Genomic DNA, 121,896 nt, shown 5'->3' on the forward strand with positions numbered 1-121,896 from the left:
TTTATTTTTATTTTTTTTTCCCATTTTGTGCTTACCTTTACCTTGTTTGGTTTCTTTATTCCTCTGTGGACGACTTTATCTTTTACTAATAACTAACTTGCATATAAAACTTTAAATATTTCTCAACTAGGTCTGAAATCCTTTTAAATGTCAGATTGGAATAAAAAAAATCTTTTTTCATGTTCTGTTGACAAGTTACCTTCAGATTTATTACAGATTTATTTGCTTCTGATTATGCCTAAAGGGCAGTTTGCTGCTTTTTAGCGGCCTTGACTGCATTAAACAGGGTCCTGGTCAAAAACTACAAATTTTAAGACAATCTGATCTCATCTCTGATCATATCTAAAATATTCTACAAAACATTTAGATCCATTAACTTGCAATTTCTGAAGTGAAACTTTTAATCTTCTTATATCACTGAGCCCCATTTACACGCTCACCTCAAAGGCTCATTTATGCTCGACGCAGAAGACGGACACACAGACGGACAGATACACAAGCAGACGGATGTACACACAGACGGACACACAGACGGACAGATACACAAGCAGATGGATGTACACACAGATGGACACACAGACGGACACACAGACGGACAGATACACAAGCAGACGGATGGACACACAGACGGACAGATACACAAAGAGACGGACGGACACACAGACGGACAGAGAGACGGACACGCAGACGGACAGATACACAAGCAGACGGACACATACACAAGCAGACGGACGGACACACAGACAGACACGCAGACGGACACACAGACGGACAGATACACAAGCAGACGGACAGACACGCAGACGGACAGGCAGAAGGACAGATACACAAGCAGATGGACGGACACACAGACGGACACACAGACGGACAGATACAAAAGCAGACGGACGGACACACAGACGGACACACAGACGGACAGATACAAAAGCAGACGGACGGACACACAGACGGACACACAGACGGACAGATACAAAAGCAGACGGACGGACACACAGACGGACACACAGACGGACACACAGACGGACAGATACACAAGCAGATGGACGGACACACAGACGGACAGATACACAAACAGACAGACGGACGGACACACAGATGGACAGATACGCAAACAGACGGACGGACACGACGATAACGAGGGCAACAACCTAAGAGGAGGCGAGAGCTTTTGAAGAAAGCTGTGTGAGTGTGTTGGGCGTGTAGGGGGGTTCTAAACAACCTTGTAGTGGAGCAGTACCGCCACCAGATGTGTCTGAAACTGATGTCAGAACTCAGGAGTGAACTCTGAATGTCCACTAGTGGATGAATTGTCAGCCCTGAAAGCCGCAGTCCTGCAAGTTTTCATTGTTTCCCTGCTTCAACACATCTGACTCATGTTAAATGGACCCAACAGCCTATGAAGTTCTTTATTATGACCCATTAATTTGAGACATAGAAAATCTGCAGGATTGTGGCCCTCGAGGCCCCTGGGCTGGACAACCCTGATGTAAACATTATAATCTGATTATAAGAAATCAGATTAACATACCCACATTGCTCCTTAATAATCTGATGTCTTTGTTCATGTATATCTAATTTGTTTATTTTCTTGTGCAAAAATCTGCATTGCTTCTGTCTTTTCAATGTCCTTCATTAAAAAGAAAGAAGTCACAACATGAGCCGAACATAAAAGAAAAACAGGAAGGTGTGCCGCAGCAGAAAATATAAACCAAGTAAAACAGTTACATGTAGTTTATGTTGGAGCTTATTAGCTCCCACGTTAGCGGCTAATGCTACGACTGTGACTATAACAAGAAGTTACGTCACTACGTACTTTGAAAGAAATAAGATAATGGACTGGAAAATGTAGACCAGGATTTCCGGAATATCACATAGCAGAAGTTCCCGTCAACATGTCAGATCAGAATGTTAGAATTATTAATTACTCCTAGTTGTTCCGATTCGATGGTCAAGTAAATGGATCACTAGAAATAAGGGTTATTTTATGGGATTATTTAGCACACAGGCCACTTTAGACAGAAAATCCCCACAAAATGAACCTTATTCGTCACAACTGGATTAAGAGAGCATTCACACCAGGACAGTTCCGGGAACGCAGTTCAGTTGGGCAGCCATTTCCCAAAAATTTTGCACCATCTTTTGGTTTGGGCTCTTAAACTGCACTTAAACTGCAGCGGACCAAACCACCTGGACAACGTCACTAGGGAGCGATACTCCCCAAAACAACCACTGATCAATAATAAAAAAGCAGGAAGAAAAAGAAAAGCAGGTTCCTTGATTGGTCAGGACCAAAAAAGGAACTCTTTCCACTTCTGCCGGCTCCGTCGCTGCATAGAAACGTACACAAATCACATGATGCAGTCCTGGGCTGAGTTCTGCAACAGTTCAGGTACCAACGGATAACCTGCAGAAACGCTGTTTTGTGGGTAAAAATTGCATGGATTAAATTTCACAGATACGGGTGGATATTTAAGGATTAGTTTTTCTCCTTTCTTATTTTGGTGTTTTACTTATCACGCACCAGGGTCAGCTTTACTGCAAAGCCTTGCAGAGTATTTCCAAACCTTGTATTTATTGCGAGGAATGTTGTCGCCATCCCGGCATCTAGTGCAGCCAATTATAGATTTTTTTGCTGCTGGTTATGTGATTCAGAAATGGAGAACACAGCTGAAACCAGAGATGGTGGATGATGTCTTGTTTATGCAGCGATCAGCCAATAAAATGAATAAACCACCCAAGTGGCAAAACAACAGAGACTATGGAGGCAGCCTGGTGGTTCACTGCAATATTATGCAAGTTTAAAAAAATGTTATGAGCAAGTTCTGCTTAAAATAAGCCTTTAAATATATTTACTGTGTTGCCTTTTCCTTTTATTTTAAAACAAACAAAACAATGACTAAACAACAGGATCACATGAATGGGTGGCGGTTGGTAAAATTGGACCCTTGCAGGACTCTGGTCTTGGGGTTCCTGTGCAAAACATTTACTTTTTTTTTATTTTTTTTATTTTTTTACATTCCATGGACTTTGTTTTTCCTCCTACCGAAGCAATACTCTTCATCACTTCCTTCTTCTTCTTCTTTATATTGCTGTGTTATTGTGGTTGGCATACGTCACTTTCTTTTTGGTCCACTGGATTGAGACCCCCCACTCCTTTGGTTCGCATTATAGTACGGCTGGTGTTCACACTGCACCGAACGAGTCGTACTATCTGTGGAGGTGGACCACGGTCTGTTCAAAGCAAACCAAACACTGGCAGTGTGAACGGAGACTAATTCAGTCCAGATTTGAACATACTAACTTTTGTAGTTTTTGAACAGGACCTGGTCTAAGGTGGTAAAGTTCCCTGGAAAAGTAGTGTATTCGCTCTACATGAATCAGAAGCTACCTTCAGTGTCATGTCTCAGGTTTGGAATCAAGATGAGTCTCCCAGACTCAGGCATGGTGGTAACTTTAGTTTAGAGAAACATGTTGCATGGACTAAGGTAATACGGTGAACTCTGTATGTGGTTTGGAGCACAGTTTGGTTTGTTTTTGGTCCGTATTCTCCGGTTGTGTTGAGCAGTGAGTGGTCAGCTTTGTTCAGCCCCTGGCTTAATGAGGAGAGAATGACTGGAATTTATTACAATAAGAAGAGAGAAGGGAGTTGGTGCCAGAAAGTAGGATGATGTGTTAGACTACTGGCTTCAGGTAATCCGTGATAATGAAGTTATACATTAATCTGCTGATGCTGGGGTTAACCAGTAGCAGGTTTCCCATGTTTACTGGGAGCATCAGGTGATTCCTGCAGCTCTCCTGCTCTTTTTTACTGAGGTTGGTTCATGAAATGCTGCAGAGGGTTTTAACATGTAAACGTGTGTGTGTGTTTACAGGGTCAGTTTGGAGAAGAAACTAAACTGAGATGAGCTTAGTAAATGTTAGCAGAGCAGGGTGTAGCTGGACATGTTGGCGGCGGGCAGCCTTGTAGCGTTAAGGTGGGTCCATGAGCTGGATTATCCTCATATAGAAGTGGAGTGCCTACCCGTCTGTCCGGCACAGCCCCAGCTTGGCCTCACTGTTTCAAACTGGAAATTTTTCATCTTCATCTCTGAATAGAAACAGACTTTTATGTGCGTCTTATTTCTTTATGTCAGTGTGAAACCGCTCTGAGCAAACTGGGCTTGGTTAACACTGTTAAAGTAGTCTTAACATTTATAAACTGTTAGAAAATGACTTGTTTTCACAGTGTAAATGTATCAGTATTGATACATGATTTAATATGTGAATATGAATAGAATATATATAATTGTATCTAATATTTTTATATACACTACCAGTCAAAAGTTTGGACACATTAGATCCAATGGGAAAGGGTGCCCAAACTTTTGACTGTACTGTGCATACATTTTATATATTTCTATATTAATTGTATAAGTAAAAATGTATAGTTAATATATTTATATCTGCTCATATATTCATATAAATAGTTTATCTTCTTTAAGTGTAACGAACTTTAGGAAAGGGGTAGGATCTAAAAAGTTTTACTTCTCCTTTTACAACATGTAGTTTGCTTTTCTGTTCATTTGTGGTTATTTTATTTCTTTTTCATTGATGGATGTGATGCACAGTTTTAGCAACTTGTTTGAAATAAAGTTGTCATTCGTCTTTCTGTTTTATCTCCTTTCCAGTGACTATTTATTCAAGCTCCTGCTGATTGGTGACTCTGGTGTTGGAAAGTCTTGCCTTCTTCTACGATTTGCAGTAAGTTTCCTCCCAGAAGAGTTAATGAAATATGTCTGTTAGCAGGTTCAGTCTCTAGAAATCTTACTGCAGCGGTTTCATGCTGACAGTAAATCTTAGTTATCAGTTTCTTTTTTAACATAATTAAAAACCATCATAGTTAACTAAGTCTTCATAACACAAAGTAAAGCTGGTTGGTGTGTAAAGCTTCGGGGTACTGTGTTAGCATTGTGCTGTGTGAGCGGCATCTAACCGACTATGTTCTCCTCTGCAGGACGACACATATACAGAAAGTTACATTAGTACTATTGGTGTGGACTTCAAAATACGAACCATAGAGCTAGATGGAAAAACCATCAAACTTCAGATTGTAAGTAACCTGCAGCTTTTCCGTCAGGTTTTATGTCTGTTTTCCTTCTCTGGACGTCGTTAACTGGATGAGTTTGACATCATGAAGCTTTTTATTTTTAACTCCTACATAAAATCTCAAACCAGCACCACGTCACATGGATGTTAAACTTGTCCTGCTGGGTTGATATGAAAATGTTAATGTCGTGGTCAGTGTGCACTGGGCTCGCTACCAGTGACCATGTAGCTGATCTTCTTTTGTAGTGAATAGGCTGTATTTTTTTATAACGTTATATCAATGCGGACACACAGATGGAGCCGTTAAAATATGAATGTTGTTACACAAAAGCTGCTAATTATAAAACCTGGATGCTTTACTCTGGTTTACAAGCTGTCAGCATTCAAGCTCGGCACAGTCTAATCATTCACCTGATGAGTCCGATATTTTAGACCTCAGGTCAGATTTTCAGCCAGTTTTTACACATTTATTTGAAACAAAGCAAAGTGGGTGAATGGGAGCAGCTTTAATGGTTTGTGTTAACACACACTTGCTGTTTCTGCAGAACAGGAAAAGTTTAAAGTACACGCAACCAAAATTTCTTTGAGGGCTACATGTTTAAATCCAGTCCAGGTTTGGGTCTTATCATGTAGACCTGATCTCTTAGTGACGCTCACATAAACTTCACTTAGATTTCCAGCAGGTCTGACTGCTTCGATCAAACTTTAGCCAGTAGTTAATCATTCCTCACATTAAACTGTTTAAGCACACACACGTAGCCAGGCGTGTCTGAACCACATGACACATCTCCACTAAACAGGATTTTTCTTCATGTTTAGGCCCAGAGTGGGTTTGTAAGATGTAAAACTCCACCATCATGTCGGTCTGAATGTGGAACCGGGCCCATGTTAAATCTGAACTCACTTATTATGTGAAGATAAACTATTTCTGTATGAACTGACATGGAGATCTGTTTAAGCCTGTATTGTGTCTGTGAGCATGAAATATAATGGTTGTATGTACATGGAAACTCCAGTGAAGGTCAAGGTGAAGTACTTCTCACTATTTTAAGTAGAATGTTGTATATTGTTGCAGCAGTTTGGTGGGATTATGAAAATGGGAGATGTGATGGAACTGACAGAATCAGCAGTCAGTGAGCAACGGTCACGTCTAACTGGCGTCTTGCTTTCCTGTGACAGTGGGACACAGCGGGACAGGAGAGGTTTCGTACGATCACATCCAGCTACTACAGAGGTGCCCATGGTATCATTGTGGTGTACGATGTCACAGACCAGGTCAGTACTACTGATCACCATCTAACCGGGTATTACCTCAGGTCTTTCTGAAGTCTAGAATTTCTACCATCTGATAGGGTGATTGACAGCAATGAGAAAGAATCTGATTGGCTGGTTGATTTTAAATTCAGTTTAAAAGAGGAAACTAATACATTCCACCCATCCATGACCTCTACCGCTGAGTCCAGTTCAGGGCTGCGGGGGAGCTGGAGCCTACCCCAGCAGTTAGCAGGTGAGAGGCAGGTACACCTGGCCAGGTTGCCAGACCATCACAGAAAAAATGAATATAGACTCATTACATGCAAAATGAGATTTGTTAAGCATTTGTTATAATTATGATGATTATGGCTTAAAGCTGCTGAAAACCCAACAATCAACATCTCAGAAAACTAGAATATTACATGAAATCAATAAAAAAATAGATTTTGAACACAGAACTGTAACCATGTGAAAAGTCTAGTCCTGCACATGAACCCGGGTCTCTGTCTAGTCCTGCACATGAACCCGGGTCTCTGTCTAGTCCTGCACATGAACCCGGGTCTCGGTCTAGTCCTGCACATGAACCCGGGTCTCGGTCTAGTCCTGCACATGAACCCGGGTCTCGGTCTAGTCCTGCACATGAACCCGGGTCTCGGTCTAGTCCTGCACATGAACCCGGGTCTCGGTCTAGTCCTGCACATGAACCCGGGTCTCGGTCTAGTCCTGCACATGAACCCGGGTCTCTGTCTAGTCCTGCACATGAACCCGGGTCTCCGTCTAGTCCTGCACATGAACCCGGGTCTCCGTCTAGTCCTGCACATGAACCCGGGTCTCCGTCTAGTCCTGCACATGAACCCGGGTCTCCGTCTAGTCCTGCACATGAACCCGGGTCTCCGTCTAGTCCTGCACATGAACCCGGGTCTCCGTCTAGTCCTGCACATGAACCCGGGTCTCCGTCTAGTCCTGCACATGAACCCGGGTCTCCGTCTAGTCCTGCACATGAACCCGGGTCTCTGTCTAGTCCTGCACATGAACCCGGGTCTCGGTCTAGTCCTGCACATGAACCCGGGTCTCTGTCTAGTCCTGCACATGAACCCGGGTCTCGGTCTAGTCCTGCACATGAACCCGGGTCTCGATCTAGTCCTGCACATGAACCCGGGTCTCCGTCTAGTCCTGCACATGAACCCGGGTCTCGGTCTAGTCCTGCATATGAACCCAGGTCTTGTGGCGTGGATGTTAACAGCCTGTGGTCCTGCTGGCTGGAATGAAGACCAGGATGCTTCAGTCCTTCGTCTCTTCTGCATCGCTCCCTCTCATGTGTCCCATCTTCCTCTTTGCAACGCTCCATAGATTTTCTACGGGGTTCAGGTCTGGAGAGTCTGCTGGCCAGTCCAGCCCAGTAATCATTGGTCCTTGAACCAGGTTCTGGTTCTTGTGGCAGTGTGGGCAGGTGCTAAGTCCTGCTGGAAAATAAAGTCCACATTTCCACCAAGGAAGCATGAAGAGCTCTAAGACCTCCTGGTAGACGCTGTGTGGACTCTGGACTTAATAAAGCCTGGTGGACCAGCACCAGAGGACATGGCTCCCACATCACCACCCACTGTGGAAACTTCATGCTGCTCTTTAAGGGTCTTGGATTGTTGCCTCTCCAGTCTTCCTCAAGACTCTGGGACCTGGATTTCCACGAAATGCAAGATTTGCTCATCAGAAAAGACCCTTTGGACCACTGCTCAGCAGACCAGGTCCTGGTTTCTTTAGTCCAGGTGAGACGCTGCTGACGTTGTGTTCAGGAGCGGCTGGACTAGAGGACGACGACATGAAGTCCAGGTCCAGGATCCGTCTGTGTGGTGGCTCTGGAAGCTCTAACTCCAGCCTCAGTCCAGTCCTGGTGAAGCTTTTCCTGACCGTCCTCTCCAGCTGCTGCTTGTTCCAGCTTCTCCTTCCTCTCAGCTTCTTCTTGATGAGCTTTGATGCAGCACTTCGATCATCCAGCTTCTTCTGCAGCCGCCTGCTGAGGCTTTTCCTCCTGGTGGAGGGAGGTGATGGTTTCTGTCCAGCTGTCATCCCCATGATGCTGGACTCTACTGGAACAGACTGAGACCATCTAGATGCTCCGGAGTTCTTTGTTTTTAGATTAATTAGCTGATTAGAGGGCAGCACTTAGAGACTACAACATTGAATCTTTTCACACTTTTCTAGTTTTCTGAAATGTTGATTTTTGGGTTTTCACATCAGCCATAATCATCAAAATGATAACAAATACATGCTTTAAATATCTCACTTTACATGTAATGAGTCTATATATTATATTAGTTTACCTTTTTAAACTATTACTGAAAAAAAAATCATTTTGCACGATATTCTAATCTTTTTAGTTTTAGTGTTTCTGGAAACTCAGTAAAGTAAAAGATTCCCTCTAAAACTGGGGTTTCTAAAATCTAGAGACAGGAGGTTAACTGAATTAATTCTGTTTTCATGTCTGGGTAAAAACTGTTTTCTGCTTTAAAACAAACCGAAGTCCTATAACAGCAGAGCTGAGGTTTATTTTTTATTTCTGTCAGGAGTCCTTCAACAATGTCAAACAGTGGCTACAGGAAATAGACCGCTACGCCAGTGAAAACGTCAACAAGTTATTGGTTGGAAACAAGTGTGACCTGACGACAAAGAAGGTGGTGGATTACACAACAGCAAAGGTACCACACTTGGATTTATCTTCTTTTTCCAGGATACGTACAGCATAATGCTGATAGTTGGTAGAACTGTGTGAAACTGAGAGTTAACAGATGATTTCTGTCTGAGGAGGCTGAACGTTTCCTCTGTGTTCACCCTCACCTGCCTGGACCAGGTTTTCTTTCTAGTAATTCACACCAACTGATCAGCATCTAATCAGTGTGTGTTCACACTCACACTAAGGCTACGTTCACACTGCCAGGAAAAGAGGTCCACAACCAGGTCTGCACATGTGGATCCCTCTGGGGCCGTAGACTGTTCACACTTCAAATTTCAGTAAGAATGTGAGCAAGTAAAAAGTAAAGACCTGCAGAGTGAACGTGTCCTGAATGCTCATCCGTCTTATGCTCCACGCAGAAGACGGATACGTGGGTGGACACTTTTGTCCGTCTCCTGTGTCGTTTACACATGTAATTGGTGTATTTTCAAGCCTTTCGGATCTGTCACTTGACGCAGCGAACAAAGCAATGCCAGCAGAAACCGTGGGGTCAGAGCAGTATAGCTGACACGCCACCAGCGAAAGGACCAAACCACAGCAGGGTAACATGTTCTGGTTGGAGTAAATGTTTATTCACCCTCTGTTTGCAGAAATCAGAGATTAAATCAGAATCTCGTGTCAGTTTTTTTCATGGTCAATTCCAAAGACAGGGAAGTCAAATCCAGTCATGGTGAACTGAGATCAAAACCGTGACAACGGTGGAGGGAAGTGTCATGGTTGCCTCTCTCCAGGTGTCGCGTCAGTCGGACAGGTGTGGTGTTCATGGACAGATTTAGCTGCATCATCTTACCACTCAATTAGTACTGAACTGGCTCAATAACAGGTTTTGGTCTGCTTTTCTCCCTAAAAATGTTCCAGGCGAAGGACCAGCATCAGCAACCCCTGCAGTTAGGACCAGAAAACCAGTGTTTGTTTTTTTTTTTTCCACAGTCCTGCAGGAGACTTTAGATGAGCACAGAGATTGTTGTTGTTTTTCTCTTTATAAGACCACTTTGTTGACCTGAAAGTTTTGATCTTTTCTCTTCCTGTCCAGGAGTTTGCTGACTCTCTTGGAATCCCCTTTTTGGAAACCAGCGCCAAAAATGCCACCAACGTAGAGCAGGCCTTCATGACCATGGCTGCCGAGATCAAGAAGAGGATGGGCCCTGGGGCCACGGCCGGGGGCGGGGAGAAACCCAATGTCAAGCTCACGCCAGGCACTTCTGTCAAGACTTCATCAGGAGGATGCTGCTGAGAGAAGAACCACTTATCTCCCATTGCCCGCCCCCCCCAAACCCCCCCACCTCCCTACCACCACCTTCCTCTGCAGGCCTGTCCCCCCCCCCCCCCCCCCTCTTTTTTTTCCCCTCGATAGGCCCGTTAGCCTGAACCCCCCACAGACAGGACGGATCAGAGGGACTGGATCTGATGTGAGAAGCAGATAAAGTTGTATTTGTACTGTACATAATGTAGCCGCACTACCAGACCAGTTAGGTCCGTCAGTCTGTCGGTCCTGTCTCTGAGGGGTGATGATCCGCCCTGCCCCATCTCAGACCTGTCAGAGGCTGTTTTCTTTGTCCTCTGGTGGCAGGTTGGTGAGAAGTGTGTATGTGTTGGTGTGAATGTGTGTTTCTCTGCATTCCTGCAGCAGGGTTGGTAAATGGATCGGTTTCACTGAGGTGTCTGGTCAAACGGACCTCCTCCTCCTCCTCTTCTTTCTTTTCATTCTGTGAGTGTTTTGCTGCCTTTCAGCATGTGTCTGTAAGTTTGTTTCCATTTGAAGGTGTTTTTAATTTTTCTTACCAGCCTCTGCACAACACTGTCTCAGCAGTCCTAAAGTCTAGTGCTACGATATATGTACATAAACATTATGTATATATATGTAAAATTGGGTTTGCCAGTTCTGTTGTGTTGAATACATTGAATTGGTCTCGACTCTTTATCTGCATTAAATTTGTGGCTGATGACAACTGTAAGTTTGTTTCTCAACATGTAACACTTAAACTGAAAATAAATATTGTACTACCACACTATCGTTTGATGAGAGGATTCCTGGAGAAAACCAGGGTTGTTCAGATATGGGTTGAAAGCAGCAGATCTCAGAACGGAGATTCTTAATATAGGGATGTGGATGCAGGTTAAAGGAGCTCCAACAGTGGTGTTTACTGCATGGATCAGAACATTAGAACAACACATTTCCATATGGAGGTCAGCTCAATTCAGCTTATTTGTAAAGTACCAATTCATTCACAGTATATTAGAAAGATTGTATTTTTACCATTTAATTATGTCAAAATAATTGTACTGCAAATGGTATCCACCAGAGAACAGAAGAACATCAGGTTACGGCATTACGTCTACCAGCAGAACTGAATCTGCTGAAACAATCAGCTGGCTCTGCAGTTTGTGTCAACCCTGATTTAAATTTTTATAAAATATCACTAAAGAGCAGCTGAAGGCTCTCACAGGTCCATCAAAATGATCCAAAAAGTTATTTTTAACTTGTTTAAAGAGGGTTTTCTTTCCTTGTTGAAGTTGTTTATCTAATACTTTAGTTGAGACAGAGCAATGGCTAATATTGAATTCAGTCTGCCAGAATATGGTATGTTAGTAATAGAAAATAAACTTTTCCACACCAGAAAATATGCATTTAGGTTCCACATTTCAAACAAAAAGACTTTTTTAACTTGTCCTGTCCAGCATTGTTGCAAACAGAATGATGATCTGGTTGCTGTGCTGTGCCGAACCAATCTGCTTTGCCAAGGGGAGACTTATGGGTAAAAGGCTTCTCTTGATAATCTGATTCATTTATTTATTTATTTACTTTGAATCATGGAATCTATGTAATCTTGCTGGACCTGACCGGAGGGGACAGAAAAAGATGGAAGACAGCAGAAAAGAAAGAGGAGTCAAAAACACCACAAACGGAAGGAAACGACCCTTCAAACTAACACCAGACAACCAGCTGCTGCACTTTTACAGAAACACACCAGAGAATTTCCTCCAGCTTTTACAAAACACAGCTGACAGTAATCAAAAGTTCTTAAATAATAACCAAATCAAGAAACATATCACAAATGTATCACAACAGCCAAAATACCAGATACACACTCACAGAGAAACAAAATGACCTCTTAGTGTTTAAACCCACTGGACACCTCAGCATGCAGAGGAGTGAGGAAGAGGAGGGATCAGAGATGAGGAATGGTGAGTGAGATCGTGCAAATACAACTACACCTCTATGGAGGCTGGAGGCAGACCAGGGCAGCCCCGGAGCACAAACCCATCACCAAGACGACACTGGACCTACCCAAAGGGAGGCATAGGAGAGCCCCATCCAGAGCCCCCCACGGTCATCTGCGTTTTTCCTGTTTTTCAGCTCTTTTCAAACTTTTTAACCTCTTTACCTCTATTTTTTTTCTTACTCTTCTGTGAAGAGATTGTGTGGGGCGTGTCCAGATCACATGGGCTGACAACAGGGGTGCCTCAGGGCTCGGTGCTTGGCCCTCTTCTCTTTTCACTATACACCTCCTCACTCGGTGCATCATTAGCTCTCATGGTTTCTCCTACCACTGCTATGCAGATGACACTCAGCTTTTCCTTTCTTTCCCACCTGACGACACAACGTCTCAATGCGAATATCAGCATGTTGCTGACATCTCCGCATGGATGAAGGATCGCCACCTTCAGCTAAATCTGTCCAAGACCGAGCTTATTGTCTTTCCAGCCAATCCTTCTTTACCGCCACAGATAAGCGTGCAGCTTGACTCCATCACGCTTGTGTCTACGTCTTCTACCAGGAATCTTGGTGTCATGGTAGACAACCAGCTGACCTTTAAGGACCATGTTTCCTCGGTTTCCCGGTCTTGCCGATTTGCTCTCTACAACATCAGGAAGATCAGACCCTACCTGACTGAACACACGGCCCAGCTCCTGGTCCAGGCTCTGGTCATTTCACGCATTGACTACTGCAACTCCTTACTGGCTGGCCTGCCTGCATGCTCAGTTAAACCTCTGCAGATGATCCAGAATGCAGCAGCACGTCTGGTCTTCAACCAGCCCAAAAGAGCTCATGTCACTCCGCTGCTAATCGCTCTCCACTGGCTTCCAGTTGCAGCACCCATCAAATTCGAAGCTCTGCTTCTGGCTTACAAAACAATAACCCAAACGGCTCCGGTCTACCTCCACTCCTTAATCCAGAGCTACACTCCCTCTCCACAGTTACACTCTGCCAGTGAAAGATGCCTAGTGCTCCCACCACAAGGTGGCGCCACATCAGTAGCTAGACTCTTCTCCTCTGTTGTTCCCCTGTGGTGGAACCATCTACCAAACTCCGTCCCATCCGCAGAGTCCTTATCCACCTTTAAAAGCAAGCTAAAGACTCAGTTGTTTAAGGAGCATTTCCACACTTAGCTTAACTCTTCTACTCAGAATGAGGTAGAAAGATTTGTCCAGCTCTTTGGCTCAACCAAGTACTGAAGAAGCTGACATTGTTGATGAAATCATGATCTTGTATTTAAACAAAATGACTTACAAAAAACTACAAAAAAACCTAACAAAAATAAATAAATATTTAAAAATTATAAACACTGCCTCTAGCACTACATGACAGCACCTGGTCCAGCTGGACTCAAAGCGGTCTGACTATCACTTAATTATGACGTCCCATCTTATTTGAATTCTTTCTTGTGTTGTTCTTACTCTCAAATGTAAGTCGCTTTGGATAAAAGCGTCTGCTAAATGACTGTAGAATAGAATAGAATAGAATAGAATAGAATAGAATCGACCACTCCCCCATCCTTCTACACAATAAAAACTGCTGGGATGAGGCCATATTAGCAGCTCCGCTTGCCATGCACTACATGGCACGCCCCCCATAAGTTGGTTGTGTGTTGTGTTTTTGTGTTTTAATGTCGAAGTGTAATTAAAACTAAGAGGTGAGTCGCCACAGGGAGCAACCAAGGAGGCCACTTAGATGGCCCCCTCTACTCCACCCCGTATGACGTGCACGCCTCCCAAAATCCCTATGTGTGTGTGTGTGTGTGTGTGTCAGAGAGTGGGGAAGAAGAGGGGTCCAGGTATGTAAGTCCAGAGGGAAGCAAACTTCCCTCTGGATGGTGAGCTGTTGGCGGCACTAGGCACCCCCCGTTCCCCGGGAGGCCCCCCCAGGACAAAACTGGCCAGGACCAGCCGTCCCCCACGATCTGGCCACACAGCCAATGAGCCACCACAAACCCCAGAAGGACAGGAGAGGGAGGAGGACAGTGGGAGAGCACAGACCCATGGCACACCATCCCCAGACCCACCCAGGTCTCCCCCACAAGTCCATGTGATCCCTCCCCACCCCACATACCCACCTATATCCTTGCACACTCCCACTCTTCCTAGCACACACACACATACACACACACAGCATAAATGCACACACTAAACCTTCCAGTCTCATCCCCTAAACACACCACAGCCCCTGACAGGGCCAGACACAGAGCCACCCCCACCGCGGAGCAGACCACCACGGGAAACCACCAAGAACCCACAACCACTAGTCAACCCCCGCTAACATCCAACCCCCAAAGCAACGAGGTCACAGTCCTCCACCTACACTAAGTGATGGAACTAAGCACAGGGGACCAGAGGGAATGAGATTCAGCCGAACAGTTCTTTGAGGAGGCAGACATTGTCTCACTACTGATGTGGTCAACTAAGAGATTCCTAAACTGCTGAATACACAGATTATTTTTGTTTTTCCAGTTCACAAGGATAGTTTTCTTTGTGATGCATAATGCTGTGTGTATCATGTGTATAGAGTTAATTGCCATATTAATGTCACCCAAGTCACCTAGTAGACATAGTGCGGGGATTGTAGGAATATTACATTTAAACCATGTTGACATGTCCACACATACCTGAAGCCAGAACCTGCGGACAGGTGTGCAGGACCACAAGGCATGGAGATAGTTGTCAGGTGTGTTTTCATTGCAGTGTGTGCAGATGTTTGATTGTGACAGACCCATCCTGAACATCCTTTGTCCTGTATAATGAGTTCTATGCAGAATTTTGAATTGTATTAGTTGCATATTTGAATTTTTTGTCATTTTAAAGGTGTTTAAACATATTTGTGACCATTTATCTTTATTAAAGTTACTGGATAAGTCACCCTCCCACTTTGAAGTTGGAAGACAGATTGAGTCTTCTAGTTTAGATAATAGTCTATATGTTTTTGATAATAGCTTTGGGGCATTGAGATTCATGAATTCTGCCACCCTAATAGGTAGCTGTAAGTTTAATTGATTAATGGTATATTTTTTACATATAACAGATTTAAGCTGGTGATATTCTAAAAATGTTTTGCTATTGATTCCATATTGTGAAGTGAGAATATTAAATGACAAGAAGTTTCCATTTTCTATTATATGTTCTAACTGTTTTATTCCTTTATTTTTCCATTGAGTGAAATTGTTAAGCTTTTTGTTTTGCAGGATGTCAGGGTTGTTCCAGAGGGGTGTAAACTTACATGGAAAAAGTGAGGATTTGGTTATTTTTAGAAAATCCCACCAAGCCACTAAGGAGGAACTGATATTGACGCTTTTAAAACACTGATGTGTTTTGATGGTTGAGCTGATGAATGGCAGGTCAGAGATAAACACATCCTCACACAATGCTTGCTCTACATCTAACCATGATTCATCCAGACTGCTAGGTTTAAGCCATTTGGAGATATACTGCAGCTTGTTAGCTAAGAAAACACGATTAAAGTTGGGTAGCTCCAATCCGCCTCTATCTTTAGTCTGTTGTAAAGTTTTTAGACTGATACGTGATGGCTTGTTTTTTCATAAAAATTTAGATATATGTGAGTCCAGTGACTTAAACCAACCGGAGGATGGTTTAGTGGGTATCATTGAAAACAGCTAGTTTTAATCCATAATTTCAGCCACTTTAACTTAAGGGTTCCATTCATACAATCAAAATCAATAACTTTCAGGCCACCTTCTGATATTTCTTTTACCAAATTGCTTTTCTTCATGTAATGGGGCCTATTTCTCCAAATAAAATTAGTTTGGTTGATGGACTTTATCAGCTTATTAGATTTAGATTTAGATTTAGATTAGACTTTATTATCTCACAGTGGAGAAATTCACTTGTTACAGCAGCTCTTGTTATAGAATAAAGTACAGAGAGGCAAAATAAGGTGAACATGCATCACAGCAAGAAAGTGCAATAGAAATTATTTACAAGTCTAAGAAAAGCAAAAATATGTACCGTTATAATATAAAGATATATATATATATATATATATATATACACATATATATATATACATATATATATACATACATACATACATACACACATACATACATACATACATACACACACACACACTACATCCATACATAAAATAAAATAAAATAAAATAAAATATAACAACAACCTCACAGACTATATACATATTTACATGGTGATGGTGGGATATGAAGAATATGATGACATTGATAATGGGGGGTATTGCACAGTAAAATATAAATAAATATTACACAGTATTATGATTATACAGATAAGTTGTACAGTCTGACAGCAGTGGGAATGAAGGACCTGCGGTAGCTCCTTCCTACACTGAGGGTGTCTCAGTCTGCTGCTGAAGGAGCTGCTCAGCCCCTCCACAGTGTGGTGCAGCGGGTGAGAGGTGTTGTCCATGATGGATGTGAGCTTGGCCAACATCCTCCTCTCACCCACCTCTTCCACAGAGTCCAGCCCGCAGCCCAGGACAGAGCTGGCCCTCCTGACCAGCTTGTTCAGTCTCTTCCTGTCCCGGTCGGTGCTGCTCGCTCCCCAGCAGACAACGGCGTAGAGGACAGCAGAGGCTACCACAGAGTCATAAAATGTCCTTAGCAGAGGCCTGCATACTCCAAAGGACCTCAGTCTCCTCAGGAGGTGGAGGCGACTCTGGCCCTTCTTGTACAGGGCGTCTGTGTGGTGTGACCAGTCCAGTTTATTGTTGAGGTGAACACCCAGGTACTTGAAACTGTCCACCCGGTCAATCTCCTTCCCCTGGATGTTCACCGGTGTGTGGGGTAGTGTCCTTCTCCGGAAGTCAATCACCATCTCCATGGTCTTACTGGTGTTTAAGCACAGGTGGTTGCGCTCACACCAGTCCACAAAGTCCCTGATGACTGACCGGTACTCCAGCTCGTTCCCCTCAGACACACAGCCCACAATGGCTGAGTCGTCAGAGAACTTCTGGAGATGACAGCTGCTGGTGTTATAGGTGAAGTCCGAGGTGTAGAGGGTGAAGAGGAACGGTGAGAGCACTGTTCCCTGAGGGGCCCCCGTGCTGCAGACTACCACCTCCGACACACAGTTCTGCAGACGCACGTACTGTGGCCGGTTGGTGAGGTAGTCGATGGTCCACGCGGCTAGCTTTCCATCCACACCAGCTCCTTCCAGCTTCCCCCGCAGCAGCACCGGCTGGATGGTGTTAAACGCACTGGAGAAGTCAAAAAACATGACTCTCACGACACTCCCAGCGGTCTCCAGGTGAGCCAGCGCCCTGTGCAGTAGGTAGATGACAGCATCATCCACCCCGATGTTTGGCCTGTAGGCAAACTGCAGCGGGTCCATCGCGGTGCACACCACGGAGCGGAGGTGACCGAGGATGAGCCTCTCCATGGTCTTCATCAGGTGGGAGGTCAAGGCGACGGGTCTGTAATGGTTCGGTTCCTTCGCGTGTGATATCTTAGGAACCGGAACCACACAGGAGGTCTTCCACAGGACAGGGACCTTCTCCAGGCTGAGGCTCAGGTTAAAGATGTACCTGAGCACCTCACAGAGCTGGTCTGCACAGGTCCTGAGCAGCCTGGGGCTGATGCCGTCGGGTCCTGCAGCTTTTCTGTTCTTCAGCCGCATCAGTTCTCTCCTCACCTGGGCCGATGTAAGGGAGAGGGGGGAGGTGGAGGGCAGTGGGGGGCTGGTGGTGGAGTCCATTGGTGTGGAGTGGAGATGGGGGGTAGGTGAAAGTGGAGGTGAAGATGAAGGTGGTCGGGGGAAGGGGATGGTAGACGCTGGACTGGGGATGTGTGAAGAGGGGGGAGGGGGGGGTAGGGAGAGTGGGGTTTGAATCAAATCTGTTAAAAAACAGATTTAAATCATTGGCCCAGCGCTGGTCTCCATCAGCTGTCCCTCTGGCACCACTCTGTCCAAATCCAGAGATCTCCTTCAGCCCTCTCCACACGTCCCGTGTGTTCTTCTGCTCCAGCTGCTCCTCCAGCTTCTTCCTGTAGCTGTCCTTGGCTCGCCTGATCTTGTACTGGAGTTCATGCTGAACTCTCCTCTGCTCCTCTCTGTCCCCTGAAATGAAAGCCCTCTTTTTCTGGTTCAGCAGGACTTTAAGCTCAGGGGTCACCCAGGGTTTGTTGTTGGAGAAACACCGCACCCTCCGGGTTGGCACAGTGTTCTCCACACAGAAGCTGATGTAGTCCGTGATGCAGTGGGTCAGGCCATCAATGTCCTCTCCATGAGAGCTGCAGAGTGTCTCCCAGTCTGTGGATTGGAAACAGTCTCTCAGTCTCTCATTGGCCTCATCGGTCCACACTTTCACAGACTTCTTCTGTGCCAGCTGTCTTCTCACCCTGGGTGTGTATTCAGGGAGCAGATGTACGAGGTTGTGATCAGAGCGTCCAAGCGGGGGGAGGGGGGCGGAGGTGTATGCGTCCTTCACATTAGCATACAGTAGGTCCAGCGTCTTGTTCTCCCTGGTGTGGCACTTCACGTACTGGACGAAAGTAGGGAGAGTGGCAGAGAGCGAGGTGTGATTGAAATCCCCGCTGATCAGCAGGAGGGACTGCGGGTGGCGAGTCTGCATCCGAGTCACTGCGCTGTGGAGCAGCTCACAAGCAGCTGCTGCATCGGCCGAGGGAGGGATGTACACATTAAACAGTATAACGTGTGAAAACTCCCTCGGGAGGTAATACGGCCGCATGCCCACAGCGAGTAACTCAAAGTCCCTGGTGCAGAGCTGTTCCTTTACACAGGAATAGGAATAGCAATAGTGTATGCTGGGTAAATACATCTTGATAGACTCTCCATTTTCGTCAGATAAATTTGGCCTAATATAGAGAGGTCTCTTTGGAGCCATAGATTTAATTTTGATTTACATTCATTCATTTTTTTATCCACATTCATTGGTTGACTAAGGTGTTGATCTTTAGTAAGGTAAATACCTAGGTATTTAATCTCTTTTTTGATTGGGATGTGGCAAATTTCTTTTAGAGATGTATCTTGGATGGCCATGAGTTCATATTTTTAAGGTTTAAATATAGACCTGATGCTTTTGAAAATTTTCAAAAAAAATTTTATGGATAAAGGAACTTGGGTTTAATCTTTTAGGAATAGAGTTGTGTCATCCGCCAGTTGGCTAATGATAATTTCTGATTCCAATACATTCAGTTTTTTTAGGGTTGTGTGATGGTTCACCTTTTTATTTTAATAAACTGTTTTAGAAACCTTTTAATTTTTTTTAATTTTTTTTTATTGTGGTTTAACTCTGCTTCCCCTGATCCTAAAAGAACCCACGGGTGGCGGCCCTTATGGGGTCACACTGCCACCCGTGACACATGCATTTGGGTTGGTATATATAATATTTTTATCCAGTCTATAAAAGATTACCTGAACCCAAATTTGTTTAATATTGTGAATAAAAAACAGCCTGCAGGGTAGAGTTTCAAGACAAAAACCACTGCTGAGCAAAAGAACATTGAGGCTCGTCTCAGTTTTGCCAGAAAACATCTTGACGATCTCAAAGACTTTTGGGAAAATGCTCTGTACTGATGAGACAAAAGCTGAACTTTTTGGAAGGTGTTCCATTACATCTGGCATAAAAGTAACACCGCATTTCAGAAAAAGAACATCATGCCAGCAGTAAAATATGGTGGTGGTAGTGTGATGGTCTGGGGCTGTTCAGGACCTGGAAGACTTACTGTGATAAATGGAATTCTGCTGTCTACCAAAAAAATCCTGAAGGAGAACATCCGGCCATCTGTTTGTGACCTCAAGTTGAAATGAACGTGGGTTCTGCAGCAGGACAACCATCTAAAACACACAAGCAGGTCCACCTCTGAATGGCTGTAGAAAAACTAAATGAAGTGGCCTTAATAATAAAAACCTTCATTTAAAAACCGCATTTTGTGTTTACTTGTGTAGTTTAACAAATATTTGTTTGATCTGAAACATTCAAGTGCAAAATACATGCAAAAATAAGATCAGGAAGGGGTCAAACCACTGAATTTGTGAAAACAGAAAATAAAGATAAAAAGAACACTTGTTTCTTTGTAATATTAGAAAATATAGTTGTTTTTTTTACACTTTCTAAATTGGATGTGGGACATTTTTGTAAACAAATTTTGTAAATCCAGGTCCTGAGGACCCCCTGTCCTGCACGTTTTAGAGGTAACCCTACTTTACCACACCTGAATGAAATGAATGGCTCATTAACATGCAGTAAAGAACTTGACGAGGATGGTCATTAATCTGAATCAGGTGTGTTGGAGTAGGAACGCATCTAAAACATGCAGGGCAGTGGGCCCTAAGCACATGGATTGAGAAACACTCATTTAAGAGCAGAACACTTAAGAAGGTTAACAAAATGTATTCTTTATTTATTAGAAAGAGGGACATTGTAATATTGGGGGCGGGTTGAATGTCATTGATTTTAAGGTGAGTTAATTGAGTATTTAAGATTAATGATATTTTTCCATGTGTTCACTTTAGAGAAAAAGGTTAAGGTTGGATGGTAACGAATTTACATTTTGTCAAAAAGACAAATTTTCTGTGGTTATTTATTATCATTATTATTTGTAGTAGTATCTACATTACACTGTTTTTATTTGATGATACTGTTTTATGGACTATTTGTCCAAATTAATATGTAGGGTTGTGTATAATATTTTCATTATTGGAACATTTTACATGCACAATTGTAAATTTTCCAAGGTTTTTCAGATTTTGTTGTATTTAAGAATGATTAAAGTAATTTCTAAGCTCTTGTTTCTCAGTCCAGGTCCTCAAAACCCACTGCCTTGCACAAGTATTTCTACTCCAACACCACTGTTTCAAATTAATGAACTTCCCCATCAAGGTCTTTGCAAACCTGTTAAGGAGCCATTCCTTTTATCCAGGTGTGTTAAAGTAGGGTTACCTCTAAAACATGCAGGGTCACCTAAAGCGAAACACTTTTAGAAACAATACATTAAATGTGAACTGTGATTTATTTGTTTATTTCTGTTGTTTTCTTTTTTGTGTTGTATTTTCGTAAGCTACCTAGAAAATATGACATATTTTCTATGAATATCTGTGCCTAATTGTTTAAAAAAAAAAAGTTGGATGTGATCCATTTCCTGCTTGCGTCCACACTTTCGCGGGAATCGAGATGATTAATGTGCCGCATTTGTTTTATCAGAGGGGTGGTTCTTCCTTTAAAATGCTTGGTATTAACATAGAAGTTATCATATGTAAACATTTTTTATTTAAAATAATATTTTAATAGCAATTTATATGAATTTCTGTGTAATTTCTTTCATTTCTAATTCTAATTCTACTTCAATCTTTTGTTACACCCCTCTGTTTTAGAAATAATGGTTTCGTCTGAACTGGCGCGAAAAGAAGTAGCCCCGCCCACTAACAGGACTCATGGCTGCATCAAGTGAGACGAATCTAAATACGGACGAGCGGAAATGACGACGTTTTAAGCTTCACAATAAATAGATTTCAATGTAATGATTGTGTTGGTGCCTGTCTTCTGAAAGGTTAAAGACGGAAGTACATTTGAAGTACATTTGTAGTTTTAAACTGGCAGACAAACACGGTGTCCGCGGCACGTGCGTGGAAACCGGTGGATTTTTAACAGCGATATACACTGGTTTAGTTTAAGATAAAACTTTGGAAGCAAACTGCGGTGACTGAAACGTTTTTAGAAGAACCGGACCGAAAACTAGAAGCTTTACAGAGTTTTGCTTTATGGCGGATTAAATAAGCTGCAGTACTGATTGTGTAACTGCAGCTTTTTTTTTTTTACTTTTTTGTTGGAAAACAAAAAAGGTTTGTTAAAGTTTTCAGAAGCATTGAAGCAGTCAGGTCATCCCCGTTAACAACTATGAGCTGGTGAGTTGTTAAAATAATTATTTGGCATCATATAAAGTAAGGAGTGTTAGACGGAGAAAATGAAGATTAGTGGATTATTTAAACCGTGTTCAGGTCCCTTTCTGCGCATTTATTGTTGGAAGATTGAAGCAGGTGAATTAAGTGTATCCTTCCTCTAGAATAAATAGACCCTGTTGATTCTAATTTGATCTTCACTGACAGTCTGAAAGAGGAACGTCGAAGTGCATCCCCTCAGTGTCCCAAACCTGACGAGTCTGAGCAGCCGCTGGGAACCGCCATGGAGACTGAAGCTGCCGATGGTCAGTGAAGTGGATCCGACCTGAGCTTTAGTTTTTAGGCTGAGGCAGTAGGCAGGTTTAGGAATTTCACCAGGAAGGATAAATGTTCAGTTTCTGAGGGTGTGAACTTCTGATGTAATTTTCTGTAGATACGAGTGTGAAATCTGAAAACATGTCTCAAGTGGTCATCACGAAGGAGATGGAGGAGGAAGAGAAGCTACTGATGGAGGAAGGAGAGCGGAAGGAAAAGGAGATGATGGAGAAAGTACGTTATTGAGGTTCATGTATCCAGTTTTATTCTGGTTCAGGTGTAAAATGGCTCCTGCATTAAAATGGGATTATTTCCACGTCCAGGCCCGGCAGTCGTGGGAGAAGGACTCACAGGACATGAGGTTCAAGAGACTTCAGCATCTTCTCCAGAAGAGCAACATCTACTCCAAATTCTTACTGACCAAGATGGAGCAGCAGCAGAATGAGGTGCGCTGGTCGGTGGGTGGATGGTTGAGATGTGGGTGAGGGTGGATGTTGGAGAGGTGGGCGGTTGGATGTTGGAGAGGTGGGCGGTGTAGGCGGGTGGATGTTGGAGACATGTGCGGTGTGTGAGGGTCTATGTTGGAGACATGGGCGGTGTAGGCGGGTGGATGTTGGAGACGTGGGCGGTGTAGGCGGGTGGATGTTGGAGACGTGGGCGGTGTGTGAGGGTCTATGTTGGAGACATGGGCGGTGTAGGCGGGTGGATGTTGGAGACGTGGGCGGTGTGTGAGGGTCTATGTTGGAGACATGGGCGGTGTAGGCGGGTGGATGTTGGAGACGTGGGCGGTGTGTGAGGGTCTATGTTGGAGACGTGGGCGGTGTGGGCGGGTGGATGTTGGAGGTGCTGCCCCTGATTGGAGATGCTTCTGTTTCCTGCTTCAGGAAAAACTCCGGAAGGACAGACTGGAGAAGAAAGCCAAGAAGGTGAGAGATGCTGCAGAGAAGCTGGAGTGGAAACGGGTTTTGGACCAACGTTTCATTAGATTAAATCATCGAGTGTTTCTGTCTTTTAGGTTCAAACCTGTAGCGGAGACCCTGAGAAAGGTGAGCTGTTCTTTCATTTAATCTCCTAGAAACTAAAGATCCAGTGTCAGGGCTCTAGAGTACAAGCGGAGTTACGAGGAGTACGACGGTTGGTTCTTTTCCTTGTTAGAGAGCTTTTCTCTACCCGGTAGATCTCTACTGGGACCAGAACGACAGCAGGATAAACACCAGTTAGAGAAGAGAGGTCCTCTCTGCTGATTGGCTCTGTTGTGTTACTCATCCAGAACGATGAAGAACACGGATCACAGATTTGACAAAGCTGGAATAAATTGTGGAGTACGGTGGAATTTGCTCCTGTGTGGGTGTGATCTGGTATCTCCAGTAGTTTCAGAGTTCTTCATGGTTCCTGAACCACACGAAGAAGAAAATCTGGATGAGAGATGAATGCATTTTGACGTTTGTGTCAGGTCACATGAACTGATGGAGATCAAGTCTCCTCCAGAAGCTCAGCGGAGGAGAAGAAACTGACAGAAACACAGATGATGTCCTGAAAACGAGGAAGTCCAACAAAACACGAAGACGCTGCCTGAGTCGGTGGTGATGCTTCAGGATGAGAAAATACTGCTGATAAACCAGGTGGAGGAACCAGAGCAGCCTCCATCAGTCTCACCTGAGTGATGGAGCTGCACCTGGTGAAGGTCCTGGAGGAGATATTAATCATTGCTGATGAAATTACTGATAGGGGAGGAGACACTGGTGTGTATTTAAAAACAAACCAAAAAACTGGATGTTTTATGAGCAGTTATAAACATGTTAAAGTCACCAGATTCAGTTCAAGCAGATCATCATGAAACGGATGAAAAATAAATCCAGAGGAGAGGAATGTTCCAGAAGCAGAAGATCTTTAAGGTTGTTTTCAAAGATTTTTCCTACTTAACCTTCAAATAAAGAATCAACACTTCCTAGAACCTCTTTCTGGTTCGCTGTTATTTAAGTCATCAGTATATCTGGGCATCGATCCGAAGGAACGTCTTAGAACGGATTAAAATGTGGACTTGACAGCGACACTGGGAACACCGGGGGGTGCAGAAAGTTAGCGTGGAGCCCAGTAATCAGGTTTGAGCCTGATGGAGAATAAGCTCGTATCCAGATACTGACTCGTTTCTGTCTGACCAGATAAAAAGAAGAGGAAGAGAACCGACGAGTACAAAATAGCCGATGTGATGTCAGCGGAGGTAACGTCTGCATTTCTCTCCTTCGCGAGTTTCTTCAACTCGTCTCTTCACTGAGTTTCTGTTTGTTTGTTTTCCAGGAAATTATGTCTCAAGCCAAGAAATCAAAGGTGGAGGAAGCGGTAACGACCATTTTTCTTTCCAGACTCACTGGCCTTTACAGCGTCATCATCTCCTCTTTCATCCAAATGCTCCAAGTTTTTCTCTTCACTCAGTTTCACCTGCTGGGGAATAAAAGCCCTCCTCCTAACGTGTGCCGTGTCCCGTGTTCAGAACGAGGCGCCGACCCAGAGGAAACTGGAAGCCGAGGACATCGAGAAGATGAGTGACTCCAACCAGGACATCAAGAACCGCCTATCGGAGACGGTTCGAGACAATGCCAAGCACCTCCTGCATCCTCAAAGGAAGGTGAACGGGCAGCCGGTTTCTGTCCAGCAGCCAGAGCTCTTCACTGGGGGAGTCATGAGGTCCTACCAGATCGAAGGCATCGAGTGGCTCAGGGTAAGGGGGGGGGGGGCTGTCTCTGTGTTCGATGAGGTAGAAAACAGGAACAAAAACCAGCGTATGCCAAGCAGAGCCAACTTCTGCCATTAATAAAAACCAAACCACGGCAACTCTGACCAGACGTACGCACAAGATCGGGAGAAAACGCCGACGGTCCAGAATAAAACCAAAGAAAGGATGTGAAACGTGAGACATTAGTTCAAAATCAGACCTTTTACCCCACAGTAGTTATTAAAGCTGTTTACTAAAACTAATAAAGACACATTTGATATTAATCCTCCTGGAAAAGGAAACAAGAGAAACGGGGATGTATGTTATTAATAACCTCAGCCACTAAAATATCTTCTGTCATTGTGAAACAAAACTTTCACCATATAAAAGCCATTCAGGCCAAATAAGGCGACAGTCTGCTGCCACAATGTGCCAAAGTAAGTTTGAAATGAATAATAATTTAAATTCAAATCAATTAATATCAATAATGGGATGAAAAATACTTCCTCTCCAAATAGAAATTGTAAAACGTGTCTGAGATGTTATTTGTGTAATGTGTGTGTTCCATAAACATTTTTTTTTACATGGTTCTATTTTTAACACTGTGAGCTCTGATTATCTTTTCTTGTTCAGCAGGTAGATGAGAAAGTGGGTCAGGTAGACGTCGGGATCGAACCTGGGTTGGCTGCTTTATATAGGCTAGCGCCTGCTATGCTATGTTAGCTAAACACTGAGCTAACAGGAGAGTTCAGCAACCAAACCAGTTATTTTCCTCGTCTTTCCATCTGGTCTTTTTGTTCCTGAAGCAACATTTGTGCTGCTCTGGTCTGTTGCCTCCACTATTGGGAAAACTCCCGACCTCCACATCATTGTCGGGAGGCGGAGGAGAGGTGGTTACTCCTGGATGAAGGTGTGGCTAGCTTCAGGGTTAGCTCCCTTCATTTTACCCAGCAGCGCTGAAGACTCTGCTGGAAGTAGCAGAGCTGTGCAGTGTTTATCACTAAAGCTGGTAGCAAAACATTCACCACTGAACAGGAAGTTTGTTACAGCGACTTCCTCTGCGCCGACATCTCCCCCCTCCTTTCCTTTCTCTCCTCTCAGCTCTTGAAGGAGCCACGCTGTTATTTTAACGCTGTAAACGCCACCATGTCGCTGCACAGACGCGCAACTCCTTCACATAAAACATCCAACCGTCCTCCAGAAATGGTGTCAACTTTGTGCACGTTTCCACTAATTGATTAGTGGACTAGTTCACATCCTTAGTAAAGACACGTAGTGGCTTTTTGGCTCAGCTGGACTACGGTGAGACTCCAGAGTGAGCAGGTTTTCAGAGACCAGCAGAGACCGGTTCCGGCTGCCGCGGGCTCTGCTCTCTGACCTCTGTGATGCTGATTTTTCTAACAGATCAAAAGAAAGCTGTGAAATGAATCATTTTCTGAAAGAAAAAAAGTCCACTTCCAAAAAGCTGCTGTCTAAAGTTACAGGTTAACACATTAATAACAGATTTTTCTGGGAAATGAAACCTGACATCAGAGGCTGTGTAGCTGTATTATGTAAAAACGTGGTTTTAATGACTGACTGACTTGAGAAAATTTAAGGTTCATTGATGCTGGTGCTGTTTGGTCCGATTTTAAAGAAACCCTGGTCCACTTCCACGGATAGTACGGTTCACTCGGAGCCGTGTGAACTGGCTGAAACACCAGTTTGGTAGAAAGAAATTGGTGCTGATAGACATGTTTCTGTTAGCCAACAGAGCAGAGTCATGACAGGAAGTGAGAAACATGCTGTTCCTCTGCGTCCTCACCTGCAGCATGGAGCTCTTATCTACCTGGATGCCCCACACCTGCTCTGGTTGGATCTGACCTGTGTTGTTCTGTCTGACAGATGTTGTGGGAGAACGGGATCAACGGGATCCTGGCTGATGAGATGGGACTGGGGAAGACCATCCAGTGCATTGCTCACATCGCCATGATGATAGAGAAGAAGGTGATGGGCCCTTTCCTTGTGGTGGCCCCTCTCTCCACTCTGCCCAACTGGATCAGTGAATTCAGACGCTTCACTCCGGAGGTAGAGGATGATGATGATATCTGATGATGGGGGCATCTGGTGGTCTCTGCTAGGACTCAGCCATCATGTCTGTTCCAGGTGTCGGTGCTGCTCTATCACGGTCCCCAGACAGAGAGGGCCAAGCTGCTGAAGCAGATCCGCCGGCCTCAGGGGCCCCTCAGCATGTTTCCGGTAGTCGTCACGTCCTTTGAGATCTCCATGATTGACAGGAAGTTCCTCCAGGTAGGGTCGCTGTTTATCCTTCAGTAAACATCACATCACTAGTTGTAAACAACATCTTTACTAACTGGAAACAACATTTTATTAAGGCTATCAAACAATTAAAATATTTAATTAGAGTAATCGCAGCATAAAATCATGATTGACCCCCTTCAAACTATACCTGAAGGAGCCGAATCTTACAGCATGTAATGTTCTTCCTTATGTTCATCATCTCTGCCATGTTCTAGACCATAATTCATACAGCGTCATCTCACCAACCGTTTCCATGGTGATATCTCTCATAAAACCACCAGATGTGACGACTGAAGTTAAACAGTTAATGTTGATGAAGAACATCTGATAGAACTGGTGATTTTTCCTTTTATGTTAGTGTTTGTGCAGCAGTTTTAAAAATCCTACAGCAGCATCACACAAAGTAACACCTGCTGATAAAATACATCATTGGCTGCTTGTTTCACTGGTTTTTTCTTCCTTTTTTTTTTACATCAGATGATCACTTTAGTTGTAATAAACAGTTCAATATTTCATAAAATCTAGACCTAAAAAAAGGTCTCATCTGTGCCCCCCTTTTCCTGGTCAGTGCTCCTGGCCCCCCATCAGAACTTTTCTAGACCCACCCCTGCATAGCTGAAGTATAAATAATTTCTACCACTTGTCAAGTACTTTGTTAGAAAAGGTCCTGCTGAAAACAATACTTTTTTCACTGGGTAAATATGTGCGAACACAGGACGGCCACACTTCTGCAAAACTGCGGGAAAAGTTTTTGAAGTGTGGGTAAAGTGCAGGATGCCAAAACACCCTCATCTTCCACGGTGCGAGGCCCATGAGCTCCACCAGAGTTCAAATCCATCCATAGAGCCGGCCGGCTCATCTTGTTCCATCTCATTGTAAACATGTCATCACTGACTGTAAACGTCAGACCTGTATAAAGAAACATGACTACCACACCCCGGATATCTTGTCACCAGCGTTGACTTACCCAGACATTCTGGATCCCGTTAAGAGGTTCCATGAAGCTGGTTATCAGCTCGGTAATTCAAGCCAGGGTGGAGTTTGCAGCGTCTGACCAATCAGACATGGAGAAACCCTGCAGAGCAGCAGACTTCACCATGGAGGAGCAGACGATTCTTGAGGAAATATGAAGAATGTAAACACATCATCCAGGCCAAAAGCAGCACTGATCGCTCATTTTCACTTTATTACGGCACAGATGTTCCAGGCAGAGCGTTTCCTCCCTTTCCTTCATTATTCATTTATACCTTCGCCAAGATGGAGGTCATCCTGTTTCACAAAGTTCTGGACAGATTTAATTTTTTTTAGGAACTGTCAGAAATAGAATAAGGAACGAGTGATTACATTTTAGGGGTGATCCAGATCACCGCTGGCATCCAAGATTTTTTTAAGCGATTCTTTACTATGGGGGGAGATGGGGATCATTTTGCCACTAGAGCTTCTAACCAAAAAATTTTTCCCACAATCATTGGCAAAATAATTAAAAAATAAATGTCTTGGTGGAGGTCTGCACTTCTGGTTTCCAGTGAGTTTATTAGAGGCTTAGCCCCTCTGTGAGCACGTTTTGTGTTGGAATAATATTTCATCACCGTGACGGCACGAGTAGTTTTCCATAAATTCCTGGTTCTGCAGTTCTGCCATGTTTGACCTAATTGTTATTAACCTCGTTCTTTCAGATGCAGTAGTAGAGCTAGACAGACTTGGGAACAAGTCAAGAAAAAGGATAAAAACATACTTTAACAGTCAGTGACAAGGCCAGGGGTGATGGAATTCTGGCACCGTGCCGGAATGACGGCATGTGGCCGTCTGTGATGGGAGAAGGAAAAAACATGCCGAACCTCTTGCTCTGTTTGCACACAACGCTGCAAGGACTTAACTGTAACGTAGGCTCCCAGTAGAGGTCACAAGTGAGACTGGTGCGGGGCTAAGCATTGTGGGAATTGTAGGAATTAATGGTTTGTTGCGTTATTGCTCATTTAGTTCTTCTTTGATTGCCTCAACTTCCCATAATGCTTTGTGCGTCAACCACAACAGCGAGTTCTGTAGTTCGATTAGTAAAAAGTTGGGCCAATTAGAAGAAGAACTGGAGCAGGCATTGTGGGAATTAACAAATTGGGTTCAGATCCAAGTGAAAGATAGCTGGAAGCTAAGTTTGTGAAGCCCGGAGAAACCATCCTTATTGATAAGGGACTGAAAAATGGGCGTGGGCAGAGGAAATCAGTGTGGATTGCAAGCCGTATGGGCGCTAGTAGCTTATTAGCTAATAGAGCTTATTGAGTGTGCGGTTAGAAAAACAGTCTTGTTTAATGTTGCATTTTTCAGCGTATTTTTTAAAGAAAAAGATAATATTTTGTCCTGACATCCCTGTGCCTTATAACCAGGAGAACCCTTCGCCGCTAACGGTGAACCTTTGATCGCTAACGGTGAACCCTTCGTCGCTAACGGTGAACCTTTCGTCGCTGACGGTGAACCTTTGGTCGCTAACGGTGAACCCTTCGTCGCTAACGGTGAACCCTTCGTCGCTAACGGTGAACCTTTCGTCGCTAACGGTGAACCTTTGGTCGCTAACGGTGAACCTTTGGTCGCTAACGGTGAACCTTTGGTCGCTAACGGTGAACCTTTGGTCGCTAACGGTGAACCTTTGGTCGCTAACGGTGAACCCTTCGTCGCTAACGGTGAACCCTTCGTCGCTAACGGTGAACCTTTGGTCGCTAACGGTGAACCTTTGGTCGCTAACGGTGAACCTTTGGTCGCTAACGGTGAACCTTTGGTCGCTAACGGTGAACCTTTGGTCGCTAACGGTGAACCTTTGGTCGCTAACGGTGAACCTTTGGTCGCTAACAGTGAACCTTTGGTCGCTAACGGTGAACCTTTGGTCGCTAACGGTGAACCTTTGGTCGCTAACGGTGAACCTTTGGTCGCTAACGGTGAACCTTTGGTCGCTAACGGTGAACCTTTTGTCGCTAACGGTGAACCTTTGATCGCTAACCGTGAACCTTTGATCGCTAACCGTGAACCTTTGATCGCTAACTGTAAACATTTTAAGACCCAGAAACTGAATTCTTTAAATACTTCTGATTTTCCCTTTTCATGAAGGAAATGTTTACTACAACCTCAACATGCTCAGGTTCTTCAGTATAACCTCTGATCAGTATTCTCTCACTTCAAGCTGCTTTATTAACATATCTGACACAAAAATCCACAAACATTTATTTACAACTAAAGAAATGCCTGTCCATCCTAGTCTTACACTGGGATAAATGTTTTTGTCTTATCAAATTCAAGCATCATATCTCTGGTTTTCCATCGACATTAAACATAAACTGGGAGAGAGTTTCCGATCTGAACTTCCCCGTGAAGCTGACAGCAGCTCCAGGTCACCAGGTTTATGTGATGTCAGTGCTCTTACACGTGCACAGTAAAAATATCTGGTTAAAAAAAAATCCTGTTGAGTAGCTTGTTGGTGAAGAAGCCAGTGATTCTGATGAGGGTGCTGTGATGCCTGATTAATGAATGTTTAAATTTAATGTTTAAATGAATGATTTTGTTCTCCATTCATCCTTCTATTTAGGTTTTATTAGCACAGGTAAAGGAAGGAATCTCAGTAAAGGCAGAGGCATCATCCATGGATCTGATCAGGATGACATAATTGGATCACGTGACGGCATAAAACCAGCTGACTGGAGCTGCCGTCAGTTTCACTGGGGCGTTCAGACAGTTTTTGTTTGACGTTGATGCAAAACCTTATGATGGTTTGAACTTGAGAATATCTGCAGTTTACAAAAACTCTGAACATAATTTAAGTGGTTGATATCAGAGAGTCCACCGGTGGTACCCGTACCACTGTGTGAGAACTGCATACCTGGCTGCTTCCTCCTGGTGACCTGCTGGCTTCAGTATGTGTTGAATGAATCTTTTCCTCCTGTCTCCTGCTCCATCCAGCGCTTCCAGTGGAAGTATCTGATCGTGGACGAAGGTCACAGGATCAAGAACATGAACTGCCGTCTGGTCCGGGAGCTGAAGATGTTCCCCACCGATAACAAGCTGCTGCTGACGGGAACGCCGCTGCAGAACAACCTGGCTGAGCTCTGGTCCCTCCTCAACTTCCTCCTTCCAGAGGTCTTTGATGACCTGAAGAGGTGATTCTGATATTACTAAAAGTTTCCTGTGGCAGATGATTTTTCATCCTCCTGATTTTTCTTTGGTTATAACTGAGACACCAGCAGCTCATGATGTGTAGATCAGAAATGTGGACAACCTGTACTGGTCTCCCAGTAGCTGCAGATCCTGTTTGAGTCCTGAACCTGGTCCATCTTCTGCGCTTTAACCTTTTGTCTGTCTGCAGCTTTGAGTCATGGTTCGACATCAACACGCTGGGAGAATCTGAGAACGTGGTGGTAGCCGAGCGGGAGCAGAACATCCTGAGCATGTTGCACCAGGTCGGTCCTCCAGAGTTTCTCCAGACTTCACTGCTGGAAATATTTTAATTTTCTTAATGCAAATTCCAAGTTAATCCCTTTTTTTCTACTTGATCTTTAAAACATGAAGTCAGTTTAATGTCTTGTTTTATGAAGCCAGAATGTTCTGCTGTAAATTGAGATGGTTTGATATCAGAGATCCAGTAAAGTTTATTCTCACACTCAGATGTTATCAGAACACGTTGAACAGACTTGATTTATTTCCTGTTTCAGATTCTGACTCCGTTCCTGCTCCGAAGGCTCAAGTCCGATGTGACGCTGGAGGTTCCTCCAAAGAAAGAGATCGTAGTTTACGCTCCTCTGACGCCCAAGCAGGAGGTTTATTACTCCGCTGTGGTTAACAAGACCATCGCTAAGATGCTGGGCCAAGAAAAGGTACCGGGCCGGAGAGATTCTGATCAGTTCTTATGATCAGACCTGTTCTGTTTACAGGATCCTAAACGTTAGTCTGATCAGCACGTGTGATCAGAATCATTCTGACATGAACAGAACTGTCAGATATGCCAGAAACAGCAGAAACAGATTATTTATCACCATCTCACTGATTTCAGTTTCTCCTCCGTAATTAAATTACGTTCTTCTGCACCACAGCTTCTGTTTGCTCCTCACATTTTCTTCCACTAGATGTAACCTCGAATAAAACAAACGATCCAATCTCAGCTGCAACACAAACGAGCCAATCACAACCTTTTCATTTTTATTCTGATCAGGACTGTAATCCAAAGACGGGTATCCATGGAAATGTGGCTGCTGAATAACGTCCATCTGGTTGTTTCTTTGCTGACTGGTTGATCTTTTTAAATGATTACTTCACCAAACTCCACGGTCATCCATGTGATGATGTTCCATCAAGCTCCTCTTTCTCCTGGTAACTAAAGACTAACCAGTAAAACTCTGCGTCCTCCTCATCAGACAGAAGCTCCCGTCCTCCTGACGCCAAACGGCAGACCCAAGCGGCGAAGTCGGAAGGCGGTGAACTACAGAGAGACAGAGGCGGACACACCATTTGCCCTGGAAAAATACCTGGAGCAGGTCCGGAAGGAGGCGGAGCAGAGGTTGGTACTGCCTCTATGGACCGAGATCACTGAGGGGGGTGGTAGTGGTTCTGTCCTCTGCAGCCCCCCTACTGAGTCTAACAGTAACCTGCTCACTGCCTGTCTCTTCCAGTCCCTCTCCAGTCCTGGATGTCCAGAGCCCACTGGATGCTCAGATCAACCTGAAGCTGCAGAACATGTTAATGTTGCTGAAGAGATGCTGTAACCACCCCTACCTGGTGGAGTACCCCCTGGACCCCGCCACCCAGGAGTTCAAGGTAACCCGGCCCCACCTCTGTGACGGTGATGGACCTGCAGCTGCTGATCTGGAGGCAGAAATGTGATGATCAGAGATCTGAAGGAGCTGATGGCATGTTCTTCTTCACGTCTGATCCTGGCTGCAGGTTGATGAACAGCTGGTGCAGAGCTCTGGAAAGTTCCTGATCCTGGATCGACTGCTGCCTGCCCTGAAGAAGAGAGGACACAAGGTGAAACCGCTGCTTTGAGACCTGCTTTCATTTAATCTGATGTGTAGATTAATAGAGTAAATTCACTGAAAGTAGGAAGAAATCATTTGAAGCTCGATGTTCACCTCTTCTCCAAGAGGCCTACTCACTCTGCCTCTGTCTAAAATGACATGACCCAAAACAAATGAAGTCTATCTTCTCAACTACAAGAGCTGAATAGACACACAGCAATCTCCAAAGTACCCTCTAAAAGTAACTGAAGGGCCTTTATCTCAGTGTCCTGCACGTTTCAGGCCTCGGGCCTTCGTCAGGGAGACTTTTCGGATCTGATGTGAGAATCAGGCGGACCTGCTGAATGAAGCCTGATCGGTTCTGACGTGAGCTGGTTGTTGTTTAGGTTCTGATCTTCAGTCAGATGACGTCCATCTTGGATATCTTGATGGATTACTGCTACCTACGAGGCTTCCAGTTCAGCCGACTGGACGGCAGCATGTCCTACGCCGACAGAGATGAAAATGTGAGTTTGAGCTGGGATTTCCTGATTCATACTGGATCCTCAGAGTTTCTGAGTTTTACTTGGATCTTCTTCTCCTTCAGATGACCAGGTTTTCCAAAGATCCAGAGGTGTTCCTGTTCCTGCTGAGCACCCGAGCAGGTGGTCTGGGGATCAACCTGACAGCTGCTGATACCGTCATCATCTTCGACAGTGACTGGGTGGGTGCAGAGTTCTGTCTCAGTTCTGCTGGTTTTTACTGGACCAGATGATTCCATCTCTTCTTAGGAGTCTCCCAGATGTTAACTCATCAGTTTCACAAGCGTTTCATCCTGATATAACTGTGTTCAATACCCCCCACCAGAACCCCCAGGCAGACCTGCAGGCTCAGGACCGCTGCCACCGCATCGGGCAGACCAAACCAGTGGTCGTCTACCGGCTGGTCACAGCCAACACCATCGACCAGAAGATCCTGGAGAGAGCCTCGGCCAAGAGGAAGCTGGAGCAGCTGGTCATCCACAAGAGTGAGTAAAGTTTGTGTCCACCGTTCTGCTCCCCATCAGCAGGCAACGCTTTTCTGTCATCGTTTAGATGGTTGGAGGTCAGTAGAACTTCTTATAAAAGAAATGTTGCTTTCATGAGCACAAAAACATGGTCTGGAACATCAGACCAGACCCCAAATCACTATTTTAAAACCTGGATTTTCTCCACAAAGTCTATCAATCAGTTGTATTCGCCAAGTATGAACACATACCAGCAGATGTTTTTACTCTAGTGAAAGTATTAGAATAAGTAAAAAGTAATAAAATAATAAAATTCACAACTACAGATATCAAATCAATATACACTGTATACAGTAGATGCAGTAGAGGAGCAGTAGAACATGAAGCATGAGAGATGAGGGGCAACCGGTAAGTAAGTAAATGTTTATTTATATAGCACCTTTAAAGATAAAAATCACAAAGGGCTTAACAAGAAGATAAAACACTAAATAACAGTAATACTGGAGTTAATAAAAACAAATAAAACTAAGTAAAAGCAAGTTTAAAAAGATGTGTTTTTAGCTGCTTTTTCAAAGAGATCATGGAGTCCACAGATCTCAGGCTTAGAGGAAGGGAGTTCCAGAGGACAGGAGCCTCTGCTGCAAAGGCTCTGTCCCCCTTAGTTTTCAGCCATGTTGGTTTAACAACCAGCAGTCTTGATGACTCGATCTCAGGGACCTGCTGGGCACGTAGAGCTGTAGGAGATCCCTGATGTATTCAGGTGCCTGGTCATGTAGGGCTTGATATGTAAACACCAGAATTTTAAAATGCACCCTGTAATAAACAGTTAGCAGTTTATCTGTTCGATAAAGTAACTGCAGTGGGGAAGAAGCTGTTCTGGTTCCTGTTAGTCCTGGTCTGCAGGGTTCTGAGGTGCCTGTTGGTCCTGGTCTGCAGGGTTCTGAGGTGCCTGTTGGTCCTGGTCTGCAGGGTTCTGAGGTGCCTGTTGGTCCTGGTCTGCAGGGTTCTGAGGTGCCTGTTGGTCCTGGTCAGTTCAAAAAGTCTGTTTGCAGACGAGTCCTCTGACGTTTCCTGACCTGCTCTGAATACTGGAGGACTACAGGTCCTGAATAGAGGGCAGGTTCCAATGATGCTCTGCCGTCCTCACGGTGCGCTGTAGTCTGGTCTGGTCCTGCTTGGCTGTAGCTCCAGGCCACACAGTGATGGAGGAACACAGGACAGACTCCATGACTGCTGGATAGACCTGCAGCAGCAGCTTGCAGAGCAGTTCGTGGTTCCTCAGGAGCAGGAAGTCCATTCATTGCTGAAAAATACAGGAAACATTTAAACAACACAATTTAACTCGTCACTAAGTCAATCACGTGTGAAATCAAACTGTCCACTTAGGAAGCAACACTGATTGACCATCAGCTCCACATGCTGTTGTGTAAATAGAAAAGACAGCAGGTGGAAATTATCGGCAATTAGCAAAACACCCCAATAAAGGAGGTTCTGCAGGTGGTGACCACAGACCACTTCTCAGTCCTGCTCTCTGGCTGATGTTTTGGTGACTTTTAAATGCTGGCGGTGCTTTCACTCTAGTGGTAGCATGAGACGGAGTCTACACCCACACAAGTGGCTCAGGTAGTGCAGCTCATCCAGGATGGCTCATCAATGCGAGCTGTGGCCAGAAGGTTTGCTGTGTCTGTCAGCGTTGTGTCCAGAGCATGGAGGCGCCACCAGGAGACAGGTCAGTACATCAGGAGACGTGGAGGAGGCCGTAGGAGGCAACAACCCAGCAGCAGGACGCTACCTCCACCTTTGTACAAGGAGGAACAGGAGGAGCACTGCCAGAGCCCTGCAACATGACCTCCAGCAGGCCACAGATGTGCATGTGTCTGCTCAAAAGGTCAGAAACAGACTCCATGAGGGCCGAAGTCCACAGGTGGGGGTTGTGTTTACAGCCCAACACCGTGCAGGACGTTTGGCATTTACCAGAGAAAACACCAAGATTGGTAACTTGGCCACTGGCGCCCTGTGTTCTTCACAGATGGAAGCAGGTTCACACTGAGCACATGTGGCAGACGTGACAGAGTCTGGAGACGGCGTGGAGAACGTTCTGCTGCCTGAACGTCCTCCAGCATGACCGGTTTGGCAGTGGGTCAGTAATGGTGGGGGGTGGCATTTCTTTGGGGGGCCGCACAGACCTCCATGTGCTCGCCAGAGGTAGCCTGACTGCCATTAGGTACCGAGATGAGATCCTCAGACCCCTTGGGAGACCACATGCTGGTGTGGTTGATCCTGGGTTCCTCCTAGGTTCCTCCTGATGCAAGACAATGCTAGACCTCATGTGGCTGGAGTGTGTCAGCAGTTCCTGCCAGACGAAGCATCGATGCTATGGACTGGCCGCCCGTTCCCCAGACCTGAATCCAGCTGAGCACATCTGGGACATCATGTCTCCATCCACCAACGCCTCATTGACCACAGACTGTCCAGGAGTTGGCGGATGCTTTAGTCCAGGTCTGGGAGGAGACCCCTCAGGAGACCATCCGCCACCTCATCAGGAGCATGGCCAGGCGTTGTAGGGAGGTCCTACAGGCACGTGGAGGCAACACACACACTACTGAGCCTCATTCTGACTTGTTTTAAGGACATTACATCAAAGCTGGATCAGCCTGTAGTTTGTTTTTCCACTTTAATGTGGAGTGTGACTCCAAATTCATGTGCCAGCACATTCAGCTATGTAAAGAACAAAGTGTTTAATAAGATTTCATTCATTCAGATCTAGGATTATTTTAGTGTTCCCTTTATTTATTGAGCTGTGTACATTCGCTGTTGGGCCTTCTGGAGGATGGAGCTGATGTTTTCCTCCCACTTCACATCCTGAGAGATGATCGTGTCCAGGAATCTGAAGCTCTCTACTAGGGCTGCAAATAATGATAGGGAAGAAGATGATGTTTAACTCTGTAGGTTTTTCTTTTTTATTTTCTTTTGTTGACAACAGTTGACGATTAAATTCGTTGACTATTGTCGACAACGTGAACTAATCGTTGGGGGGGGTGTCTCCTGACGTCTACAATCAAATGGTTTTTGAAGCATGATGAAAATTCACCCACAAGGAAGTTTGGAGTCTCTAGTGAATGCACACAACTGTAAGAAATAACTGAGGGAGCTTCCAGGGCAGGTAAAGGTTCATCATCTGGCATGCAGATTTGTTCTGATGGGGACAGACCTACCCACCTCCTTCTGTTTTTCCTGTCACCTTGACTCTCCAGTTATGTCTGAAGGGGCTCCCAAAACCATCCATGACGAGATAGGAGTCATGGTCCTGCTCAGTAAGCCACGTTTCATTAGGCCATAACACAGCAGTCTTTAAAATCCTTTTGGAGGCAAATGTTTCGCTGGAGCTGGTCCATTTTGTTCCTGACAGATTCAAACCTGCTTCTAAACCATGGCTGGATGATTCCATCCCTCAGACGTTTGTTCAGGTGCACAGAGACGAGGGAAAAGAGATCGACTTCAGGTCTCGTTGAGGTCGTTGAGGGATTGCCTCTTCCACTATCAGAAATCTGCTAAAACACATTCTATTTTGAACCTGGTGTCAAGTACCAGCCACAACACGCAGATCCTTTTCTGCACTTTTAATCCTCCACAGGTGCTCGTCATAAAATGAAAATATCATGAAAAGGTTGATTTATTTCAGTAATTCCATTTAAAAAGTGAACCTGGTATAATGTCAACATTCATTCCTCACAGACTGACATATTTCAAATGTTTATTTTAGTATTGATTATAATTAAAATTAGTGCTGGGCAACGATTAAAATTTTTAATCGCAATTAATCGCATCATTACGCGCAAAATGTCTCTTTCCTTTAAAAAAAAAAAAAGGCCTACAGCTATAAAAAGAAAATGCAGTAAGTTTTGGTTTACAAACACGACATCAGGGGTCTCCAACCGGCAACTCTGGAGCTGCAAGTGTCTCTCTGGACCTTCCACAATGTCTCTAAATACGTGGCTAAAATATTTTTTTTTTAATCTATCTTTCTTGTCATTAGGTTGGAAACCATGGACTTTTTTTTCCTTTCTTTTACATCATTTTCCACAAATATCTACATTCCTTAGCAAAAAGTCTGTCTATCCTCTTTTTTTTTTTATAAAGGTGTTATGTTTTTCTTTATTTTAAAACCTTAAAAATTTAAATTAAAAATATGGTTCTTCAAAAATTACAAACATCCTATGGTGGCTCTTCATTAAAAGATATATTAAGCTGACTTTTTGATAAGTCTGGTAACATTTGCGTCTCTAAAGGAGTTTTATTTAGCTGGCTGAGGGAAAAATGGCTCTTTGGATTGGAAAGGCTGCAGACCCCTGCACTAAACACATAAACAGGTTTAGCAGCAGTTTTCTCTTTAAACACCAACAGTTAAAATATTTCTTCATATATAAAATCACATATTTATGAGAAAGAAGGATGAAATGTTCAGGATTTACTAACTAAAAGGTAAAAAGTCAGCAGGATGAATTTAAAGCTGTGAAGCTGCTTCCTTCTAAACACAGAAGGAACAATATGTGATGAATATCAGCATCAGGTGAACAGACAGAAAGCAGGATGAGAATCTCACAGCTTCTAGATGGTGAGGAGAGAGAAATATTCACAATATGCACAATAACTTCCATCCATGCACCTTCACTGCTTCATTATCCAGGTTTCTGGATATAAATTCTCTAAACTTTCATTCTTAGCTTGACTGTTTAGCTTCACCTCTGCACCTGCAGCCTCCGCTACCGGGAGTTAAGGGTTAACATCTGGTTTCCGGGTGTAGCGTCAGGTCTGTAGATGTAACTATAAACATGTGTGGTATCCACAGAAAGTCCAGAATCTCAGCTACCAGCTCAGTAAACCCATTTCTATCACCAACACACACAGTTAAGACAACAAACAGCTCAAAGAGCAGCTACACAAAGTCCAAAGAATATTTAAACACAAATGATGTCTCCCCGTGTCCACCTCACGACATGAACACGAACAAACGGCTCCTCTACTGAAAGCTCACATCTCACAGATTCCACAGCTGGAAGTTTCATCTCGATACAACCAAGATTCACCGAACCAGAGACAGAAGAAGACCCGATTTATGCTGCACGTTTGTAAAAGTCAGAAAGCATGTTTTACCTTTGCTGTCTTGCATAAATTAAAACCGCATTTATTAAAAAAAATAATAATAAAAAAGTTTCCCGTCCAAAAATTACGATGTTCTGTCTATCTGCATGTATTTTGACAAAGAGAAACGTCGGCTCTTTTTTTCTTCTTCCTGTTCCAGACAGAAAATGTGTCTTCATTTTAATAAACCCGCTCTCTCCTGATTACATTATCACCGCTGCAGCAGGGAAGAGAGACATGGACGCCATGTTTCTGTCATCAAAGCCAGCGGCCAGAAAAAAAAAAAACATTAACGCGCGATTAGAAGAATTAACAGCATTAATTAAGCGTTGCGTTAATTCAGCGTTGCGTTAATTAAGCGTGATTAACGCGTTAGCGTGTCCAGCACTAATTAAAATACATGTGAGGTTTGTAAAGCGGACCTTGTGTACCACGAAGTACGTCTGCAACGCTCGAACATTTCAAGAGGAGGAACGTCGGATTTACAGAACAACCTCATGCAAGATTTAAAAGCTGAAAGTGAAATAAGATCATTTAATAATTATGATACAGAAGCCGATTGGTCGACTAGTCGTTTTAATAGTCGGTGACTAATCGACCATCAGAGTGTTTAGTTGCAGCCCTGCTGACGTCCTCATGTGCAGCACCTTCATTCTCACTAAGAGAAAATCTTTGTCTCTGGCCAGATTGCTGTCAGTAGGTCTTGGTGTCTTCCTTCTGGTTGGACGCTGTCCCACCGCAGCGCTCAGCTGTCAGATCAATGTTTTAACGTTGCATGTATGTTATTGATCATTGATCATCCAGAGTGTGAGTTGGAAGAGCTGCATCAGTGACGGTGTGTTTGCTGTTCTCCTGCACAGATAAGTTTAAAGGAGGGAAGGCAGAGCTGAAACAGAGCAGAAGCTGCATCGATCTGGATGAGCTGCAGGAGCTGCTCAAAGCTAAAGGGCCTGAGAAGTAAGACATGAACAACCTCTGAACTTCAGATAATCTGGGTTTAACCCATCAGTTAACGGAGTAACATCCAGCTGTTTGTCCTCAGAGAGGTGAAGGCTTCCAGAGGGAAGGTGATCAGCGACAAGGACCTGGAGGCTTTACTGGATCGCAGCGACTTACTGGGTGAGACTCCATCTCTACTTCTCTCAGGAGGGGTTTCTGTTTTTATCTCCAGTAACACGTTGTTGTTTTCAGACAAAGACAAGGGGAGCATGAAGGAGAAGGTGGGAGTGTTCAGAGTGATTGATGCCAGCCAGTCGTCGGAGATCACTCTGACCTGAAGCTTCACCAGATGTTTTCCAGCCGAGGCATCCTGCACCTCCTGACTGTACAAGAAGACCTCCTTTCTGTTTCTGACCTGTGGAGCATTTCTGTTTTTATTGTTTTCTTATCAGACGTGATCTACTGTTTAACCACTGTGTCCAGTTTGAAGATGACTTTCCCAGATTGTGTCAGAGACAGATGAGGACTTTCCCGTCCTGGGTTCATGTGCAGAGCATCTTAGATGGATCTTAGACACCAAACAGCTGCTGCCGCATGACGGACTCGGCTCAGTATTAAAGCACTTTGATGCAGCTGACACACACAAACATGTTTTCTTTGGTCTTTCTACAAATAAACAGATTAAACGTGTCTGTTTCTCTCCTGACTGATAAAAGATTTATTCAGACAGTTTAGGTTGTAGAAGCTGCTCTGCAGCAGAGTGGAGGCGTGTGAGTTTTATTAGATTTATTAGATTAGATTTTTTCCCAGGTCTGGGCTGACTAGATGGGTTTTAACTGACCAGGACCTCCATCAGGCCAGATGCTGATGGTCTGTGGAGGGAAAAAGTGCCATAATACATTAATACAGCACCTAATACTTCATGTAACTGAATAATTAAATGTAGTTATTTAGCAAAATTGGAAATGCGTATATGATTAAATATATTGTAATATTTCATATGTGAACATTTTAGGCATTAATGAATAATTTCATGGTCCCCATGCTGCAGATCATCATGATCTAATTTTATCCATCACAGCTGGTGGGCGGGCTAACGCTGAGCTCATTAACCAAGAATTTGATTACATACGTCTTTTTATTTATCACAGAGCTAGGTCTAAACATGCTTCATCATATATGTATTTACTTCAGTATATTAATGATACATTTAAGTGGTTATTGATAACAAATTTATTCAGTACTGTATTTATATCATTGTGACACTTTTTTTCCTCCATAATCATTAAAACTCTTTCAGAACATCTAAAAAAATAAAAGAATTGTAACTGCACACGTGAGAGGAAGATATCATTTGTTTCCTCTATTGTCTTTTTAACTTGTCCAGTCCAGCATGGTGGCGGCAGAATGATGGTCTGGTTGCTCCAAGGGGAGCGGTGGTCTTTCAGTGTGGAGTTTGCATGTTCTCCCCGTGTATGCGTGGGTTCTCTCCCACCATTTGTGCAAGTTCTCCCACATGAGAGGACTGTAGTTTTCATCATAGGTAAACCTCAACTATGAGAGACAAAATGTGAGGAAAAAACATCCAGAAAATCACATTGTCTGATTTATAATGAATGGGTGATTTGTGATTCCATTAATGTGTTTCTCAAAGTCAGCCTACAATCAGCTTAAGAACATATCAAGGGTAAAAGATGTGATGCCTCAGCAGGACCTGGAAAAACTAGTCCAGCTTCCATCTTTAGTCGGCTTGATTATTGTAACAGAGTTTTTACAGGTTCTACCTAAAACATCAGTCAGACACCTGCAGCTGATCCAGAACTCTGCTGCTCCAGTCCTCACTAAGACCAAGAAAGTGGACCACATCAGTCCAGCTCTGAGGTCTTTACACTGGCTGCCGGTCCGTCAGAGGATAGACTTTAAAGTTCTGCTGCTGGTCTAGAAAGCTCTGAATGATTTAGGACCAACATACATCAGAGACCTCTTGACCCAGTATGAACCTACCAGAACCCTCAGGTCATCTGGATCCAGTTTCTTATCAGTTCCCAGAGTCAAAACCAGACATGGAGAAGCTGCATTCAGCTTCTATGCTCCACATGTCTGGAACAAACTCCCAGAAAGCCTCAGATCAGCTGAAACACTCAGTTTATTTAGATCCAGGTTAAAGACCCACCTGTTCTCTGCTGCATGGACTAGTTTTTATTTAGAGTCCAGATCTGGATCTGGTTATTTTATGCTGAAATCTTAACTTTATTTCTTTGAGCCTTTTCTTTCTGTTTTTATGTAATCAATTTAATCTTTTTTAATCTTTGATTTTCTAATATACTTGATTTTTTTTCTGCACCTTGCTGTAATGTTTTTATGTTTTATGTAAAGCACTGAATTGTCTTGTACATGAAATGTGCTACACAAATAAATTATCCTTGCCTTACTATGAAGCATGGGGGTGGAAACATCATACTTTGGGGCTGTTTTGCTGCAAAGAGACCAGGACGACATCTTCCATCAGCAAGGGCGTTGAAGTTGAAATGTGGCTGGGTCTTTCAGCATGACAATGATCCCAAACACACCGCCCGGTGTGGAAGAAATTTTACTTATTATGCTCTATATATATATAATATTATAATTACACCTATAATTACTTCCTTTACTATATTCATTTATAAACTGTATTCACACTGATTGTTACTATATTACACTTTTTACATTGTACATTTTTACTCTTCATGCTTTTATTCACTTTTAAGGTTTATTCTCTTCATAGACATTGTAGGAGCCTAAATACAAGTTTTAGTTAAGTTATGGTTAAAGTTATGTTAAAAATTTCATGCATGTTTTCATATTATTTAATATATAGGTGTTTCGTAATTCAAGCTAAAAACAAGAAAAATGCTTTATTTAATTACGTGCATGGATAACTTTGTAACTTCGAAGAGGATATTGTGGCTCTAAGATGATTTGCATATTTGATTGGTTGGGCAGGTTAACAAGGGTGGGGCTGGGACCTGATCAAACAAGACAGTCAGGCAAGCCTGGAGTAGAGCCACACAGTTTTTTGACCTCTCTTTCTCTCATTTCATGGCATTATGTTTTATTTACTTTTATTTTCCTTACTATAGAGAACTAATGGACAATTTTTTTTGTGAAGTTTTAAAGTAAAATGTACGACTGAATACGAAAAATTTTGTGGAGTTTTGTTTTTTCCAAGTGACACGTGGATGAAAGCAAGGGTCAGAGAGTCAAACTAAGGCTTTACAAAAAGGAAGATACATACATGCTCTGTTAAAAGTTCACTACGAAGGTAAGATGACCTTCATCTGGTCCTTCCTCAGACCCTTAGACTGGTTCTGGTGGAGACATGGTGGATGATGGATGGATGGATGGATGATGGACGGATGATGGATGGATGGATGATGGATGGATGATGGATGTTCTTTGCATACTAAACATTAAAACTAGTTTTTAGGAAAATTCAAGTGGCTAACTTTAGGAAAAGTCAGGGACCAGGAAGGCTTCATGAGTTTATTTAACAATGTTTTTGAAAATGCTGTGGAAGAAATTTTATTTATTATGCTCTATGTATAATATTATAATCACACCTATAATTACTTCCTTTACTATATTCATGTATAAATTGTATTTACACTGATTGCTACTATATTACACTTTTTACATTTTTACTCTTCATGCTTTTATTCTCTTTTAAGGTTTCTTCTCTTCATATACATGCTCTGTTAAAAGTTCACTACGAGGGTAAGATGACCTTTATCTGGTCCTTCCTCAGACCCTTAGACTGGTTCTGGTGGAGACACAACTATGTGAGGTTGTTTTGACGCCAGCTCTTGGAGTTGTGTGTCCACCCAAGGTCTTCAGGAAGGAGGATTCTTTCTACAGAAATGTAGAACTGTTGTTTTTCCTTTTGTCTCCCCAGAGTCTCTCTCGACTTCACGTGAGTCGGGACGACCACTCTCATTACTTGCAAGTAATTCTGTATTCAATACTTCTCCTGTAATAAAACTTATATACTTTTACTCGTTACAGACTCTTGGTCATTTTTCACACCGGGCAATGAAGGAGCGGCTTCGTAAGAAACATTTCAAGGTCCTGGAGTGGCCGAGCCGGTCTCCAGATCTCAACGCCATAGAAAATCTTTGGAGGGAGTTGAAAGTCCGTGTTGCACAGCGACAGCCCCAAACATCACTGCTCTGGAGGACATCTGCATGGAGGAACGGGCCAAAACACCAGCGACAGTGTTTGAAAACCTGGTCAAGAACTCCACCGTGAGAGATCATCCTCTATTGCTTTAAGTAGCTGGACATAATTTAGCTTTGTTAGTTCTGATAACCTGGGGGAAATTTTTATGCCTAGATATCTAATGTTTCCAGACTGTATTGTAGTATTGGGTATGTTTTGTAGGTCACAGTTGATGGGCATAATAATAGTCTTAGACCAGTTAATAGAGTAGTCAGATATTGATGAGAATGTGTTAATAAGTGTGATTGTCTGGGGGAGAGATGTCGGTGAGTTCTGGAGGAAAAGTAATACATCATCAGCATAAAGACTTATCTTATGTTCTATATTTTTGGCATGGATTCCTTTAATCTCTTTATTTTGTCTTATGGCAGCAGCTAGGGGTTCAATAAAAATAGCAAAGAGTGATGGAGAAAGCGGGCAGCCCTGTCTGGTTCTTCTCTGCAAACAGAAGCTTGGAGAAGTTTGATCATTGGTCTTCACACATGCATTTGGGTTGTTATATAATATTTTCATCCAATCTATGAAAGATGACCCAAACCCAAATTTGTTTAACGTTGCAAATAAAAATTTCCAGTTTACTCGGTCAAACGCTTTTTCTGCGTCTAAAGAAATTATTGTGGATTCCAGATTATGTAGAGTAGAATAATCTATGATGTTAATTAATCTACGCATGTTAGTAGAGGAATGTCTACCTTTAATAAAGCCTCTTTGGTCAGGATGTATTATTAGAGGGGTTATTTTTTCTGTCCTTCTAACCAGAGCTTTGCTGATTATTTTAAGATCTACATTTATTGATGAAACTGGAAGGTAACTGGATGGAAGTGTCGGGTCTTTTCCTGGTTTTAATAGTAGAGTAATATTAGCTAGGTTCATATTTGAATGTATATTTTATTTTTCCTTTTTTTCTAATATCATTGTGTAGAAAGTGGGTGCCAGCTGATTGGTAAACTGTTGTTTACAGAAATAAAGTGTGACCGACAGATTGGCCAAGTGCTGTGTACTGCCCCTAGTGGTGACCTCCAGTACTGAGCATATAGGCTGCATCAGCTGCAGCAAGTATGTACACAGATGTTGCAGAACGCTGACGAGCACATTTGCATACACAGTAAGATCCCAGGCCCTAGGGGTGGAGGGGTGCGCCTCTGTTAGCGTGGGCTCTCTCTTTGTGTGTGTGATGATTGACTTGTTCTGTTTTCCTCCTCGGTGATTGGCTGGAGGGACTCCCATGGGGGTATAAAGCCAAGAGGAGTGAGTGTGCTGGCTACCACCACCAACACCAGCACTGTTGTAACTCTGGTTTCTTTGCTTATGAGGTGAGTTGGGAGTCACTGGTAGTCCGGTTTTCGGTTTTGGGTTCTTATAGGTTAGTTTTGGACGTTAGGCTAGGGGGGAGCAGCCCAGCTCAAACGGCCCCTTGCATGGCTTGTTTGTGGTCTGCTTCCATCTTTTATTTTTGGCCAGGGCTCTCTTCTCTCTCATTAGTTTTGGTTACATAAAAATCCAGTTTAAAGATTGCTGCTCAGCGGTGCTCTCATATATGTTATGGTTCCTTTATTTTGAGCCTTGTTTCATTTAGGGACCAGAACAGTTATTTATACAGAACTTGTTTTACAACCTGTTTTATGTCCAATAATAACCATGAGGCTCTGTCATGTCTCCTTTCTCTTCAGACTGTATCACTTTAACAGTGAAGGGTGTGTCCACACAACTATGTCACCTGCTCAGGGGTGTTCCACTGGAACAGTCAGGAGGTTTACAGAGACAAGAGTTACCTCATACTGTCCGGTGAGTTAACTATTCTCATATTCCTGCAGCAATAAAAATATTTCCTAACTAGAAATTACTACTTGAACATTTTCTGTTTCCTTTTAAGAAAACAACCTCGGCAGTAACTGGAGTTTTGAGACGTTTTATCTTCCATCTTGACTTCAACGTAGTCTGACTAAGTTATGGAGCGTCTGAAGTTGGTCCTGCAGTACTTCCAGTCCAACTCTGAGTCCATCTCCAACGGGATCTGTATCATCCTGGCTCTGGTCAGCGTCAAGCTCTACACCAGCTTTGACTTTAACTGCCCATGCCTTCCTCAGTACAACAAGCTCTACTCCCTGGGAGTGATGATTGTACCACCCATTATATTGTTCTTCTTGGGGGTCCTCGTCAACCGACATACAGGTGTCATGATGGACGAGTGGATGAGACCCATCGGGAACAGATCCAAAAATCCTGCAGTTGTAAAGTGAGTAACTAATACTACTATAACAGTCAGATGGGCATTTTACTGCACAGTGAAATCACTGTTGATGCTGAATAAACCAGTTTCATACCACCAGGATGTGTCTATTATAAAGTCAGAGCATTTACATTGAAGTTTTATTCTCACAATGACGTCATCAAACACCAAAACCCGTTTTCAGGCTTCATCTGTCAACACGAAAACAAAAAAAGCTGCATGCTGTACAAACATGAAACTCCACCTTAATACAGAACCTGGCTGGAGGAAAAACTTGTTAATAAGTGAGCTACAGATTCAGGTTTAGATTTCACTGAGAAATTTCCATCTGCTATAATTCTTTGTGCTTTATTCTGTTTTGGGTTTTGCTTTGTTTGTTTTTTCATTTCTTTGTTTTTGCACATCTGCCTGGTCCAGCTGCACTCATACTTCATGGATACTTTTATAACTTGTTTTATTATAACTTTATTGCTCTTTATATGTTATACATTTTTATATGTTGTATATTGATTTGTTTCTATCTATCTATCTATCTATCTATCTATCTATCTATCTATCTATCTATCTATCTATCTATCTAAATTCAAGTCTATTTATAAAGCACTTTTCACAGATAAAAATTACAGTGCTGTACACAAAATGGGTGCAATACAACAACATAATAATTTAATAAAATAAATAAAAACCATCAATAAAAAGCATTCCTGAATAAAAAGTTTACAGTCTGGGGGCTACAGCCTGAAAAGCCGGTCTTCCCTGCTGTACGGCGTTATCCTGGTTTTCTGCAGCAGGAGACTATAACCGGCTAAAAGAGAAACTGCCTAAAGTTCTCAAGCTTCAACTTTGTCTGTGATCACCCTACAGATATCTATTTTCAGCCATGCTGCAGAGGGCCCTCCTGGCCCCAATGGTGTGGATCCTGGTCACATTGTTGGATGGAAAAATCTTCATCTGTGCTTTTAGTGTGAGCGTAGACCCTGGACTGTTCTCAGGTACGTATAACAGATAAAAACATGCTCTGGATACTGTTATTTCCGTGAGATGTTCAAAGTGATGTGTTTCCTCAGGTCTTCCCAACAACACGGGTCTGGATGTGGTTAAAATAATGGCCAAAGTACCGTGTAAGGAGGACATTATTTTCAGGAACAGTTCCTTCCGTAAAGCAGTGTCCCGTTATGTTCGCTGCTACTCACAGGTAAACCTTTCAGCTATGGACATGAAACTTAGGTAATCAGGGACGAGCTCTGTCAGAACTCAAAGCTTTATTATCAAATGTTATACATTAAAAATATAACACCAATGCTTTAAATTACTGATGCAGTGGTTCCTGTAAATGATAAATTCAACAACCAATCAAGTAAATTAAGGCTAAATGAATCCAAACTGTTTTTAATCATGGAGGGAAGTCTTAAAGTAAGAAAAGTATGAGGCCAGATCAGTCTCAATAAGAATGAACTCACGCCAGGTGTTTCACAAATGCACACGCTCTGGTTTGCATTCGTATTTCAGAATCGGAAATGCACACAATCTGTTTCACAAATGCACACGCTGTGGTTCACAAATATAATTTTGAGGCACACTTGTAAGATTATACGAATTGCTGAACGTGCATTTACGAACTGCTTCTCATTTGTGAACATCTCTGCATTCGTGAGAGAATTCTCTGCGGTGGATTTTGAGACTCCCCTGACGCCGCAGTGTAACGAATCTCACCATTGGTTGACTAATCTGTCAATCAAATTTCCGAGTGTGATTGACAGATTCATCAGTCAATCAGTTAATTCGATAACATTACATGATCTACAACGAGGGAATGTAAGATAAATGTGTTACTTACAGGTTGTGATTGTTGCGTCTCCTCCATGTCTGCCCGCTAGTTGGACTTTAACTACCATGCTCAAATAGCAGTATTAGCTCTGCGACAGGTCTAAAAGTGTGGAGAAAATGTAAGGAGCAGTATGATTGGCTGAATGCAAACACACCTGATTGACTGATGAATCTGTCAATCACACTCGGAAATTTGATTGACAGATTAGTCAACCAATGGTGAGATTCGTTACACTGCGGCGTCAGGGGAGTCTCAAAATCCACCGCAGAGAATTCTCTCACGAATGCAGAGATGTTCACAAATGAGAAGCAGTTCGTAAATGCACGTTCAGCAATTCGTATAATCTTACAAGTGTGCCTCAAAATTATATTTGTGAACCACAGCGTGTGCATTTGTGAAACAGATTGTGTGCATTTCCGATTCTGAAATACGAATGCAAACCAGAGCGTGTGCATTTCCGATTCTGAAATACGAATGCAAACCAGAGCGTGTGCATTTGTGAAACACCTGGCGTGAGTTCATTCTTATTGAGACTGATCTGGCCTCATAGAAAAGCCATACATGAGGTTGGACTGTGACGTTGAGGCCCTTCCTTAGATAACTGTTGTCATGCTGATGATCGGGCCTTTGTTAGATGCACACACCCTCCACATACTTACAAACAATCACAGCTGCTGACTGATGGCTCTCCCATCCTGTCTAGGCGGTTGGCTGGTCCATCCTTCTGTTTCTGATTGTTCTGGGAGCTCTGGGACGCCTCATCAAGCCTTGCTTTGACGATCACGCCACCTTCCTGCAGACACGATACTGGAGCAACTACCTGGATGTGGAGCAGAAGCTTTTTGACGAAACATGTGTCCTACATGCTCGCGACTTTGCCCGAAAATGTGTGGTGCAGTTCTTTGAGGACATAAGGGAGGACACCGTACTTCGTCTTCCACATCCATCCTCCATTGCCAACATCAGAGAGGAGGAAGAGCATGGAGAGGAGAAACTTCATGGAATAACAAAGCAGGACCAGGTGGACCAGCTGCTCAACAAGTGGTACTACAGTAAACCTGAGCTGGATGTGACCAGGATCGCACATAGACCCAGAGCCTGTGTCACCTGGGAGGACCGAGAAGGGAAGACGTTATACTCAGAAGTTTAGGATGGACATTGAGCATCATCTTAAACTGATGAAGAGCTTTCAGCTGCATGGAGTTAGATCAGATATGTGACATGACATCACTCCGTCCTGGTAAGATGTAGTTGTGGGTGGCTGAAAGGTGTAACCAACCAGGTTGTCTCCCTTTACTCACCAACTGTTTAATGGCCTTTTGATCCTAAGCTGGGATCACTGAGACTGATTTAGCTTCTCCTTATTACCTTTAACACTTTATCTACATTGTCTGTTTAAAATAAATAGAACTCACCACCTGGATTTAACTAAATAAATAGGTAGGAGCCTCCTATTGGATAATTCCTGCATGGATGATGATGATTTTTCAGCTGCAACAAGTTATTAAACCCAAACTGAGGCAGCGAGCAGCTTCTCATTTCTTAAACATTTATGTGGAAAGACATGTCCGTGGCCATGGAAAGATGTTAGTCTGTTTCAAAAGGGTCAGATCATTGTCATCAAGCAGAGAAAACATCTACGGAGAAGCAGAAACTACTAGAACTGGGTTCAGAACTGTCCAACCATCATTAAAAACTGGAAGGATGGTGGGAACCATCGTCTTCCAGGAAGAAATGTGGTCAGAAAAACATCCTGAATGATGGTGATCACTTCAACGTTTGGTGGAACCAGATGGAAGAAAAACAGCAGTAGATCTCAGGACCATGTTTAATAGTGAAAGTTAGAACATTTCCACATGAACAATGTGAAGGAGCTCAAGGGACTGAACAGCTGTGGAGCCAGAAGAAAACCACTAACCAGTGAAGCTAACTGGAGAAAAAGGCTTCAGGTTGCTAGGGAGCATAAAGACTGGACTCTGGAGCCATGGAAGAAGGTTGTGTGGTCTGATGAGTCCAGATCTACCCTGGTCCAGAGTAAGAAGAGAGGAGGATGAAGGGATGCAGCTATCATGCCTAGTGCTGCTGTACAAGCCTGTGGGGGCAGTCTATGATCTATGTGCTAGAGAAGACTGTGCAGCGGTCCGGCTCTCCATCATTAATACAAGATCTTGGAGAAAAATGAAATCAACTCTGGACAGAAATAAATGTGATGTTGTAGAAACTTGTTGAAACGAATCCACAGAGAATGCTGCTGGAATCAGAGATAAGGAGGTCCAACCAACAGAATGTAAATTTTATTTGGACGGGCTGTGTAATAAATTCCTAATTATTATAAGACTTTCTTGTTCTAAAAACAGATTAAGAACATATTCAGATATACAGAACATAACTTTTTCTCTCAGTATGACGAGCAGCGATCGTTCATGTTCTGTGTCGTATCACAGCAGCCTGTATAACCATTCTGCTGATCTGGACTTTATCACTGTCCTTAACCCAGTCAGTGTTTCTTCATCACGATGACGAGGGTCATTGTCAATGGAAATATCCCCACATCATGATGCTGCCACCACCATGCTTCACTCTGGTGATGAGAGATGTCATTCATACAGTTTCTAACCACTGTGCAATATGAAATATATTTTATTACCTAAGAATGAACATTTAATATCTCTTTGTGTTTTCAGTTTCCAGTGTAAAACACTGTCACCGTGGCAACACCTGGTCATTTTTACCTTGTTGTTTAAAGAAACTACAGAGGCAGAAACTGAGTCATCGGATCTCTGTAGACTCCGAGTTTTGTCTGGAGGAACTAATCAAGGGTCAAAGGTCAATGTCAGAGAGAATCATGAGAAATCCTTTTTGGAAAAAGCCGCTGTTCAGATGTCTGAACTTCTGAGACATGAAGCTGGAGTAGAGAAGCAAACTGGGTTTTCTTTTCACATCAAACAAACCACAAAGTCCATTTGAATGTTTGGGTGTGGACCAGTTTGTTTTGCATGCAGGATTTTTACTCACACACAAAACCTGATGAACACATGCAAATATGTCGAGGTCCAAACTTACTTTACAGATCTGCACAAAGCCTGAATTTTCTTTCAGTTTTATTCAGTTTGTCTTGAAGCTGCTGTAGATTGCTTTGGGGGGGGTTTGTGTGTTTTGTAGTTTTTTTTCCGTAGTTCCGGCTTTCCTGGGAGTGGAAAGCTGCAGTGATCCTGACTCCTCATTGTTCTTATCTGTGGCTGATTTCCTGTGGGCAACTTTAAAACTCCAGTACTCCTCTCTTATCACTCCCAGTTTGTTTCTTTGTCCATGTGGTACAGACTCGCCCAAGTCAACGTTTGTTTCAGGTCATTTAAATCTGAAAACTCACCTTTTCTGCATCAGTTGTTCACTTTACCACATCTGCAAAACAGTCTGTTCTATCCTGTGCTACTCATCCATCACTCTCACATGGATAATGTCTTCTGGAAGAACTGCTGTCGTATTAACCCTTATTAACCTGTATTGTCTATGAGGAGGATTAAACTCATCTGCCCTTGAGGTTTTCTTTGGTCATGTTATAGTTCACCTGTTAAAATCAGCACATTGTAAATGAAGTGTTCAGCTTTTCCAGTCACCCTGGATTCATCCTGTGTACTAACCCCACAGCACCATGAGGAAGCTGCTGTTCTAGAGACCAGAACCAGAAGAGAGACAGAGATACTGTTGGACTTTATCAGTGGGACACATATAACAAACAAGAAATACTCCATGACCGCTGTACGCATGTACATTTAAAATAACTTCTAGATGTTTTTAAGTTACTCTGGTCATGATATGTTTTTCTGTTCGAGATACCTGGAATTAAATGTTTAGTGATTTTCAAGAAAACTGGAATCCATTCATACCTTTTTAAATTCACCGCAAACATAGCTCTCAAACCACATCTATTACAGTAAACAATAACCACACACACACACACACACACAGTCTCACCCTCACACACACACACTGGCCATAACTAATGTCACACATGCAATTCATAATAAGTATACAGACATCCTCGGTATTTCTAACTACAATTTCCTGCGGTCAAGCGGTCTTGTCCATCTCGGTCTTTGTTCTGTTTCTTAATCGTCCTGAAATCAGAGGAAATGTTTGAAGCTTTTATAGATCCATGTATTATCTGGAAGCTGCAATGCACGTGGAAATGAGTAAATACGTAGAATAAATTAAATATGTAAATGACTAAAATAATTAAACATGAATAAAAAGATATAAAATGTATAATAAAGATGAAATATTTTCATATCTGAAGTTGAATTGTTTTTTGAAACTTAATAAAAAAATATTGCACTAAGGAAAAAATTGTATTTAATGTTATATTTATTTATACATAAAATTTACATTTTATATGTAAAATATATACAATATAAATATATTTAAAAAATTAAATATGAAATAATATGTGAATGTGTAACTGAGGCAACATATTGCTGAAACTTCACTATTTTTTACTATAAATTGCAGGTTGTTGATAATGTTTCATTTAATGTAAACATCTTAAGAGCGAACTTTTACTAAGCAAAGGGGAAAATGTGGAGTTTTCATCATTTAAAGGTTTTATGATGTTATTTGACTGACCTGCTGGAGATCTGATCCTTCTGCAAATGAAACCTGAGATCACTCTGCTTTGGCAGCAGAACCAGATCCAGAGAAATTTAACTAACTGGTCCAGAAGTCTGGTTCTGTTCTTGGGCCTGATCTGGATCCTGGAGCTGATTGTCCAGAGAAAAATGCTGCACAAGCTGCTGGACGTGATGGACAATTCTTCACATCCTCTAACAACACAGTGAGGAAACAGCACAGTGGGTTCAGGCAGAGGCTTCTTCGGGTCTGTCGGAACACAAAAAGGTTCAGGAAGTTGCTCCTGCTGTAAACATCAACCTCTGGAACAATTATTTGTAATATGAATGAAACAAATACTACTATAACATTACAATTTCCCTCAGGGACAAAAAAGTACTTTCCATATTTCATCACAATGACCTCACTTCCTGCAACACGTAACAGATGATCCCGTAGAGTCATCAGGACTCGTTCTGCATTTACTGAATCTCCATCGGGATCGTCTCTCCTCAGCTCAGAGCGGCTCTGTACAGTATGTACGTCCTTCAGGGTTTCGTGGCTGCATCTCCTCATTCCTCTCTGGTCTGCGACACATGTTTTTTATTTCTGTGTGTGTGTACTTTTTTTCCACTGCAGAGGAAACTGGAAGGCTCGCCCTGGCTATGAGTCAGACCTGGTCCAAGCTGCACCAGAACAGGATCAAATCTTTTCATTCCTTGAAATGCAGTTTCTGATGTTTTAGGATTCGGTACGTTGAAGCAGTTTTTTCAGCTCTTGGATTATAAAAGCTGAGTTCCATGTCCGTCCCGAGACAGCTGTTTGAGGGTGAGTTTGCAACCGCATCTGAAAGTGGCTCTTTGTTCTGCAGCAGGCTCAGTTTCAAACCAAACGTACCCGCTGTGTAGGAACTTATTAGAGGGGCTGTGAATATTTTTTTGGGAATAAACTGAACCCATTCATTAGATAACTGTTGTTGATAGACACTTGTCTTCATGTCTCACTGATTTTTTTCTGTATCTCTGTTCAGTCTGCTGCTGTGAACCGAACTCTTTGCTCTTCATCTTCATCTCAACATGGCTGCTGCTGCTCTTGTCACAGAGAACTTTAAGTTTGTGTCTCTGTTCTTTAAAAGCAAAGATGTGATGATCTTCAATGGTCTGATTGCTCTGGGCACCGTGGCCGGCCAGACTGCCTATAATGTTCTTGCCTTTCACTGCCCGTGTTCCTCAGGGAGGAACTACCTTTACGGCCTGGTTGCCATCGGCGTTCCAGCTCTGGTTTTATTCCTGGTAGGAATAATAATGAACAGGAGGAGCTGGGACCTGGTGTCCGAGTGTCGGCTTAGAAAGTGCCGGAAGCTGTCTGGAGATGCTGCCTTCACCCTGCTGGGATCCATCATCGGTCGAGCTGTGGTGGCTCCGCTAACGTGGGTCATCATATCTTTGCTGCAGGGCCAGGCATACACATGTGCCCTCAGTGAGGTATTTGATGCAGGAACGCTGGAGGGCTTCCCTTCAGGCCAGGGGTCAGAGGTCATGGCAAAATTCCCATGTGAAGGAAGCGTTTCAACAGAGCTGCAGGGATTTCAGGCAGAGATTGAGCGGCGACTGAAATATGAATCTCAGGTGAATTAATTTTACTCAGGGTTTGTTTTCTGTGATTTTTCTGATGTTTGATTTGTTTGAATGTCTGGTTTAAAAGGACATCTGTCAACATCTCAGTTTTTTGTCTTTTTTTTTGTCTAAAATCTGATTGCAGGAAGTCTGGAGTATTTTAGAGATGATTTCTGGACTATATATATATATATATATATATATATATATATATATATATATATATATATATATATGTATATATATATATATATATATATATATATATATATGAGTGTGTGTGTGAGTGGAGATACACATCATCTGTTTCACATCGTATAATCTGTTTTTGTCTTTTTTTCCAGCTGATTGGCTGGCTGCTGGTGGCGGGATTGTCTATCATGGTGTTCCTGACACTGTGTGTGAAACGCTGCTATTCTCCCCTCGGCTACCAGCAGGAGAACTACTGGTCCCAGTACCGCTCTAATGAGAACACCTTGTTTGAGCGAACGGCACACGTGCACGCCCGCCTCCTGGCTGCAGAGAACGTAAAGAGCTTTTTTGGCTTTGTGGTGTTGGATAAGGAGGAAAAGGAGGAGCTGATGGAGCACAAGAGTGGGAGTCCGATCTGCAGCAGCAGCTGGAACAGAGTAACGGGGGTCTACCTGTACAGAGAGAAGAATGGGCTTCCTCTGTACAGCCGGCTCAACAAATGGGCAACATACAGTCTGGAGAATGACACTGAGGCTCTGGAGAAAGAGATGGATATACTCAGCTGACAATGTTCTTCTGTATTCAAGACTGTGTCCATAAATGTGTTAGTACTTTGGAAAACTTAAATAGCTATCTGACACACATCTGTGGACAGCAGTTATTGCAACATGACTGCTGTAATGATGATAACAATGACTGAGTTCTATTTCTGACCCAGGAAGCATTGACAAACAGCTAAACTTTCCTACAACACCATCACTAATGCACCTGTACCATTGTAATAATGGAGTCCATATTTGTACACACTGGAAGCAGCAATCATAACATGTATCATATCAAAATGATGGGGGGAAATTCAGCTGAAAGACTCTACCAAGAATTGGTATCCAAAACAAACAGTTCAAACCCCAAGCAGTCACATGGAATGTAAGAAAACATAAGAACAGACCTGTCCACGTTAGAGCTTCTGCTAATTTCTCCACTTCAAGCAAAGCAGACAGACTCTGCTGATTACAAATACGTCTGTTTCATCACCGTGGAACAGAAACTCTGGAGCTAGCAGCCATATTCTGAAATCATGCCTTATTTTGTTGTTTTGTGGTGAAATGTTTGATTCCAGCTCTAAAAACTCTGCTAATGTGTTCTCCTATGACTCTGCCTTCGTTTGAAATGAACCATGAATATCCTGCTGGTTTCCATGGAGATGAAGGAGGTTTATGGTGGAGACTCTTGGGCTTCACTTCTTCCTGGATCCTCATGGTGTTTCTAGCTGTGCTGGTGTCATCCAGAACAGCTTTTTCTCACCAGACATGACTCATTCCTTAGGACTACTCTACTCATTCCTAGGACTACTTTACTCATTCCTAGGACTACTTTACTCATTCCTAGGATTACTTTACTCATTCCTAGGATGACTTTACTCATTCATAGGATGACTTTACTCATTCCTAGGATGACTTTACTCATTCCTAGGATGACTTTACTCATTCCTAGGACTACTTTACTCATTCCTAGGATTACTTTACTCATTCCTAGGATGACTTTACTCATTCATAGGATGACTTTACTCATTCCTAGGATGACTTTACTCATTCCTAGGATGACTTTACTCATTCCTAGGATGACTTTACTCATTCCTAGGATTACTTTACTCATTCCTTAGGATTACTTTACTCATGCTTACTCATTCCTAGGATTACTTTACTCATTCTTAGGATTACTTTACTCATTCCTAGGATTACTTTACTCATTCCTAGGATTACTTTACTCATTCCTAGGACTACTTTACTCATTCCTTAGGACTACTTTACTCATTCCTAGGATTACTTTACTCATTCCTTAGGACTACTTTACTCATTCCTAGGATTACTTTACTCATTCTTAGGATTACTTTACTCATTCCTAGGACTACTTTACTCATTCTTAGGATTACTTTACTCATTCCTTAGGACTACTTTACTCATTCCTAGGATTACTTTACTCATACGTAGGATTACTTTGTTCATTCATAGGATTACTTTACTCATTCTTAGGATTACTTTACTCATTCTTAGGATTACTTTACTCATTCCTAGGATTACTTTACTCATTCTTAGGATTACTTTACTCATTCCTAGGATTACTTTACTCATTCGTAGGATTACTTTGCTCATTCATAGGATTACTTAAAAGAAACAGACTCAGTTCTGGTTGGGGACTCTATACCAGCATGAGAGGATGGCAAAGATGGAAAATCTAACATCTCCTGATGCATCAGCCAGGGAAATGATAGACATCTTTAGACCATTCTGTCTTCACATCCAGATTGTATGAAGATTATTGTCCACATGTCCACAGACAAGAAAATTAGTCTGTGTCTAAAACCCAAAAATATTTCTGATGTTAAGTTGCAATTTAAAATGGTTGATTTAAAAGTCCTACAAGAAATTGTTTGGCATTTGAAATCATCAACATGCACTCTGGACATGATACTATCCAACTTTTTAAAACCAGTTTTTACCTCAGTAGAAAGTGGTCTCCTACTGATAGTTAACAGCTCACTGGCATCAGGCATTTTTCCCAAGTCACTAAAGATAGCTGCTATTAAGCCTCCTAAAGAAAAGGACTGTAGACGCCTCTATAATGAACAACTATAGACCGTCTCTAACCTCTTTTATTTCCAAGATTATTGAGAAAGTTGTATTTCACCAGCTTAATGACTTTTTAAATGAAAGTGGAAATCTTGATAAATTTCAGTCCGGCTTCCGACCTCATCACAGCCCTGAAACAGCTCTGGTCAAAGTGTTAAATGATATTAGGTTGAATACTGATTCTGGTCAAGTATCAGTCCTGATTCTGGTCAAGTATCAGTCCTGGTTCTGTTGGATCTCAGTGCTGCGTTTGATACTGTAGATCACAGAATCCTGTTACACAGGCTGGAAAACTGGATTGGACTTTCTGGAGCGGTTCTTAACTGGTTCAGGTCCTGTTTAGAAGGCCGGAGTTATTTTGTTACGATCGGCAGCTATGAATCCGAGCGAGTGGCCATGACTTGTGGAGTCCCCCAGGGGTCAGTCCTTGGACCTCTTCTGTTCAACTTGTATCTGCTCCCTTTGGGTCAAATATTACAGAACTATAGCATTAGTTATCAAAGTTATGCAGATGATACACAACTTTATGTGTCTCTGTCACCAGATGACTGCAGACCAATAGACTTAATGTGTCAGTGTCTGGAGCAAATAAACACCTGGATGAGGGAGAATTTTCTCCAATTAAATGAAGACAAAACTGAGATTATTCTGTTTGGTAGAAAGAAAAGAGGGTCAGCATTGGTAAACATCTGGAGACCCAGGCTCTTAAAATCACCAACCAAGTTCCTAACCTGGGAGAACTGAATTTCAGCAGCCACATCAAAGCTTCACTAAGAAGCTTTTTACCAGCTCAGAAACATCAACAGAATTAAAGGTTTAGTCTCCCAGAAAGATCAAGAGAAACTCATCCATGCATTCACCTCCAGTAGGCTGGATTACTCTACTGGTCTTTAACAGGACTTCCTAAAAAGAGCATTAAACATCTGCAGCTCATCCAAAACGCTGCTGATAGAGCTTTAACCAGGACTAAGAAATCTGAACACCAGTTTTGAAATCTTTATACTGGTTTCCATTCAGTCACAGAATAGATTTTAAAACCCCTCTGATCTTTTACAAATTCCAGAGGGGTTTAGGCCCAGAATACATCTGTGATATGTTCAGAGAATATAAACCTAGCAGAGCTCTTAGACCTTAGCTCTTAGATTAGGCTGCATGGTGTGTGTGTATACATGTGTGTGTGTGCAACTGTGTGAAAGATTTTAATGAATGTTTTTATTATTATGTAATTCTACTTTGATGTATGTAAAGGCTTGTTTTATTTTTAATGTACATAAATCCTTTAATAATGTAAAGCACTTTGTGTTGCCTGTGGCATGAAAAGTGCTTTATAAGTAAAGTTTGATTTGATTTGATACAGACGCTATATTGTGCGTGTGTATAGTCATTACACCTATCTGTTTATTTTCATAACAAAGTTCATGGTTAAAGCTCCGCTCTAGAGTCTTTGGCTATATTCATTATCATTACTATATTATATTATTATATTATTCATAAGTATGCACTGACATAGCTATATCTCTGGCGTTTATAACAAACCCTTTAAAATCGCTATAAAATTGAGCAAGTTACGGTTAAAGTGGATGCACCATTAAAACAATGTTATGAGTTAGCGAGCTGACTGTGGCAAGATGGCCGACAGTGCGGACATTCGATCATATTGGCCAGCAGCGTGTGTGAGTCATTTATATATAGTTTATATATATATATATATATATATATATATATATATATATATATATATATATATATATATATATATATATATATATATATTAACCCTGAACTGCGCCACCATTTTTTGTACACGGGGGTCAATGAGAACGTCCCGACTCTGAGTATATCGAGGGCTCTGGGCTTTAGTCTATTTAGTTTATATCTATAGCCTGCAGTAACAGGACCAGAAGATGGCGGTAATGAACCTGAAAGAATTACCCGGAAACAGGAAGCTGACTGCTGTACGCTCTCTGCGCATGCTCAAAGTTGAAGTTTCAGGCGGGCTAGTTTGAAATAAACAAGATGGATTTGATATCTGCGCTGCAGTTCCTAAAGTTACACGAAATCCCAAAAGGTAAAACCTAATCATTTTTAGCATGTTTATTTTAACACTATTATATTGGATATAGTACCAGGAACTCAATAATGTGGGATATTTTCTTCGCGTTAGGGTGTTGTGACGTTTGTTTACTTGTGTGTTATTCGCACATTTTCCAAATTTATCTAACGTTTAAAAATAGGAATTTGACCCAAAGTTATGGGAAGTATGGATCACAGACATCTGAAATTGATGTATCACAGAGAATAAAATTAATTAGTAGTTTGAAAAACGTTTCTGAAACAATATTTAGGTTGACGTTCATATTCAGGTTTCACATGAGGGGTATTGCACGAAACCAAGATAAGGGATTAAGCCGGGATATGTTGGTTATCCTGGCTGAATTTAGCCCTAAGTCGGTTGCATGAAAGCAGCTCAAACTAAACCCGGCCAAGTTACTGTGGTGATTTATCCGCTGCAGCTAGCCTGCTCCAGACCAGGCTAACTGCTCAGGCTAAGATTAATCCTAGCGACTACCTGCATGTCCAACGTCAATTCTATGAGGAATTAATGTGTTTTACAGCATGTCCATGGTCTTCCTAAGTATGGCGCGTCATTTTAATCATCCAGTATTAAAATATTACATATACAGTCACTGTACATTTAATCCAAATCTGTTCGTAATCGCAACAGCCTTTTTATATGGATTCGAGTTGTAGTATTATTATTCTATTCTATTCTACAGTCATTTAGCAGACGCTTTTATCCAAAGCGACTTACATTTGAGAGTAAGAACAACACAAGCATGAATTCAAACAAGATGGGACGTCATAATTAAGTGTTAGTCAGACCGCTTTTGAGTCCAGTTGGACCCAGGTGCTGTCGTGTAGTGCTAGTGCAGTGCATATAATTTTTTTTTAGTCATTTTATTTAAATACAGGATCACGATTTCATCACACAATATCAACTTGGTCATAAGTGCATGATTTTATCAGGCCAAGTGTTATATTGCTATGCTAATACGAGGCTGAAGTTAGCTTCCGATTCGCAGCTTCCGATTCGCCAAAGGCGTAAAGGGCAATTCCACTTAATTTTTTAGACTTAACCCGTTTTAAACATGGTCCTATTAAAAAACTACAATACTTAACCTATCCAAATCTGGACTCAAATCTTCTAATCAGGATGTAGATTGATAAAAACACAGTTTGTGATTTGTGAAACCTTTATTCTATTTGTGAAAATGCAAAATAGCCTCATTTTATCTCATTTTTTGCATCTGGACCACATTAGACCTGGTCCTGTCGGAAAACTACAGCACTTAGACTCTTCAAACCTGGACTCAAATGTTCTACACAGCCCATTGATTCATAAAAACTCGGTCTCTGATTTGTGAAACCTTTATTCTATTTGTGAAAATGCAAATTACCCCCCATTTTATCACATTTTTTTCCATCTGGACCACATTAGACCTGGTCCTGTTGGAAAACTACAGTACTTAGACTCTTCAAACCTGGACTCAAATGTCCTTCAGAGTCCATAGATTCATAAAAACCAAGTCTCTGATTTGTGAAACCTTTATTCTATTTGTGAAAATGCAAATGAGCCTCGTTTTGTCACATTTTTGGCACCTGGACCACATTAGACCAGGTCCTGTTGGAAAACTACAGCACTTAGACTCTTCAAACCTGGACTCAAATGTTCTTCACAGCCCATAGATTCATAAAAAAGAAGTCTCTGATTTGTGAAACCTTTATTCTATTTGTGAAAATGCAAATGAGCCTCGTTTTGTTACATTTTTGGCATCTGGACCACATTAGACCAGGTCCTGTTGGAAAACTACAGCACTTAGACTCTTCAAACCTGGACTCAAATGTTCTTCACAGCCCATAGATTCATAAAAACCAAGTCTCTGATTTGTGAAACCTTTATTCTATTTGTGAAAATGCAAATTAGCCTCGTTTTGTCACATTTTTGGCATCTGGACCACATTAGACCAGGTCCTGTTGGAAAACTACAGCACTTAGACTCTTCAAACCTGGACTCAAATGTTCTTCACAGCCCATAGATTCATAAAAAAGAAGTCTCTGATTTGTGAAACCTCTATTCTATTTGTGAAAATGCAAATTACCCCCATTTTATCACATTTTTTTCCATCTGGACCACATTAGACCTGGTCCTGTTGGAAAACTACAGCACTTAGACTCTTCAAACCTGGACTCAAATGTCCTTCAGAGTCCATAGATTCATAAAAACCAAGTCTCTGATTTGTGAAACCTTTATTCTATTTGTGAAAATGCAAATTAGCCTCGTTTTGTCACATTTTTGGCATCTGGACCACATTAGACCAGGTCCTGTTGGAAAACTACAGCACTTAGACTCTTCAAACCTGGACTCAAATGTTCTTCACAGCCCATAGATTCATAAAAAAGAAGTCTCTGATTTGTGAAACCTTTATTCTATTTGTGAAAATGCAAATGAGCCTAGTTTATTCACATTTTTGGCACCTGGACCACATTAGACCTGGTCCTGTTGGAAAACTACAGTACTTAGACTCTTCAAACCTGGACTCAAATGTTCTACACAGCCCATTGATTCATTAAAAACCAAGTCTCTGATTTGTGAAACCTTTATTCTATTTGTGAAAATGCAAATTAGCCTCGTTTTGTCACATTTTTGGCATCTGGACCACATTAGACCAGGTCCTGTTGGAAAACTACAGCACTTAGACTCTTCAAACCTGGACTCAAATGTTCTACACAGCCCATTGATTCATAAAAACTCGGTCTCTGATTTGTGAAACCTTTATTCTATTTGTGAAAATGCAAATTACCCCCATTTTATCACATTTTTTCCATCTGGACCACATTAGACCTGGTCCTGTTGGAAAACTACAGTACTTAGACTCTTCAAACCTGGACTCAAATGTCCTTCAGAGTCCATAGATTCATAAAAACCAAGTCTCTGATTTGTGAAACCTTTATTCTATTTGTGAAAATGCAAATGAGCCTCGTTTTGTCACATTTTTGGCACCTGGACCACATTAGACCAGGTCCTGTTGGAAAACTACAGCACTTAGACTCTTCAAACCTGGACTCAAATGTTCTTCACAGCCCATAGATTCATAAAAAAGAAGTCTCTGATTTGTGAAACCTTTATTCTATTTGTGAAAATGCAAATGAGCCTCGTTTTGTTACATTTTTGGCATCTGGACCACATTAGACCAGGTCCTGTTGGAAAACTACAGCACTTAGACTCTTCAAACCTGGACTCAAATGTTCTTCACAGCCCATAGATTCATAAAAAAGAAGTCTCTGATTTGTGAAACCTCTATTCTATTTGTGAAAATGCAAATGAGCCTAGTTTATTCACATTTTTGGCACCTGGACCACATTAGACCTGGTCCTGTTGGAAAACTACAGTACTTAGACTCTTCAAACCTGGACTCAAATGTTCTACACAGCCCATTGATTCATTAAAAACCAAGTCTCTGATTTGTGAAACCTTTATTCTATTTGTGAAAATGCAAATTAGCCTCGTTTTGTCACATTTTTGGCATCTGGACCACATTAGACCAGGTCCTGTTGGAAAACTACAGCACTTAGACTCTTCAAACCTGGACTCAAATGTTCTACACAGCCCATTGATTCATAAAAACTCGGTCTCTGATTTGTGAAACCTTTATTCTATTTGTGAAAATGCAAATTACCCCCATTTTATCACATTTTTTCCATCTGGACCACATTAGACCTGGTCCTGTTGGAAAACTACAGTACTTAGACTCTTCAAACCTGGACTCAAATGTCCTTCAGAGTCCATAGATTCATAAAAACCAAGTCTCTGATTTGTGAAACCTTTATTCTATTTGTGAAAATGCAAATGAGCCTCGTTTTGTCACATTTTTGGCACCTGGACCACATTAGACCAGGTCCTGTTGGAAAACTACAGCACTTAGACTCTTCAAACCTGGACTCAAATGTACTTCACAGCCCATAGATTCATAAAAAAGAAGTCTCTGATTTGTGAAACCTTTATTCTATTTGTGAAAATGCAAATGAGCCTCGTTTTGTTACATTTTTGGCATCTGGACCACATTAGACCAGGTCCTGTTGGAAAACTACAGCACTTAGACTCTTCAAACCTGGACTCAAATGTTCTTCACAGCCCATAGATTCATAAAAAAGAAGTCTCTGATTTGTGAAACCTCTATTCTATTTGTGAAAATGCAAATGAGCCTAGTTTATTCACATTTTTGGCACCTGGACCACATTAGACCTGGTCCTGTTGGAAAACTACAGCACTTAGACTCTTCAAACCTGGACTCAAATGTCCTTCAGAGTCCTTAGATTCATAAAAACCAAGTCTCTGATTTGTGAAACCTTTATTCTAAGTTTGGCATCAAAACCTCAGTGCAGTGCTATATGAAAGTGGTAAAAAAAACAAACTTTTTTGTCGGTAAACTTCGCATGTTAATGTACCTTTTGACAAACACACACACGCACACACACACGCAGACACACATACACGCACACACCTATACACACACACACACACATATATACTGTACATATCGTTAAAATCTATTCTTCATTGTTGCTATAGTTAACTACACTAAAGACTAAGCCCATAAATAATTTGGCTAAAAAGATTATAAGCCTATTTAGAGTCTACGGAGCCCGTCTAGTGTCACTGGTGAAAAAAATAAAGACCGGTAGGATTCCGTGCACGCGGATTATGAAACCGTGCTCACAGTTTAACAACCCGTTAGCACAGATTATGAAACCGTGCTCTCTGTTTTGCAAACGGTGCGCGCGAATTGTGCGCATGGACATCTGCGGAGAGCTTGGACTTCAGTTGAATGATGAGCTCGGACGCATGACCCGCTGCTGTCAGGTAAGTCAAGTGGATTCTTCCAAGTAATTTCTTTATAAACTTGAAGCAGTGTCATATTTCAATCAGCGCACTACAAAATGACTATTTAGGCTATGTTACACTGAGATAAGACTCAGTGCGCTTGTAGTGCGCTGATTGAAATATGACACTGCTTCAAGTTTATAAAGAAATTACTTGGAAGAATCCACTTGACTTACCTGACAGCAGCGGGTCATGCGTCCGAGCTCATCATTCAACTGAAGTCCAAGCTCTCCGCAGATGTCCATGCGCACAATTCGCGCGCACCGTTTGCAAAACAGAGAGCACGGTTTCATAATCTGTGCTAACGGGTTGTTAAACTGTGAGCACGGTTTCATAATCCGCGTGCACGGAATCCTACCGGTCTTTATTTTTTTCACCAGTGACACTAGACGGGCTCCGTAGACTCTAAATAGGCTTATAATCTTTTTAGCCAAATTATTTATGGGCTTAGTCTTTAGTGTAGTTAACTATAGCAACAATGAAGAATAGATTTTAACGATATGTACAGTATATATGTGTGTGTGTGTGTGTATAGGTGTGTGCGTGTATGTGTGTCTGCGTGTGTGTGTGCGTGTGTGTGTTTGTCAAAAGGTACATTAACATGCGAAGTTTACCGACAAAAAAGTTTGTTTTTTTTTACCACTTTCATATAGCACTGCACTGAGGTTTTGATGCCAAACTTAGAATAAAGGTTTCACAAATCAGAGACTTGGTTTTTATGAATCTAAGGACTCTGAAGGACATTTGAGTCCAGGTTTGAAGAGTCTAAGTGCTGTAGTTTTCCAACAGGACCAGGTCTAATGTGGTCCAGATGGAAAAAATGTGATAAAATGGGGGTAATTTGCATTTTCACAAATAGAATAGAGGTTTCACAAATCAGAGACTTCTTTTTTATGAATCTATGGGCTGTGAAGAACATTTGAGTCCAGGTTTGAAGAGTCTAAGTGCTGTAGTTTTCCAACAGGACCTGGTCTAATGTGGTCCAGATGCCAAAAATGTGACAAAACGAGGCTAATTTGCATTTTCACAAATAGAATAAAGGTTTCACAAATCAGAGACTTGGTTTTTATGAATCTATGGACTCTGAAGGACATTTGAGTCCAGGTTTGAAGAGTCTAAGTGCTGTAGTTTTCCAACAGGACCAGGTCTAATGTGGTCCAGATGGAAAAAATGTGATAAAATGGGGGTAATTTGCATTTTAACAAATAGAATAGAGGTTTCACAAATCAGAGACTTCTTTTTTATGAATCTATGGGCTGTGAAGAACATTTGAGTCCAGGTTTGAAGAGTCTAAGTGCTGTAGTTTTCCAACAGGACCTGGTCTAATGTGGTCCAGATGCCAAAAATGTGACAAAACGAGGCTAATTTGCATTTTCACAAATAGAATAAAGGTTTCACAAATCAGAGACTTGGTTTTTATGAATCTATGGGCTGTGAAGAACATTTGAGTCCAGGTTTGAAGAGTCTAAGTGCTGTAGTTTTCCAACAGGACCTGGTCTAATGTGGTCCAGATGCCAAAAATGTGACAAAACGAGGCTAATTTGCATTTTCACAAATAGAATAAAGGTTTCACAAATCAGAGACTTGGTTTTTATGAATCTATGGGCTGTGAAGAACATTTGAGTCCAGGTTTGAAGAGTCTAAGTGCTGTAGTTTTCCAACAGGACCTGGTCTAATGTGGTCCAGATGCCAAAAATGTGACAAAACGAGGCTAATTTGCATTTTCACAAATAGAATAAAGGTTTCACAAATCAGAGACTTGGTTTTTATGAATCTATGGGCTGTGAAGAACATTTGAGTCCAGGTTTGAAGAGTCTAAGTGCTGTAGTTTTCCAACAGGACCTGGTCTAATGTGGTCCAGGTGCCAAAAATGTGACAAAACGAGGCTCATTTGCATTTTCACAAATAGAATAAAGGTTTCACAAATCAGAGACTTGGTTTTTATGAATCTATGGACTCTGAAGGACATTTGAGTCCAGGTTTGAAGAGTCTAAGTACTGTAGTTTTCCAACAGGACCAGGTCTAATGTGGTCCAGATGGAAAAAAATGTGATAAAATGGGGGTAATTTGCATTTTCACAAATAGAATAAAGGTTTCACAAATCAGAGACCGAGTTTTTATGAATCAATGGGCTGTGTAGAACATTTGAGTCCAGGTTTGAAGAGTCTAAGTGCTGTAGTTTTCCGACAGGACCAGGTCTAATGTGGTCCAGATGCCAAAAATGAGATAAAATGAGGCTATTTTGCATTTTCACAAATAGAATAAAGGTTTCACAAATCACAAACTGTGTTTTTATCAATCTACATCCTGATTAGAAGATTTGAGTCCAGATTTGGATAGGTTAAGTATTGTAGTTTTTTAATAGGACCATGTTTAAAACGGGTTAAATCTAAAAAATTAAGTGGAATTGCCCTTTACGCCTTTGGCGAATCGGAAGCTGCGAATCGGAAGCTAACTTCAGCCTCGTTATGCTAATGAAGACTGCTCGTCAAATTGCTGTCAGAGGTTTTATAAATATGTGTTTTATTGAATTAATTGAGATTACAAAACACAGTGGATGAGGTTACAAAGGTGTATTCAAAGAAATCCGTGACGAGGGCAATGTAGAATATTCAGGTCCAACTCCCCTTCACTTGTTCCCTCTTCATAATGGCTTGCCCTTTTTCAGAGGATGTGCTGGACGAGGAAGCCCGCATCCTCAGAAGAGCATTCAGACATGAACGAGTCTTCAGGGACAGCTCACATCCCCTGGCCTTTGGAGATGACTATGTCATTGAGAGATACAGATTTTCAGTTACTGGATTTCCAGGTCCAGTTTTCTGAGTGTCCGGCGTTTAATCTCAAGATCCAGCTCCATTCCTTGGAGCTTGCTCTTTTTGAGTCAGCTTTTAACATCTGCCAGCTCCATCTCTCTCTCCAGGTGCCCTGAATAAAGCGTTCTGACAGTTTGTGAAGTCTGTAAAGGAAATGTCAGTTAGCACAGCAGGATTTGTGCATAACGTAGATTTACTTTAGCCAATACTCACAATGTTACCAGGCCGCTTAGGAGACTGTGCAGCATCCGGGTCCTGCTACACATTTTCTATTAGCACCACATCACTGACTTCATATCCTTCATGGAATAAATAAGCAGGCCAATCCCATAAAACTGACATGCCTCAAGCCTTCTGGACTCCATGACACAGTCTCCTCATCTGCAGACGTGCATTCTGCAGCTGCAGATGTGCCTTCCCCCTGCCGTATACATGCAGCGAGAGGACTCGGATTAAGATTTCACAGAACATACCAAGCCTGTGATTTGGAGACACTGTACTAACCGGATCATCTTCTGGTGGCTCCAAAAGTGTAATTGTGTTCCCAGACACTGCAAGGTTATCCAAAGTCAGACACTATATTATATTTGATTGTGTTCCATGTGCAGTAGAATTGCAGTACTTTGTGTACCTTGTATGAAGCGGACAGTTTCTGTGGCTGGGACAGAGTCAGTTATTGTCCCTCCCTGGATCCCCTCCATCACTGGCCTCCCTTTATTTAAATGGAGGCCAGTTCCTCTGCTGGAGTCACATCCTGGCTTGGTGGGCCGCCCCCTGTGCCAGTTTATAGGCCTTTTTTTAACTGCTACAATCATACAGACATTGAACATGTCAGCAGACACCTCATCTATTCACCTCATTTGTTCACGGTTATCTACTTTGGAGTCACTTACCAGCCTGCAAAATGTTCTTATATTTAATTTTTTCTTGCTGCCAGGTCCTTTTATGGCCAGACAGGTTTGTCCTTTATGAAGGACAGAAAGATAAAATAGATAAAAACGTTACATGAGGAAAATAGATTAAATGACACATTGTGGATAATTGTTTGCACCTAATCATACTCTACATTTCCTGAGTAACATGCACCTGCTTGTCACTCTTAAAGTATACAACAGTTAGTGGATTTGAAAAGTAATCCTTTAATTGTAGCCTAATTATGACAGTTCCAGTGGAGCACTGTTTATTAATTGTACAGTTTTTGACTACTTACGCATTGAGCCGGTCGGCTATTGTCTGCCAGGCTCTCTTGCGTTCTTTACTTATGGCATTGGTTTTGCCTTTTTTCCTTATAATATCCTTAACTTCGTCAGAGAACTCCGTCAGGAGCTGTTGTTCAGCGGCTTTTATCCATTTCCCCATCGGTGATTCTGTGAGCGATCGCGAGGTCTGCTTCAGTATGCCGTGCACACGCACTTATCCCAACTATCTTCACCTGGCTTAACCTAGCAGCACCTTCTCATCCTGGCTCAGCAAACGTGCAACCAATTAAGCCAGGATAGGCCGCGCAAGCTAGGTCAAGCTGGGCTTGCTTAATTATCCTGGATTTCTTTATTCTGGTTTCGTGCAATACCCTTCTGAATTCTTCAGATGCTTAAGCATCAAACCGCCCACTGACGTTTTCAAGCTGTAAAGTTAGGGCTGGGCGATATGGCCTAAAAATAAAATCTCCGATTTTTTATAACCAAATCCGATTTCCGATTTTAATCGATTTTTTTTTCCTTTTCTTTTACAAAACATAAATAAACTTATTAAAAACGTTCATTTGTTTATATAGATGAATGCTAGCAAAAATAAAGCATATAATGTCAGAGTTCTTCCACCATATAAACGACTTCATATCTTACATTGAAATATGTGACACAATGCATCCGTGATCTCTTTCCATCTGGATCCTTATCATACAGGATCCACTGCAGAAATAATTCCCCAGATGAAGGTTGTCTCTTAACTAGGGTTTGTGGGTTAAGTTGATTTCTGCATCTCATAGAGAGCAGCATTTCTCACCGCAGTTATACGCACAGCTAAATCCCAGGCATGAGTGAAGGGTTACTTTAATGAAAATCTGTCAGACAAACACCGTTCTGGTGTGGAGGGAGGGCTAAGTCTGCTGCTAACTAACTATGGAAAAAAATCCCGATTTTCAAAAAATTAATCTCCAGAAATGGAAAATTCGATTTATCGATTTTATCGATTAATCGCCCAGCCCTATGTAAAGTAAAAACATTTAGTTATCAAACCAGTTAAAATTAAGCATATATGAGGGGTAATGAGTAGGGTCTTTGTCAGATTGCTTCAATTTAGTTGTATGACTTGAGGTTTTACAACTACAACTAAACAAAAGTTCCGATGCTGTTCAAAATTTAAATAAACACAGTCTCATCAGCCCATATTTTGTTTCTTGGATAATATAGCTCATTTTGAATCTGAATCCACCATATTCAGAATGCCCTGAATGCCCATGAAATGCGAAAATGTTTCAGTTTCAACATCTAATATGTTATTTACTTTCCACTGGGAATATAATATGGGTTGATGAGCATTGGAAATTATTGTATTGTGTTATTATTTACAGTTTAAACAGAGACCGGACGTTAAAAACTATCCTGTGAGACAACTATTTATTATTTATACATATATATATTGTAAGCTGCTACATATATATATATATATATATATATATATATATATATATATATACACACACACACACACACATGCATACTGCCCAATAAATAAAGGGAACACTAAAATAATCCTAGATCTGAATGAATGAAATCTTAAAACACTTTGTTCTTTACATAGCTGAATGTGCTGGCACATGAATTTGGAGTCACACTCCACATTAAAGTGGAAAAACAAACTACAGGCTGATCCAGCTTTGATGTAATGTCCTTAAAACAAGTCAGAATGAGGCTCAGTAGTGTGTGTGTTGCCTCCACGTGCCTGTAGGACCTCCCTACAACGCCTGGCCATGCTCCTGATGAGGTGGCGGATGGTCTCCTGAGGGGTCTCCTCCCAGACCTGGACTAAAGCATCCGCCAACTCCTGGACAGTCTGTGGTCAATGAGGCGTTGGTGGATGGAGACATGATGTCCCAGATGTTTCAGCTGGATTCAGGTCTGGGGAACGGGCGGCCAGTCCATAGCATCAATGCTTCGTCTTGCAGGAACTGCTGACACACTCCAGCCACATGAGGTCTAGCATTGTCTTGCATCAGAAGGAACCTAGGGCCAACTACACCAGCATGTGGTCTCACAAGGGGTCTGAGGATCTCATCTCGGTACCTAATGGCAGTCAGGCTACCTCTGGCGAGCACATGGAGGTCTGTGCGGCCCCCCAAAGAAATGCCACCCCCCACCATTACTGACCCACTGCCAAACCGGTCATGCTGGAGGACGTTCAGGCAGCAGAACGTTCTCCACGCCGTCTCCAGACTCTGTCACGTCTGCCACATGTGCTCAGTGTGAACCTGCTTCCATCTGTGAAGAACACAGGGCGCCAGTGGCCAAGTTACCAATCTTGGTGTTTTCTCTGGTAAATGCCAAATGTCCTGCACGGTGTTGGGCTGTAAACACAACCCCCACCTGTGGACTTTGGCCCTCATGGAGTCTGTTTCTGACCGTTTGAGTTACACATGCACATCTGTGGCCTGCTGGAGGTCATGCTGCAGGGCTCTGGCAGTGCTCCTCCTGTTCCTCCTTGTACAAAGGTGGAGGTAGCGTCCTGCTGCTGGGTTGTTGCCTCCTACGGCCTCCTCCACGTCTCCTGATGTACTGACCTGTCTCCTGGTGGCGCCTCCATGCTCTGGACACAACGCTGACAGACACAGCAAACCTTCTGGCCACAGCTCGCATTGATGAGCCATCCTGGATGAGCTGCACTACCTGAGCCACTTGTGTGGGTGTAGACTCCGTCTCATGCTACCACTAGAGTGAAAGCACCGCCAGCATTTAAAAGTCACCAAAACATCAGCCAGAGAGCAGGACTGAGAAGTGGTCTGTGGTCACCACCTGCAGAACCTCCTTTATTGGGGTGTTTTGCTAATTGCCGATAATTTCCACCTGTTGTCTTTTCCATTTACACAACAGCATGTGGAGCTGATGGTCAGTCAGTGTTGCTTCCTAAGTGGACAGTTTGATTTCACACACATGTGACTGACTTGGAGTTACACTGTGTTGTTTAAATGTTTCCTGTATTTTTTTGAGCAGTGTATATATGTGAGTTTATCTTGACTGAACTAGTCCATCTTTAGAAAAAAAACAAAAAATTTGGTCTCTATTTCTTGTTTCTTTAATATTATACTCTTGCGTTACTAACACACCTCCAGATTTAATTAGTGCATACGACAAAGACAACCAGTCATTACTGTCATAGGTAACTAAAGATTTGCTGGCAAGTTCTGTGATCTATGTCAGGAAAGCTATTATTATTTTCTTATTTGGACAACAATAAGCAGTATATGTTGTATATCTTGTACTCTTTGTGATTTCCAGCCTGGGTGGATGCAGTGTGGGACTTGGAGTTCACAGAGAGGAAACCACTAGATGAACCTTTAGAGGAAGATCTCGCTGCCAGTGGACACAAGGCCTTCAGAAACCTCTATCAGTGTTTACTGGCTCATGCTGCTGAGCAACAACACTCTGTAGGGAATGATGGAGCTTCATTGGTAAAATAAACTGGATTCATTTATTTATTGTGGTTTGGACTAAACTAGGTTTTTGTCACTTGAAGGAGAAAAAAAAAGTTCTTAACACTTAAAACACCTCTAGATTGCCAGTGCCCCGAGCACAATCTCAACAACAGACACCAGGAAGAGTAGTGTGTAAATGTGTGGGCTAAATTGTGATGGGTAGCTTACCCTTTAGGTCAGGGGTGTCCAAGCTTATTTTTGTCTCTCATGTTGCAGAGTATCTGGGTGATTCTTAATGAAAACGGCATGTCGGTTAAGACTCTGGTGGCGGTGCTGTCCCTCTTCGTTCTGAGGGTGAAGACCAAAGTGCCCAGCGTCAAGCAGAGGGTGAGCGGACTGTACGCTGCCTCGCTCTACTTGCTGCTGCTGGGAATCCCAGGTCAGGAAGTTTTACACCGTTTCAGTGCTGCCATGATGTCATGTCAGATTTTTCTTTGTAAAAATAAACTAATATAAGGAAAAAACAAACCCGTTTTACTTGAGAAGATTTAGTAAGAACATTACACTTGGTAAGATTTCCTGAAACAAGAAGAAGTATCCAGACTTTAGATAAGTGAGAAATATCTTAAAACAACTTGCAAAACATTCTTTGCAATCCTTTAATTAAATTAAAAAAAAACCTCCAAACTGTCCTGTAAAGGCTTCTGTCAGTGTTTCTTTCTTACTTTGAAAGAAAATATCTTAAAACAAGACAAACTAAACAAGGCGATTCTGATATGCTTTGTTGAAGCTTTATACTAAAATACGTCAGTAATGGATTAGATTTATACAATGCGTGTAGCTCACCCACCTGGGGCAGACAGATGGAGATGTGGCAGCACCATGCCACTCGTCACCACCTCCGACCACCACTCACACAGGCCAAGGGTCCTGACCAGGATTTGTCCAAAGTCTAGAATTACTTTTTTATTTCAGGAAATCTTACTAAGTGTAACTATCTTCTTGAGCTGGCAGATTTGTAACTGGGTTATAGTCTGAATCTCCTCAAGTGAAATGTTTTTGCTTATGTTGAGAGTTCATTTTTGCAGTGTGTGTGAGTTGGTGCTGGGAGGACCTGAGACAAGTTTTACATCTAAAACTACAGTGTTACAGTGTTAAAGATACAATATGATCTCAAAGAGTGTCTCAGTGAGATGATTTAACTTAAAATACATGTAAAATACCCAGGACATAGTATCTACGTAAGAAATAAAAGACAAATACTTAACATGATTATTAATCTCACACATTATGCTCTTGTTGAGTTTCATTCTCTAAACAAGATCAAAAATACTTTTTTGGCTGATACAATATTGTAACTTGATTGATTGGCTTGGTTAGATAGTTCTTGCAGCTGGGATGACTTCCTGTACATGTTTACTTCTTCCAGGCAGCATTTCCAACCAAGGTTTCCATGAAGTTTTATTGGACACATGCTCTGACCTGACCTCACACTGCTGGCCTCAGGACTCTGGGAAGAAACGCAAGAAGGATGGTCTGAAGAACTCCCAGACGGACGGAAAACGTTCAAAACACCAGAGAAAAGAAACTGCAGAGGTTCAGTTGATCGGCTAAATGATTTAGATTATTGTTTCTATAATTTTTGGTTGGTTTCAACCAAGTATGTGTTTTCAGAATGACTCTTTATTGGAGCAATCTGACACTGGATTAGATTAAACTCAACTTTTGTGTGTTGTGTGATAGAGCTGGTCTTTGTTTCCTCAGATGGAAGTGGATGAGGAAGAGGAGGAAGAGGAGGAGCTTAATTTCTCTAAACAGGACCTGATGAAGATGAGAGAAGCTGTTGCTCATTTGGTTCAAAGCCTTCTCAGACTCCTGCAAACATTTCCACTGAAAGACATGCCTCTGACTGCCAGCAACTTCACACAGGTACCTCCTGATTCCATCTCATCCCACACAGCATCATCTCATCCCACACTGCATCATCTCATCCCACACTGCATCATCTCATCCCACATTGCATCATCTCATCCCACACTGCATCATCTCATCCCACACTGCATCATCTCATCCCACACTGCATCATCTCATCCCACACTGTATCATCTCATCCCACACTGTATCATTCATCCCACACTGCATCATTCATCCCACACTGCATCATTTATCCCACACTGTATCATTCATCCCACACTGTATCATTCATCCCACACTGTATCATTCATCCCACACTGCATCATTCATCCCACACTGCATCATCTCATCCCACACTGCATCATCTCATCCCACACTGTATCATTCATCCCACACTGCATCATTCATCCCACACTGCATCATTCATCCCACACTGCATCATTCATCCCACACTGCATCTTTCATCCCACACTGCATCTTTCATCCCACACTGCATCTTTCATCCCACACTGCATCCCACACAGCATCTTTCATCCCACACAGCATCTTTCATCCCACACAGCATCTTTCATCCCACACTGCATCTTTCATCCCACACTGCATCTTTCATCCCACACTGCATCTTTCATCCCACACTGCATCATTCATCCCACACTGCATCATTCATCCCACACTGCATCCCACACTGCATCATTCATCCCACACTGCATCATTCATCCCACACTGCATCATTTATCCCACACTGCATCATTTATCCCACACTGCATCTTTCATCCCACACTGCATCATTCATCCCACACTGCATCATTCATCCCACACTGCATCCCACACTGCATCATTCATCCCACACTGCATCATTCATCCCACACTGCATCATTTATCCCACACTGCATCATTCATCCCACACTGCATCATTCATCCCACACTGCATCATTTATCCCACACTGCATCATTCATCCCACACTGCATCATTTATCCCACACTGCATCTTTCATCCCACACTGCATCATTTATCCCACACTGCATCATTCATCCCACACTGCATCATTCATCCCACACTGCATCTTTCATCCCACACTGCATCTTTCATCCCACACTGCATCATTCATCCCACACTGCATCCCACACTGCATCATTCATCCCATGCTACGCCTTCTCCATCCCACACTGCATGATTGCAATGTGGAGTCAGATAAACTTTCTTTTCTCTGCAGATCTTCAGTAAGCTGCTTTACTTTGAACCTGTCATCTGCGAGCTGACCTTCGCAGCTCCACAGTGAGATTTTATCTATTTTATTTTTTCACCTCTCTGTCACAATGAAGAAATGAATTAATAAAAAAACTGATTCCTCTCATGTCTTCACAGAGATGTCACACAGCTGAGGAGTGTTCCAGAGATGGCTTTCTACGGCCTGAAGCTGCTCTGCTCACCAAAACATGGAGACCAGAAAGACGTAAGGTCCACTGATGACTGTCAGTGATGAGCCATGTTGCCTTATCGTGTAAACATGTCAGGAAATACACATAAAGATGCTGGGCCTCTTTCATCAAAATCTTCTAAAACTGTTCTAAAATTCTTTCTCAGGTTTTTCTTTAGAGATTTCTTTAGAAAAGTAATTCAGATTCAGAAAACTTTCATACGGGTAATTCATTTGTGGCTTACCACAGACACCAGTCAGCATTCAAAGTGCAGTGTGTCAGACATAATCAGCACACAGTACCCATGAGGTTGGTGGAAGACATAACAAATAAATGCATTACATAATCAACACTAAAACAATAAATACCAATACAGGCTAAGACACCTGTTAGCTCAGCTTCAATAAAGCAATGACAGAATAAATGTCATTTAAATGACTGCTATCAGAGTTTAGAGTGTAACAGCTGAAGCAAACTCATTGGACACCACATGGTGAAGATCACTGATGATGGTCTTTGCTTTCTTAATAACCTGAAGCTCCCAGAGGGAAGACGAGTCTCTAACTATAGAGAGCAGGCTGTTCTTGTCCTTGAACCATCAGTTAAAGGAAAATGTTAAGATGATTTTAACAAATGAGCAATAGACGTTCTTTTAAATTAAAAGAGTTTAGTCTCCTCATCAGATGGATTCTCTGGTGGCCTCTCTAAACCACAGACTCAGTATTCACGTCAGACCTGAGCTTACAGTCAAAAATTCCTGACTGTTCACAGGAGAAAACACTCCTGAATGCCACAGTCTTTGTAAGAAGCTGCATAAAGTAGGACTGGAGAACAAAACAGTTAAGAACTGTTGGTGAATGAGATTTAGTTTTCTTCCAAAAACTTGGACTAAATGGATTTTTATACTCACACATGGTGGATAATTTGGAGGAAATACCCAGAAAAAAAAAAAAAAAAAAAAAAAAAAAAAAATATATATATATATATATATATATATATATATATATTTAAATAGAATTTAAGTAGATCTTTTCATTATGGTTCACTTTCATGTCAGGATGGCTTACATCAGGGGTGTCAAACATACGACCCAGGGGCCAAAACTAGCCCACCACAGGATCCAGTCTGGCCTGCCGGACCCTAACGTCAAAATAATATTAAAAACATTAACCGTCGTTTTTTTTAATAAAAGTAACTAATTCCTGATTTTTCCATGAGGTTGCATTTGTCAATGGGTAATATGTAAATATGGCAAATATATTGTAAATTGGTATTGGTCTGTAGTTATATAACACTTTTATCCAAAGCGCTTTACATTATACGTCACATTCACCCCTTCACACACACATTCACACACACAGTGAAGTTCAGTGTCTTGCTAAGGGACACCTCGACATGAGCTGTCCGGGCCGGGTTCGAACCGGCAACCCTTGGGCTACAGGACGACCACTCTACCCATTTATTGGATGAATGATAACTTTCTTCACTAAATGATGTAAAAACTGAGGTCCTTGTTTGTGCCGCTGACAGATTTTTACCTAGGAAAGCTGAGAGTCTCGGCCCACTTGCCTCACGTGTTAAGCCCACGTTTAGGAACCTTGGTGTAATTCTTGACCCTGCACTGCCATTAGATGCTCATATAAAATGACTTGTTCGCTCTTGTTTTTATCATCTCAGAAATGTTGCCAAGCTGAGTCCAGTTGTTTCACCATATGAGATGGAGATGATCGTCCATGCCTTCATCTCATCCAGACTAAATTACTGTAATTCCATCTTCACTTGCTTAAGCAAAAAATCTCTTGACCGTCTCCAGACTGTTCTGATCACTGCTGCAAGGCTGAAAACAAAAGTTACTCCATTACTGATCCAGCTGCACTGGCTTGCCATTCATCACAGAGTAAATTCTGGTTTTAACTTCATGACCAAGCACCTGAAGATATCAGAGACCTTCTGCAGCCCTACGTTCCCAGCAGGTCCCTGAGATCAGGTGATGAAGGTCTGCTGGTTGTTAAGCTGACAGGCTGAAAACTAAAGGTGCCAGAGCCTTCGCAGCTCCTTCTCTCAGGACCTCTTTCCTCTCAGCCTGAGATCTCCCGACTCAGTGATCTCTTTTAAAAAGCAGCTAAAAACACATCTTTTTAAACTTGCTTTTACTTAGTTTTATTTGTTTTTATCTTCTCTGTTTTATTGTGTTATTTTGTGTAATGTGTTCATTGTTAAGCACTTTGTGACTTTTATCGTGAAAGGTGCTGTATAAATAAACATTTACTTACTGACTAGATAAACATGCTGTTGTTCTACTGGCCCGACCCACTGGAGACCAGACCGAATGTGGAACCTGAACTAAAATGAGATTGACATCTCTGCTTTGCGTGTTTAATTAAACTGAAATGAAGTGACTTTGATAAAGATGCTTAATGTTTCTGGGTGTAACAGCAAAATAACTCTGCTGTTTATTCAGACATAAATAGTTGGTGATGTTAGGATAGGTCAGAGCATGTGTCCAATAAGGATAAATTAGGTGTAAACTGATGTTTCTGTCCTTCAGTCCCTGCGCAGGGTGTTTCACCGGCTTCTCTACGTCATCCTGATGATGAATAAAGGAAACCACAGGAAGCCTTCCCTCCTCGTACCCAGCCAGGCCATCCTTTCCACCCGAAACCAGGCCATTCACTTTGTTTGGTAAATGGCTTTGTTTGGATTAAATATTAAGCCAATTTGTGGAATTGCAGACTTCAAACTGAGATAATTTATTAAGAACACCTTCTAAGATATTTGTCATGCTTTGCTCATTTTTAAATGTGATTCATGTTTGAAGTTTTCCACCATCTGTAATAGTCAAAATACGTATTTGGGACCAGCTGCAAAACTGCAATCAGCAAAAGTTTATTTTTTACCTTGCTGAGAACCTTGTGATGCAGTTCTGTTGTTCTGGTTGGAAACTGGCATCTGATCTTTAGAAACGTGACACTGGTTAAGCTGGAATATTGGTCCCAGCTTCAGCAGCATTTCAGTGTGTCTTAGACTGTGTTTGTGGTTACAGTCATCTCGTGGAGGAGCTGAAAGAGCTGGCAGAGCCTTTCCTTGAAATTCTTCTGCAGCATATCTGTTTCCAGGTGAGTCCACAGCAAATCAAAGGTTTTACTGTCTATTAAAGTTACGAAGGCAGTCACATCTGAGGATTCGCTGGCTTAAGTGTTTAGAAGTGACTGTCTCACCAAAGCTGTTTATAAATTTAGCACAAAAAGTAAACAAATGAGTGTTTGGTGGATTGTTTCTCCTCTTTAATAATCCCAGCTGATGTATTATATATGGATGAACAGCCTCATTAGTCACCTTTATAACCAGGTAGGACTTTTAAAGATGGTGCTTCTGTGGGATGAACACAGCTAAACATGGGGGTAATGCCCCCCAAAAGGTACCAAACTCGCCTGTAGTATTCTTCTGTTTGTTTTCACTCTGGTTGTGAGACTCAGGTGTTGCCAGGTGAGTTTCAGTCACGAATGTGACACCTAATTCATAGATACACCAGGATGAGATTTGTGAGCCAGTGATGAGCCATTTCTCTAGAATCTGGGAGCTAACTCCATCCTCCAGGATGACAACCCTCCCCCCCACAGAGCCAGGATCAGACTACCTCCCAGGACTCTAGACCAAAGTGCAACCAGAAATTTGCTGAGTATGGCTCACATTTTTTCTTGGTTGCAGTGGTGCACCTAGCATTTTGCAGGTCTAGAACCTTAATTTCTCCAAAATGAAACTTACATTAGGCCTCAGTACAACAAAGAACCACACGGGCGAGTCAGATTTCAAGAGGAACATTTCTGGCCTATAAAACGTTTCTTTCTTTAAGGCAAGTACAGTTCTGTCAAATCCACATGTTTCTGATTCCTCACTCTGAGGTAACCATCCAGGTAGGACCCTTTGATTTGATGCCATCTACAAAAGCAAACAAACAAAAACAAACTGGATGTTTCTAGCTGGTGAAGAAGCCATAATCATGGCGTATAACTAACTTTTACCAGATTCAAGTCCTGGTAACTAATTCTCAGCAAAAAGATGAAACATAAATGCAGAGGAGGGGACTTTTCCAGGAGCAGCCTCATTATTCATTTCAGAGTTAGAAATATGTGTTTTATTTCTATTCTATTCTATTCTATTCTATTCTATTCTATTCTACAGTCATTTAGCAGACGCTTTTATCCAAAGCGACTTACATTTGAGAGTAAGAACAACACAAGCATGAATTCAAACAAGATGGACGTCATCATTAAGTGTTATCAGACTGCTTTGAGTCCAGTTGGACCCAGGTGCTGTCATGTAGTGCTAGAGGCAGTGCATATAATATTATATATATATATATATATATATATATATATATATATATATATATATATATATATGATTATTATTATTTTTTTTCTTATTTATTTATTTTTTTTTAAGTCATTTTGTTTAAATACAAGATCATGGTTTAATCGAACAATATTATCTTGGGCATAAGTGCACAAACTCATTCTGTTGCGTAAAACAGTTAAGCTAAGTGTGGAAATGCTCCTTAAACAACTGAGTCTTTAGCTTGCTCTTAAAAGTGGATAAGGACTCTGTGGATCGATCGATATTTCAGTTCAGTGAACGTTGTGTTGGTAAAATAATGTTTTTTTCTACTTAACATTGAAGTAAAGATAAACATTTCCCTGAACCTCATACTGGTTCACAATAATAATCAGTATGTCTGTGTACAGATCAGAAGGAAATCTTTAAAATGGATTAAAATGTGGCTGCATCCATATTAATACCAGCACCAACAGGATAATACTGATGAGGACTTTGGCTCATTTTTGGGGTCTCCATGTTTAGCTGTTTTCTTTCCACAGAAGCACCATCCTTACCAGCTCTACCTGGTTGTATTAGTGACTAACGAGGCTTTATAACCATGTAAATACAACACCAGCTGGGATTTTTACAGGGGAGAAATAATCCACCAAACACTCATTTCCTTCCTAAACAAGTTTATTTCCTTTTTATTCTGCCATGCAGATGGTGGAGAAAAGTGAGTTTAGAATCCATGGGGCCCAGGCTGTGGGCATGTTAGTGTCTCAGATGGCAAGTCCAGACTACGCCTGCTTCATCAAGTGGCTGTTTAACTACTCCAGACACTCAAAGGTAACAAATGTCCAGTAAGAAATGTGTTCAATACTTCTCTGTAGTTTGTGGTAGTCTGTATTTTGTGTTATAATCTATGGAAAGATAGGAGTGCCACAACAAAGAATAAATCTGGAAAAGAATAAGGAAATAAATGTATAAAAAAACACATAAAACAAATTAAAATATTATAAAATATATTATATTTTTTCATTTATTTAATTTTCACATTATTTCATTCTTTTATTTTTTGCATTTATTTTCCCTATTCTTTAAATTATTATTTTTCTTATATCTTTCTATATTCTTTTCTCTATTTATTTCCTCGCATCCAAGCTGTCAATCATCTGCTTTGGGACGGGGTTTCTTGTTCACACAGAGAAGTTGATTCAATCCACACCATCACCTGACAAAAACTGCAAAAACACACCAGAAAATTTCCTCTGGTTTTTACAGAAAAACTGAGCTAACAATGGTTAAGAGTTCTTAAATAAAAACCAAATCAAAAAGATATATCACAAACGTATCACAACAACAACCAAAGTACTCAGATACTCACTCACAGAGAAAGAAAAAAATCATCTCTTTGTATAAAAACCCACTGGACACCTTAGTGACTGTCAGCATGCAGAGGATGAGGAATGAGGAGTGATCAGTGATGAAGAGTGGTGAGTGAGATCGTGTAAATGCGACCACGCCTCCACGGAGATCAGAGGCAGACCAGGGAGCCCAGGGCAGCCCAGAGACCCAGGCCATCAGCAACAACCCTAGAGCATGAACCCAAACTACCCCACCCCGAAGACGACTCCAACCCCACCTGGAGGATGGCAGAGGAGAGCCCCAGCAAGAGCCCCCTGCTGTCCTGGGTCACAGGCCCCGGCGGGCCACGATCGGCGGCAGCCGGCAACACTGCCAGGCACTGGCTATCCAGGGCGGTCCGAGCGAAGGCCCCAGTGCCCCCCAAGTCCTGTCTCCACCACCACCCCCAGCCAACCCCCCATCACATCCCACCAGGATGCAGCAGACTGGGCACCCCCCAAGGCCAGCAGCCCATCAGTGCAGTCAGTCCGGGTCCCAGCTCCCAGGGCAACCACCTTCCCCTGCCCGCCCCCGGCGACGCCCAGGGACTACAGGCGGGTGTGAGAGGTTACCCTCACCCTCCCCGCTCATGACTGTTTATGGTGCCAGCTCACTCTGAGCCAACAGGTTTCACCAAGAGAAGACTGAACCTTTATTTATTTAATAATCAGCTACTATCATCTGTTTCTGGAAGTAGACCTGGGATCCTGCTTGGTGTGGTGGACGTAAAATCCTGCTTGGTGTGGTGGACCTGGGATCCTGCCTGGTGTGGTGGACTTAAAATCCTGCTTGGTGTGGTGGACCTGGGATCCTGCTTGGTGTGGTGGACCTGGGATCCTGCTTGGTGTGGTGGACGTAAAATCCTGCTTGGTGTGGTGGACCTGGGATCCTGCCTGGTGTGGTGGACCTGGGAGGTGATGGAGCTTCTCCAGGGTCACTGCTGCTGTGCTGTATATCCGCTCATTGGTCTCGTGGTCTCTGTAGGGTTCGTTCTTAGTGCAGCTTTCACATCAGCTGGGAGATTTTCTGGTGGTGCTTTGCTCAACGTGGACGTTCTGCCAACGGAGCTATCCAGCTGCTGGTGGAACCTGAACTAAAATAAGTTTGGCAGCCCTGTTTTTTGTCCTGACCGGCATGTTCTTCATCTTTGCTGTCAGTCAGGCTTCATCATCTCTGTCAGTGTCTAACTATTTTCCTCTGTAGATGGTGCACCGGCTGTTCTCGGTGGATGTGGTGATGGTTTTACTGGAACAGCCGGAGAGGAAGTTGGAGGAATGTCAGGACCCGGAGCTCGCCAGCTTCCTGCCACACAAGTTCCTGATCCAGAACCTGCTGTTTGCTCGGCGGATGGATGAATCACCAACCGTCCAGGGCCACGCGCTGTCCTGCCTGGCTCAGTGCCTGGAGCTGCCCTCGCTCAATGTCACCCGGGCGGTCCACAATCTCTTTTCTGCCAGTAAGAAAACACACTTGCACAAAATGGAGAATATCAGGGGGCATAAAACAGACTCCTGCTCATTAAAATGGGCTGAGGTTAAGTTTTAAACTGGTTTAATTCTCTGGAGAGCATCCACATCCTGCCATTTTGCTTTTAGAATTACACCAGTTAGAATGAAGTCTTTTTAATTAAAAGCAAGTTTTATAAGATGTACTGGTCGTTGCTTTGTGTTCTTTTACTTTCATTTTACTGGAGCTGTACACCTGTAACAGCAGGAAAACGAGAATAACATGCTGCATATTTAAGTTACACTTCCTGACTAAATCAGCCTGATAGCTTTTAGTGATTAAAGAGATGGTAATAATTTCCAAATTCGGTATTTTCTTTCAATTCCTGCATCCTGTTATCTCAGTAATGGTTTCATAAATGTAAAATATCCGTCTGTTTTTTTCCCGTATTGTTCAGCCAAACATCTCGATCCTCATAAGGACTAAGAGACAAAAGCCACATCAGCTACTGTATTAGTTAATAAAACAGGACAATGGTGTTTCTTTTTCAATTGTAGCTCAAAGTTTAGACCCTAATGTTCCCAAAACCAGACTGAAAGTGTATTTTAGGTCAAACACTAATGTTGGAGTCATTGTTAGCATGCTGTTAACCTGTCGGATAAAAAGAAAAAACACATTTCTCCTCTGTTTTATTGTAATTTACTCAGGCATAGTAACAGACACAACATTTCTGACCCTGGGAATCCATTCTCTGAGGTCCCTAGATGTGCCTAGACACCAAGAACACAAAGATGAACCGGATTACTGTGGAACACGTCTTCATTTACTTTGGGAATGACTGTTTAGGAGGTTTTTCCTGAAACTTTGGCCAGGATTTAAGAGGTTAAAGCTGCATTCCAGTTTTCATCCTAACATGTTTTTGTGACCATGTGTGTTAACTGTTAGCTGGGACCCAGATCATCTTGGAAGGTGAACTCACAGAAGGTACAGTCACTTTGTTTTTTCTGATTAAAGAAGTTATAAAAGAGAAACCAGTGTACTAATATGATGTACAGCTCGGTTTAGTGCCCAGCCTGGTTTAATGTAGACTGTAGGATGCCAGTTAACAGGTGTGAGTGTTTCTTAGGAACTCTCGGCTCCCAGAACAATCAGAAAACCTACCGAACTCTGCCGTTCAGGACTGTGGAGATCAGCAGTGCTGACAGCTTCAGCTGTGAAGGTGAGATTTTCATTATTAACGGTTAACATGAGCATTATGTTACAGGAATGTTCATACACTCAGTTTCTGAGATTGGTTGAAGTGATCCTTCATATTTTCATCAGCTAAAGAGAACCTGGCTCATCTTTTCCGCCGAGTGAAAGATTCAAAGATTAACGTGCGGAAAGCGGCTCTGCAGGTAAACTGATTTTTAACTGAAGTAAACGTGACAGCAATAATCAGCCACAGGTTTCCAGAAAGCTTGTAACAGTCAGATGGAGTAACTTTTCTTCCCTCCACAGGCCTTGCTGGGTCTCCTGAAACACGGTGTAATCCCCCTGAACTGGGAGAATCTGGAGAGCCTGTCCGAGCGCAGCAGAGACCCTGCTGTGTCCGTGAAGAAGAAGGCCTTACAGTGTGTGGCAGAGCTGCTCGCTGTGAGTCTCCTGTTGAACTCAGTAACGTGTAGCAGACTAGCAGTAAAAAAAAACATCTTAAGCCTGCTGTATTTCTCCTGGTGCATAAAGTGAAAAGGATTTCGTCTTACTGACAGGCTAAGCCAGAGAGCAGGCTGGTCCAGAAGGCCTGGCTGCATGGTGTGGTGCCTCCGGTGGTGGACTCTGAGACCTCAGTGCAGGATAAGGCCTTAGAAGCTCTGAATCAGGTGATCCTCAGTCAGGTGAAGCGGTACTCTGCCAGCCGCCACATGGAGGCCAGTGAGAGGCTGACCTGGGACCTGCTGGGCCTGCTGTGTGATGAGTGCCAGAACCTGAGGTTGGACTTTCTTACAACATTTTATCACACATCACATCAAATGTGTGGAGCCTGTGCAGTACAGGATGTTACAGGTTTCACACATGCTCTGCATGTAAAGTCCACAGCATTCCCTCCGGAGCTGATGCAAGCTTTACCCGGTTTCTTGGTAAAATTTCTTGAATCAAGCAAATGTTGAATGAAGGAGTTTATCTTCCAAAATAACTAGATAAGAAAACGTCTGGAGGAAACTTTCTTTGTATTCTTCTGACGGTGTTTCAGGATGAAAATGGATTGTTATTAATGCATCATCAGAAAACAGGCTTTACCCTCAGCATGAGACTGCATGCTAGAACATTTCTCAGCCTTTCTTTCTTCAGTGCGCTTTTAGAGGCAAATCCAGTCATTTACTTTTCTGCTTTGTACAATAATCGTTCTGGAAAGTCGACGTCAGCCGAATGACTGGAGGGGTTGATACGAGTGTTTTCGTTTTTCCAGCCAATATTTCAGTAGAGCCTTCACCATCTGGTCCAAACAGAATAAGTTTACATCCGCCTTCATCACCAACCTGATCTCACACACGGAGGCCGATCACGCTGCCGGGGCCTGGCTGCTCCTCTCCAAGGTGGTCACTTCATCCCCCAGACTGCCGTATGAGAAGATCCTGGATGCCTGGGACACCATGGTCAGGTGAGCGGGACAACACACAAAGCTTCCAGTCCAGAGTTATCCTTTAGATTTATACAGACTGGATTTATTTTTTCTTCGTAGTTCAAAAGAGGTGAACGTGACAACCTGCTGTCACATTCTGTCTGTTGTGGGAGACATTGCAGCTCATTTGAATGAAGACACCAAGGACAGGATAGTTGGTAAATATTTGTGGAGAGGGACAGGAAAATTCCCACATGGGAAGTGAAAGTGTCCTGACCTCTCTCTGTCTCTCAGCTGATCTGATGTCATGGTTGAAGACCTTCGCTTTATCTCTGGAAGTGATCAGTGCTGCTGTGCAGACGCTTTACCAGCTTGGCTCCAGCGAGGAGATCAAACAGACTCAGGTTGGAAAACACACCCACATTTCTCCTTTATTCCTCATTAACATGATTTACGTTCACTTTAACAACAAGAAATCTCTCTGTACAACAACTACGCTCCGTATGGATATGTTGATAAATAAGGTATTTCTTTATTTCTAAAGGAAATTATAATTAATTTACTAAAGTTTTATTTTCAGAATTTACTTATTATAATTATTATCATTATTATTATTGTTGTTGTTGTTGTTTTATTGTATACCATTTCATAGATTTTTTTATTCACAAATGGACAAATCCTTCTTTTTTATTTTTCATTTTATTTTTGAGAAACGTTTTTATTATAATTTTTTAACTTTTCAAATTCAAATTCAAATATTTTGTGTTCTTACTCTTTTTTTTCTTATTCCTAATATTTCTGATTTAAATTTTTATTTTCTGTTTATTATTTATTATTTTACTAATTTAATGGATGTGGAATTGAAGCATTAACTGTTCAGTCTTTCCACTTTCGCTGGCTCGGAGGTAATCTGTAGAAACAGTTGCGTGACTAGGTTTGCATGTTTCCTAATTATTTCATGTCATGTTAGTTATATGAAACAAGTCAAATGGGAGCATTACATATGCATTTGGCACCTGTTCATGGGAACATCTTAGTGAATGATTAAATTAAATTAAATTATTAGGGTAAAGACGTAAAAGAATCTCCATAACTGAAGCTGGAGAAGAAACTCTGCAGGACGTTCTACAGGTGGTGTGTCCTGGATAAGGGTGGATGCTGATGGATGTGAACGTTTGCTCTGATTAGACGGAGCTTCGTAGCACTGATGGAGGAATATCCTAAATTCAACACAAAAACAAAGTTTCTTGGAAAAGAGAAATGTAAGATTGGACTGTGGCCAGACTGGAATGCGTCAGACTTCCATCCAGATATAATATTTCCTCACACTGATCCAGCTGAGCACCAGAGCGTTCATACCCACCTCTGATATGGATCTGAAGGGATTCTGACTTGTTTTATTGCTAAAACCTTTTACTCTGGCAGGAAGTGACTTGAACAAAAAGCCAATCATTGTGTGAGGGTTTTATTTACATTGCTTGGATTGTTGATGACTACGAAGCTGTAGTCCATGGTTCATGTGGTGCAGATCAGAGGCTAATCTATTTCTTCAGGGATTATGAGTGAGCCATCGGTGGCAAACAGTGAATATAATACGGCCTGCTGGAGAAACAGAGCGGAATTTGGTTCATTGTTGGCAGGAAATCCAACATCTGGATGTTTCCATCATGTGGCTTCTTGTCAGACCTGAGAGAGAAGCCATGGAGAGAAATAAACTGTTTTCTTTAACCACCAAAATGGTTTCATTCCCCTGGAGCTGCCTGTGTTTTCTAGTCATTCATGATGACTGAGAAACAGCTGTTTGGTTATTTACTACCACAGCTACCCTAGTCCTAAATTTCATCAACAAGTTCTTGCTTGGATTCAGGTCTGGACTCATGCAGCTGCCAGAGAATAATGTATATATATAACACACAACATATAACATATAACATGTAATATGTAATATATAATATAGTATGTAACAGTTATTGCAACGCCCCCTTATTTTAATTAAGGCACAGGTGTTTAGTGCAATATAAAGGACAAAAAACATGAGGTAGCTTATTAAGGCACATGAGTTTGAATCTCAAGTACTCGTGAACCCTTTGTTCAGGGCTCTCACTGCTGTCCGGTAGAAACGGTTTGTCCTCGCAGTGGTTGATCTGTACCGCCTGCCTGACGGTGGCAGATTAAACATGTGGCGACCGGGATGAGAGGGGTCCTGGATTATTTAGCCAGCCGTCCGGAGGCAGCGGGAACGCTGCAGTTCTTACTGGATCTGCTGGCCGGGTTTATGACCCATTGCTGCGACGTCCTCTGAGCCACCGTACAGCTGGTGTACCACACACACATGCAGTACATCTAGATGCTCTCGGTAGTGCACCTGTAGAAGGACACCAGCAGCTCTGGGTGATGTTATTCTTTCTGAGCATCCTCAGGAAGTGCAGTCTCTGCTGGGCCTTCTTCAGTAGCTCAGAGGTGTTCCAGTCCAGGTCAGGTCCTCCTCGATAAGGACTCTCAAAAAGCAGAAGTCCTCCACCCTCTCCACACAGTCCCCGCAGATGAACAGGGGTGGAATGTGTGTTTTTTTCCTCCTCTATGATCAGCTTCTTGGTCTCTGATGTGTTAATGAGCAGGTTGTTCTTTCTGCACCACCCAGTCAGCTGCTCCACCTCAGCCCTGTATGCGGACTCATCACCCCCAGAGCTGAGACCTGCAACTGTGGGGTCTTCGGCGAACTTGAGGATGGTGTTACTGGTGTGCAGAGGTGCAGTCAGATGTGTGGAGGGTGTAGAGCATCAGCATGCAGCCCTGAGGGAGCTGGTGCTGATGGCTGCAGATGGATGCTGTCCCACTCTAACCCTCTGACTGCGGTCCGACAGGAAGCTGGTGATCCACATGCAGCTGGAATGTGGAAGTCCAGGTCCCCCAGTTTACCCACCAGTTTGTGAGGGAGGATGTTGGACCGGGGGTGTAAACCACAAAGAGCATTTGGGTGTAGTTCCCCGCTGCTCCAGGTGGAGCGCTGTGGCGACAGCTTCCTCCGTCCATCTGTTTGACCTGTAGGCAAACTGGTGAGGGTGGAGACGTCTCGGGAGTAGTGAGGTGGTGTGACCCCATACCAGCTTCTCAAAGCACTTCATCACCACCAGAGTGAGAGCTGGTAGCCGGTAGTCATTGAGGCTGGAGATGTGTTGCTTCTTAGGCAGGGGGACAATGATGGAGGACTTCAGAGAGGGTTGGACGATGGACTGAGACAGAGACTGGTTGATGATCTTAGTAAGAACTCCAGCCAGCTGGTCAGCACAGTCCCTCAGCACCCGTCCAGGGACAGCATCGGGTCCGGTGGCCTTCCATGGGTTGACCGCCGGCAGCGTGCGCCTCACTTTGAGCTCTTTTAATGTGAGGATGAAGCTGCTCTGGACTGCAGGGTGTGGTGTATTTGCCTCCGGAGAGTCTGCCTCGAAAAGAAGCTGTTCAGCTCTGAGACGCCATCTTCAGCAGCTCTGATGTTGGCCCTGTAGTCCGTGAGGTGCTGGACCCCCCCGCCACACCTGCCTGCTGTTGTTATTCTCCAGGTGTTCCTCCACCCTCCTCCTGTAGTCCGTCTTGGCCTCCCATGACAGTTTATTTACTCAGCGTTATAAAAATCGAAATAATGGAAGTATAACTAAATAAAATGTATAAATGAATAATGTGAGATGTTAATATTGTTTGTGTTTTTGTTCTTCCAGGCTTTTCTGAACCAGCACTGTGGTGAACTGGTGTCGACCTGCGAGGCGTATTTAGCCGACATCGTCCTCAATGAAAACGGAGCCCAAAACCTGAACGAGGAGCTGATGGTGAGACCGGCAGACTTTTTCCTTCCGACCCTGTCTCCTCCTCACAGAGCAGCTGTCGGTCTCAGGCTGCTACCGTTGTCATGGAAACGGCTGTTAATTGAGAACAATACATCATATAATTTGTTTATGCCACATAACACAAACATAGAGGTGAAAGAAAAAATCTTTTTTAAATGTTTTACTTTACGTTATTATCTCATAACTGAAATATGAATTAAGTTTAATGATGGAATAACAGAAGCATTCAGAAATGACAACGTTTTCCTAATCTTATATTTTTTAACTCTCAGTCTGTCACAAGTTGGACAGAAGATTTTTGTTTGGTTCAGGATAAAACTATGAAGTGAACTTCAGATTTGATATTTGCCCATCACCATTTTGGTTTTTTTAGGAACAAAAAGTGACATAGAGGGTTAATGAGAATAAGAGAGACCACCACAACTTTTAGCCAGGAAGACGTAAGAGAGAAGAAGATAAATATGTTAATGATTCCAATAATATCATATGTTTATACATGGAAAATAAGGAGCAGAGAGAAGAAGACGAAGAGCCCAGCGCATCATGAAACGTCCCTCAGACGTCTAAACCTGTTGCAGCATAACTAAGGGATGGCTAGGGGGGTCCTAATTTTAGCAATATTACGTATGTGGAAGAAGGCGGTTCTAGAAACCTGTTTTAAATGCGAGCCAAAGGACAAATCCTGGTCAACAGTAGATTCTCACTGTAGCACTGGAAGCCAAATTAATGCCACCCAGATTAATAACATAGCTAGAGAGTTTTTCAGGTCCAGAGAGAACAGCCTCAGTCTGTCTGAATTTTGATGGAGAACCAACAGAACACTCCTGGAAAATCTATGAATTTTATTATTTCCTTTTGAATGAGTGTGTTTTGGAGACAGTGTGTTACTATGTTTTTGAGACTGCTGACTACATCCATCCTCAGGTTTTATTAAACTTTATTTTCCAGAGAAAAATAGATGCATTAGTAAATGTAACCAGCTTAAAGTGTGGGCTGAATTTTTTGCTGTTAGTCACAGCCATGTACTCAGAGCCTGGTAAAGATGTGGATCTTTGTTTTCTCTTCCAGATTAAACACCTTCACACGCTGGGTGTTGCATCTCTCCACTGTCCTGCCAGGGTTGGAAAGAAGACGGTGCTGCTGGTGGAATCTGTCCTCACAGCTCGTTTGGACAAACTGAAAGGTACTGTGACGTCTCCAGGCTGGTCTGGAGGAAAAAGGGAATAACACAACTCCAGGAAGTTAAAATCAGGAGACAGTTTACCTTCGGTTTATGATTTAACATCATAAACAACTAAACTAAAATAAAAAAAGACTTAACTAACCACAGAAACAAAAGTCACAAACCTGCAGCTGGTCTCCATAACTTCAATATAAGCTGGAAACAAATGGCAGCTTTCTCTCATAAGGCCAGTCAAAAAAACCTGAACTAAGCATTGACATACACCAAAACCCCAACAGACATCAGCTGAAACCTCAGGCCTACACAGAAACCACGGCGTACCGGCAAAAGTGGCCAAAAGGCCCAGAAATCCAGAGCTTTGATTGGCTGAATTTGTCCACCTGTTAGCCGAAGGAAGAAGAGCGAGAGTATCTCCCAGAGCAGACCTGTAAATAACATTTACTCGTTCATGAATGAAATGTAACATGTATGTAGAAAAAAGCATAATGAGACTCTGACAGCCAAGAAACGGCCAAAGGTAAAGTGGCTGTCGGATGAGAGTCGCCCTCCTAACCTGAAACCATCAAACCAAAACTGAAAGCAGAGCAGTCGGTGACTTCCAACTTAACGAATGAAAACCAAGAAAATCTAAAAAGTCGTCGTCAGCCTGGCTCGAGTTTTTGTTTATCACATTTTATGTACATGACACCTCAAAGGGCTTCACAGGAAAAATTCAAAGCAAGATGCAGAAGAAACATTAAATAGAAGAATTAAAACTAAAAAAAAGAATAAATTAAATTAGATAATAACACAACAAGCTGAAATAAAGAGAAACTGACAACAGAATACACACAGTGTGTTTGATATGATACAGATATCCATGGAAAAATGCTTCATCATCAGCCCATGTACATATGTGAGACAATATATTAAGAAAGAAAAAGAAAACAATCTTAATTCATATTTGACTGACAAATCTTTTTACAGATCAGATTTAGCAGAACTCCAGTTTGGATCAGACTCTCCGGCTGCTTGTTCCAGATCTCAGGAGCAGAAAAACTAAATGTTTAGTCTGAATTCTCAGCATGGAAAGCAAACCTGACCCAGAAGAACCCAGAGGTCTCTGTTAGAGAGACACACTGACCAGCTGGTATTTTATAAACCCTGTGAATGTGCTAACCAATCAGATCTAAAAACAAACATTACTCCCAGAAAATTACAGAATCAGTGGTACGTAAAGATGAAAAAACTGGTCTGACTTGTGATGTCTTCATGTTGGTGATGATCAGAGTGCCAGGAGGAGCTCCCAGCCTCGCTGCCTCTCTCTCAGTTCAGAGAAAACTTCCTGCCCTCCAGGGTCAAAGCACATGGAGTCATCACGTTAGGTAAACTCTGCTGCCTTTCCGCGGCTCATACACACATGTTTGGTTGTTTGTGGTTGTTTCCAGTGTTGATTCTGTGTGTCTGGATCAGGTAAACTGTGTCTCCAGCACGAGGAACTTGTCCAGAAGTACCTGCCAGTGTTTGCCAGGGAGCTCGAGGTCGGCACAGAGGTTGCTGTGCGCAACAACATAGTGGTGATCATGTGTGATCTGTGTGTTCGCTACACCAACATCGTTGATCACTACATCCCCAACATCTCCACCTGCCTGAGAGACGATGTAGCGGTCATCAGGGAGCAAACGCTCATCATGCTGACCAACTTGCTGCAGGTGGGCTCTGTTGGAAATATTATCCACTGATTTACTCGATCATCTCAGTTTCAGATGGTTTTTACTGTCTCCATTTATCAGTCAATATCTCTAGAGTAGGCACATCATGATTCTAGATTTTCTTGGCATGATTATTTTTAGCGAAGTAATCAGGATTATTCTGTGTTAATTAAATTTCTCAATACTATAAATGTCTAAAATCACATGAACATTTTTTATAGTTTTATTTATTTCTATCTTTTGATGCCAACATGACAAAATAATATGACTACAAATCAGCCGAACTACCCAAAAGTCCCTTCTGCTCTGTAAAATAAGAGTAAATCGTACATATTAACTCTGATTTCTGTCAGAGAAAATGGATGGAAAAGGCTACCGGACCTCTACCTGGACATAGGAGGCTTCTTCCTGGAAACTCATGCAGCTAGCTTTGACTTCCAGCCGTCCTTTAGCAGAACGGCTGCTGTTTGACACATAAATACTGTAAAAATACTGGTGGTCTTTTCTTCTAGGAGGAGTTTGTGAAGTGGAAGGGGTCCCTCTTCTTTCGCTTTGTGTTGACTCTGGTCGACTCCGTCCCTGCTATCGCCAGGTAAATTGTCTGTCAGGTTCTTTGCTGATCCTGTAAACCCCCTTCATGTTACACCTGTACTCACTGCCGTCTGGATCATGAAGCTTGTCAAAGAACAAAGTAGGAAGGTGGTTACATGATCTCCCTCTTGTGGAGTCCACCATGTCAGCTGGAGCTATTCTAAAAGCAAAACTAAGTCTATTAGCATGTTTTTCTTAATGAAGAACCCGATCTGTTCTTGTTTCCGTTCCAGTCTGTGTGAATACTGCCTCCTCCACCTCCTGCTCAAGAAGAACCCAGAAATGTTCAGCCAGCACTTCATCGAGTGCGTCTTCCACTTCAACTCCTACACCAAACACAAGTCCTACAACAGGTTCCCCCAGAGTGAGAGGTAGCAAACCAAGCTACTCTTCTATGAGGCAGACCAGGAATTCCATCTGAACCTCATTACTTCTTTGTTCTTGGTTTGCTGCTTTATGTATTTAATCTTTGTTTGATGCAGAGAAAAGGTTCGGTTTTCCCTCAAAGGAGCCCAACACAGTGAGAAGCGTTTCCGGATCTATCGCTTCCTCTTGGAGCACTTCACCAATGCCCAGCGATTCAACATCATCAAAAAGATCAACCACAGCGTCTTAGGTAAACGTCTCCAGGTGCTCCTTCACCAACCCGCTGACACACAGATCTGTGTCAGATCATTTCTGACCTCTGAGCTGCTGACACTCGGGACCTGGATCTGGTAGAAAAACTGGAAATATCTTGACTGCGGTAACTGTAGGAGGTGTCAGCAGCCACTGATGTTTCTCAGGTGGTGATGGTGTTTAACTTCTGTTAAATGTGGTGTTTTTTCTAACTAGGAGACCGGTCAGACATTTCCAACCATCGCTGAGCTGCAGGATGATCTGCAGCCCAGAACACATTCATTTTAATTCAGGATTAAACTGGAGTTACTGAGAGTGATGCTGGAAGAGTTTGTTTTATTGGTTTATTTTTAGCTACAGCTGCATGCAGGTCTAACAACACAGTATATAAATTAGACCTTATATAAAGGTATAAAACTGGTTACATAATGACACCCCCACCCCACCCCCTCACCACACACACACACACACACACACACACACACACACACACACACAAAAAAGCTTTCTCAGTTTCTTTCAGAATAACCTCAATTTCTCCTGAAGGGATCGAGATGAGCACCACACATTACTAATTACTATAACTGGACCATGATTAGCCAAGTGGCTATTTTTCATCAGCAGATCCTGTAAAAAGTAAAAAACAAGATAAACTGGAAGCACTGGAGAGCGCAGAGCTCCGCTCCACTGTAATTTCTTTTTTTTTTTGCCAGTGATTGTGGGCATTCGTTTTGAGTTAGATGCTCTTATGGGAAACTTATCTCCATCTCCCCATTGTTAAGAATCCTTAAAAAAATTCGTCAATCCAGGTGGATCCTGTTCCCCTGAAAATCAAACCACTTGTTCTTTATTCCAATTATGAGATTTCCTGAAAATGTAATTAAAATCCATCCATAACTTTTTAAGCTGTGTGACAGACTGATGTCCGTGAAAGGTGCTTAATAAATAAACTTTACTTTGTAAGTGCACATGGTGAATTCCAGTTGTCTCGGCATTCCGAGTGGTCAAGAGTTGGTGATGTGATTACCCGGTAGTTGGTGTTCCAACTGCACCAACTTGGGAAAAATGTGTGTTTCCAAAACAGCCAAACTGTGAGCTTCTACAAACATGTAAAAGCCTAGCAGAGCACAAACCCAGAGGAAGAATATGCAGCCAGTTTTCACGAAGAAACCCACAACAACGTAATTATCCTAATTATCTAGTGCTGTTCACACTAGACACTAAATATATTATAAAGAATTTTAATAGAGACAACAATGCGGGGTACAGGCGGTACAGAGCGCAGCCATCTTTAAATCTGGTATCGCTGGTCCTCTGAGACTTACAAGGTTGCCGCTTGGATAAACAAGATTGCTTCAACATTTCTGGCAAAAAATCCTCAGAATTCCGAGTTCTTCTACAACTGGAACGCACCATGATCCTGTTTCCTACTGATACATAAACGGTAACTGAACCTGAGTGACGTTTGGTTGGCATCTGATTCAGAATCTCTTCCTCTGAATCACTCCGAGAAGGAACGCAGTCAGTTTCCAGGTGATTTCTAAACAGGTGTGTTGTTACCATATATGGTCAGTCAGGTGGTTTCTGAATGTAAATGAGCAGGAACGTTCAGGAACATGGAGGACTGGTAGAAGAAAGCTGGAACAGTTTGTGAGAAAAGCTGATGAATGAGGGACCAGAAGTGAAACCAAAACTGGAGAAAATACAGAACTCTTGTTTTTTTCTCCAGCTATTGCTCATCTTTAGTTGTTTCTAAAAGTCAGTTGAAACGTGGAAGTTAAATGTTTGTGCACAGTAAACTTCCAGCAGTCTGAGGAAAAATCCGTCTCTGCTCTGTTTTCCCTCTCAGCATGCTTTGCAGACGGGGAGCTGCCTCTGGATGCAGATGGTGCTGAAATCTTGTCTGAGACCTTTAAAGTCCTGAGTATGAAGGAGATGAAGCTGCAGGCCATCTCTGCTCCAGCAGCTGGAGCTGCAGGGGAGGAGCCGGAGGAGGGGAACATGGCCGTCATGGCCAGAGCTGTGCTCCAGGCGGCTCAGGAGAAAGTCGTGTCTCAGGTCAGATGTTCTGGCTCTTTTACTTTATTCATAACATACTGTTACAGTCAGAATTAATCCGTTTTGACATCTGACAGCAGCAAAAACATCTTAAACCTTATTTCTTAAAATTGACAACTTTTACTAAGTTACCTAAAATATAAATAAAAATATAAAATAAGTTTTCGAGGTTTTTTTTCACACTGAGGCTGTTTCGGTTTCTGTCGAGATGGATTTTAAATGCAGCCGTGTGGCCAAATCAAGGAAAATGATGGTTTTAGGGAACAAGGCTGAATGATTCATCGATTTTTAAACCGAAAAAATAACAAATTCTTGGCCAAAATTTAGAATTTAGTATATTTTAGTATTTTCAGTGAGTAATCTCTTCTCATTACCAAATCACATAAAAATGATACCGTAATGTGCAAAGCGCTTAAAGTGAAGAAGGTATGAGGTGTTGATGAGCCTTCCTGTTCCACCCACAGGTCCAGAAGAAGGCCTTCATAGAGGACACGGTTCCTTTAATCATCAGCCTGAAGAGCCTGCTGGAGCAGAAACGGTCCCCCATCCTTGGAGACCTCATGGCCTACCTCCAGGTGAAGCCATGTTTATGTAAGGCTGTTCAGCGTATTGATTAGTGTCATGGGGGAAGAGAAGTTGGTTTTCTCTCTGATATATGTGTGGACCTGTTGTTTGCTTACCCTGGCTGACTAGAGCAGAATGCAGCATCTTGTTTAGACTCTCCCAAGTCATCTCCTCACATTGCCACCAGACCAGGTCGGCTTTTGGGAGTTGGCTTGCTGCTAAAAAGCAACGTGGGAAGTACAGGAATAGTTTTCCATGTATTTGAGGCTGTAACCTGCTGCGATTGCTCCTGGCCTTTGACTGAGACCAGGCATTCATGTATCCATCAGGTGACCATGCAGGACTACCGAAACGAGGTCAAGGAGTTGTTCTCCGGAGACGAGCAGCTGGCAGCTGAAGTGGAGTTTGCTTTCCAGACGGCAGAAAAGGAAAAAGAGATGCAGAAGAGGATGAAGAACTGCAGCCTGGTGGGAGACCCCAAAACACCTGCTGAACCGGTGAACAAAAACCTTTCTTCATTTCATTGTAAAGAAGTCTTTCATGCAGTTTTTAGCAGTGAACCAGTGTAGTTTTTGGCAGCCATGTTAGTTTTAGTCCTAGTCTTCCTCTTTGGACAAAAATGCTTTTTAATTTTAGTCATTTCTATATGTAATAGTTTTAGTCCATTTTCACTCAACGAAAACTCAAAAAGGTTTCCCTATAAAAAAAAAAAGAGAGAGAGAAAGATTTATTTTATTAACACAAGAACGGCCAAAATGGTCATTTTGATCATTTTGAAATTTGCATTGTTGTATAAAAATTACCAAGAGTCTGTAACGAGTAAAAGTATATACGTTTTATTACAGGAGAAGTATTGAATACAGAATTACTTGCAAGTAATGAGAGTGGTCGTCCCGACTCACGTGAAGTCGAGAGAGACTCTGGGGAGACAAAAGGAAAAACAACAGTTCTACATTTCTGTAGAAAGAATCCTCCTTCCTGAAGACCTTGGGTGGACACACAACTCCAAGAGCTGGCGTCAAAACAACCTCACATAGTTGTGTCTCCACCAGAACCAGTCTAAGGGTCTGAGGAAGGACCAGATAAAGGTCATCTTACCCTCGTAGTGAACTTTTAACAGAGCATGTATATGAAGAGAAGAAACCTTAAAAGAGAATAAAAGCATGAAGAGTAAAAATGTAAAAAGTGTAATATAGTAGCAATCAGTGTAAATACAATTTATACATGAATTTAGTAAAGGAAGTAATTATAGGTGTGATTATAATATTATACATAGAGCATAATAAATAAAATTTCTTCCACAGCATTTTCAAAAACATTGTTAAATAAACTCATGAAGCCTTCCTGGTCCCTGACTTTTCCTAAAGTTAGCCACTTGAATTTTCCTAAAAACTAGTTTTAATGTTTAGTATGCAAAGAACATCCATCATCCATCCATCATCCATCCATCCATCATCCGTCCATCATCCATCCATCCATCCATCAGCCATCCATCCATCCATCATCCATCCATCATCCATCCATCCATCATCCGTCCATCATCCATCCATCCATCCATCAGCCATCCATCCATCCATCATCCATCCATCCATCCATCCATCCATCATCCATCCATCATCCGTCCATCATCCATCCATCCATCCATCATCCATCCATCCATCCATCATCCGTCCATCATCCATCCATCATCCGTCCATCAGCCATCCATCCATCCATCCATCATCCGTCCATCATCCATCCATCATCCATCCATCCATCCATCATCCATCCATCATCCATCCATCCATCCATCATCCATCCATCCATCCATCCATCATCCGTCCATCATCCATCCATCCATCCATCAGCCATCCATCCATCCATCATCCATCCATCCATCCATCCATCCATCCATCCATCATCCATCCATCATCCGTCCATCATCCATCCATCCATCCATCATCCATCCATCATCCGTCCATCATCCATCCATCCATCCATCATCCATCCATCATCCGTCCATCATCCATCCATCCATCCATCCATCATCCGTCCATCATCCATCCATCCATCCATCATCCATCCATCCATCCATAATCCATCCATCCATCCATCCATCCATCATCCATCCATCATCCATCCATCCATCATCCATCCATCCATCCATCATCCGTCCATCATCCATCCATCCATCATCCATCCATCATCCATCCATCATCCATCCATCCATCATCCATCCATCATCCATCCGTCCATCATCCATCCATCCATCCATCATCCGTCCATCATCCATCCATCCATCCATCATCCTTCCATCCATCCATCATCCATCCATCATCCATCCATCCAGCCATCATCCGTCCATCATCCATCCATCATCCATCATCCATCCATCCATCCATCATCCATCCATCCATCATCCATCCATCCATCATCCATCCATCCATCATCCGTCCATCATCCATCCATCCATCCATCCATCCATCCATCATCCATCCATCATCCGTCCATCATCCATCCATCCATCCATCATCCGTCCATCATCCGTCCATCCATCCATCCATCATCCGTCCATCATCCATCCATCCATCCATCATCCATCCATCCATCCATCATCCATCCATCCATCCATCATCCATCCATCATCCATCCATCCATCCATCATCCGTCCATCATCCATCCATCCATCCATCAGCCATCCATCCATCCATCATCCATCCATCCATCCATCCATCCATCCATCCATCCATCATCCATCCATCATCCGTCCATCATCCATCCATCCATCCATCATCCGTCCATCATCCATCCATCATCCGTCCATCATCCATCCATCCATCCATCATCCATCCATCATCCATCCATCCATCATCCATCCATCCATCCATCATCCGTCCATCATCCATCCATCCATCATCCATCCATCCATCCATCATCCATCCATCATCCATCCATCCATCCATCATCCACCCATCATCCATCCGTCCATCATCCATCCATCATCCATCCATCATCCATCCATCCATCATCCGTCCATCATCCATCCATCCATCCATCAGCCATCCATCCATCCATCATCCATCCATCCATCATCCATCCATCATCCGTCCATCATCCATCCATCCATCCATCATCCATCCATCCATTCATCCATCCATCCATCCATCATCCATCCATCCATCCATCATCCGTCCATCATCCATCCATCCATCATCCATCCATCCATCCATCATCCATCCATCATCCATCCATCCATCCATCATCCATCCATCATCCATCCGTCCATCATCCATCCATCCATCCATCATCCGTCCATCATCCATCCATCCATCCATCATCCTTCCATCCATCCATCCATCATCCATCCATCATCCATCATCCGTCCATCATCCATCCATCATCCGTCCATCATCCATCCATCCATCCATCCATCATCCGTCCATCATCCATCATCCATCCATCATCCATCCATCCATCCATCATCCATCCATCCATCATCCGTCCATCATCCTTCCATCCATCCATCCATCCATCATCCATCCATCATCCGTCCATCATCCATCCATCCATCCATCATCCGTCCATCATCCGTCCATCATCCATCCATCCATCCATCATCCGTCCATCATCCATCCATCCATCATCCATCCATCCATCCATCATCCATCCATCATCCATCCATCCATCCATCATCCATCCATCATCCATCCATCCATCCATCCATCATCCGTCCATCATCCATCCATCCATCCATCAGCCATCCATCCATCCATCATCCATCCATCCATCCATCCATCATCCATCCATCATCCGTCCATCATCCATCCATCCATCCATCATCCGTCCATCATCCATCCATCATCCGTCCATCATCCATCCATCCATCCATCATCCATCCATCATTCATCCATCATCCATCCATCCATCATCCATCCATCATCCATCCATCATCCATCCATCCATCCATCATCCGTCCATCATCCATCCATCCATCATCCATCCATCCATCCATCCATCCATCCATCCATCCATCCATCATCCATCCATCCATCCATCATCCATCCATCATCCATCCGTCCATCATCCATCCATCCATCCATCATCCGTCCATCATCCATCCATCCATCCATCATCCTTCCATCCATCCATCATCCATCCATCATCCATCCATCCATCCATCATCCATCCATCCATCATCCATCCATCCATTTTCTTCTGCTTATCCGGAGTCGGGTCGCGGGGGCAGCTGCCTAAGCAGGGAAACCCAGACATCCCTCTCCCCGGCCACATTCACCAGGTCATCTGGATGGATCCCGAGGTGTTCCCAGGCCAGCCGAGAGATGTAGTCCGTCCAGCGTGTCCTGGGTCTTCCCCGAGGCCTCTTTCCGGTGGGACGTGCCCTGAACACCTCACCAGGGAGGCGTCCAGGAGGCATCCTGACCAGATGCCCGAGCCACCTCATCTGGCTTCTCTCGATGTGGAGGAGCAGTGACTCTACTCTGAGCCCCTCCCGGATCACCGAGGAGAGCCCGGCCACCCTGCGGAGAAAACTCATTTCGGCCGCTTGTATTCGCAATCTTGTTCTTTTGGCGCTCCCCACAGCTCGTGAACACAGGTGAAGGTAGGAACGTAGATCAATTGGTAAATCGAGAGCTTTGCCTTTTGGCTCAGCTCCTTTTTCACCACGACAGACCGATGCAGAGTCCGCATCACTGCAGACGCCGCACCGATCCGCCTGTCCATCTCCTGCTCCATCCTTCCCTCACTCCTGAACAAGAACATGACATACGTGAACTCCTCCACTTGGGGCAGGACCTCATTTCTGACCCGGAGAAGGCACTCCACCTTTTTCCGGCTGTTCTTTGGAGGTGCAAAGAACAGAGGAAATAAGATCATTTCTACCTGTTTTAACCAGACGGGACTTTGCGCTGCTCTGTGTTCAGTTTGCTGACGCTCTGGATCAGATAACATGGAAGTATTCTGTAACGTGAGATGGATCCTTGATGTATTTTACAATATACGGGACGTTGAAGGAATAAATGTCCTCATCATCATCGCGAAGTGCGCTGAAGCCCAAACAACTGAAAGGAGTTTGTACAGCTGGCAGAGGAGCGTCCAGCAGAGTTTATGAAGGGAATCAGCAGCAGGGCAGGTGGAACAACGTGGGCTGCAACAAACCTCTGAAAGGAGGCGGAGTCAGGTACAGAGAAGCTTGAAGAATAAAAAAAAAAACTACAACGCCCTGTTGCGTTTTTAGTTTTACTAATATTCAGGCTGCGCAAATTAAAGCCAGATTTAGTTTATTTCCATGGCAAACAAGTCTACAATTGTTACCTCCAGTGCTGCACCACTCACTAATGTTTTTGTCCAGTCTCGTCCCATCCGTCATGTCCAGCAGCTTGTGCAGCATTTTCTTTTGGACGATCAGGACACCAGGGGCTCCAGATCAGTCTCCAGAACAGAAGCAGAACTTCGTTTAGTTTGGTTACGTCTCTGGTTCTGGTTCTGGTGGGGTTAGGGTAAAATTGAACTCTCTGCTACAGACTAATAGAAGGTCTGAAACATCTTGGTGCAGATAGTGAAGGATCTCAGCTTCGTCCAGAAGTACAGCCTGTTCTGTCTGTAGTTCAGACCCAGGTCTCTGTAGTCCTCCAGCACTGCTTTCAGGGTGGAAATAGTGTTTACCTTGTTCTCCGTCATCCTAAAATCCTTTTCTTTGTGACATTAGAGAAAAATCCCCTCATCATGAACATGAATGAGACAAGCTGATCAGTTCTCTGTGCTCAGCCTTTTGTCCATCACTGACACTCCTGCAGAGTAATCAGAGTATTTCAAGTCATCACTGAGCTGGACTGGATGCGTGAAAACTTGTTTTTTTAAAAATAGTTTATTTTTACCTGGAGAAAAATGTTTCGATAAGATGAGAAGAGCTCAAACGTCCCCCGTGGACAGTACATGACGTCTGAGTAGCTCTTTCTACCTTCAGCTAGATTAAAAATTGACACAAGTCACATTTGTAAAACATTAAAACATTTATATATTTAATTGTTCTGTCTGTTCTCATATTTAATACTTTAACCACTAAAACTCCACCAGATCTCTGGCGCCCCCGATTGCTACCACATCTACCATCATCAGCGTCTCAGGAGCGGGAGTGTGTAGCTCTGTGGGGTGAACTAGCTACCCTTTAGGTGGCCTACAGGAGGTTTACAATCCAGCCACCAAATGTAGTTTTATTCAGAGACTCTATCTGGTAAATCCACCATGATCCATGATAACAGCATTATTTATCACATTTCATCATAAAAACATCACCATCACTACTATGTTGCTAAGAGACCTCTATTTAGACCTGGACATGATGATGAAGCCACTTCCTGTCAGACTTTCCACCAATCAGAGAGCTTAGATTGACGGTAACGTCCAATCAGGAGCAGCCAAAGATCAACCAGTGAGCAGAAAGTTCTATGTGTGTGTGAAAAGAAGAAAAATAATGCTCCTCTATGGCTGGAATAAAGCCAAGAAGACGTTTCTGATGCACGGTGGCGCCACAAAGCAGCTGAGCTGGAGTTGGTTTAGTGAGGATAGCAGGTAAATAGTAGCAGGAATAACTGGAAATGAGGAAAAAGTGGAAACATGGAAATAGTTTCTGTTGTGTGTTTGTTTCAATAACAATATTTTTTCTCCTGAAAGCCAAAACTTGAGAGAACGATGAGATGAGAAAAGGTTTGGTCACTGTTGATCTGTGTGTTATTTCTACAAAGTTCTGTTAGTAATAAATTCTGCTTTCTTCTTCTGGTCGACCTTTATGCTGCTAAATCTATTCATACATTCATTTTACATCATTTTAGAGAAAAATGGCTTGGAGTTTTATAGATTTGAGAGTTTTTTTTTTTTTTTTTTTTTTTACAGAAATCTATCTTTAACACCAGCTGTAAGTTATGTAGCTCTTGACTGGCATTGAAGGTGCTGCTGTTGTTCTGGTCTCTCCTCAGGGTTCAGTCCAGGGTTCTCCAGCCAGGCGGAGGCCTCTTCTACCTTTCACCTTTAACACACCACAGCCCCCTCGACCAGTCTACCCGTTAACCAGACTGACGCTGACTGATCGGTAGGTTTCTCTGATGATGCTGACGCCAGGAGAGTCTGGAAACTGAACCGACACATTTCACTTGTTGCATAGTTAATTCTTTCATTTTCCTCTGTGAGAGAATCTGCACATTCATGCAAAGAGAACAAGTCATTTAAAATAAAAGAAAAAGAAATAAACTAAGTTTGTGTTTTGTCAGCCGTGCGTCCAGACCCAGGCAAGAGGAACGAGGCCAGTCCAGGTCTGTGGCTCTGGAAGGAACAGGTACAACTTCACTCTTTTCACTTGACTCATCAACACATTTACTGACTGAAGCAGGTCACAGAGCTCCTGCAGCACAGAGGAGCTGAAAATGTGGAGCCAGACAGAAAGACAGACAGAAGAAAGGGTCTCGAAGGGATTTCTGTCCATCACAGTGGAAACACAAAGAGATGAAGGGAGCATTCACACCAGGATGGTCCGCTAGCCTCGGTCCGACTGGGGACTCGGTTTAGTTGGGGGTACAACATTGTTCCAGACAGAGACTTTGGTCATGCTGCACTTCTCAAACAAATAGGACCCATTAAATAACGTGTTTCCCTTTCTGCCAGAGCAGGCCCTGCACCAAGAATTACAGAAGTTGAAGACGAGGAACACAGCGAAGAAGAAAGCTTGTTCGTCTGCTGGTTAATGCAGGACAGCTTTGGTTTCTAGCCGAATTCACGTCAGGCTCAGAGTTTCGTTTGTTTCTGCGTCGTCTCAACAGCCGTTATTCCAGGTACACGCAGAGCTCCTTAAGGAATGGAATCTGTTGGAATTCCTGCTGGAAAACTACAGCACATTTTTTAAGCAGCAGTAGAAACAGGAAACTGGTTTAACTGGATTCTGTAACATCGTTTCCAGGTGGTTCAGAGGTCGGCACAGGGGCCTCATCGCGATTTGCACTGACTGGTCAGTTGCAGCCTTGCTGTGAGGACTGGGCTTGCTTTCTATCTCCCAGTATGGCCTTTTCCCAGTTGCTCTGGTTTTCCTGACATTTCAAAGTAGGGTTAACTGAGGATTCATAGTTTTATATACCAGCCCCACACCCCCCGACAGGCTAAAGCAGAGTGCTCTAACTGAGCTTGATGTCTGTTCCTGGAAGTTTGTGCACCAACATCAGTGCTGATGAGAGCTTTGCTGCTTGTTTTTCTCTTTGTGTTTACAGTGATGTTAAAAGGAGCTGCGAACAACAGAGCCTTCAGCACACCAAAAGGTAAGCTGTCCCCGTCCACCAGGTGTGTATTCCTGCCATCAGGACCACCATCAGACGGCCGTTGGTCTCTCAGTTCCTCCTCCTGAACAAATGAAAACTTTGTTTAATCAGCACGGATCTCTGCTCTAACATTACCTGGAAAATAAATGACGTGCATCTGAACTGCCCTTCTGTCCTTCCTCTGATCCAGGCAACAACATCAACTTAACCTTTAATGAAGGACTCAGCGCCATCTTAAGTGATCAAGGAACAAGTAAGATTCTCCACCTTTGCGATGATGATGATACGTTTGTTTTCACCTCCAACGTGTTTCATTTGTTTTCTGTCCTCACAGGTCTGAGTGAGGACACCAGCGTCCTTCATGTCCAGCCAAAGGGACAGGAGTAAGTTCATGCCTGTACCATGTAATCCACGATGTTTAGGTCTGAGTTTTATCTCTGGTTCTGCTGGTTCATCTAAACCAGCATCTAGAATGAGCCAGTAATAAGAATCATTTTCATTTTATTGATCCTGATTCACCCCTTGGTTTAAAAACCAAAATCACTTACCTCTGTAGAGAGGAAGGAGAGCAGAAGATGGTCTGGATCAAAGTCCCACCGACTTTCAACCTTCATTCAAAGCTGTTTTTTTAAGGTTGTGAACTGTGTCTGTACCAGACCCGGGGTCTTATTTACCACCGTAGCCCAGCACGAAACGGGCCTGAAGGTGATGAACGCCAGTCCCCATAATAGTTGTGATCTTTAAAAACCAACGTGACAGGAAAATGTGCGCACCTGTAGGTAAACTCTGACCCGTGCGTTCGGACTTTCTGGAGACGATGCAGGCGGTGAACCCCAGCCAGACTGCATCCTGCTCCTCACTTCACACCAAACATCAGTCACTGATCCACGTCATCATTTCCAACCAGCCATGTTATCTGTACTGCAGCTTGTAGGGAGCCACAACCGTTCCAGAAACATCTTTCAATATGAAAATATACAAACAAGTCAGGTCCCTGGCCTCCCCCCGCCCAGCATGAGGACCACGTCCTACTGCACCCTCCCCGACAGGAAGGCTTTACCCGGGAGGAGGATCTGTGAAGATGCAGCGTTTGAGATGAGAGCAATGCAAAGGTTCATTTTTAAAGATCTTTTAATGTATGAGACACAGTATCACAGCTCTGATTTCTTTCAGCTGTGACATTAATGGCACTGATGACGTCTCTTTGTGTTTGGAGTAAAGCTTCGATCAGAACCTGGATACTAGTGGATCTGTAGTCTCTGCCAGGTCAGGGTCTCCCTCCTTCATGTTCAGTGTGTGAGCTCGGGTTGGATCTTCCTCCTCTGGTTGCAGACACACTCAGACGGTGGGAGGATGCTCTTTTTTCCCTCCATCTTGAGGTCTGACCACGTCCTTTTTATTAGCTCTGCCCACGCAGAGGTCATGTAGGTGTTCAGTCTGTCCGTCTCTCAGCAACATAACTCATTTTACTTCAATTTTCAGAAACTGTCCGAAATGGAAAACGGGACAAGTGATTATATTTTGGGGGAGATTCGGATCACCGTCTGGATCCAGGAATGTTTTAAAGGATTCTTTACTACGGGGAGACAGGGATCCTTTTGCCTTTACAGCTAACTGAAAAACCATCAATCAAAGGAAGGAAAGACAATGTCTCTGAGTTTATTTCTGTCTCCACTGCTGTGGCCAACTAAACTAAATTTCTTTACTCGTCTCCACCGACGAGAACTTCATTTTCTGTGTTGGAAAAGTTTTTTTTCTCTTTGTTGCCATGGTTTCCTCTTTGATCCGCAGCTTCTGCATATGCAGCAATATTCATGTCCTGCTTTGAATAAATAGCTAAATATTATTTAGCTGGATTTGGGTGTGTTCAGGGCGGGATACGAGGCCGGTTCAGGTGCGCACATTTCCAAGTAGTCTGTTTTATAAAGTGGAAATTGCTTGGAAGCGTGCGAATGCATGATTTTATAGGTCTGGACTTTTTTGGTGTTTGGACGTTTTTGGCTGTTGGACGTAGTATAGATCCTTCAGTTTTTATTCACCCCTGATGATTCTGTAAAGACGATGGTAATCGGTCCATATTTATAAAATGCTTTACCTTACCTGGAATGATACCCAATACATCACATTCACACACACATTCACACACTGATGGCGCTCAACCGCGACCCATCTGGAGCATTTCGGGGTTCGGTGTCTTGCTCAGGGACACCTCAACATAAACTCAACTTGGCCAAGGATTGAACCGGCAACCCTCGGGTTACAAGCTCTACCTTGCTGAGCCACGACGCCCCAAGATGCAGTTTACACCTCACATCTGTTTTCTCTTTTCCTTCCAGAGCTCCTGGACCGAGGCAGTGGAATGTGCAGTCTCCTCTCCGCCAAAGAAAAAGAGTTTAGCTGTTTTACAGCTGAACTCTTATTACTTGTAATGTCGGTATTTCTGTCCCATTTGTATTCTGACATTAATGTTTGTATTTGTGTCTCTGTCCTTCATTTTTTAACAATAAAGCTTTGACTGTTCATCAACAGAGGAGCATTTTCAGGTTTGTCTGTGTGAGCAGGACACAGCAGATGAGTTGTCAACATCATCGTTGGAATCTAAACTGAAATGTTTTTATCATTTATAAACATAAAATAAACTTCCTGAAATAACTTAACCAAGCTCACAACTGCCAGGCTCAGAGGCTTTTTACCCTCCACCAGGACGAACCCTCGGCTGAAGTCTTCTCTCCTTTCGTTACCATCTTTCAATCCCTCTAACTTTATTCATATATACATGTACTTTAGTAACAATTTCTGACACTAGTTATAATGCCACTATTAGACATGATGAAGTCTGGAGTGTGGACAAGAACAAACACTGATCTGTCTTAATGCAGGAAAAAAACAAACATTTAACATGAAAAGATTGAGAGTAAAATCCAGTGAAATAAAACGAGAAACTAAACAAGATTCTTCTGGATTCAAGAATGGCTTTTTTTTCTTCTTAAAAACAAGACAAAAGCATTTACACTAATTAAAATCAATAATAATGGATTAGATCTATGCAGGAATCCGTTATTCATTTGCTCCACATGTCAGCCTGTCCCCGGAGCTGTAGGTGGATGACGTGGCCTTCTGGAGGATAGACTGGCCAGGATAAAGCAGGAGTTGAACCACCAACCCTCCAGGTACTGGACTTTGTGCCTGTCACACTTCAGGTCTTGAATTACTGTTTACAATATTTTCATAGTACAAATACAGAAAAGTGATAATTAATAGTAGTAATGAAAGTAACGCCCACGTTTACTTTCATCCTGGAGCATTTAACACTTTATTTCATCCACTTTTTCCTGGTAAAAGGAAACACGAGAAATGATCTTTTTTTTCTTTTTCGCTCTTTTTGGAGTTTGTTTCATTCTGTTATTTAAAGAGAATCATCTGGATGCTGTTTTTCTTCTGGGAATGGAACATTTCCATCGACTGTTGAACGTGTTGTTTCATTTAATCAGCTTTTTAAGTGGTGGGGGGAGGGGGGGGGGGGTGTATTGATGGTAACCTTGAAGAATAAACATACATTTGCACGTTTAACATGCTGTGTTTGGAGTCTTTGATGATATTGTTGAGTTTTCCTGTCCAGGATCCTCGGAGCCTCTTTACCGAGCGATGCCAGCGGTTCAATCTGTGACCAACATGATCTATTTGCTTCCTGTTGGCATGGAAACCAGGCTGGCCACTTAACCGGTAGGACATCACGAGCTGTAAACAAAGCAGTTCATCAGACTGGACGTTCTTCTGGTGCTCCTGCTGAATTCCCAGTGAGATGTCTGAAGCTGCATGATGGCTGCATCTCAATTTGCATTTAGATGATTTAGTATCACTTCTAGATTTTAGAATTAAGGTAAATTTAGCAAAGGTCTGACATGTGAATGGCATGTGTGCACAGGTGAATATCTTTACTAATAAAAGGTTAGAGTAATCATTCCACTTACAGAAATTAAACTTCTCTTTTTCATGTTTGGGATATAAATATGAAAAATCTTTGTCTCAGTTGGGTTGTATCCATTTTGGCCAACAGAGGGAGCTGGTTCACCACAGCAGCTCCAGATCCTTCCTCCTCAACTACAACCACTTCAGTAAAGAAAAGATTTAACCTTCAAAACACTGGCCAGAATTAAAAAGGTTCTACTTATGTTTCCAGTCAGCTGAGACTGTTGGATGAAGGACTCTTCAGACTCTGCTGTGGTGTCAGGCAGCAGTTATTTTTCTCTTGTTGTTTGAACAGGGTCTATTATTATCCTAGCAGCAGTGTCTGAAGCACCCTGGACGGCCCTACATCCAACAAGCTGGGGTGCATTCAGTGTTCTGACACACTGTCAGCCTGCGAGGAATATACGTCTGGAAAGGAATCATTAACCAGTGTCCTTCTGAGATGCTGTCGCAGTTTTCCTCACAGATTGAAGTTATAGGTTATGTTACTGCTGTAGAGATTGGTAAACATAGGTAAGCACTAAATCTGCTGTAATTGTTTAAAATGCAGACGATTCTTCAAAGCTAAACTGCTGGTACGTTTCTCTTAGGTGTGTATCTGTGAGATCCTGATGCTGTGTGTTTAACCTGTATACAGCCTCGTTTACTGGCTGCAGGTAAAAATGATCTGACAGCAGAAAACAAGATGAAGCTGCTTATTTCATTAGAGCCAGCTGAAAATAAGTTACAGAACCAGATACACACCAGGCACAGAACCTGCTACAAACCACGTTACAGACCAGGTCTCAAAGCTTTTACAGGGCAAGTGTGGAGCCCATTGCAGAGCAGGTCAACCTGGAAGGATATGATTACAAGTGTGGAAATGTTCCAGAACAACAAGTTCCTGTTTGGAAAATCAGGGAATCATTAACTAATTTTAATCTTCATCACCGTGGCTTCAGCAGTAGATCTCAATTCCAACACTCCAATGAGTTCACAGAAAGGACATCAGCTGATCAAACGCTGGAGCACTTTCATTATCTTTTACAGAATGGAGCAGATTCTTCAATGAATGGAACCAAGTTTTTTTCTTTCTAATCAGAAATAGATACCAGCAATTTGAGTCAACATGAAACTCCACGACGACAATCTGCTGTGTGGCAACGGCACACCTCACCGTTTCATCAGCCGGTCTACGTCACCACACACAGAAACATGATGGATTTACATGGATAAAAAGTTTTAAAATAATAATAATAAATTTAATTTATTAAAATAATTACACCCAGCAGGTTGTGTGTAATTACTGCAGGTAAGCAGACTCAGACAACACGACTAGTGTCATTATATTGAGCAATCTTGCCAATTTAATCTAAAAACTTTTCCTAAAGCAGAGAATTAAAAGTCTCATTAAAGGTACTCTGGAGTTTATTGACGAGTGCTTCAGCTGCATCGCCATGGACAGGACGAACCCAGCGTCGACTCCGTCTGCACCCAAAGTTGCTTCAAGCTCCAAGAGAAGCTGGACTCACCTGGAACAACCTCTCCCTGGTGATGACACTTCAGATATCCTCAGGAATATGTATAAAAGTCTTGCTAGCCTCGACAATTGTTTGGGCTTGATGGAAGTTCTCCAGGAAGAGTTTCAGGAGCTGCGGGAGTCTCTGGAGTTTAGTCAACAGCAGGTCGAGTTGCTGGCTGGTGAAATCCCTCACCGAGGGAATGACCCCATGGTTTTTGTTTGTGTGTTCTTTAATAACAACAGACTGAGCTTCATATGGAACGTCAGTAACAATACGCGTCTGTCGGGTACAACTCTTCCTCCCCAGAGAAATTTCCTCTCGCTCATACACGCTGACTTAAAATAGGAAAGCCTCTATTTCTTATCATTACAGCTAGCTTTTTTAAATGCATGAATTCATCTAAACTTAAAACATAGCTAACTATTTACATCAATGCAGTGCAGTGTATTCGTGCATCACTGTAACATTACAACAAACCAAAGGACAAAATAACCAGACAGCTTTTACTCATTTCTGATTTGTTCAGTGAGCCTCTGAGGTGCTTTCACTTGTCTTGATAATGTTCTTAGGACTGGTTTTTGGACTAGTTCTGATGTTCCAGGAGATGGATTGTCAACTGTCGGTTGTCCTACATTCAGTCACTTTAGATCCAGTAGCTGGTTCCTTCAGAAGATGCCGTCTGTGGAAAGTAGCTTATCACAGCATCTGCTGGTGTGCAGTCTATTCTGGGAATAAAGAGTAGTAGTCAGTAACTACTACATAGTCTTTACCTGCAGAACTAAACAGGTCCACACCAACCTTTTTAAGCAGCCTTTGTGAATCTCTGAAGCTCTGTCTAGTTGGGATAACTAACATGCTCCTCTTGAAGAGGATTCCACCCACTACAGACAGTTCCTGTACTCCTTGATGTGAAAAGATCAATCCTGCTTTGAATTAGGCCAACCTGCCATGATGGTCCCTCTTAGCTCTTTAGGTGTACATGACATCCGGAGTGTAGCGTTACATTCTTTGTATTCTCAGTGGACAGTCATTGAGTCAGTCAGTGGTTTATAGTCAGTTTCAATGGTGACTGCTTGTCCTGACACAAACTGATGGAGTCTTTTGTTCAGGCATATGCTATGCTGAGACGTAAAAATGAGTGCATGTGTCATGAAGCAAGATGCATATGCAGTCGGTTGCCATTCATCAAACCTTTGCAGGAGGACTGCTCCTAGCCCACTCTGTCAAGCATCTGATCAGATCTTGATTGGTTTTGTTGGGTCATAGAATCGCAGAAGTGGTTTCTTTGCAAGTCTTTCAGAGAGCTTGGGTATGAACTTCCCTATGTAGCTCATCACACCATTAAATCTCTGTACATCCTTCTTAGATTGTGGTCTGGACATGTTTTCAATGGCAGACACTTTTCTGGGATCTGGTTTGATTGATTATCAGTTTTTCATCATGCTTGGCTTTTGTGCTTCCCCACACAATGATGTCATCCATTGTCCATGTCCATGTCCACACCGTCCAGATGTTTGTAAATGGTGTGGATTGTTTTGTGGTAGACTCCAGGTGCAGATGCAATGCCAAAGGGTAGCCTAAGAATTCTGTAACGGTCAAAAGGACTGTTAAAGGTGCATAACCTTGAGGTCTCTCCATCCAGCTCTAATTGCCAAAATCCCGACGATGCATCTAGTTTGCTGAAATATTGGACATTATTAAACTGTGACATTATTTCCTCTCTTTTGGGAAGTTTAAAGTGCTTTCTTTTAATTGTTCTGTTTAGATCCCTGGGATCAGTGCAAACTCTAGGCTTGCTGTTTTTTTTGGTTACAACAACCAATGAACTCACTCACTCGGTTGGCTCGTCAATCCTTTTGATCCCAAACTCTCCCTTCTGTCCAGCGCTGCTTCCAGTGGTTTGTTACAAAGCGAATGGTACTTGGATGGGTGAACAACAGGCAACACGCTGTAGAAAACTTTTATTGTGGGCTGTCCAGAAAGTGAATGTAGCCAGGTGGTAAATTATTAATATGATCTGTCACGTAGGCACAGGACGTGCCCGTGGAAGCCTTTATAAATGGCTATAGTGTTATTTTATTGTGCGATGTTTGTGGTTTGTGATTTGTTTTCTGTTTTAGTTTGTATTATTCTGTTGATCTATGCATGTATAGAGATATGCTAAATATGTTGTAAATATTGTAAATAGATGCCCTTTGACTCGGCCACTAGATGACAAAGGAGCTTATATCTTTCTGCCAACACTGCCAGGGACATTTTGGGCCTTCTTCCTGTGTGACGCCCAACACGGCTAGAGACATGGAGTGTTAATTAAGTCCATCTTATGGTTGAAATGGAGACTGATCTTTAGGAGAAATGAGCCTGCATGTGGTGCAGGGTGGAGACTGCCATGTTCCTTTATAAAAAAAGAGCAAGAACTTCAGTGTCTGTAACTTCTGATGTGTTGAAAAGAACTGCTGTATTTTCTTGGGTTTTATTATTACTTTCATTGTTTTACCATCTTTGTACAGTGTTGAATTTGTAATTTATATTAAACTGCTGTAAAAGAACCCCAGTAATTGTGTCCTGTGAGGTAACTCATTTTCCAGGCTACATCTATATGTTATTGATAATAGCTTTGGGGCGTGGACATTCAAAAATTCTGCCACCCTAATAGATAGCTGTAAGTTTATTTGGTTAATGGTATATTTTTTACATATAATAGATTAAAATTGGTGATATTCTAAAAAATTCTGTCGTAACAACGATCTTTAAAATCTGTCAGGTTGGCCAAATTCTCCCCGCTGTGCTCCAGAGTGTACCTTTTAAAGACTCCATTTTCCTACTTTAAAGAATATTTTGATTAGGCTGGCACAAAATACAACTGAATGAAAGCATAAAGTGCGCCTGATTTGAATCTGCTGTCTCCCTGGAACTTCGTCACCTGCAGCGTCACTTACCTGCCGTAAAGATCCTGAGAATACATATTTCCTCCAGGTGGTCAGAACTAACAGCTAAATTATGTCCAGCTTAAAAAATCCGTTGAGGATGATCTCACACGGTGGAAATTCTTACCTTTATCACTCCAGGAGAGAGTTGCTGTTATAAAAAGATCATTCTACCGAAACTCCATTATCTGTTTTCAATGGTTCCCATTAAACTTTCCTCCACCTGGTTCAAGTCATTGGATGTTTCTGGAAAGACAAACCACCATGTAATAGTTTAAAAACTCTACAATAGACTGAAAGCCGTGGTGGTTTAGATTTTCCCAGTTTTCATCACCATTTTGTAACTAACAGATTAGAGTCTATCTCCAAATAGCTCAAACATAATCATGTAGATGAACTGTTCAGTTTCTCTGTTTAGCTTCAACTGCAGTTGTTGTGGTTTGTTTTTCTCACCCTTCTTTCTTTTCTCTTCCTGCTTATCTACCTACCTTTCTCCTGTTTCAGTTTTCTCTGATGTCCTGCCATGAAGACAGTGTTTGTTCAGTCATCTACTCAGGCTTGTGGTATGACCTACAGGGATTCCTATATTTGTCTTGGCCAGTGTGGCTGCATTTTTCTTTGGGTATTTTTTTTATTAAAATGTGTTCATTTAATTTAGGATGTTTTAAAATAATCAGCCATCAAACCATCAGCTGGTTGCCAGGAATGCTTTGCTCAGTCTATTTATTCAATACAGTTAACAGATGCCACATGCTTCAGAAATTGGTCGAAATGCTGCATTTAGATGCAGCAACTTATAAATATGTTACCAATATAAACAGCCCACAGATACAAACATACACACACGTAAAGGTTGTGTCAAAGTCAATGTTTTCTTTTTCTTGAGCTTTTCCTTCTCACATTTGGAGGGTAAAGGGAAAGAGGCTACATCCGTGATCCTATCTGCCAACTGGAGTAGCAGGGATTTCCTCAGGACAATTACTGGACGGACATAAAAGGTTCAGAGAGCTGACTAGCCTGAGAATAACCCCATTTAGAGTAATTTACTCTGGTGGGAGGGAGGATACGACTGGAAGGTTGTTAAAATGTTTTGATTACCCCCCACGCCTCCTTCTGAACACACATAATCTTTACTTTCAACTTTATTTATATTAATCTTTATTTATATTTCATTATTTCAGTTTCTTTCTCTGTTCTGACAGAATTTTCTTCATGTTTAAACTACACTGTCCAGGCATAGAAAGATGCTGGTTCTTCATGGTTCGTGTGTTAGGCCCCATGTTCATGGTGGCAGTTTGTTAATCTTTTGGGGGCGTCGGTTCACAGTTTACACACCCTGACATTATTAATATCTGTTAATGGTACAGAGCAGTTCAAACATTAACAGGAAGGAGGAATAATCTCTGGGATGGAAGAAAGAGTTTGCTTTCCAAGAAATGTTAATCCTAAAACATTTTTCATTCTCATTATGTTTAACTGGGTTAACTGGGTAAGACCTGCACTATATAATCAAACAAGTTGGCTTCACTAAAAAGAAAATATCTAAAAACAAGTTTTCTTTAACCTGGATGAGTTTAATGACGCAGCGTGAGTCTGCTGAAGTTTAATGAGGATGATAAATCTGAGTTAGCTGTAAGTTCATGAGGTTGTGGAGAAAACTTGATGTGACAAATTCTGCATAAATTAGAAGAGAAACTTACTAAAAAATCTCTTTTATTTCTATTGATGATTTCTAGTCCAAGTAAGTAAAGTCTAAATAGTCTAAAATAATACCAGACCAGCAGCTGCCTGGAGAACTGGTTTTAAATCAAATCTTATTTATACTTATTTATATAGCACTTTTCATGCTCATGGCAACACAAAGCTCTTTACACAATAAAAACAAATCATGTATATTCAATACGAGATTTAAAGCCTTCACATCTCATAATTGCACACACACAGTCGCACACAAATTCACACACATACAAACCAAGCTTCATGCACACTCGCGCCGCCCACCCAGACCCAAAGATGAACTCCCGTCGCTAATAACTGTCTCTGAACTTTAATTAAGTATAAAAGTAGTAATAAAATGCAAACATCAGGCTCAACATCTGGCTCGACACTGCTGTAAGGAAACAATGTCTGTCTGTCTGATAAATGATAATAAATGAAGTCTTTATGAGAAGTGGCGGTAAATGAGTTTACTGCAGCTTTACTCTGATCAGGTATTAAAAGAAACTTTTTGCTTTTGTTATATGTGTATTTTGCTTCAGATTAATTTAAACTGAAATTTTTTACTGATGAAATATTTACATTTATTCCAGGTGATTTATTTGCAGCATTGTGATTGGTTTGCTTCGCTAGCCGTGGGTTGGCGCAGCTCTCACTATGAGGAGATTTAATGTTTATTATCTGTGGTAACATGAAGCACTCATTATAACGGGGTGACACAGAGGTAAAGTGTGAAGTAGTGACAGTTATAAATCATGCTGTAGGTAGAGGATGTTGTCTCCATGTTCAGCCTGTCTATGAGGTGTGAGGTGATCGCCTCCATGTGAGTCATGTTATCATAGAAAAGCAGAGACAACAGTCAGCGTCTGTGGTATCAGCAGGTTCTCCACAGCTTTCCATGGACTCCGTTCTCTGCACAAACAACAAGATCAGGTGGAGCTGTGCTCTTCTGAGAGTTGAGGTCTTCTTCGGTTTCTGTGTTGATGTTCCTTCACTAAATGTTTACTAGAAGTCTTGGAAGTGTTTTTGGGTAAATTGTTGTTAATATAATTGGTATTAAATTGTGTTAAAACCTTAAACTGTGGTTAAAGAGTGACTTCCAGAAATAAGCAGACGTTAAATCGGCTAGTTTGTGTAAACAGCATCTGAAAATAAGAAATGTTCCCAGTTATCAGCATCGATTGTTTAATAGCTAATATTTTCACCCAGTCTCAGTATAAACCATTAGACACTAAACAGACTCTGTGTGTAGGTGCTGATAATTTAATCTATTTTATTTTTTATGTTTTTGTTGCTCTGTTTTGTGTTGTGTGGGAGTTGGACCTATCGGAAGACACAAAGTTTAGCGGCCAGAGTGAAGGGCCCCGAGCGCCCATCAGCTGTGTGGAAATTATTCATTCTGACAAAAAGAAAAAAAAACAACTTAAAATTCATCCCAGATGTGTTATTATCATTTTCACTACAGATGTATTAATTCATGAAAGCAGAGGCCCTTGGTGAGACACATGGTTTCTCTTATCCAAATCTTCTCCATGACTGCAGTCATTTCATCAATGGGCCAAAACATACAGTTGGAGGTTGTGTCCGAGCAGGGCAGATGGCTGTGATCTTTCTGGCGTTCTGGTTCCCAGGAACATGGTGATCCTGCAGGAATCTCCAACAGACTAAAGGCTACATCACTGATTCAATCTTTTTAGGATTTAAATTAAATAAAACAAGCCATTGAAGCCACTGAAAACAAGCCTACCTCCAGCGCCTTCCCCTCTGCCAACTCCACCCTCCTCCCTGAGCCGCCACCTTACCGCGGTGGAGGAGTTTGCATGTCCTGACGATCCTAGTGGCTATGCTGTCGGGGGCTTTATGCCCCTGGTAGCGTCACCCATGGCAAACAGGTGTCTAGGGGAGGGACCAGACGAAGAGCAGCTCCAAGAACCCCTATGATGACGACAAATCATGGACCCAGGTTTCCCTCGCACAGACGTGGGTCACCTGGGCCCCCCTCTGTAGCCAGGCCTGGAGGTGGGACAAGGAGGCAAGCGCTTGGTGACCGGGCCTTTGCCCATGGAGCTCGGTCGGGCTCAGCCCAAAAGGGTGACAAGGACCTCCCTCTCGTGGGCTCACCACCTGCAGGAGGGGTCATAGGGGTCAGGTGCAGTGTGAGCTGGGCGGCTGCCAGAGACGGGGACCATGGCGGTCTGATCCTCGGCTGCAGAAGCTAGCTCTAGGGACCCTGGACGCCTCCCTAGTGAGGTGTTTCGGGTATGTACCTCCAGAAGGAGGCCCCAGGACACGCTGGATGGACTACATCTCTCGGCTGGCCTGGGAATGCTTGGGGATCCCCCCGAATGATGAATGAAACCGGGGAGAGGGAAGTTTGAGTTTCCTTGCTTAGTGAGCTGCCTCCGCCACCTGACTCCGGATGAGCGGCAGAAAATGGATGGATGGATGGATGAATCAGTGCATCATGACAGCAGCCTGATAATCGTGGCTGGACTCAGTGTTCTGGAGCCACTGTCTCCCACTTCCAGGGCCTGTTCACTGTTTTCAGACCATTGTTGGAACCAGGAGCCCCGACCCTTCGTGTTTACAGACCCCTCATCAGTGGCCTGTAGGATTTAGATATACAGGATAAATAGCAAAGGTGAGTTAATCTTTTCCAAAGACGAGCGTCCAACTGGCTGTGCAAAGAGCGAGCCAGGATGAGCAGACATGGATTCGTGAAGCCAGGTGCAATTTATCTTAGATAAGTGCGCGCTTGAGGCTTACAGAGTAGAACTGCCATCAGATCCACTAGTCTTCTGTATATTGTTCTTGTAATAAATAAATATATATTTTGACTGCTTTCCAAGTCATACTGCTTCTTTTGCTTAAACAAGATGTTTTAAATGAATTCATCCCGTATATTTAGACAAATGTCTTTTCCTTTTATATTGTTTATTTCCAGAAATGAATCCAGACAGATGAGCAGATCATTTATTTTGCGGAGAAAGCTGCGGTGATATCCCGTACGCAATTTCTGTTAGGAGGGACAGCATTCATCCCACAGAGATGAAGCAGCTCTCATTTTTTATTTAATTTAATTTATTAGTCATTCGAAATTTGGTGGGGGGCTGAGAGACTGGGCTTTTCCTTTCCATCTCTCTGCTCCTCATCCTCCATGTGACATGACAGCATTGGCATCGTTAACATATTTCTGCGCTCTCAGCAGGTCTTCCTGGATAAAAGTTGGCTGGTCTCCACTCCAACCGGCCGCCCTCCCTGAGCCGGGTTCTGGTTCTGCTGGAGGTTTTCCTTCCTGTTAGAAGGGAATTTTTCTTTTCCACTGTCGTCCCGTGCAGCTCAGGATGGGGATTGAATCAATATCAAGATTTGATGCAATCTATTGGTTTCCTTGACTCGGCTAAACTGGCTGAAATTGGATCAAAATGATTATTGATGTTGTTGATGATGTTGTGAATTGGGGCGTATACAAATAAAGCTGAATTGAATTGACTTGTTAATTAGTTGTGTGTTTCAGCGTGTAGAAACGAGGAGTGTTTTATATTTAGACCTTTGTGAATGTTAATCTATTCTTGTGTTATATAGTATGCTTTGATGCTTTCTATCTGTGTGACTTCAGTTTTGAACAGAGTTCAAATAATAATAATGATAAATGCAGCGGCTGAAATCCATCGTCAGTCACATGTTACGCCATAAATTATTCGTGGTCCAGAGGCCACGCCCAGTGAGGTCAAACCATGGTTAGTTTCTGCCAAAAAAAGAAGCTTGTTGGAGGTTGAGATCGAAACCCTCCCTTGTGAGGTGGAAAAGAACAAAGAGGTGGAACACTGGAGTTGGCGTGCACAAAAACGCTGCATGGAAGAGGACCATGGAGCAGTTAATAGCCTCGCTGTTGTTGATCCGACTTCGGCTGTGGAATGAAAAACGTCTCAATAAGTAGCATTTATATGCCCAGGATTAATGTTTTATTGGTTTTATTGGTTTTAAATTTTGATAATAGCCCATGCCTGGAGCTGGAAGTAACAATTCTTTACTTGAAAATAATAAACGACGCTAAGAGATCAATGAAAACCTGCTGAACGTCTGTGTTTACTTACATACACATTATTGTGTTCATGGTTCTGTTATATGAAGCCACTTTTTATAGGGTATATTGGGCTACAGTGGAGTTGAAGATGGCGCCAGCGTGTGCGGCTCGCCGTCTGCTCGGTTTGTTAATGGCTTTTTTAGTGTTTTTATTGCTTTTTAACTGGCATAATGTGACTGCTTTCCGGTGTACGATCGACAAGCCCTAATACATATTGGTCTTATTCAAAGATCAAAACCGAATTGGATTACGAATGGCAGAACCTCGAATCCTCCACCGTTCCTCTCTGATATCCCGTCTGAACTACGATACATACCTGTCGGCCTTCCGCCAAAAAAATGCCCACGGAAAAGAGGAAGGCGAGGCGGCGTTTTGGTGAGAATTAAGGCGATCAGGAGGTCGTCTATAGGAAATCACCATATGTTGGGACATTGGTGTTCCTTGCAGTGGATTCGGCTTGTTTTTTCATGTCTTGGGAGCTGGATTTCACGTTTCTGACGGAGACTTGGCTTCGAGCAGGTGAGTTCTCATCGTTTTCAGAGCTTCTTCCTCTGGACTGTGGATTTTTCAGGCCCCTCGTACTGCAGGAATAGTGGAGGAATTGCTGGTTTATTTCGGACATCTTTTTCGTGTCGGCAGCTGCCAGTGCAGCTTTTCCAGCTTTAAGTTCAGCTGGTGGAGATCAAATGTGAGTCTCCGCTGCTCTGTTGTGATCTATCGACTGCCCAGATTTAACAGTGGCTTCCTTCAGGACTTTGCAGACTTTTTCTCATCGATTAGGTTGGAATATGATCGAATCCTGATTGTTGGAGATTTTAACATCCATGTCTGTTGTGAGACCAAACCACTAGCTAAAGACTTCATGAGCTTGTTCTTTTTTTAACCTGCTTCAGTTGGTGAAGGAGCCAACACATGAAAAGGGTCATACACTGGATTTGGTCTCACTTTGGGTGTGCATGGTGATATGCAGGAGATTTGGGACGTGGGCATCTCCGATCATCGGCCTGTTTTATTTAAATTTGAACTTGTTAAATCTGGGTCTGGTTCAAAACACCTCGGTACGCTCAAGACGCCTGATCACCTGCACAGATGCGTCGCTTTTTTCTGCTGCTTTTACTAAGTCGACGCTTCCCTCTCTAGAGTTACAGCATGGAGATGTGGATAGACTCCTGGAGGAGTTCAACTCCCTGTGTTCTGACATTTTAGACACCATTGTCCCTCTCAAGATTTTACGCTGTAAACCAGCTGCAGAGCCGTGGCTCAGTGAACACACCTGTGCGCTCAGGCGTATCACTCGGAGTGCTAAGAGGAAATGGAGGGACAGGCTTCATGTGTCTTTGGAGATGTTAAAAAATGATTTAACTGAATATCATGTAACCGGGTGGTTTTACTCCAGGGTAATTATGGCGGTTTGTTTTCTGACCCTATGCGTGGTCGTGAAGGCATCGCGGGTCGTACTTCTGCTTCCGCTTCTCCGCTGAGGCTCATCAGGGAGAGTATAAACAGGTGCGGTAGCTAGAGTGTCTTCCTCTCTCTACCTTTGGGCGTGTTGGCGGCGGTGCGGCGTGTCGCCATGAGCTGGTTGTCGTGGTTTGTTGCTGGAGCCAGGTCGTCTGGTTTCATTGTTTGGGCCATGGATTTTCTCCAAGCTTTGCTGGTGAAGACTGTGCTGCTGGTATTTCTGGAGTGGGGTTGCAGTAGAGCCACGTTGCTCGGGACGGAGATTGCCTCTGCTCCCTACTGTGCTCTCATCAGTTGACCGTGCCCCCGGTAGTTTGATTTTGCTCTCATTGGTTTTGACTGTCCCACTTACCTTATGTCCTAACTTAGGTTCCACGCTCCCTTTACGTTACTTTAACGCGTTTTTTAAGGGTTTGGTAATTTGGGGATTTATGTTGTTTGGTTTGGTTTTGTTATTAATTTACTAACTCTTGGTTTGTTTTGGTTTTTGGTTTTGGTTGCAGTGGATTTTGTGTTAACACCCAGATTACTCAACGGGTTTTATTGTGTTGTGTTGTTTTTTACATTGTTTAATAAAGATAGATAATTTTTTACACTGTCTTGTTTCTATAAATCTATAGTTAGATCCAAACTGTGTACTTCATAATAGGGAGCCCTAGACCATTCTTTGGGAATTGGGTTGGTCTACCAGTGGGCTCTTGTGGTGCCGCCCTCAGTCACGATCCGGGCCCCATCTCCCCGTGTTACAATCAGGCTGCTGTAAAGAATTCTAAGACCCAGTTTATTTCGAACTTAGTGTCTGTGAATATCAGCAAACCTCAAATTCTTTTTAATTCCTTGAACTCGCTTTTGAATCCGTATGATTCCTCTCCTCTGACTCCATCTGTTGTTCTGTGTGAAAATTTTTTATTGAGAAAATGAGCGCTGTCAGATGCTCACCCTCATTTTGCTGATCCTGCTGTGTCTTCTGCTGTGTTTGAACATTTTGAACCTGTGACTATCTGTCAGACATCTGAAATAGTTCAACATGGATTGTTAATTTTGTTAACTCCTCTTATTTTAGGTTGTGTTCCAGCTGCTTTGAAACATGCTGCTGTGCAACCTCTTCTAAAAAAGAATAACCTGGATCCTACTGTTCTTTCAAATTTTAGGCCAATTTCCAAGCTTCTTTTTCTCTCCAAAATTGTAGTGAAAGCTGTTTACGATCAGCTACAGGATCATCTGAAACTTTATGACGTCCGTGTCATAGCACTGAAACAGGCCTTCTTCTTCTGTGCAATGATTTATCTTTAGCTGCTGATTCTGGAGCTTCTGCTGTTTTAATTCTTCTCGATCTCACTGCGGCCTTTGATACGGTGGATCATGACATTCTGTTAATGCGCCTGCAACAGTCTGTAGGAATTAACGGTATTGTACTCAAATGGTTTGAGTCCTATTTAAGAAAGAGAAGCTTTTCAGTCCATCTTAGGCAAGGCAAGGCAGTTTGTTTGTACAGCACATTTCATATACAGGATAATTCAAAGTGCTTTACATAAAACAAAGACATTACAGATATTTAGAAATAGTAAAAGGCATCAACACATAATCAACACATAATCACAATAAAATAATAAATTACATTAAAATGATTAAAAGCAAGATAAGTTAAAAAAAAAAAAGTTAACGTGCAGATTTCATGCATAGGCATGAGAAAAGAAATGTTTTTAACCTGGATTTAAAAATGTCTACATTTGGTGAAAGTTTAATCTCCACTGGCAGTTTGTTCCATTTGTTTGCAGCATAACAGCTAAATGCTGCTTCTCCATGTTTAGTCTGGACTCTGGTCTGGATCCTGGTCTGGACTCTGGTCTGGACTAGTTGACCAGAGTCTTTGGATCTAAGAGCTCTGCTAGGTTTATATTCTCTGAACATATCACAGATGTATTCTGGGCCTAAACCATTCTGGGATTTGTAAACAAGCAGAA

At 42.5% G+C, this 121,896-nt stretch overlaps 5 protein-coding genes across 5 annotated transcripts in view; all 5 read left to right on the forward strand.

The window, feature by feature from the left end:
* Positions 1 to 11,076, forward strand: part of LOC121655229 (ras-related protein ORAB-1-like) — a 12,207-nt gene extending 1,131 nt beyond the window's left edge. Inside the window, exons 2-6 of the mRNA XM_042009723.1 lie at positions 4,668 to 4,740; positions 4,994 to 5,089; positions 6,265 to 6,360; positions 8,901 to 9,032; positions 10,101 to 11,076. Coding sequence (XP_041865657.1) covers positions 4,668 to 4,740; positions 4,994 to 5,089; positions 6,265 to 6,360; positions 8,901 to 9,032; positions 10,101 to 10,301 — 598 coding nt within the window. The 3' untranslated portion in view covers positions 10,302 to 11,076. The remainder of the gene's footprint in view (positions 1 to 4,667; positions 4,741 to 4,993; positions 5,090 to 6,264; positions 6,361 to 8,900; positions 9,033 to 10,100) is intronic.
* A 10,771-nt stretch (positions 11,077 to 21,847) lies between these two features.
* On the forward strand, positions 21,848 to 41,267 carry hells (helicase, lymphoid specific). The gene is made up of 23 exons (XM_042009688.1): positions 21,848 to 22,198; positions 22,400 to 22,497; positions 22,626 to 22,741; positions 22,831 to 22,953; positions 23,392 to 23,433; positions 23,523 to 23,553; positions 24,670 to 24,728; positions 24,806 to 24,847; positions 24,999 to 25,226; positions 27,105 to 27,287; positions 27,366 to 27,509; positions 31,464 to 31,660; positions 31,867 to 31,960; positions 32,213 to 32,374; positions 32,912 to 33,054; positions 33,167 to 33,311; positions 33,438 to 33,521; positions 33,898 to 34,017; positions 34,098 to 34,214; positions 34,358 to 34,517; positions 40,499 to 40,595; positions 40,681 to 40,757; positions 40,830 to 41,267. The coding sequence occupies exons 1-23, from the start codon at positions 22,191 to 22,193 to the stop codon at positions 40,913 to 40,915; spliced, it is 2,556 nt and encodes an 851-aa protein (XP_041865622.1). The 5' UTR covers positions 21,848 to 22,190; the 3' UTR covers positions 40,916 to 41,267.
* A 5,285-nt stretch (positions 41,268 to 46,552) lies between these two features.
* Positions 46,553 to 50,566, forward strand: calhm3 (calcium homeostasis modulator 3). The gene is made up of 5 exons (XM_042009716.1): positions 46,553 to 46,616; positions 46,705 to 47,067; positions 47,926 to 48,053; positions 48,129 to 48,256; positions 49,593 to 50,566. The coding sequence occupies exons 2-5, from the start codon at positions 46,781 to 46,783 to the stop codon at positions 50,037 to 50,039; spliced, it is 990 nt and encodes a 329-aa protein (XP_041865650.1). The 5' UTR covers positions 46,553 to 46,616; positions 46,705 to 46,780; the 3' UTR covers positions 50,040 to 50,566.
* A 3,431-nt stretch (positions 50,567 to 53,997) lies between these two features.
* Positions 53,998 to 56,429, forward strand: LOC121655226 (calcium homeostasis modulator protein 2-like). The gene is made up of 3 exons (XM_042009717.1): positions 53,998 to 54,322; positions 54,525 to 55,122; positions 55,455 to 56,429. The coding sequence occupies exons 2-3, from the start codon at positions 54,571 to 54,573 to the stop codon at positions 55,866 to 55,868; spliced, it is 966 nt and encodes a 321-aa protein (XP_041865651.1). The 5' UTR covers positions 53,998 to 54,322; positions 54,525 to 54,570; the 3' UTR covers positions 55,869 to 56,429.
* Positions 56,430 to 59,910: 3,481 nt separating this feature from the next.
* On the forward strand, positions 59,911 to 106,798 carry ncapd3 (non-SMC condensin II complex, subunit D3). Its single transcript, XM_042009687.1, has 35 exons — positions 59,911 to 60,000; positions 72,182 to 72,354; positions 72,595 to 72,757; positions 73,748 to 73,914; positions 74,083 to 74,247; positions 75,447 to 75,508; positions 75,599 to 75,686; positions 78,200 to 78,333; positions 78,695 to 78,767; positions 80,692 to 80,817; positions 82,579 to 82,831; positions 83,767 to 83,805; positions 83,948 to 84,040; positions 84,145 to 84,218; positions 84,322 to 84,456; positions 84,573 to 84,793; positions 85,271 to 85,462; positions 85,544 to 85,641; positions 85,718 to 85,827; positions 89,140 to 89,247; positions 90,334 to 90,448; positions 91,717 to 91,812; positions 91,901 to 92,139; positions 92,652 to 92,731; positions 92,964 to 93,101; positions 93,213 to 93,346; positions 95,198 to 95,406; positions 95,871 to 95,981; positions 96,300 to 96,467; positions 102,945 to 103,057; positions 103,236 to 103,300; positions 104,223 to 104,270; positions 104,461 to 104,523; positions 104,605 to 104,653; positions 106,607 to 106,798. The coding sequence occupies exons 1-35, from the start codon at positions 59,949 to 59,951 to the stop codon at positions 106,665 to 106,667; spliced, it is 4,215 nt and encodes a 1,404-aa protein (XP_041865621.1). The 5' UTR covers positions 59,911 to 59,948; the 3' UTR covers positions 106,668 to 106,798.
* Positions 106,799 to 121,896: the final 15,098 nt, after the last annotated feature.

This window comes from Melanotaenia boesemani, chromosome 16 (genome assembly GCF_017639745.1).
Source record: "Melanotaenia boesemani isolate fMelBoe1 chromosome 16, fMelBoe1.pri, whole genome shotgun sequence".
Lineage (NCBI taxonomy): Eukaryota > Metazoa > Chordata > Actinopteri > Atheriniformes > Melanotaeniidae > Melanotaenia > Melanotaenia boesemani.

What these genes read in the sequence shown, in the direction of transcription:
- calhm3 (XM_042009716.1), top strand. Translation starts at nt 46,781, where the DNA reads ATGGAGCGTCTGAAGTTGGTCCTGCAGTACTTCCAGTCCAACTCTGAG. An exon ending in AAAAATCCTGCAGTTGTAAA is followed by an intron (nt 47,068 to 47,925) that starts GTGAGTAACTAA and finishes ATCACCCTACAG; the next exon opens with ATATCTATTTTCAGCCATGC. An exon ending in AGACCCTGGACTGTTCTCAG is followed by an intron (nt 48,054 to 48,128) that starts GTACGTATAACA and finishes GTGTTTCCTCAG; the next exon opens with GTCTTCCCAACAACACGGGT.
- ncapd3 (XM_042009687.1), top strand. Translation starts at nt 59,949, where the DNA reads ATGGATTTGATATCTGCGCTGCAGTTCCTAAAGTTACACGAAATCCCA. An exon ending in CTGCCAGCAACTTCACACAG is followed by an intron (nt 74,248 to 75,446) that starts GTACCTCCTGAT and finishes TTTTCTCTGCAG; the next exon opens with ATCTTCAGTAAGCTGCTTTA. An exon ending in CCACAATCTCTTTTCTGCCA is followed by an intron (nt 82,832 to 83,766) that starts GTAAGAAAACAC and finishes GTTAACTGTTAG; the next exon opens with CTGGGACCCAGATCATCTTG.
- hells (XM_042009688.1), top strand. An exon ending in AAAAGGAGATGATGGAGAAA is followed by an intron (nt 22,742 to 22,830) that starts GTACGTTATTGA and finishes TTCCACGTCCAG; the next exon opens with GCCCGGCAGTCGTGGGAGAA. An exon ending in TCATCTTCGACAGTGACTGG is followed by an intron (nt 34,215 to 34,357) that starts GTGGGTGCAGAG and finishes ACCCCCCACCAG; the next exon opens with AACCCCCAGGCAGACCTGCA.
- LOC121655226 (XM_042009717.1), top strand. Translation starts at nt 54,571, where the DNA reads ATGGCTGCTGCTGCTCTTGTCACAGAGAACTTTAAGTTTGTGTCTCTG. An exon ending in GACTGAAATATGAATCTCAG is followed by an intron (nt 55,123 to 55,454) that starts GTGAATTAATTT and finishes CTTTTTTTCCAG; the next exon opens with CTGATTGGCTGGCTGCTGGT.